Here is a 116,403-nt window from a genome sequence, read left to right as displayed (position 1 = left end):
TATGAGGAATATGAAATTAGTTCTAAAATACAATAGGTAATTGTTAAAATAAACTAAACAGACCCCCCCCCAAAAAAAAGAATTCAACATTGAACATACAAAATGATAACACTTTGCTTGACAAACGCAGCAAGTTTCCATCTCATTTAAGCCTCTTTTAATTCATCACTCTTTAAAAGAAATTAATTCAATAATAAAAAGTCAGTTGGAATAGACACCTTAACCCATCTTTCTGCTTTTTTTTCCTTCCTTCTTAGGGCTAAAATAGGAAAAAAACACAAAGTTTAAACTAAAATCTTGACTGGATCAATTCTAGGAAGAAATTAAAATAAAATAAAAACTTTTGCAAACAGTGAAAAAATCTGAGTTCTGCCTAGATGTTATGTGTGCATGAGTCCCACTGACTCCAAATGAGTTCCACACTTTGATCTTCACTCTAATTGGAATGAAACATTTTTCTGTGAGGACAGAAATGTAGCCTGGTGCTGTCAGGGCAGTCCAAACATGGCTGGTGTTAAACGACGCTTACAGGAAACGTACTGTGAGGCGTGTGAGGCGATGCATGATATGGCTCGTATGCTTGGATGCTGATGGAGGGGGAACATTAGATATGTGCATGCACTAAAGTTACATTGTAATTATTTTTTAGATGTATTTCCTCTTTGAGTTTTTCTTGGTTTATAGAAATGCCTTCAATTTTTTTTTGGTCTTCTTTCTTAACATCCTCCTTTTGCTTTTTTCTGGTTTCTTTTGCTGAGTCTCACCTCTTTCGGGGTTCACACTGAGAAATCAATTTCATCCAGCCTTTTTGCCTTTGGAAGGAAATGCAGTCATATATAAATATTCACATGTGGCTATTTCAGATGCTCAGCTCAGGGACAGAATGAGCTGTTCTTCTGTGTGATCATGAAGACTGCATACATGCATCCCGAATGATTTCTCTTTTTCCCTCTGCATCTTTCCCTCCTTTAATTTCTTCCTTCTTTAAACTTGGATTCTTTCAACTCTCCTAGAGCATTTTTCGAGTTTCTTTATTTTTCTCCCTGTTTCTCCACTCTTCTTTGTGATACTTGTGATTCATTCCTGAACGGCTGTTTAATTGTTTGTGAATATTTCCTTCCCCTTTTCTCCTTGATAGATCCTTTTCAATTCATACTACTGTAACAAATCTTGCCATATTACATCCTGCTACATTTTCCCCCGATAGTGCTCTTTTTTGGTGACATCTTTCTTTTTATTTTCTTTGGCTCATTGGTTCCTTGTTCTATTAATACAAAACCCTCCCTGTCACCTTTCATGATTCTCACATGCATAGAAACATATGGAAATACCTGGAAAGTCATTGAATATTCATTTTAACCAATTATCAGATTAACTGTGTTTGACATCTACTGAATGGATGAAACTGTTTTATAGCTTAGAAATGTGCTGTCTCTTTAGGTTTGAAAATGTATATATTCAAACCGTGAAGAAGACAGCTTTTTAATAAAGAGAGCTGCATTTTTCCAAGACCTAAAAGGTAACTGCACTTTTGAAGTAAAAGCTTTTTCGTGTACAAGTATCAGGGGCAGTTCCCAGGAGATCCAGCTGCATCTGAGCGCTACCTCTATGAACTTCGAGCATGTGGTCGAAGGCCATTAAAAAAATAAAGAGGGAAGAAAGAAAAATATATATCTTCCTGACTTTTATGCTTCAAAGTTATCTTCCAAAACTCGTTGGATTAAGAGAAAAATAATAAAACTGCTAATAATAGAAGTTCCAGTTAGTGCATGGATACTCTACTAAGACTTAATGTCATAATAAAATAAATAAGTCTGGATTGTGGTTGAAATATTTTTAGCTTTGCACATTATGCACTCATTTTCTTTTCTCTTTTCTAATAGAGACAAGCTAAACTGAAATGTTGTGGGGGGAACGTGCTTGAGTTTACATAACTACAGACGATGCAGCTGCAAACTCCATCATCCAACACGATCAGGACTATTTACACACACACACACACACACACACACACACACATTTATATATGGCGTAGTATGAACGTTGTAAGAATCTAAACTATTTGCATTCCAACACAGAAAATTTCAAATGTAATATCCAGCACATATGTTTTTGTTCATGACGATGTTCAGTTTACTACAGAATTCTATAATATTATAACAAAACTAGCATGAATTTAATCTTTTCTTCTAGCTGATCCAGCCTTTGACACTCATTAGAAAGTGATTAGCTTGTGTTTTTTTTAGGTTTTTTAACAGTGGGATGGATGAGATGGAAGGATAAATGTATATTATTGACTGAAGAGACTGGGTTGCATGTTAGCTTAATAAGAATAATGAGACCCAATTTAACCCGAGTTTTTAATAAAAAAAAAAAAAGTAGAAGCCCCTCCTTGCTTGTCTGTTAGCATGGGCTCAAAGTGCTTTTAGCAGTTTGTGTAAATTCTTTTACACCTAGTTTAACTGTACCTTAATTTGGGTTTAGTGTGTGTTGCTATGGGCCACAGAGACTGTTTATGTTTTTAAAAGAAAGCTCAAGACCTACTTTTTAAATCTAGCTTTTAGTTAAAAGGAACTTATTTGGTATTTAAATGTAATGGGATCTCCCAGGTCTGGGTCTTAAACTCAGATCTGGGGGCTCCCGTGGTGATGTATTTTGTGAATTTGAGTGAAGGGTCACTGATTTGGACATGGATCCAAAGTATCGTTTCCCCACTTGAGTACAAAGCCAGGTTTCTACATGGCATAATTTTATCATTCTTCTTGCTTCTTTTTATGGTCTTTGTGTTTGTGTGTGTGTGGGGGGGAAGCATTGTGCAGGTTTTAAACAAGACATTTGTTTAATGTCTTGTCCTTTTGTTTTTAAATTTGATTATGTTTTTATGTAAAGCACTTTAAGGAGCATGAGTTGTAAAAGTACAATAAAGTTTTATTTGTCCTTCAACCCTGTCATTCTTATTTACCTACTGTGTATAATCACAAAAGAAGAAATTAGAGGTGAATATGACCAAATCGCATTTTATTGAGATTTTAGCTACACAAATGACCTTTTTTGGCTGGTTTTAGTTTCTGTTTTGAAAAAAATCTACTTTTGTTTTTCATGATTTTATGTTTACCTAATGAAAATAAAATCCCAAAAAGCCTTTAAATGAGTTTGAATATTTTAATTCAGTGTCCATTTTGGAGATGAATAATTTCCCTGACTTGACACAGAAACAGCTAAACTCTGGACTTCATTGTACACACTGCTTCTGCACACTCAACTGTGATGCTGATGCAGCTGCAGCCTCCAGTCACTTCCCCTCCTGACTGCTGGTTGTGTTTGTCACTGATAACTACTACACGGATTTCTTTCCCAGATGCCCCCAACCCCTATACCTTTAAACTCCTTCTTGTTCTCTTTCAAACCCTGTTGCCAGTTTTGTTTTACAAACAGGGCGGAGATACCGTTTCTGAGAGCCCGCCTTTACCCCTCATGTCCTGGCTCGCGGTTACAGCGGGCATACTTGGTTTATTGGTAGACAAACCCTGCGCATGATTATAAACGCCAGGCACATGCTAACGGTGACCTCACCTTGACCCCTTCTCTCATCAGAGACGCCCAGACAGGTGTGTGGACCTTCGTGCTTTCAGTCACTCTAATGAATATTTCATAGGAGGCTTAGTGTGTTGGTAAAAAACTAGGACATGTGGTGGAGGGGGTGGAGTTATTGAGTCCTGGTTATATGTGGGTGTGTTTGTCTTCCTGCAGTAGATGAATGCGTTTATTCCATTACCTTTCTCCCCCCCCCTCTCTCCACATCCCTTTTAATTTCCACCTGTTTTTCCTTTCCTTTCAATGCCTTATCGTTCAGCCTCAGGGCTCATTTAGAGCTATGTCTATTAGCCACACACAGACAGATTTGCATACTCGCACTGACAAAAGAGAGGCAAACAAACGCAGACCACCTCAGCACTTTGAGTACCCTTTCTGTTTAATGTTATTTATAAATGCTTTTTCAGTCTGGCATTGTTTGATAACCACACAGAAAACATTTCAGCGGCACAAAGGATGGGAAAAGAGGGAAAGATGTGTGTCTGTGTGAGAGCTGGAAGAGGAGGGGAAGCAGCACGTGGGGGCGAGAAAGGGGGAGAATTAGAACACAGACGAGGAGGGGAGGACTGGGAGGAAAAGAAGGTTGGAAACAACAGGAGGAAGAGCAGGGAGGACAGTGTGTTGAGCTGGTTCTCATCAATGAGTCAGCAAAACAAAAACAAAAAAATTAGAAAAATGAAAAGTTCCAGTCTCCCACTTCCTGTCAATGGGAAATTACTGAAACACAATAGAGACTTTTTTGGTCTCTTTTTTTTTTTTTTTTAAGAAAACGCATTTTCCAAAGAATAAACAGACACAATTTACATCACCTCTTTTTGCACAGCAGCACAAACAAATTCACTGTTAGGGATCTCTAATCCTACATGTTAGGACACTGACACCAGTGACAGGCTTCTGAACGTTCCCAACATCTAGTTAAATAGACACAAGATGGCAGAGCCCGGCAGGAGAAATACACAAGCGGGATACAAATGTGGCTCCTGAATTTCCATCCAAGCCCAGAATTCTTAGGTGACCGTATCCCACACTTTTGATTGTTTTCTTTTTTTTTTTGCCTGTCATGGGTGTTTGCATGTTAGGATAGCTTATTCAAAGATAATTCTTTGTGCTGTAAAAACAAAACAAAAAATCAGTTTATTGGCTGAAGGACTGTGGGAACCCATGAGTATCTTGAAAAAGCTTCACCTTTTGTAATTGAGCACTTTGGACTTTGGGTGTAAAAAAAATATGAGGTGTAAAAGTCAAAGCAGAGGAAGCATGAGCTGCACTCTGCTCTGTGATCAGAAATCCCTGGACTAATGGGGGTTAGTGTCTGCAGTGGGCTGTGAAGGTGAGCGTTCAGGCTCTGTAAGGGTGTGTGTGTGTGTGTGTGTGTGTGAGAGCAGCTTCCAGCAAGTCCCACAGTCCTCGCTGTCCTCGTTGATTCCTGAAGTCTCCCAGGCTTCTGAACAGCTGGTGGGATCTTTGTCTCCTCAGACCTAGCAGCAAAAGAAAGCCTCTCTCCAATCAGGGCTTGAAGATCTCTCAGTCCATCCGTCTTGGAGCACACGTCTAAATAAAATAATGTATGATTCAGGAAACCCAGTCTCCCAATTTTTCTCATCAGAACTACCGACCTTTGGGAATATTCTTTATTTAAGTTCAAGAAATGTAAAGTTTGTGGCTAAGTCCTAGAAATAAAACATTAGTCTTAGAGTCTGTATTTAGAGACTGTCGCCTATCAGGCACTCTTGATATCTTTTTTTTTACCCCACATGGCTTCAGGATTGCACTTTAGATTCACACATTTTAACTTGCTCTCAAATCCTCCATGAAACCAGTTGACTGATTTGTTAGATCTGAATGGATTCTAAGTTTAGATAACTGCCAGGACAGACTGAAAAAAACAAAAAACAAAACCTGACAGCTATGTTGTTTGTAAGCATTTCAGTTGTATATCTTAGTCACCAAGAATACAGGCGTGCATTAAAACTGCTGTGAAATGTCAGCGTAAAGCCACTTTATCTGGAGATTGATAGTGATTATAGCTATTACAGCTCGATTCCTCCCGAGGACTCTTCAGTCTGTCTGCAGTACTTCTTTCTTTCTTGATCTTGGGGTACCGTGAAGTGAGCGGAGAGGCAGGCAGCCATAAATGACTGTCTTTGTCTTAGAGTGAATGACGGATGGGGGTTGTGCTGAGCGCGCTCTGTGGAGTCAAAAGGGTTAACCGTGTGCTTTCACTGCTATTTGAATCACTTATTGGCTCGTTATTTTATATGGCTGTACAGTTTTTATGAGTACATAAATTCAGCAGTTGGTAGCATAGAGACAACCGATTTCCTGATGTTTCCCATACTGACATCATTGTGACAATTGGGAGAATTTTTTATTTCTCCCCTCCAGGCTTTTGTGTTTTGATTAGGAGCCACCGGGATCACCGCAGAGATAATCGATAACGTACTCGTGTACTCTGTCAGTCGTACTCCTCACGGAGCCAGGAAAAGGGTGTTTCAGGAAAATCGATCCTAAGGTTGCATCACAAACACAAAAGTGTTCATCTCCTGCCTCAGCGCAAGATCACAAAATAGATTGAGAGCAGCAGGGCTGATGACAGACACGTAGTAAAGTCTGCAAGGTGCTGCTCTGCTTTATTAGAAGCCCTCTGGACGCCACTTGGCGGGCCAACAGAAGTTCTTGGGATGCACTTGTTCCTCCTCCTCGAACCTGAAGACCCATCGTATTTACCCCCATCTGGAGAGTAATCTTTCTCACCCTCCTCCCTAAGTAGCTGTACCTCATTGAGCCCCCCTTTTGCCTTGCGACCCCGGCGGGTGCAGTTTTTGCGACTTCCCTTTGGCGGCCGTGGCAGTGGGGAAGGTGAAGGGAGGCTGTGCTGGTCCCCGTGGGGCATGTACGGCCGCTGGTGGTGGTTGTGGTGATTCCGGTGGCGATTGAGGTGGTTCAAAGACTCTCCGTGTTCCAATTCCTTTCCCGGGGAGCCTTGTGTGTGACTCTCTCTTGACAAACAACTGGGCAGCTCCTCTTTTTTTAGCAGTTTTAGGTCCTTTCCCACTAACTCTGGTGGTGAAACGCAAACCAGAGAGGATGTGGAGCCTCTAAATCTGCGTAGCCAATCCCAAAGCGACATAGCCTTGCAGTCACATTCCCAAGGGTTGTCGTTGAGCCGCAGGTACTCCAGTGCTGGCAGAAGAGTCAAAGTGGCACCAGACAGCTCTGTGAGATTGTTGTTAAACAGGTAGAGGGTAGTGAGGCGCCGTAGGTCGTGGAAGGCTTGACTGTCAACCCACTGGATCTCGTTTTGGTGCAGAAGGAGTCGGTCTAAGGCACCCAGACCTCGAAAAGTGTTCTGACGGAGACTCCACAGACGATTCCCATGCAGGAAGAGGTGACTGAGGTTCAGCAGGTCAATGAAAAGATCATCGTCCAAGAACTCCAACTGGTTGTCCTGAGAGGAAACAAAGGAAAAATGCTCTATCAAACAGCTTGCCCCATAAATTATTATAACCTACACAATGCCATACATGGTTTTGTCAACTATATCACATTTCCAAACGTGTAAATCCAGGAACAAGCTGTGCAGGGTTGCAAAATCCCCCAATCTGTGTAGCTTTGTTTTCCAGAAGGCTCTGTTTATTATCAAAGGTTCAGAAATGATTTTCTGCAGCAGCGACTGCAGTGACTTTTTCTTTTCCCTTTTTTATTTGTTTTCTGCAAGAAAATAATAGTGGCATTTACTAATTTGGGTTTTGAACAAAAGGACCATGATTCACTGCAGCGTGACAGCTGATTTGTTCCATTTGTTAAAAGAAATAAACATCGTTCAACCTGCAGAAAATCTCACTCACAATCTAAAAACCATTTTTGATGATACATTATATAAACAAAACATAAAAACAAAATAAAGAATCTGAAGTGTGGATAATTTACAAAGCTTTAAAAAAAACTCAACTAAATATCAGAACTACAGATCTTGTTTCTTGCATCACTCAGACCAATAAAGTTACAGCAAAGCAAATTGAATGTGTAAAAAATTATCATGATTAAAAAAAAACAATAAATTTAAATTGCAATCCTTCCCCTACAAAGTAAAATAGTTTTTGTTTTTGTTTTTTTGGGCCAAAGAATTAACTTAATAAAAAAATACAAACAAAGTAAATTATTAAAAAAGCAAAGATTATACAAAAATATATTAACCTAATCTAACTTTGTGAAATTACATTTCTTTTCTACTGAAATGCTTTTTTTTTCTACTTAGCACTTTTTTTTATTGCTCTTTTTTATGCTTCTCAACTTTTACTGCATTTTTTTATTAGATATTTCTAAATCTTCCATTTAATGTTGTTCAGATAATAAGTCTGTCACTGACATTATTTCTGTTTTATCAAACACGTTTTTTTCTGCCTTTATCTGTTGTTGTTTCTGCAGTTGCTCTTGTATTTTTTTAAACCATATTGTCTGCCGTATTGAGATTGTGTTGTTCTGTTTGGCTGTAGGCTTGTAATGTTCACCCTAAAGCCAGTGTAGCATTTGATCAGGGTCACAGAGTCACGCTGATAGATCACTGCTAATATAATGGTATTGTGGCTGCAGAAGAGCATTGGTCAAGCACCTGTAAGTAGAGGTATTGGAGGTTCTGTAGGCCTGAAAAGATGCCTGGAGGCAGACTGATTAGACCACAGCGGTACAGATGCAGGGCGTGCAGACGACCCAAACCAAGGAAGGTGTCTGAGGCAATGGCCTTTAGGTGCCGGTTGTCCCCCAGGTCAAGCTCTTCTAAGCGATCAAATCCGTGGAATGTGGATGGTTGAATATAGGAGATGTTGTTGGAGTAAAGCCAGAGCATGGTGGTGGTGGGGGAGAAGTGGCCGCGGAGTAACCTCTGGATCTTGTTGTTTTGCAGGAAAACCCGCTCACTCTGAGCGGGGATGCCCTCCGGCACGGCATGGAAGTTGTGAGCCTGGCAGGAAACAGTGCTTGGTAAAGTGTAGCAGATGCAGTGGTGAGGGCAGGGCATGGAGAGATCCAGGCCCCACAGCACCAACAGTAACTCCACCCCACCATAACCTGAGGGGAAAAAAGCAAGATAGAGGAAATGAGGGTGAGACAAGCAGAATGTCACAAATGTCTCTCAAACATGCACCAATGTCCATTTTGTCCTTTTCAAACATCCATTCCCATGTTGTTCCACCGTTCTGATATAAAACAATATTTTTTTTTACATTTGTTGACCTCCATTATCATTTTTTTTGCTGCTTTAACCTTGAAAAATCCAACAATACTCCATCAGCCATACACAGAAATCTGAGCCAGAGTGTAGCCTCTGTCTGTGTGGCAGCAGGATTATAACAGAGATGTTTACACCTTTTTGTTTCCTATGTTACTTGTAACAGTCCTGGCAATAGGGCACAAACCAACACAAACAACAACCTATCATGAACAAACTCAAATCCTTTTCTAGCCGACAGAAAATCTATTTTTCCTTCTGCTGACAAACGCACGCCTGAACACGATCCTGCAATGAGGGAAAACAGGAGTTGGAGGAATCCAGGAAAATACCTGTACCTGACCAGAGAATTGGATATTATTGTATTTTTTTCAGAGGCCCTTTCTAAGACCCAACATTATTTTTTTTATCTTTCTTTCCAGCATGCAGTTATTCCAACGTTTAATATCTTTTGGAGCTGGAGAAAAAAAAGAAGGGGAATAGCACTAATGCTGAGTATTGTCTGAATTGAGCTAAAGACTGAATAAAATGCTGCTGACCTTGTGGTTAATTGTATGAGGAGATGTGGTTAACATATCTAAATTACAAAAAGGATTAATACTTTATTGGTAAAGTTTGTACATTTTTTTTCTATGCATGAGAGAGTAAGAAACAGAATTTCGATTCATTGTATGCCGAGTAAATGTGAAGAATCAACAATAAAGTTGACTTTGAAATTAAAAAATATCTGGTAAAAAGAGAAACATAAAACAAGTAAAGCATAATTTTAATTTCACAGCAACTTTTATTTAAAGAAAAGTCAACAAAACTTAAATTATACTCTAAATGACCCTCCTACATAGTACATAGGGCATCTAACATAAAAGGGGTCCATTCGATTGATCATATGCATAAAGGGCTCTATTTAATTAGTTAAATACCTCACGCTGCCACAAGATTGTTTTAGCATGATTGTAAACGTGCGGTTTTCGCCGTCTTTTATGAAACTCATATTGCAGGATTGCGATGATTATACATGTCTGATTTAAAGTTGTTTCTGTTATCCTTTAAGCATATCCCTTCAGGGGTCACCACAGCAAATCCCAGAGATTTTTATGCTGGATTCCAGACACAAACTTGCATTTTTATCCAGGCTGGGGACAGGCACAGGGTGGGGTTTGCAAATACTGTCCTAAATAAAAAAGAACACTTATGGGGCTAAAGCTTGTCTTCCTGCTGTTTTTAATCTTTCACCATTGGTAGCAATGGGCATCTTGCAAAGATGCAGAGATATTTTTGTGTCAGTGAAACTGCCAAATCATCTGTTTTGACCCCGTCTATGACCTGGTAAGAACCATAACAACAGAATGTACATGCATGTACAACATCCTCTCAGAATGTCAGTCTGCATGGTTGTGCGCCTATATTTCAGAGATATGTTGCATTTGACAAGAGCAACCTTTTCATTTCTATACCTGCTTCCTCCTGCTGTTCAGAGCACACGCCATGCTGACACTCATTTCTATGTGAGCTCTGGAATCCCCAAGCATGAATCTTTTTTTATCACTGGGGTGAACTGGAACACACGAAGGGCAGTTTTCTGTTCATTTGAAGTGAAGGTTGGTGATCACTGCAGTCAGTGCCTTTTGGCAGTTTGGTGAAATAGTTCAAAAAGAAATTAGGAATTCCATGCGGTTGGGTGAAGAACCAAAGAAGAATCTGTACAATGCGTATGTTTGTTAAAATTCCAAATGCGCTCTGTGGGTAGTAAACACTCCAGTCAATGTCATCTTGATGGCAGCATATGTTCATTTAAAATGTACTTTCTTATTAGTGGCAGATGGGAAAGCCATGTGCACTCATGTCCATATCTAGAATAATAAACAAATGCAGCTTGGGGACACGAGACCATGTGATGTGTCATAGACTGATTTAATGGTTGAGGAGGGATTAAACACAGAATACTTGATGGGGAGTTCTAGACATGTGCAGAACAGTCACCTTTAGAAAAATGTTTCGTTCTATACGAGACCCAGCAAGTAGTGTTAAACGGAATGAATCCATCTCTCGTTTTTTGGCCCCTTTTGTGTTCTCTCCTTTGCTTTATCAGTCCATCTGTGTCACCCTTGGTTGCTTCATGCTTGTCTGCCTGCTTTCTGCAGACTGCTTCCTCTTGTTTCCCTCCACAGCTTTATCTTTTTGCTCTGCCCCACATGCTGCGTCAGTTAATTAGGTGCAGAACTGCAGCTTTTTCCTTTTTTTTTTTTTTTTTTTGGGGGGGGGGGGGTCTGAAATATAGAATACATTTCGTCTTTGAGATGTTGAGAAATGATTGGTCAAATTTCCTAAAATATTTTTGCATGCAAATGCTTTAATCTAATTTAGCATTGTAGTTGCAGAACCGAGGGGGGGGGGGGGGGGCGCTCATCTCTTAGAGGGCTCAAAACTCTCCTAGATCTTTTACGTCCCATTATCTGTTTAGTGAGTTAAAGATAAAAAAGGAATCAAACACATTCAATACACTAGACCATTTGAGCCCATTTGAAGACCTCTGTAGCATCTTTTTCTCACAAAGTTGCTGCCATATTTCAGCTTTTGGACAGAAAGGCTTAAATCATCCCCATCACTTCTGGGAAGATTTCCTGGAATCTCTGAGTCCTGCTGCATAGATTTGTTTTAGTGAAGCTGCAGACGGATAATCAGTGTTCTGAACTGACTAAATGCTGTGTTTTCAGTTTATCCTGTAGGTATGAAATGAGGCCAAGGCTTCAGTTTCGTAAAGCTCCTCCATTAAAATAAGAACCTTCTCACTGTGAGCATGTCAACAAGTGATAGGCTTCTAAGTATTTAGTCCATTTCCTGCTCTAATTTTAAAGTTAATTCAAATGCATACATTTTCAAGTCTGACAGTTTTTAGCTTCATACAAAGAAAATCAAAAAAATGAGCCATTGATACTAAAGAGCTTCCAATAGCCTGTGTTCCATACCAAAGGGTGCATCATCAATGAATGATTATTTTTGAAATTATGTCCAATATAAGGCACACCAAACTATAAAACCCAGTAGGTTAAGCAAGATAAAAGACTCAGAAATAAGCCCGTCAGACTTTAATAACTGCATTCAGAGTAACTAAAACTTGTTTGAAGCACGCTACATGTTAGAAGCGTTCTTGTATTTACAAAACCTATAACCCCCAACCTTAATTGCAACATGCAAAAAAACAGACTGATATACCGATAAAACAAACACACAAAACACGTAAAGAAAAACAGTCAGACACTGTTAACCGTGACACCCAACCAAACAGACAGGACAGAGCGTCGTGTAACTCTTAAACTCTCCTCAACATCAGTAAACTCGACCACAATGGGTCCATATATAAAGCGCTCCGGAGTATAGGACGCACTGTCATTTTTGAAAAAGAAATTAAAGCTTTTGAGTGTACCTTATGTGCGCAAAATTCAGTACCCTAAACTTTGCAGATGTTACCTGAACTTTGCTCAGAGTTAACAAATTCATATTAAACTCATAAATGTTTGCTGTTGTTTGTTCTATTTTTTAAATAACCATTATCATACCAGGAAGTCCCATTGAGATAATATCTCTTTTACAAGGGAGACATGGCCTGAATGGCACCATCACAATAAAACCATACAGTTAAAACAATAAATTAGAAATAAAATACAATCAAAATGAGCAGTATAACAATAATAAAAAGACTGAATTATGAGTTACACAGTCAGGTTAAGAATGACGTGCATATTTCTTTAAAAAAAGCTCAAAAAGCTTTGCTTTAAAGCAATCCAAGGAAATTAGTTCACATAGACACAAAAAGTCTTTGCGGAACTTTTTCTGTTTAATCTATAGTAAAAAACACAATTGGTAAGTTAAAAAAAACACACACACACACTGCACGATCTGTGTCAAGCAGGACTCAGCATCTTATTTATGATAATACATACTTTATCGGATTAAAACATATATAAGAAAACAAAAAAATAATAAAATCCTAATATTTACTATATAAAGGATGAATGAAACCTGTCTGATACTCATGTTTGAGCTAAAATGCTACAAATTTGAGATTTAGAAATTGCTGTTGTAGTAAAAAACAATCGCTCTGGTCATGCATCGATTGTTTCTAATGTTAACAGTTTAAAAAAAAAGAAAGATCATTGGAAGTGATTATCAAGTTAGAATAAAGCAATGCTGTAAACGTCTCATGGAAAATGAGAAGAACGTGCAGAAAGAAAATATGTAAATGTGAACATGCAAAGAGACACCTGGGGAGCAATTTTAATTTAATAGATTAAGTATATTTTGTACAACGGCTTTAATATATTTAGTTTGCATGCTTTGGTTTTGTAAATGTTTCCACAAAAGACTTCTGTGCTGCATCTTACAGAAACATTTAAACCTTCGTCACAGAGTGGACTTGTCGGTACAAAGAACACATTTGCATTTGCATGGTGAAGGAGCAGGCAGCATTTGTGGCACTGGACTGATTTGTTCACATCTTGGAACCAGTATAACTAATTTGTGGAAATTTGATACATTTCCAATGAAGTTAGATTTGTTACAAAAGCATTTTCTGTTTGTAAAAATGTTTCATACTTGTAATAGGAGATATGAAATGGTGGAAAATATCATCATCAGAATTTCCTGAAACTTAAAAACGACCAACTTATGTTTTAGTTGCAATGTCAAAATGAAATACATCAGTAACCATATTTTGGGTATCTTTGGCCATTTTGTCTTGTCTCCTGTGTCTAGAATGAAGAAACACATTTCTTTTCTCTTTTTTTTATTTTTTGGCATGGATATCATGCCTCTGATTGACTGTTCCAAGCAGCGCACAGATTGGGTGGCAGTGTGAAGGCTGCTAATTGGTTGATTTCCTGAGAAGCAAAAGAATTGTACTAGTAACTTGGGTTTGTCATTGTGGATCAATGCGTGTGCTCGTATGTGTGACGTTTCACACAAAGCATTTTTACGAACTGACAACTTTTTTCTACAGTTTGACAGACACAAATCACTAACATATACCAAACCTTTTTACGGACAGACAACACTTTTGCAAGAAATCTAACTTCATAAAATTCCCATTACTAACTTAACTTCTTTGTTTTTTGGAGAAGAGCACTACAGGCATTGACTTAAAAATGCCATGTTTACTTTGAAATAAAATACCAGTTTAAAGAGAAATTGCTAGATTGCCTGGAAATTGAATCGAGTCGCGTTGAATGTCAAACAAAAAGAAATATCTTTATGGAAATACAGACGTTCTACAAACTGTCTTTCTAAAGACCAGTTTCAGCTGGATCTTCATTATAAATGAGGATATATTTTAATGGTACCAAACAAGTGATTGGAATTTACTTTTTTGCCAGCGATTGTCTGTTTTAGCAACTGATCCCACTTTAATCAAAACTCCCTTGGTTTAATCCTCTGAGGCCATTTCCTGCTGATTGTTTGTCTAAACTCTCATTTTGATGTCCTTCATCTGATATTTGATGAAGGCTCCATCAAACCCAGCCAGGGTTCAAAAACAAAAAAAATGTCTATCAGCGAGAATGTCCCTTCAAAGGGTAATGGGGAGCAAATACACACATCTTTCCACTATCACAACTGCTTTCCAGGAACAACGTTGCATCGGCGAGAGACACCTGTCACTCGTCCAGGCAAAAAGTTAGACAGGGAAGGTAGAGGAGAACCAGAGAAGCAGTGAGAGGAGGAACGGGGCATATCATGCTCAAACGGAACGAGGAACTCTTAAAACATGAAAGCAGAGGCAGGAGGGGGGGAGGAACAGCACGGCGGTGTGGGAGGGAAAGAAAGCACAGCGAGTGAGACTGCAGCTAAAAAAAGGATGACGGGAATGACAGGGATCCAGTGTGAAGCAGAAAGCATTACACAGGTAGATGTTTGCTCTGCACACAGCAAGACTGTGACTTCCGACAAACTCCACGTGAAGCTGTGACCTTCTGAGGGCTGACTCGAGTCCCACACGTGTCAAACGCTTCCATTCAAGTGCGCACATATAAGCCACCTCTAGACATAAATTAGACTAATTAGTCAGAAAAATTAAACTGCATAAATAAAGGAGTTTAATTTGTAAAAAATTGAAATATTGCAGAGACGGTGTAAAACGCAAGAGGGGAGGGGGCTCGCCTAAAACTGCTGCTTCCCTCTTGTTATTAGTTGATTTAGCTTAGCATAATCCCAAAGATCATTTAGCGCTGCTCATTCAAATGGTGATAAATCTGTGGCGGAGTTAATGAGAGATTTCAATGGTGTCATTGCTTCAAAGACACAGTTGAAATATCTGCAGTAAATAATCCTCCCCTGTCTTGTAATGTGGTGCCTAACCTCTTCATCCATCTTCATACCGGACACAAATCAGGTCAATATCAGCAACTTTGCATCACTGGTTCCTTTAGACCAACGGAATTACATTGTTGTAGAAAAAGGAAGTTTTCTGTTAGTCAAAGTTTCCCTCCTGTGACCTCAATCAAAAGCACCATCAATAAAAGTTCAAATCGACTCGTTCTGCCCGAAGCGAAGGAGTGACAGTTTGGTTTTGTAGCACAGACGTTTGTAACACGACCAGAGGCGCTGCATACTGACAGGCGGGACAAGCGATTGCTTTCAGTCCCAAGGGTTGACTACTACAGCAAATGGAAATGTATACAGTTTGAAATGATTAGAGTAAACCAGTGCAAAATTCCCCAAAGAAGCCCCTTTCCTTACCTTTCATTCTCTCAAGCAGAGCACAGTTTTGACCCTGTAAAGCCCACTGCATCAAACAATTGACAGAAATGTTAATTTCTTTGGCATTGAGACGTTTCTGGAGTACGACGGAGTTTTAGGGCCACCAAAATAAAAAAGAAAGGTAAAATTACGAGATTTTAAGTCGTAAATTAATGAGAAAAAAACTCGTAAATTTACGAGATTAAAGTGGAGGTGAGCATACAGTGCAGCAGCAGGTGAACGCCGCGCAGCAGCAGAGCAGCAATCTAAACTCAATTGATCAGGTGAGCTGAATGTTTATTGATAACGTTCCAAATGTTTGGAAGCTCATATATTTGATTTACAATTTACTAATGTTTTGTTTATTGATGGGTGGTTTGCAGGATCTCTGCAGCCGGATAAAGCCATCAGTATCCCTGCAGGCAGCTTTCCACTTCAATTCTTTCTTACTCCACCAAAGACCAGATCTCTACGTTTGTGTGACGCTTCCGTCTGCGGAGGAGCACTTTTTGGCATTTTCAACATTCTAATGCTAATATAACAGACTATTTTCATTCCTCTTTATTGTTTTATGTTGAAACGGGACGTTTCATCTGGAGGAGGGGGCGTATGTAACACTGTTTACCTCTGCATTGGTGTTCCGATGACAGGTTGATGGCGTAAGGTCACAAATCAACTTCAGGTTGTGTGAATGAAAAGGACAATAAAAGCTGCAGCGATCCTCTACACCCAAACGTGTCTCTGAGCTCCTTATTTTACAGATGAGACTCCGCTTTACTGACACTGAACCCTGGAAAGCCGCCTCCACTGAAAATAATCTGATTTTGAGTCGCCAAAAAGTTCAGAATCTCTTTGTTTTTAAACCTATCCGGAAATAAAGCTTCACAAAAGGCTCCACATATTTCATAGCTAGGCCCCGATAAACGGAAAACTTTTTTCCTCGTTAATCTATGACTTTTTTTCTCTTAGATCTACGAGATTTTAAGTCGTAAATTTATGAGATGAACTCGTAAATTGACGAGTTTTTATCTTGTAAATTCACCACTTAAAATCTCGTAATTTAACACTCATGAATTTCTTTCTCATAAATTTATGACTTAAGTCGTAATTTAAAAAAAAAAATTGTTTTTGTAAACTGGCCCTAAAATTGTCGTCTTTCCAATAGGCAAGTTTTATCATCACAAGTCCAATTTGGGCAATTTCATAGTCAATGGAATATTTATGTGAGTGTTCAAGAAAAAAGCACCTTATTTATCACCGTCTCTGATTTGATCCACGCGTTTTTATCATGGTGTAACTGTTTTCTGTAAGGAATAATGCCCAACGAGGTGTACATGATCAGAAATGACAGGAAATGCGGAAGCCTGAACCATCCAATGCAAAGTGGAGGACGGCTGTTTCTGCAAAGTAAAAATATGTTTCAAGGAAGCAAAGTCTAAATTCTTCAGTTCCTCCTTGTCTTATTTTCTCCCTCTTAGATCGCTTCTTTTCTCCCTTTTTTCAAAATGATCAAATTAACCACTTTGGTTTAAGGAAACCAACTCCCCTGTCTTTTTTACTATCTCGCTGATGTGATAAACTGTGCGATAAGGTAAAACAACCGATTTTCTTATTTTGAATTATTTGTTTAAAACACGTTAACAATTTAAATACCGACTCGCAAGCGGAGCAATATATAGCATTTGTGTTATGTGACCAGAACTTATTTTTAGGTTTGTTATATCGTTCACCCCCTTCATCCAATCAGATTCAAGTATTCACCCAGACCACGGTATGAGTAAGGGATAACGCCCGACAAAGTGTGCATTGTGAAACTAAAGGACGACATGCAGGCCTTAACCGTCCAACATGAAGCAAAGCATGATTGACTTCGTGAAGACCATGAGTTTTGACCATGTGAATACACAATTACAAGTACACACGGTTACGCACAAAATGAATTGTATGAGTTACAAATCATGAATTAAGCACACATGAATCTATGCCCAGAGCGTGAACATGCTCAGTTTCTGAGTTAAAGAGTGTCAAAAATGAGACCAGTGTCACAAAATTGCTCAAAATCATGGAAATTCTCCTTGTTAGTCACACCAAATTGCTTTGATATGTAATCTCAGTGTAATTTGGGATACATTTCCGAATGATTGCAAGTTAAAAGCAGTTTGTGCATTTTTTTAAGCTGTTTGCGTGTAACTTCTTTTTTATTTTATTTCTTTCGTTTTGCGATTAGGTGTCGTCAACTAGTGGGGGGGGGTTTCCCCACAGTGAGACTCAATTTCTTGACATGCATCATCAAGCGAGAGTGAATTTTCCCACATTGTGTAGAGTTGGAAGCTATAAAAAACAGTGGTGTGCTGGCAGCATTATAAAAACAAAAGCTTTGCAGAGATGTTTTGGTTTGATGGCTATGTGGCCTCATATGCATTTTCTTTAAGTATTGTGTACCATTGATTAAAGCAAAGAAACTCATAGTACTTCTTTTTAATGAAAAGAAGTAATTGGTATATTAATAAAATATGTGAATTTTGTTGCTTTAATACTTTACGTGGAGGGTTTTAATCAAATGCTTGTCCTCATGCCTAGTTTCATGTGCTTAGACTTTTCCTTATGGTACATATCTCAGGCTCCTAACCTTGTGGTTGTGACGTGTTTTACCATCACAGTGACCCATTCAAAATGAACCAGCAGGTCTCCTTAGAACAGGTTTGAGTTCGCCGGTGAGAAGCAGACACCAAACAACAATGAGCTCCATCCATTTTACATGCAGTAATTGGGTCATTTGAAAGGCTAAGCTTATCTCAACAGTAATCAGGTTTCTAATTATACTTAGTAAAACTTTGCCATGACTTACTCTCTCTCTCACACCCAAGTAACACATTGTACCATTTACATAATGAGTTGATGCAGGTCACGGGTTTACCTATTTAAATTTGGCCAATTAGTAATAAAATATAGAGCTGAAAAAAAAGAGCAGATATGCTAAATTCAGAGCAGGATCCAGAAAAAAATAAAACTTGTCGGTCTTCACAGAATGTTTTTAATTGCACAAAATGTAATAAATGTTGCATCTTCATGAACATCCTCCATCTGTTGTGGACAGTTTTCTAGTTTTCTTAATTAAATTCATCTTTATAAATGGGGTTAATTAGCTCATATAGGCTTTAATAAAACCTATGCACTTCAAACAACATAAATAGTTATGATGGTTAAAGCAAAATGAATACATTAAAAATAAAGAAGACTTTATTCATCTGTAACCTGTTTAATATTGCAGAGTAGGGGAAGTTGGCAAACAGGCTGTTTTTACATTGTAAAATACACTTTATTTGGTAACTGTTCCTTCATTAAAAAAAAATCTTTGCTTTCAGTTTTGGCACAGAGAAAAATAGAAGAGCTGATGTCACGGCTTTGCCTCTAGACCGTTATTGTCATGGTGTGTGCCTGAAGACTTAGATGCTTGTTTGTTTGTTTCTGGAGATTGACCTCACTGTTTAAGATGCCTCGCCACAAAATCCTGTGCTGGTTCCATTCTAAAATCACGAAAACACACGTTTTATGTAATATGCTTGGAGCATTTAATCCCTTTTCTTGCAAGACTATGAGCATTAAAAGAGTCACCTGAGTTATACCATCATATCTTCTGATGGTTTTCATCAGGGGATAGACTTAAAGTCTGTTTTTGGTGAGCTGTATTCCTTTATCAAAACAAAGCGGAGGTAAAATTCAACTTAAGACACTGGGTTTCCCCTAGGAAAATGAAGATCTGAAAACCATTCGACCAAACCCGCTGTAACACCATCACCGTGACAGCCCCTCAGATGAGTTTACAAGCAGAAATGCAGATGCAAAGTGATGTATGCTCACACTAGCACAAAGATTAGCACCTCCCATGGAGCAACCAACACAGCCAATCATAGGGATTTCACAGCTGACTTATGCTGATCTGACAGCAAGCATCTGCTGAAGAGCTGGGCATGAATGTGTGTGCACAGTTTCTAATGTGTGCTTGGGAATGCAAACACACTTCATAGAAGTTGTAACTGAGGAGCTGACAGCCCTCCCGTGTCTTGGCATCCATGCATTTTGAATGCTTTTTGCTGGATGTCCTCTGAGTAGACTTCTAGATCTACTGCTTGCTTTCTGCTCTCTGTTGCAGGTATAATCACTTTCTGTTAACCTCCTCCACCGTTTTCATTTTATTTACTTTCCCACTTGTGTCCATTGCCATGCGTATAAAAGTATGGCACAAATTATAAATGCATACATCTCCCATCTTCCTTGAATAGTATTTTTATTTAAAAACTCACAGGGGCAGCAGTGTTTCTAATGTGGGGAGAATAAACTTTCAAATCAGACTGCACATTTTTACAAATAGTAGGAGGTTGGTTCCATGAGGGGAAAACAATGAAGCATCACTGATCAAAATATCATCACAGGTGTAAATTTTCGCAGTGATGCCTGTCCAAGACCATTCGTCACTGCACAGTTTATGGGATAACTTGCTGCTCCCCCACACTTTCCTTGGACAGAACCAATCACAGGCGGGCTCTGGTCATTTTTCAGCATAATTGGACAAAACTTGAAAGGGAGATCAGCACCGGGCCTCTCATTAGACAGGCTTCCAATGGAGCATGCCTTCAACCACTGCAGAACTGGCAGCGCCTTATCTGATCATTTACGGTCTAAACCACGCTCTCCAGCATCAGACAGAAATTAGATTTACAGCAGGAAAATGAATAATGACTAACCAGCACAGTTAAATGTACAGTATACTGTGCTGGAATGAGATTTTCCACATTGAAAGCTCTGACTGTCACACTGTTTCTAATAGATTTAAGAAGCATACAAGTTTTTCATTTTTCTGATTGTGCTCTCTGTGAAAAATGCATTCAGGTGGAATGACAGAAATATCGCAGAGAAAAGATCAGTCAAGAAAAATGAGTGAGGCGCCACAAAAAAGATGAAGAGACAATAAAAGAAAAGATGAATGTCTCTGGTTTTTGTTTTCACTCTGTCAGCTGAAATGATGTGAACTAAGTGACTAAAGCCCTTTATTTTAGATAAACTGTAAATCTGTGCAGCCACAGAGGTTGCAGGTTAAACTCCAGTGTTAAGGACAAAGCTTGGCTGCTATGACGTTAACCTTTATTTACTGGCAAGAGTTTAACATTCCCTCTGATTGAAATGATAATAAAATAGTTGCAACCTGTTCCTAAGTGGAAGATGAAGGCTATGGGTTTTAGGTACAAGGCAGAGAAATAGTTATGACTCACTCAAAAAAAAAAACTCTCAGGCAGAAAAAAATATTTGTAGAAATATTATTATTCAGCATTCTAACACAATCCTAAACTTTCCTGGTGACCTTTTATGCTCACTATTTGCTATGAAACCAATAAATATGACACTTTTTTTGTCAAGCTCTTCAGATTGGAACGTAGAAGCAGAACTATTTAACAAAAAAAGAGTTTTAAATTTTTTTTAAGTTGTGAAAAAGGTTATGCTGAAAAAAGAAATGTCTATGTTATTTATGAATGGATCATACTATGTTGCTACATTTTAACCCAAAAAGCTGATGGGCATAATTGGAATACTAAGTAAACGCTTTAACTTTGAAAATTCTTTTAAAAAACAGTGAATCAATACAAATTCTAAAAAAATAAAAATAAAGGATATTTGTCTAAATAGAAAAAGCTGAAGATGATATGACGGTAAATAACAGACAGACAAAACAATTTGATTTAGCAAATTTTACATTTCAAAAACAAAACTCTCAAATCTTAATAAATTATGACTTATACAAAACAGCTTTTTGGAGGTACAGTTAATAATTTAATCATCATCTACGATGAAGATTGTCTATTTTGTTTGGCCACATATTGCGTTCTAAATCCCATCCGTGTTTTCCATTTTTTTTTTTAAAAAAGCACTCATAGAGGAAAAGGCTTTCACAAATAATTCAGGACTTTGAGAACATGTTATTTGAATCTACTCTTCCTCACCCGAAGCAAGTAACAAAAAGAGATGTGGCTAAAGTTCACGGTAATATTTTCAGTGGCGAGGCCATGAAAAACTCATCTCAACTGTCAGAGTTCTTTGGTTCTCCTTGTCAAGGACAAATGTGTCTACAAACACCTCCACACATGCATGAACATCCCATGATAAACATCAGGACACACACACACACAAAGAAAACATACAACATGCACATACAAATTTCCTAAAGGTTTAGTTGAAACACTGTAAGGGTATTTTAATGCAAAGTAGCGTGCACAGCATCTTCTACTTCATGCGTCCTTGTGTTTGTAATAAGCCTGAGTTCTCTGCTTCTTATGCACATAGAGACCAATGCTGTTGTTTGGAACAGGCTGTACAAATGATGCTCATTTGTGTTGTAAGGTTAGACTTTTTAATGGAAAAAGCCTCCATTTTGCCATCAGCCAACGTTAATCTTTGAAAAACTGTAAATGCTGGTACTTCTACACTAGCCTCCTTTCCAGTGTGGAAATTTTATAACAGGGGCTCCAGGCTGACAACTTGGCATGTAAATGTTTATTAACTTTCGCTTTAGCAGAATAAAGCAAGGACTGATATATAAATTAAATGTAAATGATTGATTTTTGTCAATTCAAATTTCTGGGTTATGGTGATGTTAGAAAATAAAATTATATATATTTTTTACCATAATAGGGTCTACTCACAGCACAGCATTTGTGGAGTAGGGTTTGTGAGTCATGTCACTGCTTATAACAAAGATACAGTTTTTATTTTTATGCTGCATAATTGCTCAGCAATCATACTAAATCCAGGAGACTTCATAAAAACCATGAAGTTGGTGTATAGCTGCAAATTTTAGTGCATTTTGTCGAGTTGTACCTGGATTGTCTCTTAGCAAGCACTAAAATTTGGCAACAAATCACACAAAAACCACTGTTTGCACTGTTTTGATGAATTATTGAAGTTGGTAATATAAAATATAACATTCTCTGTCATGTTTTGTTCTCATAGTAACAACATCAGTGTGTAGAATCATTGAAATGATGCAGTAGCACCTAACAGGGAAATGATTAGAACGAGTGATCACAGCCACCAAATAATCTCTACGTTTGTGTCAAATAGCCTCTTATGGATTTTCTTTATTTTTAGAAATATCATGAGTTTTCATCTGCTTTTATTCACTCTTTATAGTTTTACTCAGCTATGATGTTTGATGCCTTAAAATATATTTTTCAAGAATGTAAAAGACATGCAGCCTCTTCTTCTACTCTCGTGCACACAAACAATTGCTTTATCAAATTGTCCCCATTTTCCTTAATCGTGTCTTCTGTCTTTCCTTCAATTAAAGCCCGTGTGCAAAAAAGGCCTCCAGCTCTCCATGTGACCCTTTGAAGTGAAGTATATTTAAAAGACAGATTTCTGAAATGCTAAATGAGCTCTAGGAGAACTAAAAATGAGCTCAAGAAATATTTTTTCAAATAGTGTATTATTAGGCACACAGTTACTCCCTGTTTAGTAACTTAACTATATACTTAAGAACTATTGAAATTGTGTTCCTTGATTTGCTCTAATATAGTTTGTTCTACCTTCAGGAAAGTATTCCTAGCTTCAAGTCAAAAGAGATTAAAGAATTATATTCTCATGCCATTGTGCAAATCAGCAACAACATTTCTACAAAGCAGATTCAAAATCTAAAAAATAGGGGACAAAGAAATGCCTGAAAAAATGAGGATAATATTCATAAACCTAATGTGTGTGCTCAACTCTGGGGCTAACTTTGAGATTGTTTTGCTTTTGAAAAACACACTTTTGAAAAAATTCTTCCAAGCTCAGGTATTGTATTTATCAGAAAGTTTGGGTTCAGCTTCTTCCTATTTTTTTTGTCTCTTAGCTGCTGTCACTTTGGCTTTCCCACGCTGTCGAACCCAACCTTCATTCAAAATTATCTACACTCCTATGGGGCAGTAGAATCTCATCACCCTTTCACTCCGCCAATCATTATCCTCCTGCTTTATTTTAAATTTCACACTTGTCTTTCCCTCTTCTAGTCTCAGTTACACAAACGCTCTTCTTTTGCATCTCTGTTTAGTCCTGAACATCTCAGCAATCATTTTGACCCATTCCCATCACCTGTGTTTAGAATGCAAGGTCCTGTTTGTATACGTTGCCCTGTTATGCCAACAACTGATGCAGTTTGGGTTTAAGAACCGTCAATCTTGAAGCTAGCAGCTCTTTGGGTTCACCTATTTATGGCAAAAGCACCAATTTCTTTGGGCTTGTGACAGTGTATTATCTTTTTCATCTCTTCATAAGGGCAGCTACAGAAAGCAGGACAAATGATGTGTCTTTGAGGCAGGCTGAAGTTAATAGTTCTTTTTTTTTACACAAGAGAGAACGTGGCTCAACCAGAAGGCGTGGAAGACGAGTAATCTTGTGGTGCCACATCAGCAGATGAATGAGGACATGAGTGCTGCTGTTTCATCTTCAAGCTTCAAGTTACTGTAGGTTGGTTCAGTGGGTCTCAACGTTGTAGTCATGAAGAGTATTTCTATACTGTATATAAAGATCATGTCACACAGCCACTACCAACGTTTTGCCAATTTTCCACATATGAAATCTTGGTCTTTCGTTATTTGTGCGTAAAATATGTGATTCACAAGTGTTTCTTGCGTTCGTCATTCGCTGATGTCATTCACAGATGTCCTTCAAGGGCTTCGGACGGTGAATCTATAAGTGAATTCGGTTTTGGGCCGTTTAAAAATGGTCTCGCCCACAACTCAGAAGTGAATTTTTAATGACTTATTCTGATCTATAACTATGTCCCGAAAAACATCATAACTAGAGGAATACTGGGAAACGCTTTTACAATAGATAAAAAAATGATCAGAGTGGAACTTTAAAGAAAATAGCAAGTTTGAGAGTAGATAAAAAGTAGAAAACATCAGTTAAATGTACAATGGAAGAATAGGATGTGAGCGTTTTGGGCTAACGTGTAGTGCTCAGGTCATACAGGCAACTGAACAGAAAGTAAAAAATAAAACAGGCAAAATCGGACCTGAAAAAAGCAGGACAGTTCTCCAACAGCTCTCAGTTCAGGAGCAGCTTTTCTGGTGCAATGACACAAAGTCTGACAGGAGTCAAGGAGCAGAGCTTCATTCTCTGTTCCCTCCAGCTCAACAATTTCTTAGGCTGACATATCCACCATTGTATTAGCACTGTGACAGAGGGATGAGTGGAAAAGCTCAATACAGGATAAGGTGCATACGTATGTGTCTGCAGGTGTGTGTCTATGAGTGTCACTAATCTTCAAAACAGCTCTATTTGCCTTCCTTGTAATTAACTGCAGTTACCTTTCAGCTCAAATTTAAATCCTCTGCTCTAATTAGACCGCTAAACGAAAAACTACCTGACAGAGACGGGGGAAAAAATTGCTAAATGATGGGGTTTGAGAAATAGTGGTGCATTTACTCAGTGGTACAGTAGACTGCAGGCTGACAGAATTGGCTTCAAGAGTTTTATTGAAAACCAGACATCACCAGCCATAAAGTCAAGTTATGTGAAAACGTTTTATTGGTAACCATAAATACAATCATTTTTTCGACAAAAATTTAATATCTAGACTGTTATAACAAGATACTTCAGCATTCTCATTTTCAAGCAAATACAATTAAAATTCTATTTAGAGTGGTAGCTAGTTCCCTCACAGCCAGATAGATGCCTTCTGCACATACAAAGCTCTGTCAAAACAAAGCCTCGTATTTAATAGTATTTCTAATAAATTGAAAATAAATCTATAAGTAATCTGCAGACGCGCTTTGTGTTTTTTGGCCCTGCGACTTGTGTTTTGCATTAAACACATTCTGCATATGTCTTCAATTCACAGAGCAGACTTTCCGGGGTGTGAAGATATCAAGCGCTATAAATCTGGCAGACAATTGAAAAAAATAAATATAGAAAACATTCTTGCCAACGATGAAGATCAAATGTTTATGAAATTGTAGTCTAGACATTTTAAAAATACATAAAATATATTTGTTTTAACTCAAAAGACATAGTGAAGTAAACTTTAAGTTGAAAAAAAAAAGCGTGAAAGGCATCTTGTTTTGAAGAAATGCGACACATACCCACTGACAGGCAAACAGTCTGTCATAGTCATAGTCTGCTTATTACAGATTTTCAAAGGCACATCTCTCTTATCTCTCTCTGTAGCTTCACAGTTGGAGCAGACTAAAATACAACTTTTAACAATAATAGAGTAAGAATGTTCCAAAGTTCAGCAAATCAAAACACAAATGGGAATGTTAAGGCACCACAAACCATATGTCTCTCGATTTGGACGATTGCTTAAAGGCTACAGTGCTAACATTTAGAAAAAAATGTTGCTCGTGAAGGATCAGCAAACGTCATTTCAGGACAGGAGCACCCAGAAGTCAGTCGTGAAAGAAGTTGAGACGCAAAAATGCAGATCACCTCTTTCAATTAACCTCCTAAATGTTACTGCATTGGCACTCAGACTCACTGCTGAGATGTCATGCTGTCAATACAAACCTTTATATTGAGAATTGGCAAAGAAAGATCAACATATGTGAATAAATATATTTACTTTTTTAAAAATCTGCCTTTTTACTTATTTTTTTAAATCAATGGAAAAAAGTTCTCAGTAGTGAAAACATTTAAAATCTGTAAAAGTTGTTGGAGTTGAGCATCGTGGCGTATCTTTATTAGGAATGTAACGGTTAATCAAATTATATTCCTACAATCCAACCACACACAGACCATTTTATTAGTTGCATCGAATTTAATCAAATCAATTTATACCATAAAAAATAGTTTAAAAATGAAATAAATTGATTACATCAGTATTGAAAAATACCATTTGGACTGAGCTATGATATGTGTGATACAGTGTGGTAGAATGTTCTAATAATGTTCCGTTTATAATATTTTAATGTGGAAAAACAGAAGGGGGCTGAACTTTAGGATGCCTAAAATGTGGATTTGCTATTAATCCTTGTTTGTACATATATTTAATTTACACTTGATTATCTTGCAAGAAATAAAAGGAATCTGGTAAACTTCCCCTGCACCGTTCAGTACCAGGTATTTATCTCCCAGTCACACTGGTTGAAGTTTTGGCTAAAAACGTCCTGGATCCATTTTAGGTCAGTGAATTGGATCATTCCAAATGAACCAATATCGACTATAAATCGCTTTGGCAACCACAAATTATGATACAAAAATTGTAAAAAATTAATTTTTACGCCTTTATGTAATACATTGACTATAATGTGTTTGTGATCTGTCATTGAGGTCACACTAGAAGGATTTGTGAGGTGCGCTTGGTGTCTTGCACAACAGGACTTTACCCAACACAACAATCATCCGGCGTATGGAGAGCCTAAAATACCGCTCAGTGGACTTTCTGCCCAGAGACAGATGCAGAAGTGCAGAGAGTAAAGATAAAAGTGAAAGAGCAGCAAAGCACAAGACAGGACGGGCCTGAGTGAATAACAGACAATCTATAATGGATGACAAGGTGACCAAGTTCTGTGCTCCCTATTTCAGGCTTGCTTTTTTTCCCTTCTTGGTTACTCTGTTCCCACTCTCTCTGCTCTGCTCTCACTGTGACATTGTGTCACTGCGTTGGACGAAGACAGTGACTGCCATCCTCCCTGAGCCTCTTAGCTGCTTTTGGAGCACAGCCGCTTTACTTAACAGTCTTTTCAAATGCCCTGGAATTGCTCTCTACTCTGTACTTCACCAATAAAAGTGAGATTACTGGATGGGTTATGTAAAACATGGGGGCATGATTTATTTTTATTTTTTTTTATGCCGTATGGCTATGAATATGAGAGGTGAAATAAGTAGGACCTGGCTGTGCTCTGGTGAACATTGTGCAGTGACACCTGGGAAACCAAATCATTACTTTCCACTATGTGTGCAATAAGCTATGCATTTGAAATTGGCTAGAGAGTCATTCAATGACTCCGTGTCATGTGAACTTTTTTGTTAGCCCTGACTTTCAGTAAATTGAATATAACTCTAAGAACAAATGGGTTAAGATTAATTTGCAAAAGGAAAACGTGCTTACTTATATTCAATAATATTGGGCTGGTTACTTTATTGGTAATTTTGATATATATTCGTAAAGTTAGAGTCAGTGGCATAAAATTATTAAAATGTGTCTTTGGCCTCCTTAATGGTCACATTGAGGACACTACTTAATTTACCTTTAAAACAACATTTAAAAAGTCTGTTTGTATTCAGAATGTATATTTTTGTTTTTTAATAATCTTCCTTTCCACCTCTCTGTCAAACATTAGTTGTTGGCATGATGTGCCACCCTTATTCAAGCTAGGTTTCTTCTGATTGTCTGCTTGACTTATAGTACAGAATTTCAAGCAAACAACTTCTTTCACACCAGCTATTTTATAATTAGCTTTCTGTTCAGAGGTGGATCCTACTGAAATGGTGTCCTTGCAAAGACACACAAAAGAAAAGCTTTTTTAATTTAATTATCTGATTTTTATCCAGTATAGGAGAAGAAAACATATGACTATACTTCTTCTTGTAGTGTCTCATGACACCAGTCTCCTGTAGCAGTCGCTCTCCTTTGGCCCCAAAACACGTAATGTCACCAGAGACTCCTAAATATCACAGCTCTCTGAAATACTGTAACTCTGACCGTATACACCAGGTTTCATGGGCCGGCCTCCAGCTGTTTTCTTACAGAAATCCTACCTTATCTGCTACTGATTACCTGGATCTGGTCCATTTAGCCATAACGGAGCTTCAATAGCAGGCTGCTTGGAAATCATACTTGACACTGGCCCTCAAAGCCTGGTGACACCCCAGGTATACACGACCAATGTGAATAGGTTGATTCTGATGCAAAGCAAAGCGGCCTTTTTATCGGCTTTGCACCGATATGCCACACTTTACATTCTAACATAAAGAAGTACATAACTGTAAAAAGCCACTTTTCTTTTCGACAGAATCAGCGGATTTACTTTGATTGCATAACCACCTCACTACTGTAAAATGTTACATAGTAGCTGCTTTTCTCACATTTAGAATCAGCTGGAATTAGTCAAAGGGTTACGGTAGTTGAAAGAATAAACCCAAGTCTTTTTTAAATGTCAGGTCATCCTAATTCGTTTTTGAATAAATGCCAGCACTGTACTTTATGGCATAGTACCCAAGCTCATGTCATAATGTACATATGTATTTGCAGGAGTTTGGAGCTTATTTCATTGTCTTGTGTTCTGCAGGACTTGTAGTGCTGATAAGCATTTAAATGCAAAAGTTAGACTAGAGGCATCATTGGCAAGAGAGTTCAGTAGACGTCTACCGCACCTGTTTTCATGCTTACTGTAATCATACCACCGTGCAGCTGGACTGATATTGTTACATCCTAAAATTTCAATCCAGTGTTATTGCTTTATGTTTTGTGGTCATATGTACAATACTAAAACACATTTAATAAACAATGGGGCTACTTTTGGAAAATATACCGTAATCATACCTCTACAGAAGGAATTTCTCTTAAATGTTTTGTTCTAAACAGTCGTGACCCATTACTGATTCAAGTTTTTTCAGCAGAGTCCTGGCCAGGTTAAACACTTTCTAAATAAAAAGCAACTTTATGGCTGTTTGTAAAGCTCATCTTCCTAAAACAAAATAATTAAACAGAACTTCTACACCTGTTTTTATATGTGAAAAACTGCACTGACTGCGACTGGTGAAAATATTCTTAGGGAAATATACACCAAAAAGAAAAACAAACAGTTCCTCCTCTTCATCAAAAAAATGCAAAAAGTCCAAAAAGTTGTAGTGCTCTTTCTTCTAACTGCCTATGAAACACTAATGAATTCAATCTAGATAATTTTTCAGACAACCAAACGTGCTGCAAGCCAAACAGCCTTCTCATCCCCAATGGACTGTTTGGGTTACTAGAGTCTAAGATTTCGTCAGGTTGTTCTCTGGAACACACATGCCAAATTAAAACAGTCATTTTCAGAGGCTGATGGAATACTGCTTAGAAAGTCAAACTTGGAACCATGAGCATTTAACTACTGACCCTTTTTAGTTGAATAATAGCACTTTTGAGCATGATCTTTAACCTAAAAACTGGGAAAAACTTGACTGATCTCCGTTTTTTTTGGTGTGAACTTTATCAGCTTTAATACGTTTTACAACAATATGCTATATGGCTTTCACATTATAGCTTATAAAACAACAAGGACACGAATTATGTTCTATTTAAAAATAAAAATAAAAGGAGTAATAAACTATTCTATGCAGTAGCAAGAAGCTCAATAATGCTCTGTCCTGCTAGTCCAGCAGTGCAGTCAGATTTATTCAATAAATTAGTTATACCTACCAGACATTGTGTTGTGCTACAGCCACTGAGACTATTGCTATTGTAGAAGTCTGCAAGGCTGTTCCCGAAAACAATAACTGGAACAAATACAGGCCACTGAAGACAATAATCCTTTGTGTGGCAACAGAGGTGGAATCAATAGTCTAGATTTAGCAATTATTTCAATGTCTTAAAGCTGATATATGTGTGAATAAAAAAATAAAAAAAAAGTATGTAATGTTTACCGTCTGCCATTTTGCACTGGTATGTTCTATTTTTTCCCAATTACAATTAAATATTTGCTCATTCTCAGAGTCCGCACTGCAGGATTATCCAAAGCCAGAACATCTCCAAGATGTTTAGTCTACAAAAGCTGTGTTGCACGTCCATAAGCTTCTAAGACTCCTTCCCTACTGAGCCTCTCCCAGTGAGGCTCGGACCTCCCATGGTGTTTCATTGGTAAGTTTATTGTACGAATCAAAACAGAGTGTTGAGCCTGTTATAACATGGGGTGAAGTAGAAGTGAAAGCTGGGCATCTGTGTTGCTTCTGCATCTACTGTGTGGCTACGTCTGTTGGATTTTACAGGGAGAAAAAAGAAGCAGGCCAAGAGGTGAAGAAAACTATTTTTACAAGCTGATTCCTTAAAAAGAATTCCCAAAACTGAACAAAGAAACCTTTAAAAGCCATCTTCCTAGCTAAAGGCATACTACGAGTAAACACAGATGAAACAAACAAATTACATGAATGGTATCATCTCATGTTTTTTTAACAATATCAAAAATAGCTAAAGTGATTCATTTATTTACTTACTTTTACTGGGATTTTTGAGTTGTCAACAGCTTGGCACTCTGGGAACATTTAGTGTTCCATCACTCTGAGCCCAAAACATCTGAGCTTTTCCAGCTCACACTCTCTGTGATAGAAATGTGACCATTCAGTAAACAAAAAAAAACAAAGATCTGAAGCTGTTGTCGTCGTACTTTTGCTGCTATTTTAGTTTGGTTACATTTCTCCTCATCCATCTTTTAGCTGCGCACATCAATAGTCTCTCTCGTTCTCAGTACAGCAAATACCTCTGAGGATATCAGTTAAAATATTTAACACCGCTCTCCCTGAGTTTACGCTGAACAAACAGCACTCCAAACAGGCTTATTTTATCAACTGTACCACGCTTACTAACAGAAGCCCTTCCAGGCGTCCAGATCCAGATGTAAACTGGTTTTGACGCATGACAGCATAAGATGTCCAGTACACTGCAATAAAAGTTGCACACCAAAGTGCAGTCAGATGAACTGTATTTCTGTGTAATCCCATGCATGCAGTGGTGAGAGGTAAACAGCCATTTGAGACACTTGTCCTAGCTGGATGCTGTTGCTGGATGATAAAAAAAAATAATTGGTTTGTATTTCACTTGTGTGCAGGAGCAACTAGAAATGTTTGTGTGGGTTTTTCTCTGAAGCTAAATGATGCTGAAATGACATTTCTTACAATTTAGGGCTTGGGATAATAGGAACATTTCTGAGGACTGATGGGGTATTTTCTGAATCTGTCAGGAAATTAGATTTTTTAATTGCCTGTTCCTTCATTTACAGGTTGCACATCCAAAAAATGTGTAAAACTCTGCATTCCACTAACGTAATGCCACATCTTGGTCTTAAGGATATTTTCTTTTTAGGTGTAACAGTCCTCCTGCTATTTCAGGGAAGTCATTAAGAACAGTTCTGTGGAATTATAATCCAAACCTTTATTATTTTAACAGTTTCTTCAGTATGACAGACACCAACAGCAGAAGATCTGACCTTTTTGACCCTTATCTACCCATACATTTAGCGAGACTGTAAATATTATTACAAAAATGTGTTAGGAAAGCAGAACTAAAGAAAATATAAATATATATCCTCCAGAAAAACAATATTAACAGAAATTCTTATTATTACTAAATCATAAGACTGTAAATTGCAACTGGATTTGCTAAAAGTGTGTGTCGGTGTGTGTTTGCATGTGTGGACACGTTGCTGCTTGACTGACAGCTGAGGTAATTATAGTTCCAATGTGGCAGTAACCCCCGCACAACCTTTCAGGCTGAGTCCTTGCACTCTTGCACTGATGAACTCCAGCATAGAGGCTATTGGCGAAATGTTCCCATCCTCTGACAAAAACACGGTACACCTTCTAAATGGTTGAGGGAGGAAAGACAGATGGAGGAGGAATGAAAATAAACAAGAAGAAAAAAGCACTGGTGGGTTGAGGCTAAATGGGAAAAAGCTATCATAAACTAGAATGTTGGCAATGAAAATTTTGCATGAAAAAAACCCAACAACAGTAAGACACTTAAAGGCAAAGAATGAAAACTTTTTCTACTTTATGCACGTTTTTTTTAATTAAAACGGATGCAGAAACTGATTGATCCCTACTTTGTTATTTCATATTTTGTAGATAAAATGTAAGACATCAAAGTTTGGCTATATGTAAAAAACTTGTTTTTGTCAAAAAAACAAAACGCCAAAAATCAGCAGGAACATCTTCCTTTGTTTCTAGTGGTTTATGTAAAACCCTCGTTAACCACCATATTGTTGTGTTAAAGCCAGGAAATATAGAATAAAAAACGATAAATGATCACTTTTATGCATCAATATGTGGTTTAATTGCATAAAATAGTGTGTCGTTAAAAGCATGTTTACACTTTTTCAGCCACCAAACATGATAATATTGGCCTCAATGTAACATAAACTATAACTGCCTTTAAGGGGATATGAACATTTCTGTCAGTAAGTCTTCCTAATATTGTTCGGCCTTCGCTATATGAACAACCTGATAATGCTTAGCTTTCCACTTTTTTCTTTTTTCCCACACTTTTTGGAATAATAGCTTGTTAAAAATGTATGTACTGTTTAAGAAACAACATCTATTGACTTATTTATCTCAGCCGTAATCTTGTTTACAGATAGAACGTAACAATCCATCAATCATCCATTCATTTTCTTAACCCACTGCATCCCTTTTGGGGTGACGGGGCTGCCGTAGCCCAGCCTGACTAATACTGGGCGAAGGTCGGGTACACCCCCAGCCTGTCGCTGGGCACTTTTCATACTTGGTGACACAAAGTGCTGCATACCTAGATAAATGGTATAAATACAGCTAAATAATTTAAAAAATAGAGCCACCCCACACCCCACCCTTTTTTCCAGACACACAACCCCCTCACACCTCCCAGCCCTTTGACCGATGAAGATGAACATTGGGAAACAGGCTCATCTCACATATAAGAGGTCATTGAGCTTTAGAGAAGTTTTGAATGCTTTAAGCCGTTTTTCCCCTAACTATTATCCTTTTTCCAGACATTTTTTGAAAAATTATACATTTTTTTAGATCACCATATAGCCAGCTAAACATTAACTCTAAATGTGGATGTTCAGATTATGATAATAAATGGTAATAGGTTTATATTTTGTTTCATATTTGTTGAAAAACACTGGGGTAAAGGTATGAATTTAAAAAACGGAGAATGGTTAACAGCACAAATTGTCAGTAAACTTTAAATGCCTCATTTTATTGTCAAGTTTTTTCTCTAATAGCTAAGGCAATAGGGTTTAAATGATAAACCACTGGCAAAACATTATTGTTCTTTCTCTCCCTCTTCCCAGATCAACTATCTGTGTTGCAAGCCTTCATAATTTTGATGAAATAATAATCTCTTCCTGACATAGTCCTTTACTCTGTTTCCTCCACCCCTTCCCCCAGCCTCCTGTGTCATGGAAATCGAAGTCACGTCTTTTTTTTTTTCTCACTCAGAACCCATCTGTGCATACCCTCCTTTTCAATCACTCCCTTTATCTTTTGCCACCTCTCTCTGATGTCTCTTGTCTTTCTTCTGAGATCTTTAATCTATATGCCAAAGCAACCTGGGAATCTAGTCCAACGCAATTGGAGTGTTTAATGTACCGGGCAGAGAGTGGCAGATTATATAAGTTAATATGATGTGCAGCAACAGGACAGCTTTGAGGACGTTTGTTAGTTGGCTTTCTCATGAAAGAGTAAGTCGAGCATGCTCCGCTGAGTCTCACACCACTCTGCAGGAAAATGATAAGAAAAAAAATCAGACACACTAACTACCACGAAGCAAAAACAACAAATGACTTTAAATTCATACATTCCTCTCCCATCTACTGGGTCCACTGTGAACCATTTTGATCTTCAAATGCATAAATCACATGCATCCCATCCCTTCATTTCATATTTCAGGATCAAACATTCATTACAGAGTCCAACAAAACTGAGTTGTATTTGCTCTGGCTCCTATTCCCTTTTCATCTGTTTAGTGCCGTGTTTGCTACTTTAGCTAAATTCTGCTAAATTAACACCAAATGTGTGCCCTTTGAAATTAAAACTCAGTAAATTTGACTGAAATTAGAAACCAGACATTTTTTTAGCTGTCAAACTACTCAGAGCCAGTTTGGTACATTGAAAAACTGCATAGTTAAGTGATAAACATTGAAATTCGGAGAACTGCAATGTTGCAGGAAAAAAAAGCCAATAATCGTCATTAAAAGGGTTTATAGGTGAGTAAAGTGGTTTTAGTAGATTTAATGCTAAATCTTACTTATTGTAGGTGTGCAGGAAAAAAGCTTAGGGGAGAAAGACTGAAAAATCCCTTCTATTTAAAGATTTTTTATATAATAAAAAAAAAATAAAAAAAAATACCGGTAAATAATAGGACTCACTATCAAATTAACGGATTCAATTTGGATTAACAAGTTTGTTATTCGATTTTTTTAAATAATTACTTGATTTCCATTTTTAATGAAAATCAAATTTGGTTGTTAGAGATATGTTAAAAAACAACAAGTTATACTGGTGTAGTGGTTAGCACTCTGGCCTCACAGCGAGGAGGTCCTGGTTCAAATCCTGGCTAGGTCCTTTCTGTGTGGAGTTTCCCAGTTTTCTTCAAGAACTCCAACTTTCTCCTACAGTCCAAAAACATGCTTCGTAGGTTAACTGATGATTCAAAATTGGCCATAGGTGTGAGTGATTGTGATTGTGAATGTGTGGCCCTGTGACAGAGTGGCGGCCTGCCCAGGATGTACCCTGCCTTTGTCCAACAACAGCCGGGACAAACTCCAGCAGCCCTGTGACCCTGAAAGGGTTCAGAAAATGGATGGATGGATAGATGGATGAATGGATAACAAGTTATTTACACTGAGCAAAGGTGGAATTTGATTACCTAAGCAGTGACACAGCACTGAAAAGTGAATTGGAAGAGTTAGTAGAGTGAAAGCAGATGGATGTAAGTAGACATGTCTGTCTTATTTGTAGATTTTTGATTAAGAAAAAAATAAACTAGAAATTAGATCTGGAGGTTTGGTCAGACGCAAAAGCTGGGTTGACAACAAAGGCTTAGACGTATAAATGAATGAAAACCTGATTAGTAGAAAGGGCTTGCCTTGACTCGGACATGAACAAAGGCTGGAGTGACCAGATAAACCACTACAAACTGAAGCACAGAGACCATATGTACGGGGGAACAAGGGTTGATTGTGGAGGATGAGGAGACAAACAGAGAGAGAGAACAGAGAGCATTACATATATATAAAGTAAGAAATATTTCAACAAAAGCCTGGTATATTATGATGATTTGAGTTAAGTTATTGGTCTTTTGATATTAAGTTATAGTTTGTGTTATCAGTGGCGTGCTTAAAGCCGTCTTTTCAGTTGTTCCGCATTAGATCAGACACCTTTTTGTTATGTGAAATTTAAGTTCAATCATCTTAAGCTTTTAGTTTAGTTGTTGGGTTTCTTATATTTGTAAGTCATATTTTAGTTTATTCCATCCAGACATTTTCTTCTGCTCATCTGGGACCGGGTTGCAGGGCAGCAGTCTAAGCAAAAACAGAAGGAGTTTCATCTCCTCTGCCACTTCCTCCAGCTCCTCTTAAGGGGATTCTGAGGGGTTCCCAGGCAAGCCAAGAGATGTAATCTCTCCAGCATGTCCTGGGTCTTTTCCGTGGGCCTCCACCTAGTGGGACTAAACGCCTCCCCAGGGAGGCATCCAGGAGGCATCTAGATCAGATGCCTGAGCCACCACAACGGGTTCCTCTCAACGTGGAAGAACAGTGGCTTTACTCCAAGCTTTAATTTAATGAGTTTATTCATCCACTTGTATCAGTTTCTGTCTAGTCCTCTATTCTCACCCATTTCAGGACATAAGGATCAGATCAACATGGACCCAGTAGGAAAAAACATATTGAGTTGAAAGTCATGCCTGCTCCTTTCTGCCATTTAGGGCTGCACGATATGAGGAAAACTTGCGATATGCGATATTGGTGATTAATATTGCGATAACGATATAATTTGCGGTATATAAACAAACAGCAAAACAACCAAAAACATAATTTCCATTTCACTGCAAAAGTTTAAAAATTATACTCCAAATGACCCTCGTCGACGTAGGAGGCAAACGTCAAACATAAAAGGGCTCATCTGATTGATCAACAACGTAAACGGGTCCCTTCCGATTGGTTAAATGCATAAAGGGATTTATTTAATTTGTTCAATATTTCAAGCTGTCATGAGTTTGTTTTAGCACATTTAAGGTAACCATTTATTGCGATTTTTGACATCTTTTGCGGTATGCATATTGCACAGCTTGATGTTGCGATAACGATAAATTTGCGGTATATTGTGCAGGCCTACTGCCATTAAAGCCTACATCACTCTGCAGGACTATATGTCTATATCTATTTAGAGCTCTCCATGACTTTAACCAGTTTCTTAACCCTTGTGTTATCTTAGATGACCCCACCCTTACTTTGACGTGGTATTCCTACCATGACAAAGGTGGATAAAGGTGGAAAGATTTCAAGTAATCTATGGACACCAGTGAAGATCACAAATCATTGAAGAAAAAAGGTTCAGAGCACTGTCTAGTGGGTCTAGATGACCCAACTCCCAATGTTAAGTGCCTAGGATAGCACAAGGGTTAAAAGGACTTGCTTTTGTTTTTTTTGGTTTCCAACCTGTGCCACGAGCACACCTAAATGGGCCACTAAGTATCACGTCTTGTCCTACTTCTTTTTGTGGTAATCCTATTCAGATCCTACATAGGGTTGAATTTGGACTGTTGGCTTATTGTGGCATTCTTCTTTCCTTTTGTGCCTCTCATATTCAAAGTAAACTGTAGATTAGCATTTCCTCTGGTCCTGAAAAACCTCTGTGTAACCCAGTACTAATATATTCATGTGTAGATGCAGCACCTGTGGGTTTTGGTGCAAAAGGGGGATGTGATCATGTGATAATTAAATGCCAAATTGTGCACATATCTTGTGATTTCCACTCTTTTTTCATTTCAAGTTCCAAAAATCCACACATAGCTGTGACATAATGTTGTATTTGTCAGAGAATACTTTTTCACCAAGAAAACAAAATGGGATTACAAAGTTATCATCTAACTGTATTTTTTATTTTCTAGTTTATTAGTTTGTAAAATGGGGCAGAACTATTTAGATTTGATAAGAGTTTTGATGTGAGAAGTCTGAAAAACATCCTTACACTCACCTGTATTTTGGAGACATGAGTCTATGTTAGTTATAAAAGGTTTAAATAGAAACATTGCAACCTTGTTACTATGTAAGACAGAGTGTCTGGTCATGTAGTGTGAGCTTCTAGACCAATGAAAAAACTCTGCTTAAACAGCTTGTCCAATGAAAGTGGAACAAATAAAAAATGAGAAAGGAAAAGCGTTAGAGAATGGATGAAAAATTTATCAGCTATAAACACACAAGACCTTATCTGTATTCCTTGTAGCACTGAAATTACTTATTCTTCTCAAAAAACAGCAACAAACCTATATAATTATAATCTCCAGTTGTGTATCTTCCTCTTAATTGGCTGTTTCCATCATCTCTTCATTCTTCCTAAAGAGCCGTCACATTTCCTGTCAGTCCATGTTTCATGACTTTTTAGGTCTGTAAATGTGGGGGTAAACAAACCATTTATTCCACCGAGCACTGCAAATTTTCTAATTTACATTCAAAGCTGAGAACATGAACCGCTCCACATTTTCCTTGATGTTTAAATGTTCAGATTTTTAATAGATCATCTTTTCAAAGACTCCCACTGTGGAGTTCACAATGACCCAGTGGGGCTCGTGAGGTGATGTTTGCTCCCCTCGCGGTCCATTGAAGAAACAACATACATGTCTGTTTTGAATAATAATACAAGGAGGTCTTGATCTCTTTCTAAAACACACACCAAAGCGCACTTAGGCAGAACTGCTGACAGAACTCAGTTTTCTCTGAGCTTCCCCATCCTTTATGATTCAGATAACCATCAGCGTAAGCTTCTAGACTCTTGCTGCCCATTTCTCTATTCCCTTTTCTCCCGTGCTTTTTTTGAAACATTTTTTTATTTAGACACCCACATATGCAAGTGAAACCAAAAGCTACATGATCACATTTCTAGCTGTGTGATTAGACATCCAAACACAAACTATGGAAAGGAGGGTCCCATTCTTCCTGACTGATAATGATCCCTAAAGCACAAACACTTGGTCCACAGAAACACCAAAGGAAGGTTATATTAGCTTCAAGTGAATGACGGTGATGGAGATGCTGTCATCCACGCAGAATCTGAAAGGCTGAAATATTTGTGGCATTGCCGTGAATGTCAGGTGCATTTTATCTTAGTGTTGACTGGAGGCCGGCCCGCACTAGAAAACCCAAAATTCTGCAAGCAGTGGTTAATGAGGTGTGCTCAGCGGACTGACATCTCTAGCCATTATCTAGCGTAGGAGCGAACAAAGCCGCAGGAAGCTATCGATTAACTACTTGACATGCAGCTATAGCACGGAGGACAAAAAAAACAGAGGTTGACAAGGACAAACTGATATTTCCAATAAACTACCGGTGTTAAAAACAATAATTCATATAAAGCACATTTCACTTTTATCCTAATGCGGATACAATGCAATTACGACCTCAGCCGTGACTCTCAAGGACTGTTGAAAGACCCACTTCAATGAAAACCCTATTTTAGGTGTTTTTAACATGTCCTTGTAGCATTTGTCTCAGGATATTTAAAGAATATTAGGATTAAAACTGTTTATTTTTATTCAAATTGTGGTGAATCAAATGTTGTTGGAAAAAGACTGTAGCTAAGACCCTCATGCTAAAATCGGCGGGCAACAAGCTCCCTCTCCGCTACACTCAGATGCATCCACTTCTAGACAAATAGATCCATTTATGTCTTTGTTCCTTGTCTGAGCTGACATCTGACTCAAAACTGTACGGCTGGATAGCTCCAATAGCGCTCGCTTTTTATTGTAGTGGTAATGCTAGGTAGGAGTTGTGAGAGGGGTATATGCTAGCAGGAGAAAGTGTAAACGTGAGATTATGGGAAATGTGTGCTGTCTTACAGCTCGCCCACAACTCAGGCAAATTTCTGATTAACTCATGCCGCTCTGCAGAAACTATGTCTAAGGAAACAAAACAGATTTTTCTTTTTTGGGCTAAAAATGGCATGATCATAATTAAAAGACCCCTAGAAACAGGTTATAAATACATAAAAAGATGATCGGAGTGGGACTTTAATGCATATCAAAGATATAGAAATAATCAATCAGAATAGTTTTGAAAAATGTGGACGTATGTTGAGACGCAGAATTTCACGGGCAAACTCAGAAAATCAGTCATATCATTTCAAACGTTGCACCACATTGAGTCATTTTCCTTTAATTTGCCCATTTGATAGCAAATTAAAGTTTCAGACAGTTTTATTTTTTCACTGAAATGACATTCATTTAGATTGTGAAACACAAATTGTTGCACACAGTTTTGAAGTATAGACTCATTACACAGACAGTAAGAGCAGTTATTGGTGTGAATTTGAGCATATCTGCAGCCTTCTGTGTCTCTGCAACAATCTAGTTAACTGATGGGGCTGAATAAATAAGATGGCAGTTGACTGTTAGTGCCAGTCAAAAAATTAAATTCTAGGCATTTTGTGTCATGAAATTTCTGCCAATTTTTCCACTTTGAGCAGAGACTCAGACGTGGCTCAGTGCAGATTATTCATACGATAATGTTTATGTTCCTGGCAACTGCTCAGACATCCACAAAAAGCATAATGTTCACGCATGCATGATTTCAAAGCTAACAATGCTCTTTTGTTATGTCAGACTGTTTAACATTCTGGTGCACTTAAGCTTGCAATCGTATAGCAAATATATGGATTTGTGGTTCTTTGAAAATCATATTTCACTGTATAAACTCCAGCTTGATAATTGGTGGGCGTTCGCTCAGGGAACAGAAATAAATGTCCTTTTACAATATGCCGAGAAATAATTAACACCTACTCTACAGATGTGATAAGCGGAAAGAAGCAGAAAAAGCAACATTGATGTGTAATGTCAGTTTGCAGGATGTAAAGAAGTTATTTTTTACTATTCTTGTTTTTAAAGTTTAGGGCTATACTGTAGTCCCAAATATGACCAAGTTTGGTCATACAATTCTGAGGCAAATTTTTAATGGATTACCTCTTACTAATAGCTTTTTTTTTTAACTAATGATGTGGATTTGTTCAGAAATGTTTCCATTTGTGACTTTCTAAGACAAACAAACAAAAAAAAACATTTATTTTCAGATGTTTTCAAAGAAGACACAAGGACACAGTTCTTTCAGATGGACAATTTCAAGGTTGAAACTTCTATTCATAATCGTTGATGTCTTCTTTGGGTTCAATAAATGTTTTCACTTCAGATGCCCCTCAATAGTGGAACAGGGATATTTTGGGGGCTTGTTTTGCAATCTGCATTTGTCAAGGGTGGAGCACTATAAAAAATTGATACCATTCACATATTAATTGATAGTTATTAATTAACTCATGGATCAAAAGACGCTGAACAAAGAGTTGTTTTTTGTGTGTGTTGGAGCTCAATTTCTAACAGACCTGTGAAAGAAGTGATGTTTTCTAATTAAAAACAGCATTAATGTATGAATCTATAATATATTCTGGTCAAAAAACTATTTACAATAGGCGTTTCTAATGTAAAATGTCATCATCTCTTATGTTTGCTATCATGTCGTAACATCTTAGCCTTTTTCTGTGTCTTTTAAGCTGAACGTGACTGGAGGTAAATCAAACTGCATCTGTTCTGTGGCAGTTTACGACGAACAAGATGCATACAACCCAAAGTATGATACTTGATACTTGATGAAATCTTTTTTTGTTGTTTTATCTTTTTTAGAGTTGGTGACACATATCAGTGTCAGCGACACTTACTATAATTCAAAGCCACACAAGCTTCAAACTAAAGGTTAGAAAAGAGTGAACAGTGGGTGTTATGTTCGCCACATCATTATATAACAATTGTCGATTTCTAAATACAAGTTTCCAACTCCATAGCTTTCCTTCAACACTGGCTTTCCATTATCAAAGTCATCAGATAAAGACAAACGTCAATACTAACAACTGACTGATGGTATCAAAGAGCAAATGCATTATTTCAGGGTTGCAAGACCGTCTTCATGTTAAATGAACCATGTTGTGTAGAGATCAGCTCTTCCTCAGTGCCAAAGTGTGCTTCACGAATGTTAATGTTGAGGTATTAAAGATGATCTTACATTTTCCAGGTGGTCATATTAGGATTAAACGCAGCATGCTTTTTACCTCATAACCAGAAAGAGAAATCAAAGCAGGAGGAAAAAAGAAACCTCGTCATGCCACATGCTGTGAGGGAAGAGTAACAAACAAACCTTAAATTTAATTAAATTTAAAAACCTAAAGTTAGGATTAATGCAATAAATATAAATCCTTAACAAAGAAGATTAATCAATCTTTTTCTTAAATGACACTTTTATTAGGTGCCAACATCAAAGACCACAAAATGACAAAAGCAAAAAATGAGTAGATGATGCAAATCATTCGCTGACAACTGTGTTTAGGAAAAGACATTGAGATTAGTTCATGGAAAGAATATGGATTAATGTTCCTTAAGGATTAGGCTTTTAAGTAAAAAAACAAACAAAATCTTTCACAAAAATTGATCCAATCATTTACTTCTGTCTTTATCTCTGCACTGTGACAGCACTACAATGGGATTGAAAGCATCACAGAGTAAAGCAGGAGAAAACAGAAAAGTTGGCAAGTACGATTCATGGTCAACCTTGACGGATCATTGTTAAAGCATGGCAGGTGACTGACTGCAGCAAGGATTTCCTGCTGAGGTCTCAAAAACGCACATCATTCAGAGCTTTGCCGCACCAATTTAAAGACCCAGTAGTTGCAACGATGTGTCCCAAGAAATACTGGAAGTCTCAGGATAACCAAGACATGTGGGGTCAGGTAAAATAATTCAAAGGAACCGTGCACGGACAACAAGTGGGTTAAAATTAAATTAAAAAAACAAAATAGTGGTGATTTAACAAATAAAGAGCTTTGTTGTCTCAATTGATGTTTCTTTGTTTTGGATTTGTTTGGGTTTGTCTTGCTATGGCACCTTGCTGATTGCATTATAAGTTTACATGTAAATTTACCTAAAATATTACGTCATACAGATTTAATAGTTCACTGGTTAGGTCATCTTGAAAGTGTCAAAAATTAAACCTACAGTGGAAGAGTAATGCAAACACATTCTTAATGTATGACTTCATTCATTAAGAATGGCTTAGTTGTGCTTGAAGAAAATATGCTACAATAAGCATTTCAGTAATTATCGTTTGCGTTATGCACTGAACTGTGTATGTAAGGTACCAGCACGATCCAGAATATCCACCTACATGCAGTGGCACAGACAGCAACACGGGGATTGTGCTCCCCTGTGGACATGATTAACACACTTTCGCGTGGCTTTACACATTTTCCCAGTTCAGGCTTGAATGGTAAGTCAAACTTGCAAACAGTTCCTACAAGCCAGATGTTGCTCAAAACGGAGAGTGTGCCCCAGGGAACAGCTGTACGCCCCTCCTGACCCACCTGCCCTGCCTTCACAATGTGCTTGCAGCAGCAGGCTGCTTGTACTTTTTTATTGGTGTAACCAATAGAAAAAAGAATAGAAAAGAAGGGTTTACAAGCTTCTACATTGGTGCTCTAAAACATTTTGTAGAAAAATGGTAGTCCATCACATAGGGTTATATGAATATTTTAAATTTCCATCCTTGATTTGACTTGAAAACACCAGTTTGGTTTGCAGATCTCTTATATTTTAGTGCTGGTTTCTAAGCATTAGACAGTATTTTACAATTGATGTCATATGGTTAGTGATCTAAAGGTGTATTCAGATTGGGCACATTTGGTTCACCTAAAGTGAACCAGAGTTCGTTTCCCCCGATAATCCAGAACAAATTTTCAGTCTGAATATACCCAAGTGGACCCTGCTTCGTTACCAGGAACCGCTCTCGGAACCATCTTTCGAGGTGGTCTAGGTTTGTTTCCAATCTGACTGAGCTTCAGTTCACTCTGTTTCTTCAGTTTCAATGTTCGGAGGGAAACAACTGGACCGAAACGGCCACCGTAGCCGGGCTTTACAGGGTGTGAACAAAGTAAGAAGGTGGACAACTGCTGATGTCCTTCTCCCGCTGCTCCATTGAAAGCATTTTAACATACTGTTGTTTGTACCTGGTTTTGCATTGTGGCAGACAAGAAAGCGCTCCAGAGGGTCACCTTTACAGCCCAGAAGATCGGTTGCCCTTTCCCATCTCTGAAAGACCTGTTCCCGCTGCCTCAGAAAAGCCGAAAACATTTTACGGGATTCATCCCACCCCAGACATTTTTTGTTTACACTGCTGCCTTCAGGTAGAAGACACAGAACAATTAAATCTAGAACAAATGGACTAAAACCTTTTTTTAACCAAGAGCCATCACAGTTTTAAATTCTGCCAGATTTTGAGTGCCTTTTTAATTCAATTCTTTTACTTGTATGCTCAATATTAGGAGCTATGAATCTGCTGGACATGTGAATGTCTGCGTCTGATTTATTTATTGCATTCGATTTTAATTACAAATGCGCCGGACTGCACTGCACTCAATTTCATTGTATAATGTGCAATGACAACAATGTTATTCATTCATTCATAAAGAGAACCTTTGTTTTCATAGTCCATCCAGGCTGACTTTAATACTTTTCAACTTTATGCAGCTTTTTTTAAATATGCAGCAAAGAAAAGCACCCTTTTTCAATCTAGCAACAATGTAAATGTCACTAACGATATCTAACGAGCCCATTTTTTTATTAATCCTGTACTAAAAATTTGAAACTGTTGTATTTACGGCAGCCTGAGCAATTCACGGACGATTCCATCTATCTAGAAAGTAAATGAAATGTCTTCTTTCAATGCAACGTATCGTTCTTCCTTTCCTTCGTGTATAGATCTGTGATGCAGTGACAGCCTGTCAAGGTGGTAGCATGACTCTCTTAGTGACGGATGGAATTGGCTAGTCCCCCTGTGACCCTGAAAAGAACAAAGTGTGTATTGCAAATTGATAGATGGATGGATTCTTTTTACTGACCTTTGTTGCCTTATTTAATTATGGGGGAATTGATGCATTCACCTAGTCCTTAATGTTTAATATTGTAGTTTTGACCAGACGATATACAGTACAGACCAAAAGTTTGGACACACCTTCTCATTCAAATGAATGGGAAGATGTGTCCAAACTGTTGTGTACATAGGCTACACTAGACAAATAATCTCTGACATCCCAGACAGCATTCTGCACAATGAAAATGAAAGAAGTAAAGCAAGAGGAACAGAAAAACAAAACAAAGATTGATGTAGGACAATGAGAACCAAATGAAAACTCAAATGTGGAGTGGCTAGAAGAAGCTAATAGTGACGGACAGGAACCAGCAGTGATGTGACTCATTCATACTAAACGTCAAGCTCCCTTTGTGAACCATGACTCTTCTCGATGTACATCACAGTAATGTACAACAGGAACTCACGCAGACATAAATGCGGGCAGACTCTTGTGGGTCAAACTTGATGTCAGATGGGAATGGACAGCAGCGGTGGAGCATAAGCATAATCACAGCACTCGCTGAGAAGGACAACACGTGAATATGTGCATGCCCTTGTGTCATCAAATCAGGATGCAAGTGTTGCTAAATTTTCTACCACAGCGCTCCAGGCAGATGGAAATGCCATGAATATTGACAAAGGGAAATGTTACTGTACACTCATAATTATTTTAACATGAGACTAAGCAATAATATGTGTAAAATATTCATGGAGAAAAACAACTTTGTTGTGGTGGGATAGGAAAAAAAGCTTGATGTTTGAGACACATTTTGGGATACATAAATTACTGTAAGAGAACAAACTAAAGGCATGCTTGAACCAGAAAAATGTAGTTTTATTCTCCCACTCAATATGACATTTACATAACTGTTTAGGCTCAGACACATTAAGAACAGGACATTCAGGCAAACATTCACAGTTCTTTGTCTTGTTGCAAGCTCGTTGTAAACAATATGCACTCCTCCTGTATTTCTACATAGCTTTTATAAGCTTTATTACAATGTTGTTGCATTCTCCAAATTAAATGTTTGTTCATCATTAAATTGGTTCATTTTACTTGGAAGAGCACCAACTAGTGACAACACCTGTGGCTTCATCTCTCTGCAGTGAAGTCTCCTTTGGCGCAGTGTCACATGTCAGTTTAGTCATTTTCCACAGGTTCTATGATTGTTGTCACATCACACATATCCCAAAGGGTTTTTCCCAAACAGCAGCCCTTTGACTCTTCACCAGCAGATGCAATAAAAAATGAAAACAGGTCTTTCATCGACCAACACACAGCAGGTGTGCAGTCAAAAGTCAAACATTTAATAGTAAATAGGTGCTTTGTGTTGCAATGTGCACCTGTGTATAAACCTGCGCTTGTCCAATTTCTGTAGATTACGCGAAACTTGAAATAAAAAAAAAGTACTGTGTTTTGGGTACATTGTGCACATATATATTTATAATTAGGGGATTTAGGTCTGGTATGTATTTGTTCCACCCTGACATGTTTCTATTTTTGTGTTTCAGCTGTTCCCTTGAGGGGTCGCCACTGAGGATCATCCGCCTCCATCTAACCTTATCATCTGCATCCTCCTCACTCTCACCAACCCTCAGGTCCTCCTTCACAACATCCATAAGCCTTTTCTTCTGTTCTACTCAAGGCCTCTTTCCTGGTAGCTTCTAGCTCAGCATCTTATTACCAACATCATCCCCGTTCCTCCTCCAACCAAACCACCATGTTTCTTGCATTTATCGCCCAAACATCTAACATGAGCTTCCCCTTTGATGGATTCATTCCTGATCCATCTTCGCTACTCCCAAAGAGAACCTCAAAATCTTCAGCTCTGTCTCTCCCTCAGAGCCACTATCTCTAAGCCGACAATTTGGTAGGTCATGCTTGTGCTGTGAAAAAAATACTAATAAAAAGGAAAAAACATACAAATAACTTCTTTCTTTTTTTTAAAAGAGAGGTCTATTGATCTAAAGAAACGATAAATTGACAAGTGCTAAAATTTTACTGATAAAAAACATTTGTTTTTCCAAACATTTTCTTTTTAAACAACAGGACTTTCTTAGAAGAAATTCAGTAGTTCTGCTCCTGGTTATATCTTTAGGTTACTTCCTTTTACACAGTGGTTGAATACTTTTTTTTAATAAATTGAGTTTATTTGAGACCATTTTTTGCTTGAGTAGATGATCACCATGTTTTACCTCATTATCATCTGAAGGACTGACTGTGGACACTTCAATATGCTTCTTGCATTAATACCTTTTCATTGTCTGCATGCATCATCAAAATAGGACTCTAGGGTCTTTTTACACCTCATTGGGCCGTTTTAATATTTCCATAAATTGACTTAACGTTTTTTAGTCTCTATTTTATTGTTACTACCTAAACTTGCCAGTTATTTATTTATGGACTATGTGATAATTTTGCAAGTACGCCAACTAAATATGTGAGCATCTAGAAAAAGAAGCTTAATGGTCTTTGGAGGATTTCTTTTTGCATACTTTTTTAACTTAAAAACACACTGCCAGTGGAACAACATTCTCAAACTGGCATAAATTTACTCTTAGGAGGGGTAGGACTCTCCAGAGGTGTATGAGAAGATTCTCAATACTGCATCAAATATTAAAGATGAACCTCATTATCTTCGAGTGCTTTCTAATTATTATGGCTCCTTCTAAATGAAAGCACTTGCAACTATTATCCTGTCAATTTGTTTTCCCCCACACTACAATTCAAAAAGAAGTTTCTACTGGATTTATGTTTTTTGTTTGTTTGTTTTAGGTTGAATAAGTTATATCTTGAAGTTTAAGCTATGTTTTTTAAAATGTCAAAGATTCCTCTGATCCTATTTTGGATCCAAAGCAAAGTAGCCACTCCTGGATTGGAATCAGAGCGCTGAGAGTAAACGCATTTCTTGCTATGAGCCTGTCGGGAGTTGATTGTATTCTATCAAATGAGAAGTCATGAACCATTCTGTTTAAAATCTTGTTCCCACAAAGCACATTAGCCTACTCTTTGATCCTCACTTTTTCTGTGTGTATCCAACACTGCAATGCAGCCGGCAAACTGCGGATTAGTCAGGCACTGAAAGGAAATAAGAGATTCCTGAACTCTGTCTACCAATAATCCAGCCAGTGAGAGCGCAGCAGCATTTTCATGTCATCGAGCAACTTGCCCAGTCCGCCTCCTCTGAAATGAGATTATTGTAGACGTAGCTGCTGAAGAGATGAAGCAAGTGGAGCAGAAGAATCTCTTTATGCAGTTTAATGTTGCCAAGTTGTGGATTTGCCTTCTTGTTATTTGTCTTTTAATATGTTTGATTAAACTTAACACCCCCCCCCCCCAAATCTGATTATATAGGGGGGGAAATTGGCCAAAGGTACTTTTTTCAAGCTCTTGTACATATCTTTTGTCATCATGAGATAACCTTTTTTTCATATCTCAAAGAATAAGATATCGCTCTCTTTTTACTTTTTTATATTTTTATAAAAGTTTAAAATGTTTTTGCAGAAAACCTGTTTTGGGAGCAGCAGTAACAAGGACGACTCATTGTACGCTAAGGCGCTGTCCCTTTAAGCCAATGCATCATGGGAGATGTAGTGTGAATACGGCGAGAAAACGGCAGAGACACTTGCGTCTCTGAGTTTCATGGTTTTGTTCACTTGTTCCACGGTCTGATACCGGATTCTGTGGAAAGCTACACCGCTAAAGACGAGCTTTAGCTGGTGTTTTTGTTGGAAATGAGTGAGTTATGAGCTAAATTGGAACAAGGAAGTTTAGACTTTAAACACTTCTGATTGGTCAGACTGATGACATGTGATTAAGCCTTCAAGAATGATTGGTGGAGTCGTGGAGACAGTAAAAGCTGCGGGACTTTTCAGAAAACAGTTATAGCTGCAGGTAAATCGCGGTGCCGTCATTCTTATCAAAATGTCTTTAATAGAATCAGTTAAACACAAAGAAATAAGTATTTTATGATCTTTCATATTCCTAACTACTCAGTGTTTTATCAGGACCTGTTTGGATGAACAAAGAGCTGATTTCCTGGAGATGGTTAATGTTTTTAGATCAGTTAATGAGGGCAATTTTCCACGGCACACTTGACCATCTCCCACGGCACACTAGTGTGCCGCGGCACAGCACACTGGTTGAAAAACACTGATCTAGACCCACTAGACAGTGCGCTGAACCTTTTTTCTTCAATGATTTGTGATCTTCACTGGTGTCCATGGATTACGTGAAATCTTTCCACCTTTATCCACCTTTGGCATGGTAGGGAGAACACATCAATGGTCATCTTGACCCCATAGGATAACACAAGGGATAGACAAAGCAAAAAAAAAAACTTGTTTCATTTGATCAATAGTTACTAATTTAATAGTTCTAATTACTGTTGCAGTGCAAATACAGATTTTTTTTATTTTGATAAAAATAAACAATCAAATGATATGCTTTTAGTAGTAAAAATGCATTTCACACTTTTTTTTCATGTCCAACTCCAACACATACATTATAAAAAAACACAAACAAAATATATTCTTAATTGACTATTCATTTTTATTTCCTTCTGTGCTCTCACTAAAGATGCTAATGTACAATGTCTCTGTAATTAAACCCACATGAACCTTTTAAAGTTGGCATGAAAGGTCAATGAATTTTCATTTTTTGGAATTTTCTTCCTGTAGCATAAATGAACAACATACATGAAAGTCATCGTTTTGGGTTAATATATGCTAACAGATGCCATCTCTTGCGAGTGTTTCACTCTGACCTTTTATGTCACTAAACCTTATGGCAAAAAAAAAAGTATTGATCAATTGAAATTGAATTTCATATATTTTGCATTCTCTACCACCACCTTTTCCACCTTTCCCTGTTGCCTTTTTTTGAAAACTAAAATGATAGAACATGTGACTATTATGTTAACGTAATTGCTGGTCTAAATACCATAACTTGATCTTTAAGGTAGAGATTCCAGTAAAACTGTCTTGTTTTACTGTCTTGTCAAAGTGCCCTTATGTGAATCTTGTTTTCTGCCAGCTACCTCAAAATGTGTCAAATTTCCTGTTTAACTCATCTAAATGTATTATAAATTCATGAGAAATGCTGATTGATTCAGAGAATACTCTCTGAGACACTATAAGACCCTGTCACAGTGTTTGTCTACTCCAAACCTGTAATTAAAAATAAAACACAATTTGCACTTGACAATTGGTGTTTTATGTACACTTGTGTTTTCTAATTGAAAAAAACTCAAATATTACATTGACGATAAGTGTTTTTTATTTGGTCATGCGATCCTACATCCATATTAATTCAAAATTAGCATACAGTAATGCAAACTATAACTTAAGGAAAATACATTAAAATTATTGTTTTTCATTTCAGAAATTGTTAGTTTTATTTCTAAAAAATTGTTAGAGATTTATATTGTATCCTGTAATTCAGTTTATTCAATGTAGTCTATAATTAAGTTCTGCCATTTTTGGACGTCCAATATCTTCAGTAGTTTTGGATTTGCAGTGCTTTACACTCTTTTTTTTATAGCTTTATGCCATATCTTGATTAGAAATCTATTTTCTCATATGAAAAACTTTATTAGCAAATTCTAAGTCTGAAGATTATAGATCACTTAGATCTGTTGAGTACCTCTAAAACTGTATTAGAGCATTAGTACAGTTCTGCCAGTACTACTAATTCATCAAATTAAAAAAAAAAAAAAAAAGATACTGCGGGTGGTTTCATCCCAAGCTCGGGTCCTCTACCAGAGGCCTGGGAGCTTGAGGGTCCTGCACAGTATCTTAGCTGTTCCTAGCACTGCGCTTTTCTGGACTGAGGTCTTTCCACAACCACAACAGGTTTCCTCTGTTCTTTATCCACCACTACAATGTCTGGTTGGTTCGCCATTTCCATCCTGTCAGTCTGGATCTGGAAGTCCCACAGGATGTTGGCTCTCTGATTCTCTACCACCGTCGTAGGTCATAGAGAATGACCCATTTTGACTTTGAGGTTTCCAGTCCATATTCTGCGCACATCTTCTTCTTTCTCTTTCGGCTTTTCCCATCAGGGGTCGCCACAGCGAATCATCCTTTTCCACCTCACTCTATCATGAACATCTTCTACCCTAACGTTAGCCAACTTCATGTCCTCTGTTAAGACATCCATGTATCTCCTCTTTGGCCGTCCTCTCGCCCTCCTGCCAGGCAGCTCCATCTCCAACATCCTTCTACCAATATATCCACTATCCCTCCTCTGAACATGTCCAAACCATCTCAGTCTGGCTTCTCTGACTTTGTCGCTAACACAGGCAACATGAGCCGTCCCTCTGATGTACTCGTTCCTTATCCTGTCTAACCTGGTCACTCCTAAGGAGAACCTGAACATCTTCATCTCTGCTACCTCCATCTCAGCCTCTTGTCTCTGTCTCACTGCTACCGTCTCTAACCCATAGAGCAGAGCTGGTCTCACCGCTGTCTTGTACACCTTTCCTTTGAGTCTTGCTGGCACTCTTCTGTCACACAACACTCCTGACACTTTCCTCCACCCGCTCCAACCTGCCTGCACTCGCCTCTTCACCTCTTTTCCACACTCCCCATCACACTGAACTGTTGACCCCAAGTACTTAAACTCCTGCACCTTCTTCACCTCAGCCCCCTGTAACCTAACGCTTCTACCTTGATCCCTCTCGTTCAGACACATGTATTCTGTCTTACTACGACTGACCTTCATGCCTCTTCTTTCCAGAGCAAACCTCCACCTCTCTAGCTGTTCCTCCACCTGCTCTCTACTCTCACTGCAAATTACAATGTCATCCGCAAACATCATTGTCCAGGGAGATTCCTGTCTTACCTCGTCTGTCAGCCTGTCCATCAGCATAGCAAACAAAAAAGGACTCAAAGCTGATCCTTGGTGTAGTCCCACCTCCACCTTGAACTCCTCTGTCTGACCTACAGCACATCTCACCACCGTCATACTTCTCTCATACATGTCCTGAACTACTCTGACATACTTCTCTGCCACTCCAGACGACCTCATACAGTACCACAGCTCCTCCCTCGGCACCCTGTCATACGCCTTCTCTAAATCTACGAACACACAATGCAGCTCCTTCTGACCTTCTCTGTACTTTTCCATCAACATTCTCAAAGCAAAAATGGCATCAGTGGTGCTCTTACGGGGCATGAAACCATACTGCTGCTCACAAATCTCCACCTTCTTCCTAAGCCTGGCTTCCACTACTCTTTCCCACAGCTTCATTGTGTGGCTCATCAACTTTATTCCTCTATAGTTGCTGCAGTTCTGCGTGTCACCCTTGTTCTTAAAGATCGGAACCAGAACGCTTCTCCTCCATTCCTCAGGCATCTTCTCACTCTCTAAAATCCTATTGAACAACCTTGTTAGAAATTCCACTGCTGTCTCTCCTAAGCACTTCCATACCTCCACAGGTACGTCATCAGGACCAACGGCCTTTCCGCTCTTCATCCTTTTCAGAGCCTTCCTAACCTCATCCTTTTCAATCTCTGCTACTTCCTGCTCCACAACAACCACATCTTCCTCCCTTCTTTCCCTGTCATTTTCCTCGTTCATCAGCTCCTCAAAATACTCCTTCCATCTTTTTTGTACACTCTCCTGAGTTGTTAGCACCTTTCCATCTCTGTCCTTAATCACCCTTATCTGTTGCACGTCCTTCCCATCTCTGTCTCTCTGTCTGGCTAGCCTGTACAAGTCCTTTTCTCCTTCCTTTGTGTCTAACCTGTCATATAGCTCATCGTAAGCTTTCTGTTTGGCCTTTGCCACCTCTCTCTTCACTCTACGCTGCGCTTCCTTGTACTCCTGTCTACCTTCCTCAGTCCTTTCTACATCCCACTTCCTTTTAGCCAACCTCTTCCTCTGGACGCATTCCTGTACTTCCTCATTCCACCACCAAGTCTCTTTACCGTCTTTCCTCTTTCCAGATGACACACCTAGCACCTTCCTACCTGTTTCCCTGATAATTTCTGCTGTAGTTTCCCAGTCATCTGGAAGCTCATCCTGACCACCCAGGACCTGTCTCAACTTCTGCCTAAATTCCTCACAAGTTTCTTCATTCTGTAGCTTCCACCACTTGGTCTTCTTTTCTGTTTTCCCTCTCTTCTTCTTCCTGACCTCCAGAGTCACCTTACACACCACCATGCGGTGCTGTCTGGCTACACTCTCTCCTACCACCACTTTGCAGTCAATAACCTCTCTCAAATGACCTCGTCTGCATAGGATGTAGTCCACCTGAGTACTCCTACCTCCACTTCTGTATGTCACTATATGTTCCTCTCTCTTCTGGAAGTAAGTGTTGACTACAGCCATTTCCATCCTCTTCGCAAAGTCCACCACCATCTGTCCCTCCAGATTCCTTTCCTTCACACCAAACCTGCCCATCACCTCCTCATCACCTCTGTTGCCCTCACCAACATGTCCATTAAAGTCTGCTCCAATAACAACTCTCTCTCCTCTGGGGATACTCTCTATGACCTCATCCAACTCACTCCAGAATCTCTCCTTCACTTCTAACTCACAGCCAACCTGTGGCGCATACCCACTGACTACATTCACCATCACCCCTTCAATTTCTAACTTTAGGCTCATCATCCTGTCTGAGACTCTTTTCACCTCTAGAACACTGTTTACAAACTCCCCCTTCAGAATCACACCTACCCCGTTTCTCTTCCTATCAACACCATGATAGAACAGTTTGTATCCTCCTCCAATACTACGTGCCTTGCTGCCCTTCCACCTTGTCTCCTGCACACACAGTACATCTACCTTCCTTCTCTCCATCATGTCTGCCAGCTCTCTGCCTTTCCCTGTCATTGTGCCAACGTTAAGAGTCCCTATTCTCAAACCTATGTTCCTGCCTTTTCCCTTCTCTCTCTGGCCACGGACCCTTCTGCCTCCCCTCTTTCTTCGACCAACAGTAGTCAAATTTCCACCGACACCCTGTAGGTTAACAGCATCGGTGGCGGTCGTTGTTAACCCGGGCCTCGACCGATCCGGTATGTGTAAAGTGTTGTGGATGATTCGCATGGTTATTTTGGCAATTTTTACGCCGGATGCCCTTCCTGACGCAACCCTCTCTATTTATCCGGGCTTGGGACCGGCACAGAGGCAACTGGCTTGCAACCCCTGCGGCTAGATTATATTCTGCGCACATGTTCCTTTATATTATTCCAGCCACTTGATTGTACCGTTCCATGTATGCTTTACCTGCCAGCATCTTACATCCTGCAGTTATCTGCTGGATTGTTGCAGGCGCCTCTTTGCACAGCCTACAACTTGGGTCTTGTCTGGTGTGGTAGATCTGAGCCTCTATCGCTCTGGTGCTCAGGGCTTGTTCCTGAGCTGCCAGGATGAGTGCTTCAGTGCTGTCCTGTAGGCCAGCACTTTCTAGCCATTGGTAGGACTTCTTGATATCAGCCACTTCAGTTATGGTCCGGTGGTACTTCCCATGCAGGGGTTTGTCCTCCCATGAGGATCTGTCCTCCAGCACTGTATCCTCTGCTCTGCATTGCCTGAGACATTCACTGAGCTTGATGTATTCATGCACATTGGATGTTTCATCCTGTATAGTTCTGGATATCCAGGATACATTTATAATAAAGCTGTTCAGTTGTAAAAGAGAAAAAGGACTTCATGACATGTTTAGTGGCAAGAACTGGATTCTCCCATAGAAAGCACAGAGGATGAAAATTTTGAACTTGGTGCTGCACAAACAACAATTTGCTACTACAGCAGCAGCAGGAAGATTGTGAAATACTGATATAGGAGGCCAAATTTTGTCTTAGTGTTCTTGGAGTCTAAGCAGTTGTAGCTTTTGCATTTTAGCATTTTAGCTTTAGCATTTTGTATTGTATTGATCCTTTGTGTTCTTTGAGATCTCTTCATCTCTTCTCATTTTCAAAGATAACTAAAATATACTAAAATATATATAGTAAGCATGCTATTTAAGAGTAACTCAGTACACCATATCTACATATCTATCGATCGATCGATCAATAGATATTTGTAACTAACTCAATAAACCAAAAAATATATTATTATTAAATATTAAATAATATTAAATATTATTTCTTTGAAAAGCCAGTTTGTAGTTAACAAGTCCTTTTGCTGATAAAGTTTCAATAGTAAGATTTATTTGATAAAATTAAGGCAGTGGTTTTCATATAAAAGGTTTTCTTTGTTCCTGTTTTTTTTTGTAAGAAACCTTTCTGCATGATGAAAATCGATCAAAAACAACCCGCATTAATCGAAGTCTCACTTTAGTGAGAAGAAAATAGAAGTTTTTTCTCATAAGCTGTATTTCTTTGCGCTCTATGCCTCTGCAAGCTCCCAGAAGTGGTGCTCAGTGAGCTGCCTGTGCTAACACATGCAAACACACTGACCAAATATCAAACACACAAAAGCTGAAGTTCATTCTCATAAACACAAAGACATGAGCCCACACATACACACACACGCTCAAATAGGCTAATCTGTCTGATAGAAAGAGCTTTCAGATGGGTAATTAAATTTCCCAATGATCCGCTGTGGTGGCTACACTCGAATCCAGCTTTCAGGGGTGAGCAGATGACCAAAACCCACATGAGGGGGTGTGTGTGGGGGTTATATTTCATGTTGACAAGAACAAGATAAACACCAGTGCCTTAAACGACCATTAGCACCAGAACCCACATCTTCAGCACTTCTGCCGTCACTGCAAAATTCAGAAGCCCAAATCCATGTGCCTTACACTCCACACTTCTCCCTGTCACAGCCAACAAAATGGATGAATTTGGACAAAAACAGTAAAAATCACAAACATTTAAAGTGCTATTAGAGATGGGGAAAAAAGCAAACACCTAAAGTGACCAACCCTGCTGTCAAATGACAAGTGAGTCACTTTCAGCCCACAAAACTACCCTGAACAACATGCATTTAATAAAAACAAAAAGTGTCTAAAAAAGCCAAAGATTGCTCCAATCAGTGTGAAGAAAAACCGTTTTGATGTATCACACTCTAGCTGGTAAATTCTTGTCTCAAAACTGCTTTCTTCGATGGTCAGACCCAGTGCTAATAATCACAAATGTTTTTTTTTCCACTAAGCAAAGTTAACAAGCTCCATCTGCAGGTGGTATGGAGCGTCATCGGGGAGATCGGAGAAATTGTCCACCCCTCTATTAAAAATTAGCAGTGTCGGACGCATCTGTGCTTTCATCGCAGGCTAATGAAAAAAAAAAACTCTACTCCTTTTGCCTCAAACTGTCTCTTAATATCGGATGAAATGTCTTACATTCTCTGGAACACAGTGTTCCAAGCCAGGCAAACGTTAGCAAACACCTTCTTCTTTGAAGGACAAACGTTCTCCATCATTTTCATCATGCAGTCTTTAAGAAATTCCCTGTCGATAAAAGCTTGTGTTGCTCCCTTGTAACTTGCTTTTCTGGCAGTGTCACTTGATTCACAGGTTCTTGTGAAAATTGCTTCTGTGCCATAAAACACTTTCCAGTTGTTTCAATTTTTCACAGCATTTTATTCCAGTTAGTTCAAAGTTAGCATGTTTTGTCTGATAATGCCCCTTGATATTAAACTCTTTAAAACAGCCACGGTCCCTTGGCATAATAGCTATATGGTGCTAGACACAATTTTTTTCGTTTTTGCAATAAAAAAAAAAAGCCAATTTCCACTTTTCCTGGAAGCAGTGGCCCTTGTTTTCAGCCAATCACAGTTAAGCAAACATACACATGGTTTTTAGAAAGTGGTGGGAGCCACAGAATAATAATTTTATGGCATGAGCTCGCAGGCAGCTGAAAAATTGAATGCGGGCCAAATGCAGCCTATGGGCCTGACTTTGGACGTGCCTGTGCTACACGTTACCCATGTTTGCTTATTTACAATACCCTACCTAAAACTCCCAATCTTGCTTGCAAACATGTAAAACAACAAACTGATAATACTAAAACGAATGTTACTGTGACGCTTAATCCAAGCCTTGTTAATAATGGGGCTGGGTGGATATATTCAATTGAATCAATCTAAATCGATTCAAGCTTAACCCTTGTGCTATCCTAGGCACTTTAACATTGGGAGTTGTCCCAATGTGCTCTGAACCTTTTTTTTTCAATGATTTGTGAACCTCACTGGTGTCCATGGATTACATGAAATCTTTCCACCTTTATCCACCTTTGTCATGGTAGGGAGAACACGTCAATGTAAGGGTGGGTCATCTAAGATAGCACAAGGGTTAATAAATCAATAATCAATCCATAAAAGTAGAAAATCTCTCTTTTATGCCTTTCTTTTTCTGGAGACCTAATGCATAACAGCAGTAAAACTTAAGTCCACTAGCTTGATGTTGATGTATAATGGAATTTCACATAAGATGGCTAATGCCTGGCTCGGTCGACCTTTACATACATTGCTGACTAAATGAACAGTTTATATACTCACAAACATGAATTTTCCAAACTCTTTTCAGTAAACCTTTTTTTAAAGTAACCATTTTTGGTCTAAAGCACAGTTTTTTACTCAACTCTTCTGAAATACAGTGTAATGATGAAGCGTGTTCACCACCTTGTGGCCAAACTCAAACGCCCTCCAGAAGAGGCAGAACATTTATTTTGTAACATTAGCCAATTTAGAATATAATTACCATATAAATATCTGTACGTTTTTGTTTGAGCTTCTCTGTTTGAGAAATCATGTAACACTGCACGGTGATAACAACAACATTGGTTTATTATTTCACCGCTAAATTCTACAGCATGTGAATTGTGTCAAATTAATATGAATATTTTCAAAAACATATATAGATTATTATTGTATTTCTTTACAAATATGTCTAAATGTGTAAACCATGTAAATTCAAAACTGAATTGAATTGATTTAAATCAAGTGGATCGAAAGAATCAATAGCTGCGTTGGCATACTTACAATAACAACCAGCCTTGTTAGGAACTCATTCAAAAACAGACTGATATATTGACAGAGCACTGTGTACCTTTCAAAATCACTTTGACATCAATAAGCACAACCAGAATTAATGCATATGGTATTCCAGATTATGAGGCGTACTGTTGTTTTTTTTATTTTTTTATAAGATTTTAAGTAGACCTTATAGTGTAAAAAATAGCATATTCATTAAATAAAATAAATATGTTCTAATATATTTCTATTTGTTTGGTTTTAAGTTTTTTCATATGTTTAATATATTACGTCCAAACATGCAGTTAATTTTTTTTTGCCTTTTTTCCCATTAAAGAAAAAACAGAAAAACAGAAGGAACCAGAAAAAAAAGAGCCAATTTAATTGATGAGCTTTAGTTTACATCTCTTATATTGTTTTTGCCAGTTTCCTCAAAGCAGATGGTTGGTTTTACTTACTATATCCATCCGCCCCCAGGGAAAATAAATGAGCAGCACTAACAGGAAAGCATGCCATTTGTTCATAGCAAACAGAGGCTGGAAAACACAATAAAAGTCATTCGTTGGGCTAAATGTAGCATAGCGGCAGCAATGAGCAGAGAACAAGGGTTATAAAAGCATTGGTGTGATTTGATCACCAATTGGCATGGCAACCAACCTCTATCAAACAGACTAGATTAATTGAGGTCTGTCATGTGAAAAAAAGGAAAAAAGCCAAACGAACTTAGATTCTTGGATGCAGCCTGTTGAACTCAAAAGGAAACAAGAGTTGATTCTAACTTCTAACAGATCTAGCATCAAACATAACTTAGCTCATCCTGGGGCTTCATAAACTTGGCAAATGGAAAGTTCAAACATTTCAGTGTGGAGATCATCTTCACTCCTGCACAGTAAGGGCAGCAAAAGGGAGCTCAGAAGTGAACAGGATCCCTCGAGCTGGTGGAGCTGGCCAACTGTGTGTAGCTGAAGGACCCTTACTACAAGTATGCGTGTCTGTGTTACTAAAGTAGTGCGTTTCCTGAGTCAGACCATTTTTTTTCCAGCCGATGAATTGCCTGAAACCCCATTAAAACACATCTGCATAAAGTCTTTTACTGCATTTTTTTCATTTTATTACTAAAAATGACTTAATAACTCAATTTCCATTTATTGATTATTACTTGCAACTTTATGCGTCAGAGTGCTTGTTTATAAAGACAGCAGGTACAGAAGGAGGACTTGGTGAAACACAGAGAGGGGTGGAGACAAGAATGTCTTTTGTTCTTCATCTCTTTTTATTAGCAGTAATTAGACAGGTCTGTGTAAGCCGCAAACCAAGCAGAATGATGGATGAGCCTAAGGGAGGTGGGTGCCGATGCAGAAGAGGCATGATCAAGCGAAATGCTAGAATGCTGCAGGGTGATTAGATGAAAATCAGATTGGGGGGACAAAAAGGAAACCAGATCAAGTAAACAGTGTCGAGTGGCTAGGATGATCCAAACAAAAGCATGTCAGTGATCTGACAAGGATACAAGGATACATTTCCTTCTTTTGATTTAATTGTAGCTGCTTAACACTGGCACAACAATCAAACTGTCGGAAGACTACGGCTCAGCCACTCAGCTGCTCAATCTGCAGCTTCCATCTGATATCTGATTTCAGCTGTAATGTGAAACTGGGACGTAAGAGAGACACTGGGGAGCGAGTAAGACTGTTGCTGAAGGGAAGAGAGAAGTGTGATGGTGAGAGAAACAGAGAGGTGAAAAGGGGTGGGACAGGAGCAATTCCCAGGCTTGTTAAAATACTGCTAATTACCAGCTGGCCTCGCAAAATAATGAGCCTACCTGTGCTGAGAGCTGAAGGGCATACATGGCTAAAAACAGGGGGACTGGAGGAAAGCACCGAGGAAGGAATTATAGGAGGCAGCGATAAAAGCAGACATAACAAGCAAAGGTCAATGAGACACTGCGTTCATGTAAACAGACACCGTGAGACAAGCAGGAAAGGCTTGAGCTGTGCAAGTAGTGTTTTTTTGTTTTGGTGGTTAAAAAGCACTAAAGACATTTATGAATTATATAAGGTTAGCAGAAGCCAATGAGCTGATCATCAAGCCACTGAATATTAAAAAAAAGTAGGACAACAAAGTCTTGATACCTTTAAACTTAATTAGGCTTCAGGAGATGGAGAATCACAGTCAGCATTTTTTTAAGCTGTGACTTGGTTTCTGCAGGGAAGAGTCTATGAAAATAATGCTAGCGAGGATTAGCTCTATGAAATGTAACATGCCTTTGTTTTACATTACAACAGGGTATTCATGTTGTAACACTATATGTTGCTCCAAAAGTTTATTTTTTCTATAACGTTAAATTTTTTCTATATCAGTAGCATTATGAGTTTGGTTTTTAACACTACTTTCTATATTTACCTCCCAAATGTTGAGTATTTTAAACTTCTCAAAGCTTTCGTGTCCTTTTCAAATTCAAGTCATTCTTGTGCGCTGACCATGGTGCTGAACTCCAGAAAAAAGGATCTAAATATTTATTAAGTCCCCCTTTCATATTTTTTTTTTTTTATAAAAAAAGTTCCCAGTGGTGTTTTAATAGTGGCTATGAAATTCCTAACCAAAATTTCACAACCTAAATGTCCTAAAAAGCCATATTTCATGTTTATCTGAAGCCACTGTTTCCAAAATCTCCACTACATGGGTGTGACCATTGGTGCTGAGCTGAGTAGCCCGGCCCTAGATCCCTCCTTTCTGCAAGCTGAGCCTTGCATGAGTGAGGAGCTTAACACAGGGGGGCACAAACGACACCAAATGACAGTCTCTATTCTCAAAAGTTTATCTTCAGCGATAAAGAAACGTTGAGAAGTGAGGTACAGCAGCGCAATCTGAGCGACGGACACAAAAGTCTGGCAGCAGCGCAATTTTTTTAGCCTCATGACACAATTTGGTACCTGTCTGAATTGTCTAAACATTGTCTCGGGCGAAGGAAGGCACACCCTGGACAGTCTGTCACAGGGCCTTCAGTTGATTTCATTGTATAACCCAAGAGTCAGCAGGCTGTTTACACTTTGTGGTGACTTTCAAAACCATGTAAAAATTTATAAAGCTTTCACGTGTTTCGGAGACCAGATGATAGTTTTACATTATTTTGTGGTCATAAAATACTGGATACTGCCAAAAATTAGGCTAATCATTAAAGATAAGTTAGAGAAACAACAGTCAGCACACTAGCTGGCTAATATTTGTTAATATTCTTCATCCTCTACAGGTTTTTTGAGGGACAAAGCTAAGTGGGCTACTCCAGAGATGTAATTAGCTTGACTTGATTAAAACACGAGTTTCATCTGTGCAGTTGGTAAATCACCATCAGAGCTAAGACACAAGGTTTAGCAGGCAGACACCTAAAGAGAAGCTCCTTTAACCCAAATCTCAAGAAACTACCGTATATTTTAAACACATAGGCTAAGGAGAAAAAGTAAATAAACAGATTAAGGGGCATTAGCCCAAGAGTTTTTTGATAATAAACTCAAAGTACACCAATGTAAACAAGTACAAAGGTCAGGTGTCTGAGTCTATGTGGCCAAAGATCCTAATGTGCACAATGAACACAAGCATGAAACAAGTGTTGAGTCATTCCTGAGCTGTATTGGGGAAATATCTTTCTGCTCCATGAGGCATGCACACTCGCCACTGAAGGTACAGATCAGCTGAATGGAAGCAGACTTAAAAAGGTCAATGTTTACAGTAGCATTGGCAACGGCCATCGCACTGATATTGTGCAGATTGATAACAAAAGAAGCAAAAAATAGACAGAACCGCAAGCGGGAAACTAACCCATTTTGGTAGGTTTGGCTAGTTTAAAATGTGTGTGGAGGACTAAAATTAGACTTCATATTTTTATGATTGCTTCATTTTCAGGGAGACAATGTTTAAGTGAGACAGAATACAGATGTCGACACAAGGCCAGACGTGAAATCAGAATGTCGCCATTACATGGTAACTAGAAGCATACTGGGCCACCGGGATACCCTAAGGACTACAAGGCCTCTGTGAGAGTTCTGACAACCAAGAAGATACAGTGGCACATGCACGGCACATCTACACTGCATCTTGGTTCACATTCCTTGAATGCAGAAGGAAGGTCGTCAGACACTTTAATAAAACATCTGGTGACTTAGTTTCAGGCTCAAGGAGACTTTCCTTTTCAATTTGATGTAGTCAGTGAATGAGACATCGTAGTGGAAAAATCCATCATGTCAAAAGCAAAATACCCAAATTAAAAAGTGAAGTTTAAGCTCTGTCTCATATTAGTAAAAATTTAGAGCTAAATTCTGTTCCAATTTACCAGAAACTCATCTAAATCTACATTAGGCAAACACTAATCAGATATTTTAGCTACAACATTTAAGCCCACTCATTCCACACTGGGGATAACAGTTTGCAAAATTCTAAATTAGGATTTAAAATAAAACCATACAATCAGCTGCAATGTTGATGCTAAAGGAGAAAACTCTGCAAATGCATCATTGTGGACAATGAAGGTCAAACTATCCAGCGATGCAACAACAAGCAAAATATTTAGATGGACTTTCCTGGAAACAGTGGCTCTTGGACAAGGATATACTAAAAAATGTAAAATTATGCAACAATAAGAACCTTGTGGTGCTTTCCTACTGAGATTAAAAAGACCAAACATTTTTGTTTTACTCCCTAATGTTTTCCTCAATCCTTTTGTTTCATGTGTGTGCATATGTATGTGTGGGAGCATTTGTGTGCATGCATTTGTGTGTGTATGAGAGCTAAAGCAAGCTTTTAGTAAGTGCTTTTGGTGTTTAAAGTGAACTCAGCCACAATTACAATGTAGTTTATTTTTATTTTTATTTAGCTTAGTTTAGTTCAGTTACGACAAATATGGGTGAACATAATTTCTTGTCTTTTTAAGAAAAAGTAATTTTATTTTCTAAAACATTCAAGAAAGACAAAATAACAGCTAGAGAAAAACTTGTATCCTTGATTTTATTTTCAGTTTGTAAGTTAAAACAATTACAAATTTCATCCTCCTGTTAATTCTGTTTTTATTGTACTTGTTTACCTACTACTAAAGCTATTTTTCATGTATTTTCCTATAATCTTGAGCCTGTCCTGAGAGCGTGCAACAGTGAGAAGAACATTTCTGCCTCCTTTTACTCCCTTTTTACTTCTTCTCACCACAAGCACAAGGAGAGCATTGTGTTGGGCTGATAAGAGTTAGTGGAGTAACTGTGTCAAAGGTCTCCATGTTCACATAAACATTTTCTTTTCTTTTTTAGAGCTTTCAACTGACGGCTTGAGTGCTGCCTTAAAAAGTTCCACCAGAATTTTGTCAGAAAAAGAAACAATTTGAGCTCTTTCAGGTCATGGCTTTATTAAGACTAGTGTCTAAAAAGCTTAACAAATACATAAACATGATTGGCAGTGGTTAGCGCTCTTGCCTCACAGCAAGAAGGCCCCTGGTTCAAGTCCCGGCTGGGGGACATGAAAAATACATCAATTGGGGACCTTTCTGTGTGGAGTTTGCATGTTCTCCCCGTGCATGCGTGGGTTTTCTCCGGGATCTCCGGCTTCCTCCCACTGTCCAAAAACATGCTTCATAGGTGAATTGGCAACTCTAAATTGTCCATAGGTGTGAGAGTGCATGGGTGTGTGATTGTGGACGTTCTACCCTGCGACAGACTGGCGACCTGTCAAGGGCATCCCCTGCCTACGCCCAAGTAGCCGGGATAGGCTCCGGCAGCCCCGTGACCCCGAAAGGGACAAAGCGGTACAGAAAATGGATGGATGGATGTCCATCATGCCAAAAAGCTGTGCTTTTAAATGCCAAAGGGAAGGCTAAACACCATTTTCAGCACAGAAGTCAGTGACCTAAACCTGTAAGAGGCAGCACCGATCAGGAATAGAAGATTAGCTTCACATTTGCTGTCACGATGTACGGTTCTGATCCGCTTATCAGAAGGAGTGTGTTACAAAACTGCTATGATTCAGAGGTGACATTCTGCCGCCACATGGATGAGGAAATGTGTTTCTGCTTTCGAAAGTGACAAAAAAAAAAAAATTCTAGAATATTTTGGCTCATGTGCTTTTCCTGGTGCCAAGACAATGATTTTCAGGTACTTCCACACACACTAAGCTGCAGTCTTTTAAGTACATGATGAATTTCAATTTTTCATTTAAATATTAATTTTCAGGATCACCAGACTGATTCATACATAAGTGATTGCAGATGAATCATTCTTTTTTTTTTTAAAGAAAGGAAATGTCAGTGCAAATGCATGCAAATGTAACACATGAGAAACAACAAATCCTGTCTTTTTCATTATATCAGAGGACATGACGGGTACTAATGTGGTGAACGTAGGTGGCTGTGAACTTTTGCTTTTAACACTGTGCATCATATGCAATTTTCAAAGCTCATCTAGACGTACAGACTTTGTTTCTGCTGTTTAAGCATCAACCACAGCAGCAAACAAGGCACGCATGAAACTTTGTACTTTGTAATCATCTGTGACACAAAGAGTTTGTTTTGTAGCAGGTGTTTGCATGCTTAGAAGCAAGTCATCGCTTTCAGGCAGAGTAGGAACTATAAAATGTTCCCTTTAACTGTTTAGGATGCAGCACCACAAACACAGGATCAGGCGGTTAATGCATTTGACAGCTGCACACATCAGAGCAGCTCTCAAAATCAACTTTTTGCTGGCAGTGAGGGAGAAGCTTCATCTATTTTTGGTTCTGCTGCTATTTCTGGTGACTGTGTGACGCTCTATCTATAGTTTTCATTTATGCAAAAGCTGCAGTTTCACCTCAGTGTTGCGTCAAAAGCAATTCGAATTCACCATTTTGATCGGTCGTTTTTTTTTTTTTCCTCCCCTCTATGGTCTAAGTGTTCCAGTTCCTTCAACTGAAAAGGATGGGACGTGTAATTTTGGCTTTCATGCAGAAACGGAGTGAGCTGTGGATTTGCCTGAGAAGGATCTGCATGTGGGGCGGTGTTCACAGAAGGCAGGGATTCATGTAGCTGAAAAATATGTGTGGACTTCAGAAAGTTAGCCCTGGCAACTTCAGATTTTAAGTATTTTTTTTCATCCATCTTCTATTACCTTTTTGTCCTGTATAGGCCCATCTTTGCTAGTTTTAAAGGCCCACTCACACATAAAAATCATATTCTTGTGGCATTTTTCTGATGGGGGACATATATAAAGAAAATGAAGCTTAAAATTGCATTTCTGGGTATTTCTATATTCAGGAGCAGACGAAAAAATGCCATTTGAAAAAGAGCATATTTGTGATGTTGAAAATACACTGGGTGGGGCACAAGCCCCCTGCTCACTCGATTCTGATGCATCCACTTGCAGACAAATAGATCCATGTACGTTTTCCTCGTCTGAGCTGGCGTCTGGCTCGAAACCATACAGCTGGATACTTCCGCTATTGTTCGCCATTTTTGTTACACTGCAGATGTTAGGTTGAGATTGTGAGGGAAAAGCATGTAAACAAAGAACTCTCAGCAACGAGTAGGAGAAGTGGGGTTGGGCTTGCTCCCCACTAGAGCCCTGCGCGGGACTATTTTCTTCATCCCGCTCCCGCCCGCGCCCGCTGAATTTTTGACCAATCCCGCCCGCTCCCGCAACGTATGCGTTACACTCCCGCCCGCTCCCGCAATATTTATGTCCACTCCCGCCCGCACCCGCAAAACTCATAGAATTTAGTCCCGCACAGTAATAGAGATGCATTGATTTTGTAATGTCTCCCGTCCCGCAGGAAAAAAACACGTATTTGTATTGATATTACTAAAGAGATTCATGTCCCTCCTCCAGCCTCATCTTTTCATGCATTCCTCTTTTGTGTAATGTGCAACTTAATTATTAAATATATTTTCACAAATCCTGTTCGGTTAAAAGTGTGCGTGTGTGCGCGCGCAGACAGACGGCCTGAAGCGCGCTCTTAGTAAGAGGCGGGGCGGGGCGCACCCCCAACATCAGGTTAGATGACAGAGGCCATTGTGCGTCTCTACCTGGTGCCTTCAAGGAGCTTCAGTACATAAGAATCCAACAGCTGCACAGCCTAACGTAGTCCGCTAATATATATTCATCAGATATTCATGGCAGCACTGATCCCGCGGGGTTTATTTTTTGCCGCCCGCTCCCGCCCGCAGCACAATCCAAACCGCCCAATCCCGCGAGATTTGGGTTGGGTCCCGCGGGACCCGGCGGGACCCGATCCCAATGCAGCCCTCTACTCCCCACCAACTGCCCACAACTCTGGGGCAAATTTATGACGAATTGCTCCTGAATTGGCTAAAAACAGCATAGTCATTTATAAAAAGCTAACTGGGGACACTTGGTAAATAGATCAAAAGATGATAGGAGTTGGATTTTACGACAGAGTGCTCATCATAAGGTTTATCCATCCCACAGAACACTTATATAACTTGAAAACCCTTTTAACTCAGTAAAAAATAATAAAAATGTGATTGTAAAACTTCTGAAACTCGTTTTAGCAAAAGTAGACTATGTATGTCAGAAGTATTCATTATGCAAAACTCATGGTTAAAAAAAGCACATTTCATAATCCCTCTAGGATTTTCCCATGCAACAAACAGAAGTGGCCAAGCATTTCCGACCACTCTTCGCTGACAAAAAGTAACAGCTAAAGCTGTCAACTTAAGGATTGGCAAGTCAAATTCATCTAAAATATATCAAGCTAAAATGTGGCTACAAAGTCTAAGCCTCACAAAGAATCGCAAATGAAATATTCTCTGCTCAGTGCAGATTAAAACTGCAGCTCTACTAACACAGGATGAGTCTCACAGCACCACTTCCAAACTCTAGATCCCTTCAGTTTTTAGCTATGAACATGTGAAATATTGTAGCTGCAATCGTTGTTATGAGGCCTTTGTGTTTTTAAAGTCTGGCAGCAGGCAGACAGAAGGAGAGTGACAAAACGCCTCGGTCTTACTTCTTTGCAACAGCGGGTGTGATCAAGACCAACATTAGGCCAGCTGATAAACTCTAAAACAAAAAGTCCTCATGGATCTTCAAAGTGTTACATAAACCTTACATATGCTGTTTAAAAACTCATTTTCATTGTTGCTCTTACTTCACTAAACCCTTTACTCATTAGCATTCTTAAAAACTGTTGTGTGGAGCTAAAGCTGGGGAGTACGGGGCAATGGAAACTGTGCAATCTTGGAGGTATGCCTGCAGCAGATGAATTACCATCCAATCAAACATGCAGGTTTTTGGTGGTAAAAGAGGAAGCCTGTTCGCCTGCAGAAAATAATGTGAGGATCATATAAATAACCACACAGACACGGACGTCCCTGACTCACCAGCAGAACTAACACCCTAATCTTTGTATAATGAAGAAAACATGTTTGGAAAAGTCCTGAAAAGCTTCTCTGGGAAGAAGAAGAAGAAGAAGAAATGTTAAATTGTTACTTAATTAAAAATAAAAAGATCTGATCAAGTAAAGAGTGGGAAGGCTGTGGCTGATCACCCGTAAAATAACCACTACTATCTACTGATGGTTTTTTACCCTATGGGGAGAAAAATATGTATACTTGACTATATAATTTGACTAGATACTGTCCAATCCCAGCTGTAATGGTTAGAAGTCAGAAGCTCATTTTAAAAAAAAGATCATGATGTCTTCCATGCAATTATTATTTCCTACTAATTCATACTTGATTAGGGAAAACTAACAACAACATGAAGAAACATTGCTGATACATTTTACATCAAAAAGTTGGAAACTCCCTTAAGAAAAATTACAATAATTTAAATGATAAGTAAGTGAGTTTCAGCTCCAACCAAATGAGGTTAATTTAGTCGCTATTTATCCGTGACACGGATGCTGCCGTTAGGAGCCAGACGAGGTCGGTAAGCAGGGATTGGTCCGAGTCGGTTTCACTAAGCGTTTCTATGACAACCACTCTGGTCAGTCAGAAATGAGCTTGTTAGAAGTCCACACCCCCTTCCTATGAAATGGAGCTCTGGAGAATCTGTCAAACATTTTGAACTTCGAAGCTGGGGGGCCAGCAGGGGACCACATGCTCTTATTGGAGCATCTGATTTGTCTATTTAGAACTTAAATGGCTTTAATTAAATGAATAATACCATAGGAAAAAATAGATTAGCAAGAACATCAGAGCAAGAATGGTTATTCTGACAAATATGAATGAGTAATAGCTCTTTCTTTATCAAATTCTAAGGGATTTTGGCTTCTTGGAACCAATCGGTACTTCCAATTTAGAAACGCGAGGGTGGATGGGGTCACTCAAAAATAGGGACAACCCTATTTTTAAACCAGTCAGTTTGAAGTGAACTTGTTTTCCTGGCTGTGTTGGTGGCTCATGACTGTTTGGGTGGTAGCCAGCTGTGATAATCCTGAAAGCGGCAAAGTAATGAGGCAGAGGAGCATCTCTCCAGGCGTGATATCCTGCTCAAATACTAATAAAATGGAATGACAATGGAAGGCCTCTAATCAGTCTCTTCCAGTCTTTAAATCAACAATTTCAAAGTGTTGCTTTCTTTAAACTTTCTTTAAAAAAAGAGATGACACAAAGGGATTTTTATAACCTTAGTGGAGCCTGATCACAATACAAACCCAAATTAGAAAGGGCTGCTGCATTAAAAAAAAACTTGTTTAAATGACTCTACTCATTTGTAGACGACTGGAAAGATGTGAAGTGAGAAAAAGTGTCTTTCTGCTGTTTGAAGGCCAGTTTAGGATCACCTCACACTAAAAAACGAGTGTAGCCTTGTGCAAAATCCTTTAGCACTAAATGATCTTTCAGAATAGCTAAACTTTTTCTCCAGTGTTTTCTGTCTAAACCTGTGCACACATAAACTGTGAATCCTTTATTTCTCGTTCACAATGAAACCTTTTGATACAAGCTATCTTTAGCTGCAAAGTGAAGCCTGAACTTCAGAAGGAAGGAGTGCATAGAGGTAACTTGATGTCTAAATGCTTAGTTTCTTAGAATGAAGTGAAGGTTTGTTGACAAAAATGCTTAGATTTCTACATTTAACAGTGTGGTGTGGTGGTTTTCATAATAATAAATATCTTTGAAAAATAAATTATGCCAAATTGCTTATTTAATAATAAATTACATTTGATGCAAACCAAAAAATACCAAATTTTGGTTCCTCAGACTGCAAAAGAAAAGGATTATTTTCAAAAAGGATTTTTATGCTAAGATTTAAAAAAAAATCCAGCTTCGTTTTGAGGATCTTAACTTCCTATTCATGACACTGCTGAGCGGGCTTAATTGTATATTTTTTGTATTAATTTGAGCTAAAACTGTTGTAATATTAGGGCCATGTATTTTTTTGACAGCAGAGCTTGAAACTTTATCTTTTCTGCCTTATTTTCAAAACGTAGTTGAGGAAGGAGCAGTAAACGCTTTTTACTGGCAAGAACAATAATTATTATAATAATAATTATTATTATTATTATAATTATTATTATTATTTAACCAGTAGGGTTTTGTAACTCTCTTTTAAATTGTTGAAAAAGCAAGCACATAGATATGCCAAGAAAGAGATGAGGTTCAGTTTTCCTGCAAGCTAAAGTCACAGTCTCACTGATATTTTACAAAATAAGAGTCCAAAGGATTAATCTTTATTTGACTGACTTGTCTAAAGGTTTTGAATGTTTTTAAGAATCTATTGTAACCCTTGTGCTATCCTAGGCACTTTAACATTGGGAGTTGGGTCATCTAGACCCACTAGACAGTGCTCTGAACCTTTGTTCTTCAATGATTTGTGATCTTCACCGGTTTCCATGGAATACATGAAATCTTTCCACCTTTATCCACCTTTGTCATGGTAGGGAGAACACGTCAATGTAAGGGTGGGGTCATCTAAGATGGCACAAGGGTTACAATTAACTTGTGTTTACAAGTATCCCCTTAATTTGTTTTCAACTGGATGCAAATCTGTCAGGACAGTAGATGTTAAGGACGACATGGTCGTCGCTTGCTGAAAGCGGGTTTGTGTTAGCCTTGGACATGGAAGCATGACAGCAAGAACTTGATGGAGTAGCATCTTCTTTCAAGCTATGCTGTGACTCGCTTACCGAGGACACGACTTCATCCTCTTAAATTCTCGACAGCCACTCTGTGTGGTCAGTGACTGAGATCTGATTTTCTTTTTTTCACGGAAGTGCAAACTGACGGGGATGAGGAAGATGAAAGACAGTGGCTGAGGAGAATGTCTGTTTTGGTGTGGGGAAAATCTTGACATGAGTTACATTTGTCAGCTGTAATAGAGAGGATTTCCAGAGTGCGATTCAGTGATGTGCAAAAGTGGACAGAGCTGCCACAGCTGACAGGATCTTGGTATATGTCCAAGTCACAGTGGGAATGTAGCTATGCACCGAACGCGCAACACGCCACTGATTGTGGGCTGACAGCCTCATAAAACTAAACGTGCTTTTTTGTGTTTTCACTGAAGTAAAAACAAAATGCCTGACACTAAGGGCAATTAAATTTCAGCACAATCTTTATATATAGATTAGATATATATAATTAAATAGTCATTCCTGCAGGAAACAGTTATAACCTGTTTTAATGCACTTTAGCCCACTTCCACAAACCATAGTCTTTCGGTATTTATTCAGGCTGTATAAATATTGTTTTAGAAGCAAGTTCCTTGAAGAGCTGCGTTTTTTCACCTAACTTCACACTTTTACTACCTTTCAGAGATTGTTAGTTTTAAAGAGCTAGCTTTTTTCACACTCTGCATGATTTACGCCCTCGTAATATTGCTGCAGAGTTAAAGCAAATAGTTTTCCGTGTAACAAAGGGTGCTCACTTAAGGGAAATTAAATGTTTGTATAATAAATCCCAGTAATAAAATTCGCAACAAAATATATTTAGTCATTATAACCTTTAAATCAGGAGCCCATCTGTGGAGAAAATGCTGATGAAGATGAAAGAATATTTTTCATCGTTGCTGCACTGTGGATGGTTTTGCATAAACAGCTTTGTCTTGCAGTCTTGCAAAAGGAATGGGACGATAAAGGATTAGATTGTGTTTCAGGGTTTGTGGGGTGTGTGTGTGTTGTCTGCTGAAAATGGGTAAACGGCTGAATGCAAAGCTCCAAGCAAAAATGAAAAAGACAACAAAACGATGAGAAAGCATTTTGCACGCAGGCATTAAAAAGCAGATGTTAAAGCATCAGGAAAATATGTGCTTTTGATTAGGGATTGGTTGTTCACTTAAAACAAAATGCGAGTCAATTTTTTTCTCCATTAAAAAGCAAACGGTACGGTTTTTGTTGAAAAACAAAGAGAATATTGAGAGGTTATGTTTCAGTTAGTTGATCCTTGTGACTCCATCATTTGGATGTTTTGCCTTTTCCTGTTAGAAAGGTTAAATGATTATAATGTCAGGCCACTAGGCATGGACAATAAATCGCAAATTCATCATTATCGCGATATCGAACTGTGCAATATGCATATAGAAAAAGATGGTGAAAATTTCAATAAGCATGGTTACTTTAAATGTGCTAAAACAATCTTATTGCAGCTTGAAGGGTTTAGCAAATCAAATCAATTTATGCATTTGACCAATTGGATGAAGCCCTTTTATGTTAGATCCTCGCCTTCCTGATAGACTAGTTTAATTTGAAGTATAATTTAAGCTATGTTGACTCTTTTTTTATTAAACTGCAGTGAAATGGAAATGACGTTTTTGTTGTTTTGCTATTTGCTCATATATCGCAAGTTATATCGTCATCCGAATATTAATCACTAATATCGAGTTTTTCTTATATCGTGCAGCCTTACAGAACACAATAAACAAGTCATATCTTTACTTCAAATAGTACCATCTTTATACCCTACCAGTAAATGTAGGATTATGTCAGCATAAGGAAGCAGTGGGTCAAGAAAAACAAATTAAAATGCTGTCCTTTCTTTGGACAAAACTCTAAATTTGGTTGCAGAGAGACTTGGCAAACTCTGAAAAGTTATTCTAAATGTGCTTTTGACCCAGACCTGAGTGTACATCTGGGTATTTCACTTAGTCGCTTCAGCTGTCTGCTTCCTGTCTCTGCTTCTTTCAAGCTCTTACTGTTTTGTTTTTTTCCCCCCTCAACGTGTCTGTCAGAGCTCAGGTGCTTATTTGTCTCCTGTCGATGCAAAATCCGACGTCAAGCTAAGGTACTGAAATAGAAGAGTATGAAATATGAAGCAGTGTTACATAACGAGCTCTAGAAGTGAACATCTGTGTAGAAGAAAACGCCCAATGCATCTTCGTACACTCAGCCCAAACACACGAGGTGACGTCCTGCAGTCACTGGTGCTCGACGATGTGAATCACAGGACGGCATGGCTTCACTCAGTTCTCACAAAATGTCCTCAGCTAAGCAGAAACAAGTATGCGGGGAGCAACTTTATAGCCTCCACGGGCATCTCTGCAGCTGAACTGATTTTACAGTAACTGCAGTGTCAGCGCTGATATCATTTCAGGAGTTAATCAGGCAACTTTAATGGTACGGCAGGACTGAGAAAATTTAGCTGTTTTAAGGTATTCTGAAAATAAAAAAAATGTTAGTCCAATTAATGGCTTTAGTTAGGGATAATACATTGCAAGTAATGGTGACTTTATTGACTTCTTTGTCCATCTTCATTCTGGAATCAGCAAAAATGTAAGATTACGGCGTACAAGTAGGTTATATTTGTGGTTCCCCTGGGTGGGGCACTACTTTTCTCCATGGCTGTTTACCAATATCACTTTCTCTGTGCAATAAAGCAGGAAATATAGATTAAATATGCAGCTAATCAGATTATAAAACATCATAAGCAGAACCATACTCTTTCAAACTATCAACATGCTTTAAGAGCGTGACTACAGACACCGGTTTTGTCTATTGAGTAACCCTTTACCATTGTGCCGGCTTACTAATGTTACCTAATCCATAATTTAATTATTAATTAACTATAAAATAAAGTGTTAGTGTTCAAAGGTGCTTTACTATGAGTATTACTTAATGTATTAATTAACGGGTAACTAATGTTTATAAGTCAACTTTACCTATATGCACTTCATAGCATTCATAAAAGCAGCCTTTAAAATTGCTTAGTACGGTATTAGTTATGCAAAAACGACATGCTTGTAAAGCCTTAATTATGTCTTAAGTAATCATTTACTATATGTGTTTTTTCCAAGATCATTACGCAATAATTCCGTACGATTTTATGTCATGTTTTTACCCTGACCTAACCCAGGCTAAAAAGCCTCGTAGGCATTACTTAACCATTACTTACCCTTAGTTAATAAGTATGATTTGGAAATTGCTTGTTTTGTGATTGCTTAAGTGGCAATGAATAAGTAAGGCTTGTTTACCACTGGTATGTTTTTTCTGAAAGAATAAATTATTGAAAAACATTTTTTATTAAATAATGACCAAGTGGTTGTCAGGCATTAAGTGTTTCCAGAGTGATCCTTGTTCACACTTGACAAAAAGGTTCGGATAATCAAATCATAATTATAAACAGAGATTACGTAATGGTCAAGCAATGCTTTCAGCTTTGATATATGTCGGGCAAAAAAAAAAAAAAAACTTTAACTGCTTCCTAATTCTGAAACTGCCATAAAGTCAGGTAAAAGTGATGACAATTGCAAGAAACAAGAAACAGGAGTAACACAAAGCACATGTTTTAGGTGCATGAGCTATTCAAACATGGGATGTTTGTCCCTACTCTTTGATTCTTTTATGTTGAATTATGAACACTGACCTTGTCTGCAGCCAGGTCATGCCACTGGTGCTCTTCATGATTTTCTTTTGTGAACTCTTGTTTGACTTGCAGTTGTGCTCATGGAGTAAATCGTTTGGTGCTTAAAAAGGTTTTGCACTCTTATGTGCTTTTCTGCATTTTGCAAAGTGTTTCTAGAAAGTTTTTTCTAGAATCACAATAGTCTGAAAAACGGCTTTCACTTTTTTTTTTTTAAAGATGACTAAATTGATCGGAGTTGCCTTCTTTAAAAAACAAAAACAGGCAAAACTAAATGTTGAGTTCGACTATGTTTGAGATTGACTTAAGTGTGTGACAGATTAAAAAAAAAATATAAATAAATGATTCACCTAACAGTTTATCACAGCTCTGTATTGCCTATGCAGCATTTGCTCTTTTTGAAGCAAATGGAATTAAAGAAAGAAGAAAGCAGTGGTAAAAAAAAAAAAATCCAGAAAAAAGAGGAGTATATAGGAGCAAAAATAGAGGGAGTTGATTAAAGTTGATTAAATCTTGTGTGGATTTTGTAATCTGTATGAAAGGAATGTTTGGCGATATAGTGTAACCGTACAGCATAGGATGGTGGTGTTTAGGATGACTCTGGTTGTGAGGGAGATGAAGAGGGCATGGATGGAGCAGAGAAGAAAGTGGTAAAAGTTTTTTTTTTAAAGGAAAAGTTCTGTGTTGCTATTGGGGAGGAGTTGAAACAAGTTGTAGGAAATAAGACAACCCCGATACCTGGACTGCCGCAGCTGAAGTGATCAAGAAGACTGTAAGGAAGGTATTTGGAGTGTCATCAGGAATAAGTAAAACTGATGAAGAGACTTGATGGTCTCACACCGACAACAGATCTTGGACAGAGAGGCATCAAGATTTTCTCTTGGGTCAGATGTTTGAATTCCATCAACCATATGGCTATTTCACCCTTTAAGACCAGAGCTTTAGCTCCAGTGTCAACATCCCTGTAACCCCTTGTGCTATCTTCGGCACTTTAACATTGGGAGTTGGGTCATCTAGACAGTGCGCTGAACCTTTTTTCTTCAATGATTTGTGAACCTCACTGGTCTCCATGGAAAACATGAAAATCCTCTCCACCTTTGTCATGGAATAACACGTCAATGTAAGGGTGGGGTCATAGGATAGCACAAGGGTTAAGTTTTGTAACTCTTGAACAGTTGATTCAATTAACCTAACTCCAGAAGCAGAGAAAAGCAGCTCTGCGCTGATGTGCAACGCTTTACAGTGGTGAAGTGTTTACGACATATCATCATCATTATCAACATAAATCAGCTGATTCTGTCTCGACAAAAAGTGGCTCTGTGCTGCTATGCTACACATTACATTAGTAATGTGTTGTATTTCGCTGCAAAGCCGCTATAAAAAGTCACTTTTCTCTGTCAGAATCTCCTGATTCACTTTGATCTGATGTTAAAGGGTTAGCGGATAAAGCAGCAGCCATTGTGTTCAAGTCTGTACCTCAGAAAAAATGGATGCCACGAATGGAAGGCAAAAGATGTCAGCCCATTTGGTTGTTAAATGTCTCACTATAATAAATATTGCATAAATATTGAGTGATCAGGCATTTTGGTATCAATAACTCATAACACAGTATGTTTTAATGCCTTTTTCTTATATTGTGTTGGTATTTGACAACATCCACAACCCCCCACTCCTCCTCTGTAATGTTTATATGACAAGAAATGCTTTAAAAAGCACAATACTCCAACTCAACCCTTGGTTTTGCATATTAAGGGTAAGACTGCTCACATTTTCAGAAATAAAAAGGGGGAAATTCTAAGAGTTAGGGCCACAAAACCGCATTATAAAATTGAGGAAAATGTCAAATGACAGCCGTACAGATCACATTTAAGGAAAGATTTAATGCATAAGACAAAATCCAATCGGTATCTGACAGACATCCAGGTTCATTCTCTTTATTTCCTCAACGATCGCTTAAAGTAACAACAGATCATCCTCCTCTGCTTCAAACATATTGTTCTTCTCCACTTCAATCAACTCTGAAACAGCCATTTCTGCTGCTGCCACTCACAATCCTCTGCATATGTACACAGAGTGGCTGCAGCAGGAATGCCTCATGAGGACTTTATAGAGGCTTTCTGGGCAGAGCTTTCCTTGCAAAGTGTTATTTTGTTTTTTGTTGTTGTTGTAAGTAGAAAGAGCTTCTTACAGGAGTTGGAGCAAGAGAGCAGAGGAATCCAGGAAGCCAGGAGCAGACGGGCAGTGATCTGGCCACCACTGCCAACACACCAACTGGAGAGAGTTGTGTTTAACACTCTGATACCTGGGCACCATCTGATGATGTCTGCTCCTGACCAAAAACAGTTTACCCTAATGAAGAATCTAAAGAAAATGATATGTCAGAATGTGTTTCTAACATAGCATCAAGGTTAGATAGCTTTTGTACATTAATTAATAAAGGTACTCAACAAAACATAACCAGTATAATTCACTATTTTTGCCAACAAATATTCTGCAGCATTGAATTAATAAAAAAGTGCCATGTGTTTTCTGGCAATGCTTCCTTGCACGAATTTGACAGCATGTTGTTATGAAATATCCACCACCTGCTGAAGACTGAATAATATCAAACCATCAAAGGGAAAGTAGTTCGTGCCCATGCGCATGTGTAGTGTGCACGACATAGTCCAACTAAAAAGCCATTGGTAAAGTTGTGCTCTGTAGCACTAACCATGGTCAAATACTCCACAGGGTGGATGAGGGGTCACATTGATTCAGAAAGGCCAGAAATCTATTGCCAACACGCTGCTTTAAAGACCTCCCATAAGATAAAAAAGAGGGGTTCAAGTTAATTGGAAAATGGCGTGGGATCATCGATTGCCAATTCAGATTGCACTACAGAAATAAAATACAACTTTTTTAAATGTCACAAACTTTTGTCTTTTGTTTTAGAAAAAAAAACTATGCATTGAAATCATATCTGCTTTTCCAGAAGGACAAGCAAAAAAACGTTTCTCTTCACAGCCGAAGCACTTGACATTAAGAAGACAATATTCAACAAATTCAACAAAATTGTCAACGTTTGGTGTTCTGTTCTTTATCTTTGTTGGTAAGATAAAGCTGCTCCAAGCTTTCCTTGGCAGATTCTAAAGACATTTTCACAAAGTGTAAGTTTGAATCCCACTCCTTTATTCAGCACAATATAAGCTTTAATTGAACAAGATTTTACTTCTACCTTAAGATTTTGAGATCTTTTTTTTTCTTATATTCGTCAGAGGAAAAATTTAATTTCAGGACAGAAGGTACATTTACTACACATGGCAAGCACAAAAAAACCTGGCTTTGTTGGGGGTGGGCACTGAGGGCCGCATTCCTGCATGTTTTCCAACATACCCTGCTCTGCCATGTTTTGATTGGCTGGACACACCTGAACCAGGTAATTTTGTGGGGGTGCACTACGGTGTGTGGAGGATAGGATTACAATGGAACCAAATGAGTGTCAGATGTCTCCATCTATGGAGCAGCATTCCTGCTCCATAAAAACTAAATATTGGTCTACCTTTAAGCCTGTACAAAGTTGTCAGCTTTGAAGTTGAATATAGAGTGACTTTGGTGTGCAGATATACGACCTCTATTGGTTGTTTACTCAGGTTTTATGTGTCTTGTGTACAACTTTATTAAAACTGAGTGGACAAAATGAACGACCTTGGGAGAATTTCAGGCAGGTAGCTCAGCAGTACGTTTACCTGTTTACATCTCCTCTTGGACGGTTCGCCCAATTAACTCACCTGTTCCGCGACCTGCTTAAAGAAACCAGGTGTGCGCTCTACCCTCTCTGTCATCCATTTCCGCGGGCGCTACGTCTGTTGCCCCACCCTCCTCCCTGGCTTCCACCTGTGAGCTCCGTTAGGGGTAGTTTAATACCCAAAGTTTTCTATGGAAGATCTTGTTTCATGGTATCTGAACGAGCCTTATGCCAAACTAAAAGAAAAATGTGGAAAATTAAGCATTCTCTACTGCAGTGTTTTTCAACCTTTTTTGAGCCAGGGCACACTTTAACCTTGACAAAAATCCAGTGGCACACCAGCATCCAAGAAAAAAAAAAGGAGAAACTCATAGTCTGTTTTGATCTACAGCCCCTCTGCAATCTCACATGCAATTTTGGGATAAATGTGGCAGAGAAAGCTGGAAGTTGCAGCTGTTCTTTCTAAAAGATGTAATAAAAGTTAAGTTAAAGAGTTAAAAACTGTTTGATGTGTGTTCATTGTTGTTTTAAGACGTTAAGAGGAGAGACTCATTGTGCGCTGAGACGTTGTCACTTTAACCCAATGCATCATGGGAGATGTTGTGCAAACAACCGCCGAACGCAGATAGCCTAGCGTCTCTGAGCTTCATTGTTTTGTTGTTCCACGGTCTGATACCTGATCCCGCGGAAAGCTACACCACTAAAGACGAGCTTTAGCGGGTATTTTTGTTAGAACTGAGCGACTTTATGAACAGAATTAGAACAAGGAAGTAAAGACTTTAACCACTTCTGATTGGTCAGACTGATGACGTGTGATTAAACCTCCAAGAATGATTGGCGGAGACAGTTAAAGGGGCGAGACTTTTCCGAAAAAAGCTTTAGCTGCAGCTAAATAGCTGTATCGTCATTCTTATCAAAATGTCTTTAATAGAATCAAATAAACACAAATAAAAAAGTATTTTACGATCCTTTATATTCCTAACTACTCAGTGTTTTAACAGGGCCTGTTTGGATGAACACAGAGCTGATATCCTGGAGATGGGAAATGTTTTTAAATCAGTTAATGAGGGCAATTTCCCACGGCACACCTGACCATCGCGGCACATTGGTTGAAAAACACTGCACTACTGCATGAGTTGTCTGACTGAAATGCTGTGGAGTGACTAAAATACACAAAAGGAAGAAAGAAAATCAGAATTAAATGGTGTTGTTCAGCAGGTCAGATCGCCATCTGTCACTGAAAATATCTGCCTAAATAAATGCCAGGCCTGTTTTTGATGTATCCATTTAAATGGATATTAGATGTAAATAAATAGTTCTGTATTTTACCAAGGAAACCTGCTAACTTTCTGTATTTCTTTCACTTGTCTCAAATCTTAAAATTACCACATTTTCAGCTTATTCTATTATATTTATTTATATTATTATTGGTTCTCCACATTTGACCCATCCCCAAGGGTGGCAGTGAGCTGCAGACAGCCATGCTTGGAAACCATTTGTTGGTTCAACCCGCCAATCCAAACCCATAATGCTAAGTGTCAAGTAGGGAGTGGATCTCATTTTAGAGTCTTTGGCATGACGTGATCATGGATTTGAACCCCTGACATTCCAGTTTTAGGGCAGACACTCTACCACTATGGCTCTTAGAACAAAAAATAAAATAATTTCAAAAAGTATACTTCAACCACTATGCTAAAGTATAACAGACAAGTGTATATTCTGGAGCCACTTCCAGCCAAGCAGATCCTCTTGATGACAGACCAATGCTCCTCACTGAACCCTTTTCTGCTTTTACATGCTTATTTTTAGCTCCCTCCATGTTAACTAGGGAGGCTCTCTATATTCATGCACATTCATGGCTTAAATAATAGGAATAATTTCCTGGTCCCATCACAGCGGGGCTGTCAGCCATGCTGTGTGGAAACATCAAAGGCCACCACAGCCCCATTTTCTTGTTACACCTCATCAATTCTGCTCCAAATTCCTCTTCTCCCTTATTTCTGAGTGTTTTCAATTTACTGTATACTCTTGTGACTGCGGTCGCTACACATGACTTTGACTCGACTGTACGTGTGGTACATGTGTAATTTGCCAACTGAGGACCATGAGGTGCCATTGTTGCTGTTTGAGATAGAACATTTTGTCAAATTTGGATTTTTTTTTTTTAGTATAAAGCATATGGCAAGAAACCAATCCCACTGCCAGCAAGCACATTCTGGGCTTTTTAAACAATCGGTGGAGCTGATTCACCATTTACAGAAAGTGTGAAACCTAAATTCTCCATCTTTTATAGAAGTAATCATTATTTTTTTTCAATCAATGTGATTGTTAATTAATTTTTTCTGAGCTGCCCTGATCCTTTTCCCTCAAAAAGCCTTTCTCAGCCAAGGCTGCACTAGTAGCTTTGCACATGTTACGTATACCCATTAGCTTTGTATTTCTGGCATTTCTTTGATGTGTCTCTCTTGCAATCTTGGCAGAAACTAGCCTTCAATCTAACCTCAATCTCTGCTGCACTACAAGCTTCCTCTTGGTTCCCTCTTGATCCTCTTTCTCATACCGTCCTGACCCAAACAGGCTCCTAATGAGGCCAAACCTTCTTTCACATTCATCCCCACATACCCTCTCATGTGGATCAGGACCCCCCTCATCCACCCCTCATCTGTCAGTAATTTACACACTTTAACATCTTACCCTCACTTTGTTTCTGGCTCCTTTTGTTTCCACTCATCCCTTTTGGGAGACGGGCCTGAACGTGCTTGTGAGCTAAAGCGGCTGAAATGTGGGATGACATAGATAACAAGTATAGATGGCACAGATATGATAGACACTGTGACAGGACGTACAGAGCCTTTGACCCTGCACCCACCCTTGTTTTTAATCTCGTTTTAAAGGTATTTTCTGGTGGCTTTTCGTTCCTGACAAAATCGCAGCAGATGTTCTGGATTAAAGCTTTAATCATTCAGCTAAAGCTGTAAGGGACAGTTGTGCTTATAATGTTCTACAACAGAAGCCTCCTCATTCAATGGATTCTTTCGGTTCTGGTGGAGGACAAGTGCTTTCTGCCTGCTGAAATCCCATCATGACGTCCTCTAAAATGTTCATTCACACTAACTGCCTTCTGTTTCCCTGATGGGTTGCTTTCTTTCTTTTCCAACCAGTAAAATTACTCTTTGTGTTATTGACCAGCATTATCAATCTGACTCCATGCACTCTCTCTGCACGGTTGTTCTCTCCTGCTTCAATCATGAGCCTCAGAGTTTCATACCCACCCCGAGATCAATCTCTGTTCCAAATTGGTCCGTCCATAATACATTATACCAATCCAGACACGTTCTCAGTGCCTCTTTAGCCACCCAGTAAAGGAAGGAGGAAGGATTGGTTTATTCCAAGTAGCATGGTGTCACAGTCAATGAACACACTGGGTAAAATGAACTTTATTCACCCAGCGCTCTGTCGTCTGCGGCAGAGTATGTATCCAGAAGGGAATACACACGCTGAGACAGTTTGACTAGTTTGAGATGTGTGTGTGTGTGTGTACATATATATATATATATATATATATATATATATATATATATATATATATATATATATATATATATATATATATATATATATATATATATATATATATATATATATACACATATATAAGAAGTTTGTTTGCTTCACAATAAAACCCTGCACAGAGAGCTGCTCTTTTCTAATGCCCTTTAAGCATTAAATCTTACAGAAAATTATAAATTTTAAAGAAATTATGAGTGTCTTTTTCTATATTTCTGCTATGGGTTGGAGGATAAAAGGCATAAAGATTGTGTTTCTAGTGATCAAAGGACCTCTTAGTAACCTCATTGATACAAACTAACCATATTCTTTTTTTTTTTATTAGTATAACAACTAGACTGACAAAACTCACTTGAATCAGATACCCAGGCTAGTGTTGTTACGGTTTCTGTTTCTTTGCCCTTGTGCCTTGTTTCCTTTTTGTTCTGTGATGTTTTGAGTTTAACTTCCTGTTTTATTTTGTAGTGTTTCCTGGTTTGTTGTAGTTTTGAGTTTTACTTTGGTCCCCATCCTTCCTGAGTGTTTCCACCTGTGTCTCGTTTGTCTGTATGTATTTAAGTCTTGTCATTCCCTTCCTCCTGTGCTGGTCCATATTGTATTCTGGTCTTCCCCTGTTTCGAGCGTTTCTAGTGTTTCGAGTTTTGCCTGCCTGTTGCAGTGGTTTTGTTTTTGTAGTTTCGAGTTTATGTTATTAAACCCTATTCCCTGCATCCTCCTGCCTCCTCTCTTCTCTGCGCCTGGGTACTTCCCTTTCCCCCCGTGACATTATGGACCAGCCATACCAGTACCCAGCAGAGGGGACCTGTCTCTGGTGGACCCCTGGCTCTTCCCAGATCTACAGGGACTTCAAAGGGAGTCGCCTGGCCGTAAGGGGGGGTCGACCACATCACCGCCCCCCCCATTCTAAGTCCTCCCCTGTTTCCTGGTTGGAGCGAGAGGTTCTCCGGCATAAGTCCTTCCTGGACCCTCTCGACCAGGACCTATGGCTGTGGGAGGACTTATTTCTGCAGGAGGACGGGGCCGCGATCCAGTGGGCCTTGGACTGTCCCCAGCTCCCTGCCTCCATCTTTGACGGGAGTCATCTGGCTGTGAGGGGGGGACGCCGCCGACGTCATCGCCGCCGCCCTTCTCGACGTCCCGTCTTTGTTTCGGAGGTGGACCTGAAGGCACCCCAACCCGATCCTGCTCCGAGGAGGGTGCCGGTCCCACCCTGCCCCGTTCCGGCTCCGAGGAGGGTGCCGAACGCACCCCGCCCCGTTCCGGCTCCGAGGAGGGTCCCGGACGCACCCCGTCCCATTCCTGCTCCCAGGAGGGTCCTGGACAGGGGGATGGCAGACCGTAAGGAATCGGAGACGCCTCAACCCCTTCCTGCACCAGTCGTCTGGCGAGAGCCCCCTGCACCAGTCGTCTGGCCCGAGCCCCCAGCACCAGTCGTCTGGCCCGAGCCCCCAGCACCAGTCGTCTGGCCCGAGCCCCCTGCCGCGGACCCAGAGCCCGAGCCGCCTGCCGCGGACCCAGAGCCCGAGCCCCCGCCGCTGAGTCCGAGTCACCAGCCGTTTGCTGGTCGGACCCGCCTCGCCGGACTGAACGGCCTCCCGGCCGCCCCCGGACCCGCCTCGCCGGACTGAACGGCCTCCCGGCCGTCCCCCGGACCCGCCTCGCCGGACTGAACGGCCTCCCGGCCGTCCCCCAGACTCTGCTGCATGTGGCAGTTTGTTCTCTGGACCCCCTCCTCATGGGCTTAGTTGAGGAACCTCGGTGCGGTTCCTTGAGGGGGGGGTAATGTTACGGTTTCTGTTTCTTTGCCCTTGTGCCTTGTTTCCTTTTTGTTCTGTGATGTTTTGAGTTTAACTTCCTGTTTTATTTTGTAGTGTTTCCTGGTTTGTTGTAGTTTTGAGTTTTACTTTGGTCCCCATCCTTCCTGAGTGTTTCCACCTGTGTCTCGTTTGTCTGTATGTATTTAAGTCTTGTCATTCCCTTCCTCCTGTGCTGGTCCATATTGTATTCTGGTCTTCCCCTGTTTCGAGCGTTTCTAGTGTTTCGAGTTTTGCCTGCCTGTTGCAGTGGTTTTGTTTTTGTAGTTTCGAGTTTATGTTATTAAACCCTGTTCCCTGCATCCTCCTGCCTCCTCTCCTCTCTGCGCCTGGGTACTTCCCTTTCCCCCCGTGACAAGTGTAGTGGTTCACACTTTCACTTCACAGTGAAAGAGGGCTCAACCCCTGGCTGGGACTTTTCTGTGTGGGCTTTGTTCTCCTTGTGCATGCACAGTTTGCATTACTTGCGTCATGGCTTAATTGATGGCACAAAATTGTCTCTGATGCAACATACACATCAGGCATGTGACACGCGTTTAAGAATGCGTTGAACACAGGTTCTTGAACCCGCGTTTAGCATATGGTGTTTACACTGGACTGTCGTTACCTGATACTAACCTATGAACCAATTGAAAGAGACTTCATCATTCACAGTTCTATTATGATATATGAAAGACTTGGTGTCGTATAATGTCAGTCGGATAAAAACCGCAATTATTAATTTCTCATTTATGTTCAATTTTCAAACGGTTGGCACTTCCATGAATTAAAAGAGACGCCATCTATACGTCACTACCAAATCAAAGTCCATGATTGGTCAACTTTTGTACATATAGAGCCCAAATTCAGACTCAAAAACTTGCGTAGCCACACGTGAATTCACTAGTTTTGAATGCTGAAGCCCGAAATGCCGGTTTATGCGCATTTACCGACACGTAGACTTTTCATTTGAAATGGCTTGTTCACCTGTCTGTGGCTGGATGGGCTCCAGTATCCTGATAACACAAATGGGAATATAGCAGATCTTGAAAACATTTTGATAGAAGTTAGATTACTATGAACAGGAAATATCTGATTCAGCAGAGTTCCTTGGAGGGTTTGAAATTTTTTAAATACTACTTGGAAAATGTATTTATGTATTATGTATCCCTGCTAAAATCCAGGAATTTTCCTATTTTATCAACATCCTATTCCAACTTAAACTGAGAAGGCAAGTATTGTAGCTATAGTTAGCTGTAGCTGACCTAACTTTAGGCCCATTTTTACACGTCCAATCCTTCGTCCATTCCTTCCTTTGTCTTCCCACTCTGCCATCAACACATCAAAATCCTGTGTGGGTGCATGCACGCGGCCTCCTGTTTCTTTGACAGGATGCCGAAGAAGAGCTTCAGATCTGCTGGGAAGCTCAAAATAACTTCGGTCCTGACGACAGGAGAAATAATGACAGTACTTCAGCTGAAGCTCACGGGGGCTCCTTGTTCAATGTTTAGTGCATCAAAACCAATTTTAAAGTGGTGAAGGTCCAGAGAGGATGATTTATACCTCTGTGTGTTTGAGTGTGTAGCAGGGAGGAAAAACTCGATTAACAAAAAGAAAAAGCAAACATTGCCATTTGTGTTTATGACTATCCTCACAAAGGTTTTCCTCAAGTTAAAATCTCATGGGGCTTTATCTATATGTATATTTGCAACAACAAAAATGTGTAAGATCTGTTAAACATAAAGGATTTGTGAATCTATTTTAAAAAAAGTATATTATTCGGGTCAAACAAAATGCATCAAATTTCATATTTTTATTTTTCAATTTTAGGATTCATTTATTTCATTTTATTTTTTATTGTAATATTTTTGGTGTTTCTTTATTGCTTGATTTCTTTTTACTTCATAGACTGTCTAGAACTCCCCAGGTGCTGGTTTGTTTAAATGTTAGAACTACAAGACATGTTTAATTAACCTAGAAAGTCTAAAAGCTTCAGTATCTGTGGAGATTTTTAAATGGCTTTGTAATTAGAGATATTTCTTATTACCTAGACTCATTATAGTTTTCTTATTCTTAAAATATTTCTTTATTCTATATTATTTTTTTTATTATCTTATAAATACTTAATTACCTCGGATTTAATGGCATTAAACAGTATTGTGCATTTGTCAAAAATGATCTTTTTTTTTGTTTCAATATGTATTTTCACTGTATCTTATTTTATTAATGTTTATATAACAGCAAATTTGCAATTGAAGTTTTTTTCCTCCCGAGAATTTTCCATTTTATGCAGCATTTTTTTAATCACTTTTTAAGCTGCTTCCTCCATTTAGGGTTATGGGGTTGCTGGAGCCTATCCTATCCACTGCTGGGGAAAGCTGGGTTGCCAGTCCATCACAGGGAAACACAGACAACCACACACTCGGATTCACACCTCGGGACGCTTTTAAGTCAACTATTGATCTAAGATGTATTTTTTTTGGTCTGTGGAGGAAGATTGTAGAAAACCATACTTTACCATTCTGCTTATTTCTTTCCGCAATGACTTCATGCGGTTTCAGGTTTATCTAATATAATTTGTAGCTGTTTGTAAAAAGCTCACTAGTTTTTGTCTATGATGGCTTACATTTTAATCTTTTTTTATTCTGTTTCTCTTTGGGTTTTGTCTTTTCTGCTTAATTTTATTAGTGTTTTGCTTGTTATTAGTGTTTTGTGTGTGGCAACAAATGGAGTCTTCTGAGTTTTTCTTTTCCTTTTTTCAAAATGGTTATTTTAGTATTTATTTTAAAAAAAACATGAGGTCAGCTGGTCTTATCTATCTGGGATATTGAGTAGCCCAATCAAAGTTAAAGTATGATATTCATATGCATTCATATTTACAGTCTGACTTTGTAAAACTTCATCAGGTCAGACTTGATCAAAATTAGCACCAAAAATATCAACCAACAATGTAGTTCAATAAAACAACCAACAGTTTGGCTCAAAGGAGAACCAGCTTTCAGAATTTTTCATATAATCACCCATTTTCTAGACACGGCATCTGTGCACATCTGTGTGAACATATGTGGATATCCCTGAATCGTTTAAAAAGGAACCACTGCTTAAAATTCAGATAAGAAGCTTATCGTGTGCACAGACCATCAACATTATTAAAAAAATAATAATCACTAAAAGATGTTCTAGTTATTGCAAAGAGACTGTTCTGTTTAGGCAGACATTTTCAACTATGTATCGGTTGTCAGTAGGGCTGGGTGAGTCATCGATCAATCGATTTAATCGATTGATTCGAACTTGTTGTTTTAGACTATTTATTTTTGGGAAAATCGATATTTTATTTTTGATCTTCTCCCCTTAAGAAAATTATGTAGCGACTTCCTCTCTGTATGCACTTAATGTAATATCATTTTTTATAACAACACCTATAGTTTTTCTTTGTAAACGATAGAATTATTTTGTTTTCTTTTAATCTACCAGCCAACTTGGCAGGTAGATAAAAAGGAGATTTTGGTCACTGGTGTTGTGACTTCAAACTTGGAGCAACAAACATCAAACTTTGTGTTAGAGCCCCTTTCCAAAGGAGATGTTCAGAAAGGGTTAAAGGCCGACGCTTCGTGTCGGACGGTTCAGGCTTACACGGCGTGCGTTAAAAAGTGATAATGCATACTTTGAAGGCCATTAACCTGCTTATACCATGGTCACTTACAAAAGAAATAAATAGTCACCCATTTTAGTCCTTAATTCTTGTTTTTTTTCCAATTTGGATCACTTTTGTCACAAAAGCGGACTATTTGTTACGTAGTACGGCTCGTTGCGCCGCACCACGTGACAAATAGTCCGCGTCGCGCCACACCACCCTGTAGACAAGATTCGGCGATATAAAGCGATATATATATATATACAGTGAGGTCAATAAGTATTTGATCCCCCTGTGAGTTAGCAAGTTCTCCCACTTAGAAAACATGGAGGGGTCTAACATTTTCATCATAGGTGCATTTCCACAGTGAGAGACAGATTCTGAATAAAAGTTCAGAAATCACGTTATACAATTTTTTTAAACAATTTATTTGTATATTACTGTGACAAATAAGTATTTGACCACTTGAGTTAAACAACTTTAATATTTGGTACAGAAGCCTTTGTAAACAATTACAGAGGTCAAACGGTTCCTGTAGTTCTTCACTAGGTTTCTACACACTGCAGCAGGGATTTTGGCCCACTCCTCCATACAGATCTTCTCTAGATCTGTCAGGGTTTGGGGCTGTCGCTGAGCAACACGGAGTTTCAGCTCCCTCCAAAGATTCTCTATTGGATTTAGGTCTGGAGACTGGCTAGGCCACTCCAGAACCTTGAATGTTTGAATGTTTCTTCAGATTCTGTCTCTCACTGTGGAAATACACCTATGATGACAATTTTAGACCCCTCCATGTTTTCTAAGTGGGAGAACTTGCTAAATCACAGGGTGATCAAATACTTATTGATCTCACTGTATGTGCTGATCTTTCCGATGGGTTGAATAAAGCATCAGTTCAGAGAGAAAGTTCACCTCTTATTGCTTGTTTTTGTCCAAATGATGAAGCAAAAGGTTGTTTTAAAGAAGCCGATGCAGTGATACAAAACATTTAAGCTAGGTGACCGGAACTTCTTTTATCACCGTGCGATTATCCTGTGGTATATCCCTTTTTAATGCACACCCAGCAGCCAATCAGAATCGAGAATTCACCCGGACCATGGTATAAAATAAAATAGTTTTTGTAAAATATATTTCATCATATATAATTTTTGTTAAAGAAAGTAAAAGTAGGGAGAAAAAAAATCTTAAAATTTAAAATTAAATTCTGAATTAAAAATCTGAGATGTCATTTTTTGGCCATATCGCCCAGCTTTAGTTGTCAGGTTGGAATAAAGCCATTCCCCTGCACAACACAAAACTAACTTAGGCCCTTTGAACAAACTAATTTGTTTATTTCTTACTTTAATCTTTTATCTTTGTCATTAAAGTTTAAAATACATGTCAAAGAAGATAACAGCATGAATCAGTGGTTTCACAGAGGGATTGATGAGCAGTCTAGTCTATATACCACAACATTTAATTTAAGACTATAAAGCCTGGCCTGATTGACAGCCACACATAATCGCCACTCAAGCGCACACACATTTTTTGGGGGGCTGACAAGACAGTTCTCTCATTGAAATGAATTGAAGCAGCCCGTCTTTGGTCAGCCCATAAAATTCCCCCCAGAATCACAGGTCTAAACCATAAAATTCCCTGTGATAAAGGGAATACATGCCTGCCTTCATCCTCCCCTCTCTCTGGGAGATTGCTGTGGATGGCCCGGTACCTTTGATGTGAGCCGAGTGAGGGCTTAACTCTGCTCCAGCTTGGCTGACTGAATGCAATTCCTGAAGGTATTACCATGCTAACTCTTTAAGCGCAGTCTATGCTGTGGCACGGGAGGACCACTGGGGGCTTTGTGCTTAAAAAGAAACGATTGTAGTTGAGAAGAAAAACTCGAGTACAGAGGTTATGGTGGGGGTCCAAAACGAAGGCAGTGAATGTTTACGGTTTAGCATCCATAATACGTTTAATCCAATTTATCCACCTTTGCAGAAGTGCCATTGTTGTTATTAAAAAAGCAAAAGAGCGTCCTAACAGCTGGTGGCAGTGGGAAGGGATTAAAGAAGTGGATTAGGTTTTATTACCCTCTTTTCTGGTGACATCTGAAGATGATTAAGAAGGAATTTAGTCTGTCCATCCCTTACGCAATCCCTTTTATAAAAAATTAAAAAAACATTATTCCTTACATCTCATGTCTCATCCCAATGCAGCAGCATATGGGATCTGTTATGGCATAAAGGGAGACATCATTACCCGCTTCTTGCTGCAGGTGATTCAGAAAAAAAAATATGGCATCATTAGAGGCATGTTTAGCTCCAACACACGGCAGCACACTTAAACATGTGACTACATAAAAAATCTCTTCCACAAACGTGTCTGGGGAGAATGCATGCTAGATGACATTTGCAGGAAGATTAGGCTGTCTCTATGTCACTGAGAAGACCACGTATGGTTTTCCAACCAGCCGAGTAGACTGACGAGAAGAGAAAGTGACAGGTATCATGCGTAGAGGGAAATACAAACTGGAGGAAGTTGACAGAAACCTTTCTACTCTGTTTGTAGAGTTTTAAAGGGTTTAATAACTTCCAAATTTAGCTGTTTTTCTCCATTTTTTTTTCTTTACTAATATTGACTCAAGACTTGTTTGGCCTTAGAAACCCACTCTAATGAAAATGGTGTTTTTGTTCCATTTTTCTGATGATGAAGGAAATATGTAACGTAAATGATGCCCAAAATTGCAATTTTTGAGCATTTTTTATTCACATTGTTGTGAATCAGGAGCAAAAAACTGTTTGAAAAGAGGCATATTTATGATGTAGAAAATGCACTGGGCAGGCCACAAGCCCTCTACTTCATTCCAAAACAGAGGGGGAGGAGGCTCTACCTTCTGATGAACTCCCACACTGCAGAAACGATGTCCTACAAAACAACCGTTTTTTTTGTTTGTTTTTTTTTTTTTGCTAAAACCCCCTAAAAATAGAATAATCATAATTAAAAGATCATTGGCAACGCTTTTACAATAGATCAAAAATGATTAGTGGTATTCCGCTGTTTACTGGGGATCTGGTCTTTTTGGACTCTTTACGCCATGACATTCTCATGCTCACGCTTAAGAAGTTTGGGTGTGAAATGGTCAATTGATTGCTGCAAGTCTGAGGTCACAGGCAAAATAAAGGTGGAGTTCCCTCAGGTTCAAAATAAGTAATTCCTCCAGTTTAAGGAGTTTACGTTTCTGGGCATTTTAAGTTAATTGAGATATAACTGTACAGCATCTATTAATGCATCCATGTACTGGTTTGCCTGGAATAGGTACCAGTCAAGACTCAGACTGTTTTGCTTTTTAGGCTGAAACAAAATTCTCAGATTACTAGTCAATCAATGTTTCACCCTTACCAGTGACTATTAAGCGAGGGTTGTTAACCAACAGATACAACCTTATTGGCTAAACACACCATATCCAGGTAACCAACAGCAGATAAAGTAGGATTTCTGGAAAACCAGCATAACGCCGGCCCTCAAAGCCTAGAGTTTGACACCCCTGTTTTAAACCAAAGCAAAACACTGAACACTATCTTCTCCTCGTCACTACTTCTCTCATCTTACGTCAGCATACATTAGCTCGTCCTCATGGTTTGTTAGCTTCTTATTTCATCACACAGCTCTCAAACTCACTGCAAACTTCATCCAACTTCTACTATCCGATAGGGTTGTGCCGATTGACGATATCATCGTCCATCGTGATGGGTGACTGACATCCCGATGGAGAGACACCATCGTGATGCCACGCCCCCGCCACGTTGCGCGTCGACACCATAAGCCGCGGTTACATGTACCAAATATCTTGATGGGATCAATGGTCAGATTAGAATCCAACCGTGTAGATGGGCCCAGAAAAATGTTTTCAGAATATAAAAACGTTCACTAAGGTCACACTTTCCGTCGGAATAAATCATTCGCACATGCGCAGTAGGGTTTGAAAATGGAAGGCTATAAACTCCGCCGAGCGGCTTTTTTTTTTCAAACTTTATTGTATGTAACAATTCAATACACAACAATGTTAAACAGCGCCGAGCGGCTATTTACATTGACATGTCAGCTCGGTAAAATACGAGATGATCTTCTAAACGTGCTTTTAATAATGTTACGGTTATTATGAAACACCTGTTCGCTCATCATTTGAATTTTAATCCGTGTGGTCAGTGCTTTTTCTGAACGGAGCCAGGATTAGCAGTATGCTAACACGGGCTAACAACATTAGCTTTGGGTGGTGCTGCTTGCTGGCTGCACGTAAACATGTAAGAATAACATCAGCCTTTATTTAGTCGGGACACGACTGGAAACACAAATCCGCGTGATTGTTTGAATGTTTTCTAAGGACTGAGCGACATTTCTGCTTTGAAGCTTAAACCGCTGTGTGTGCTGACGATCCGAGCTGTGCTCAGACACACTTTTAGACCCGGTTCTACTAGCGGACTACTTCTTTTCTATTTTGTTTGTTATTTTTTTGTAAAAGTCACTTCCTTCAGTTTATACTGGATCATCGCGGATTAGTCATCAGTTGGGAAATAAAATGAAAAAAGCAAAAAAACCAATAGCAGTTATATAAGAACGAAAAATGTAAAAATACCCCCCCCCCCCCCCCCCGACGATGTCATCGTCCATCCCGATGGTTGACAGCAAACATCGTCAACGGCCAATTTAAGGGACATCGCCCAACCCTACTATCCGATGCCTTTTTCATTGTGGAACATCCAGTCAGTCTATCGATGGTACATGTAGCCACAAAATACATAAAGATTATTCTTTTATTTAGCTTTTTTAATTAATTATTTAAAGGCTGAATTTCACTTCATATCCCCCCCAGTAAAAAGTATACAGTAACCGTTCCAAGGGTGTATTTATTTCTCTTGACTGCAAGCAGCTCAGAAAGTACTGTATAGAAGAAAATGTGTACAACAGAAATGAGTGTTTATATAAAAACTTGAATTCGTCCTCACCTTTAGTCATTGAACATCAGACTTTCCCACTAAGTGTTTTCACCGAGGCAGGAAATGTGCTGAAAGCCTGTCAAAAATTACCGGCTGAGTTCTCTTTGTGTGGTGTGGTTGCATATTCTTCTGGTTTCTGTAAGACCTGATTGCAACTGTATTGATCAGGGCCAGCTGAGAAATCGACCTGGACTTGTCTGACATCAACCCCTCCTCCTCCTTCTAAATATTTCTCTTCCACCTTCAGCCCTCAATGTTTTCTTCATTCTTAAGCATCACTGACAGTCTTTTTATTTTGGTTCCTCTTTTCATTTTCCAAGTAAATTCTATGCTTTTTTTTCTAACCTTCTTATTTCACCGGTGCCCCCTTGATCAAAAATCATTTCCTCCTCCACTCCTTCATCCGTCTAGACAGTTCTTTGCATCTGTTTTGGTTTTCGTCATGCATCCATTACTCCTTCCTGCACATCTGCATCTCACTTTATCCTCTTGCCAATTTCTTCGCCCCTTATCTCAAATTTTGTAACCCTTGTGTGCGCTCCGTTCCTAATCTCTTCCCCACATCGCCCATCCCCCTTATTCGCCCTCTGAGTGATTAAGTGATGGTTGGGCTGGCACAGCTGGTGTAGTTGGGCATGTCGCCCATCTTCTTGACAGCTGTGCTGCAGCGTCTTTGCCAGATCCTTACTGGGGCATTAGTACTCTTGTAACATTTTCATCACAAGTTATACAGGTTTGTGGGGGACTCGCTGCACTCCAAGCTGTTTAAGCTTTCGTTTTATCATCTCGCTGCTGTTATTATAAAACTGCACAATTAGTACAAGCCAAGGTTGTACTCCATGAAAATCTTAAATCTTTCATTTTCAACCAAGTTGGTAAACTTCATTCATCTGTCTTTCTTTTTGCACTTAACATCAGACTGACTACAAAGCCTCTGTCATTAAACTCACACCTACATGTCTTCATTGAAAAAGCCTGCCACTGTCAGCGCACTGACTTCCTTTATTTAACAAGTACAGCAGAATACAGCCTCAATTGTTACTTTCAACATTTGAATAAAAAAAGATCTAACAATAGTGATTCAGTCTCAACTTTCTGTTATAAAAGTTAAGTTTTTCAAGTAAAGAGCACTGAGTCATGACCAAATAAAAATCTTTTGAGGCAAAAAATGAAGATTTGTTTAATAGTGAGGTTTTTTTTCCCTTTCCTTTTTGGGTTTTTTAGGTCATGTTTTTGAACAGACTATGATAAAAAAGTTTGGATTTCTGTTTCTGTTCTTCCACATGCCACGAGCACACCAGGTTGAAGTTGCCAATCAAGCAGCTGTTTCTGTGTTTTTGGTAATTAGTCCCAAGTGTATTTAAACCGAGCATCAGTTGTTCTGAATCACATCCTCCACCTCACCTCCATTTTTCCTATGAAGTTCACCTGTTGTTGTTGTTTTTTAATAAATATGTTAAAATTTGTTTTTCTGTTCACAAGCCAAAGTCATCTGCATCTGAATCTTACATAAACTGCTATATTTAGGGCAAGGCAGGGCAGATTTTGCACGAAAAAAGTACAAAAGTCAAACAGTTGACCTGAAGGCAGAGGTTGAATAAAAGCTGGTACTTTCTTTCTTGGATAGCTTGCAGTTGATTGCAAGAAGGGATATTCATTCAAGGCAGATGAAAGCTTTTACAAGTGGAGTATATGCCACATCTCATTGCTGTAGTTACTAATCCCAGCTGGTGACTTGGCTTGTTTAATAAATGTAAAAATGTGTTTTTTTCTGCAGTAAAGCATGCTTAGAATAAAAATACTCTATATTACTGAGCAACTTTAGGGTGGCATTACACCTTTATAGGTGTTATAAATAGGACTGTTTGGTAAAAGTAATGATCCCTGAAAAAAATGTGGTGCACAGCTTGATTCATCTGGCTTATTGCTCCCAGGTCATTAGAACTGTTGGATTCCTTCCCAGATGGCACGCGCACACATCTCACTAGCCTCGGATTAAGACTGGTGGCACACAGTGGCCTTCTATTTAAAAAACCTGGCAAACAATTTTCCCCTCTAATTAAATGTCTTAGTTAGGTCAGTCTGCTACTTCAAGTCCCCTTAGCAATTTCTATGAATGGTTAAAACAGCTAGCATTTTAGCTAAAAAATAAAATAAAAGTCTTAATTAGAATGTTATGAATAAATCCACACAATAACACGATGGTTATGACAGATGAAGTTGCAATATTAACCGCTCTGAATGAAAGAAGTCACTTCCTCCTTTGGTGGTTTGGCTCTGCAGAACTATTTATAGTATTTTATTGTACATATTTAACACTAACTGACTGTCTCTTCAATTTTAAAGGAGGTGGTCATGGACCATAAGAAAAAAACTTAAAAAAAGATATTCGAATTCAGAGATTCCATGTGTTGGTGTCTTGGTGCTTAAAACCCGAAGACAGACTAAAGTGAGAATTGTACACTGTTAAAGAACCCCTCTAATCATCTATTTAATCTATTTTAAAAGCGTTCCTGGTGTTTTATTATTATTATTATTATTATTATGCCATTTTTAACCCCCAAAGAAACCTGTTGTTTTTTAGGACATGGTTTCTGTAGAGCGGTAGTCGTTCATTAGATGGAGCAACCCCACCCGCTTTCCCTTTAAAGTTTTGTAAATTTATTTTCAAAAGCAAGTTTGAGAACTATGATGAAATGTATTCAAATTGTGTGTTTTTTTAGAACAACTTGTAACAACTTGTAAACTTGTTTTGCAATTGAACAGTTCGGTATTTCTTCTACATTTTTACCATAAAGATGAAATGCACAAAAACATGTTTGCATTGTGTGCTAGCTCCATGCTTATTCATTAGTATTTTAAACCCCAGCTCCTAGATATATTAGAATGTGTTCTATCAGCTTTGTTGCATTTAAATAGATTTTTTATGCATGTTGCTTTTTTAAATGTATCCCTATAATGTTCAGTTCCCCTCTGATTACTTTCTTTTCAACTATTTTTCATTCTAACCAATAAAAAAACATGCTAATATTAGTATGCACAAAATTCCTAGCTGGGCCTCTGATTGTTATATAAGTTTGAAACACTTATTTATAAATGTGCACATATGAACACCGTGCTTTAGAGTTATAATAGGACTCCGAGTGAAGACACAAATAGTCTATGAAAGCAAACAAACAATGTTTTTATCCACATTTGCACATTTCCTGTTTTCTCTGCCATTGCATTCTCATGTCACTCTGAAGCAGTCGAACTAAGACTTGCAAAATCCCGCCATGTCTGATCCTGTAAAGACTAAGGCATGTGTGTTTTGGTGATGGTTAGCTCAGCAATAGTAAAACAAAAAGAGGTAAACTAGACAATGTCAAACAAGCCTGTAGTGTATGTAGGGATGAGTATTGTTAAGGTTTTAACGGTACTACTACTCTTATTGATACTGCTTATCAATCTGGTATTTTAACGATACTCTTTTCGATACTATTTGAGGATAAAAAATAAATAAATAAAATAACAAGTTAAGAACATAAAGTGTTGTATTTCCCCATTATGCAACAACATTATTTTTTTAACAAAACATTTTACTTTATACATGTTTCTAACTTGAAAAGTAAAATACATTAAAAAAAAGTTATTTAAAGAAAAAATAAACAGCAATGTTTTGACATATTGCTGTCATGATATAAATATAAAACAAATGTAAATATAAATACATTTTAAATATTTTCATTTTAATTTTTATTTAAAATAAGTTATTTAATATTTATTTTAAATATTTTAAATATAAAAATATATTATATATATAATAAATATAAAACAAATTAAATACCGTAAATTCCGGACTACAAAGCGCACCCGATTACAAGCCGCACCCACCCATATTCACGTGTTTGACTGCTTTTATACATACACAAGCCGCGTCAGAGTACAAGCCGCGCATGTGTTAGCCGATATTGTCATCCTGACAGATCACGCCCAGCATCCCAGAGTGAGTGCAATTCATTAGCACATTGTGGGTGGTGCCAATTTTGCCTCTGGGTCACGTATTTGAGTGTATCGACATCTGACAAACAGCATGGAGCTCTATTCTGTTCACAAGTCCCTCAGTTATGGTGTTTTTATTTCATTTTTTTTTTACTTATTGACAATCTAGGTATCTAACATAAAATTACAAACAGTAACCATATAATCAACATTACATCCCTCAGTTATAATGAGGAAATTTACATCCGCGATTCCACATTTCCCATGAGTCTTAGGGGCTAAAGGCGGGGCCAACGCCCGGCTCGCCATTCTGTTGTACGTGTTTAAGAATTAGCAGCAGTGCATGGAGGGGTGAACGGGAAAAGCTCTCCTTCCGCTTGTGTCGCAGCAGCGTTATGGGAGTAACAGGACTGGTTAGAAAACACAACGGTAAAATAAAGCAGCGGCGACTGAAAAGCGCGCGCCTCAGCGCGATACGCGCGCCTCAGTGCGGCGCGTGCGTCAGAATTCAGAAGCCTCTGCACTCCGCGGACGCCTCTGCGCTCCGCTCCCGCCCCGCGCGCTCCTTGTCTCCCCTTCCTTTCTACTCCGACACCTCTGGCCAGGGCAGCTTCAAGGAGGAGCACTTCGTCCCCGTTGCGCCGGTGGATGGAGCAAATCGTTTCTGTGCAAAGCAATCGGACTTAAAACTGTACGTTTTGTGTATGAGGGGCGGGTGCGTTGTTACGTGTGGGAGCCTTCAGACTGCCATCGGCCCCGCAGATCAATCAGCAGGAGAAGATGTCTCCAACTCACACGGAGGCTGTGAGTTTTTCAAAGCAAAATTCCGCTTTTACGGTTTCCTTAGAAACCGTAAATGGAGTGTAAATTCACTCCATGCGCTGTTCTCTCCGTCACGCAGCAAACCGGCTTTTCCAAACCCGTTGGTGACGGTGGACTTTTTTACGCTGCTTTTAACGATTGCTTTTAACTTGAAAGCTTCATCATATTGTAGCGGCGATCACGTGCACGTTGGGTCTAATGGCCCCAAAGGATTCTGGGATGTGGCCGGGCATGCGTGTTTCATTTTGTTGAACCATGACTGAAGTGTCTAAGACCTGAAGTCAACTCCATGCTGTTTGGCTGCTAAGAGGTGTGTTGAATAAAAATGCCTCGTGCTTGGTGTTAGACAGAGAATTCAAACTATTCACTGAGTTCGAAAATACGTACATGGCGGCTGCCAATTAAATCCATAAATTAGCCGCATCACTGAAAAAGCCGCAGGGCTGTAAGCGCAGGAAAAAAGTAGCGGCTTGTAGTCCGGAAATTACGGTAAACTGTTCACTCTAAACTAAAATACAGTTGCGTAGGGTAACATGGTGGAGTATGCAGGTAGATTGCAGAAAGCTGCACGTTCCTCTTTTTTTTTTTTTAAGTTCTGCATATGGTGCAGGATTTGAACCATAATAAACACATTCATCTTTGCTAATAATTTACTTCTTCTGCGAGTCCTGTGTTCAAACTTCAAGGGCTTCTGGGGGAATTTCCATAGCATTCATTTCCAAGCTGAGTGCGTTCTTGAGTGAGCGATGCGGCCGCCCGCCGCGACTCTTGCTGCTTCATCACCGCGGTGATCAAAATCCCACACCGTCACAGCTGTACTACAGAGCGGTTTAATAAAGAATCATTCACCGTTCTACTGGAGGAAACCTTTTATTACTGTTCTCCTTCACTCCCTTACAACAAACATGAACGCGCGTGCAACTCCAGCACACTTGTGTGCGCTCTTACTTAGGGCTGTGACAGTGTGGGATTTTTGATCACCGGGGTGCTAAACCATCAGGGGGCGGGGTGTCGCGGTTAACAGCAGCAGGGCAGGAGGCTCCGCCTTTGTTTATACAGACACGTAACTTTGCGCTGCACAAAATAGTTCCAAAACAAAACATGTAGTGATATTCATCGAAATCTAACAGTGCTCGTTCATGTTTGGTGTTACGGAGTGAAGGAAAACAGTAATAACCCACACACACACACACACACAAAATCCTCCGGCGGGCGGTTGTGTCGCGCACTCAAGAAAGAATTGAATACAATGGAAATTAATACAATGGAAATGAATAATTAGAACGCAGAGATGGAAACTTCTGCTGTAGAATGAGGATGTGTATGTGCTTCTGAAACCGCGCATGTTTATGTAAGTAGAGGCAGCGCGTGCAGAGTAGAGATCAAAAATCCCACACCATCATAGCCTCTAGTTTATATCTTGTGGGACACAAAAAAATGCAACTTCTCCAGTACCGATAGCAGAACGGTCATTCAATACCGGGGCTCGGTACTCATCCCTAAGTGTATGTGTTTTCTTAGTTAAAAAAAAAATCTCAGCAAGGAAAACAAAAATGCTCAGCGGAAACAGCAATTTTCTAGTTTGCTCCACAAATTATCAAAACAAATTCCATTACAAAACTCAAGACTATGGTTCTCCAATAAAAAACAATTATATAACAGTTCACACCTCACTGCAACTTGAAGCCTGATTTGTTTTTACTCATAAAAGAACAAGGAAGAACTTTATTTTGGTCAAGTTTTGTTCGAGACTTTTGACATTCTGGGTTTTAATCTATCACTATTCCGTAGAAAAAGCGGATTCTGAAAGTACAGATAGAAATCCATGTCAAAGTTGATAGAAAAACAAAAATGTGAAATTCTTTAGAAAATTTCACGTAATCTTCTGGATTCTCCTTGCTTCATAGTACCCTAATTTAGTATAACATGGCACAAACTGACAGGTATTTTTCTCACAAATTTGCTCTCTTTGTTAATTGTCTATTAGGTGACTTCGAATTAAGACCAAAAAGAAACTATGTCTTAAAGATGCAAACACTATTCTCCAATTTTCAGCTGGTCCAACTGCTTGAGCAGTTTGTTAAGATGTTCCTGCTGCTGTTTATGCCTTGTGTTAACGGTACAGCATTGAAAGTGGGCTTTAACTATAAGTGTAGGCACCAGTCAGAAGCAGATGGGCCTGTTAATGCAGTGATGTTGTTATGTAAGCCCTGCTATCTTTGGCCCCATGTGTCTGTCTATACTGCAGTAAAGTGAGGGGCAGAATACAAGAGAAAAAGGAGTTTGTGAGTCAATGTGTCTGTTTGAGCCAATCACTACTTGCAACACACACACACACACACACACACACACACACTGAAGGACAGATGGGGATTGATGTAGTAAATCAGAAGGAATTGACTTGTAGTCCAGGGTTTGATGAACTCTTCTCCCTCTTTAACCCATCTTCCTCATTTCCCTACAAGCTGGGTAGCAGCCAATGCAAACGTCCAACACTCATCCGTACAAAGATACAAGAAAATACATTTCAGAGGAGTACGACACAATAAATCAACTTAATCCTTGAATCGATTTATATTCCTACGATCCAACCATATTGATCCTTCTGAGACAACTTGTTAATCGAATCGACCTCCACCATTATAAAATCAATTAAAAAGGAAACAAATCAATTATATTAATATTTTAAAATACCATTTGAATTGAGGCACAGTAGGTTTATTTTACTAATGTGAAAATGAACTATTGCATCACAGCGGAAAACACACAAGTGATGATAGTAAAAAGTTATCAGTCCATCAAAACAATCCAATGTGTGGAAACACTATGAATATAGCAAAGACATGTGACCATACAGTGTGCTAGAATAATTTTTCGATGTGGAAAAACAACAGTGGGCTGAACTTTAGAAAACTAAAATGTGAATTGTTTTGCCATCAACGCTTGTTTACTTGTTTGTTTGAACACAGTTTTAATTTACACTTTATTATCTTGTAAGAAATACAGTGAATCTGGAAAACTTTACCTGCACTGTTTCTGTATCCAGGTATCTATCTCTGAGTCACACTGGTTGAAGTTTTGGATAAAGATGACCTGGATCCATTTTTGGTCAGTAAATCAGATCAAATCATTACACCCCTACAATAGAGCGAAGAACTTCAAACTAAAAGATAATAAGGAAGAAAACTGTTAAGAGTTGATTTCTTATGCATATTTTTACATCTGTAGATCTTCAGCCAATTTATGTAAGATTTGTTGTAGTGAGTAAAACAAAGAAAAACCCATAAAAACCAAAAAAGGAACTTTTTTCAAGATGTTGAAGAAGAAATCTTCAAAAATATCTTTAGATCCCACTTGATCCCTTTTGGGGTCCTGGGTCATTGGATTCAACCTAGCAACTGTCGGGGGTAAGGTAGGGCACACCCTTAAATATTTTTATATTTGTAATTTTGAAAAGAGGATGAATCTATCCTCAGTCATTCTATGTCTAAAGTTCTTTCAGCTTTTTGCTAAAAGTTGATTCAGGTTCTGTTTGTTTCTTGCTTTCCGCATTATCTCTCACCAGCATCAACAGAGACTACAACTCACATAAATATTGAACACTATACGCAACAACACTGTTCATGTTTTCTTTTGCTGGGACTTTATAATAGACTGAAATGAGAGACTTATTCAGCATCTTCAAGATACCTACATGGAAAACCTGCTGCAGAATGTGACAGGTCGTGCAGGCATAATAAATAGCAGATTCTAATGAGTTTTTTTTATTGAAATCTCCAAATTGTGTTTCCATAGCAATAGAGCGCATAATTTATTCATCAATGTTTAAATGCTTCTTTGTTAACCAGAAAAAAATGATGGATATCAGGCTCAGCCAGGACAGAACTTGGAACTGAGGCCGCTGGCTAAGACATAAACACCCATGACAATGAACACAGTGCTTATCGCAATAACTTGTTTTTTGAACCGCATTAGAAAAAAAAAGGGAAGCAAAGGAGCGGGACGGTGAAAGGATGGACTGAGCTGTGTGATCTTGCAGCACAGCCATGCTGCTGAGAGACATGGACTCCAAACATCTTCTCAAAAACCAAAACAGCTATCAATTATTCAACAGGTACAGAGCGCACCAGCTACAGAGGAGAAGACATGGAAGGAGATGAGGTTTGAGAGGAGAGGAGGGGTGGAGGAGATACTGTACATCCTGCAGGAGGGATATGCACAAAAGATTGGAATTTTCATTCAGCCGTTGCCTTTAGAAAATCACTGTGGAGGCACTGTTTGTTTGTTTGTATCAGCGACAATAAACAAACACAGGACTTTGCATCTTTGTCGAAACCTGCCAAAACTTCTTTTCTCTCTTTGAATCCAGCATAAAAATCTCAAACAAAAATACAATGATAATATAGAATCCACAAGGATTTCTGGCTAAATAAAGGTTTTGTGATTTTATTTTTTATTTTATTTTTTGCAATACATTGCAGTCTAAATAGCACTTAAAGATCCACTCTGATGAAAATTGGGTTTTTGGCGTTTTAAACAAATTCTTGTAGTGTTTTTCTCATAATGGAGGACATATTTAAAAGCAAATTAAGCTTAAAATTACATTTCTGAGAACATCTTCGCTCCAATCGTTGTGAATCAGGAGAAGGCGAAAAAATATTGTTTAAAAATAGCTTGTATTAGTGGCGTAGGTGCTACGGTCGGCGGGCCACAAGATCCCTGCTTTGCTCCATTCTGATGAATCCACTTCTAGACGACTGGATCCATGAACATCTTGGTTTTCCTCATCCAAGCTGGCGTCTGGTTTAAAACTGTACAGCTGGTTAGCTCCAGTATTTCTTGGCTTTAATGTTGCTCTGGTAATGTTAGGTTGGAACTGTGAAGGGCTGTAAGCTTGCGGGAGAGACTCTAAACAGATTGGCAACACTCCAACCCACCACTCATGCTACATTTACACCGGGCTCAGAAACGCCGTTCAAGCAACCATTTCCAATGAAAAGTCTGTGTACACTCAAGTTTGGGCTTACTCTTTCAAATCTCTCTCGTTCATGCATCGCTACGCAAGTTTTTTAGTCCATTTTCAGGCTCTACGTACAAAACGCATGTCTATTGAACAAGCATTGAAAGTTAAACCAGTTAAACTTTGACCAATCAGAGACAATGATTTAGTAGGGACACATGGGTAGCGTCCTTTTCATTTCACGAAAGTACCAACTGTTTGAAAATTGATCATGAAGGATGAATTAATAGTTCCGGTTTTCCCCCAACAGAATGAAATGACGCCAAGTCTTTCATATGTCGAAAGAGAGCTTTGAAAGAAAAAGCCTGGAGCAAGATTTGCCCCCCATTGACGTTTTGCACCAAGCCTCTTCAAACTGAGTGCATGCGGTAGTATCATGTAGCAACAGTCCAGTGTGACCACAAAATGCTAAAAGCACATTAATGAAAGCCTGTTTAGCACGTTCTTGAACACGCATCACGTCCGATTAGAACATAGCATCAGAGGCAAATTTCTGATGAAGTATTGCCGCTCTGCAGTAACTATGTCTTAGAAAACAACTTTTTTGTTTGTTTGTTTGCTTGGTGTTTTTTTTATTTTTTATTTTGTAACTAAAATCTGGTTAAAAATTATAATTAAAAGACCACTGGGAACACTTTGAAAATGAATCAAAAGATGATCGGACAGGGACTTTAAGACTGAAATGTGTGAACATGAAAGTAAACAGATGAAAACAAAGTATGAAGAAGTTTTTATTTAAAATCCAATTTGACAGGGATTTCTTCTTCTTTCTCTTAAAATTTCAGCCAATTGAACAAGAAATCTAATTGCTAGGTTTGCAGCATGAAAGCCACATGTTTATTAGTTAAAACTGCTGTATAATCACAAATTCCTTCTGCCCTACTGTAAGTTGGTGTTCAGTAGGTCGGGGATGGAGGTGGGTGTATTTTTAAGGTTTATAAAGAGCCGGGCTGTCTCGTTACTGCTAACAAAGGCGGTCTTTTTCTGTACTTGATACATGAAATTTCAATCCATCCTCGCATGTCACACTCTGACAGAAACGTCTCAAAAATGTCCGTGGCTCATTTACTTTAATCAGCAGATGAAGACGCACCCGCGAGCGACTGCTTCATCCAGCTGTCACTCCCTCTGGTGACAAGAAAATACCAAAGTTCCTGAGCCGAGAGAGACACAAGACTGTAGCACACACCCACACAATCAGCCTCCATCAGCTCAAGTGTCTTCACCTGCCATTGGCTCTGTCTTTCTGCAGGAAGCCTTTCTTTATCATCCAGGTGAAGTGTGTTTCCAAATAATCATATGTTTCCTGACTTCTTTCTTTCTTCCTCTATCTCGTAGTTTATCTCTCCTCTTTTTTGTTCTACACCAGCATTTGTTTAGCGTACGGAACCACTCTTGGGTTCGGCTCTGGCACTCGCACTTTTGACTCCCGAGGCTCACACGAAAAAATCACACCCTTCTTTTGAAGGCTTTGTACTCGCTATAGTATGTGATCAAACGCAATTATTTTCCACCCCTCTTTCATTGCAAAGTCTTTTTCCTCTCCCAGATGCAGAAACACCTTTTTTTTTCTCACACTCTCCCATCAGATACAACTGAACATGTAACTTGCCCCTCAGCTGTTGCAAAGTGAACCTGCAATCAGAGGTTTTTACAGGACTCCTGACAGGGAGAGATCCCTGCTTTGATTGGACAATTTGATCATGCAAGATTTTTCTATTGACTATGAAGCCACATTTCCATGTGCTGTCTGTAAAGTAGGAGCTGTCTAGATACCATCATACTTAAAGTTGAAAGGTTACGCAGGAATAAACCATTTCTATCTGCAGAGCTAGCTAATTTTTCATTTGCTTTTAGGTCCTATGGGGTTATAGATATACGCTTTTGTTTACCTCTCTATATTTAGCATGTCATATGTGTCAATTTTAAACTTTTTCTATGTGTTTACCTCCCTTTATAATAAAATTCTACACTAAACCATTAATGAAGCGTGAGAATTACAGGACAGTGTGTCATTTCCTGCCAAAAGCACAGCAAAATAGAACACAAGGATCCGTATTTTGGGTAATGTTTTATGTTTGCAGCTGAGTATTTCAAATTTGGGCTGATGTCCTTAAATGACAGGAGTTACACAGGGGGTCGACAGAGAAGCACTTTGCACTCACCAGAGTCTTCTGAATATTAATGACACTTGGTGCATCCGATGAAAGAACCCATTCTGCTCTGTTTAGGTCAAGGAAAAGAGTCTGAAGGCAACCCAGTTTCATTTTATGACACAGGCTAAGTTTAGACATACTATTACCATGAAAAAAGTGTTTCGTCGAATGCACCACAGGTTTTCAGGTGGTGTACAGCACAATTTCACACATTTGTCCCCCCCCCCCCTTTTTTAGGCCTTTTTTGTCCGACTTTGACGGATCAGAAATGCAACACTTCGGCTCTTGTAATTATTTTACCATATTTACACAGGGCATCAATTATAAATGGGACGCAGGCTCCCAGAAAATTGCTGTGCAGCTAAATGATAAAACAAGATTAGGCAGGCAGAGCGTTCTGAGCTGAGGAAACACAGGACAGAATGAGTCTGTGAGTAACCTTGAGATGAGAGAGAAGGAACACTTGCAAAGGTCGTTGATATGCAGAGCTGTCACAGGGATTCTCGCCGTGTGTGCTGCGTGTTGGTTCGTTGTGTCCTCTTCTCTGATAACTTGCATTACAGATGTAATTGATTGTCGTTTGAATTCCATCTCATCTATTGATTCCTGAGATGATCTGGTTGGCTATTAGGTTACATCCTCCACAAAAGTGACACATTCTCCAAAACCAGGTCCTGATTTGTGAAATCGGGATGTCAGCACTGCAAGAGCTCATTTGGATCACTCTCAAATCTCAATTACACTAATATTTGGAGCCCTTCAGCCCGCTTAAACACATTATAGCAAAGCCGTTTGTTAGCATTATCCACCAAGGGGATTATGTGTGCAAAACAAGGCGAAAGAGCAGGAGTGCCTTGTCTAACTGTCCTCCAGATAATAGCTTTTAGACTAAATATATGTGTGCCAACTCTGCAGTCTCCAGCAGGAGAGGACTTTGAACGTCACATCACTTCTTTGCCTTTTTGTTATTAGAAGCACCACTTTGTTTGGTAACAGTAAGCTGTTTTAGGCCCAAACTTTGGAATTTAATTAGAACAACGTTCTTTTTTTTTTGCTCAAGCTAGCATGGAAATATTAAACAAGTTCAGAAAAGTTGCAGTTTTACCACCAAATATTGACACTGAAAGTTTGCATAATTGTCAGAGCAGAGCGGAGGAATCCAAAAAGAAGATCATAGCTGGAGGTAGTTGCATAATAATTTCACATCTCAGATATTGCTTTTTTTGTGTGTGTTTTAAGTGTAGTCACAGCAAAGGCAAAAAAAAACAAAAAAAAAAAAGACGTCATCAGTCAAAGTCGATGATATGAGAGGAAGAGCTTTGTGCCTTCAGGTGCTGGCATTTATAAAATACAAGTTGCGTAATCATATTGTTTTCCATAAAAGTGCAAACCATCAACTCAATGCAAATGTGTTTCTCCTCCCGTCTGTCTCTCTTAAAGATTAGGAACAGTATCAGGCAAAAATGACACAAATGCATTAGAATATTGCATGCTAAAGGACAGGTGAATCAGCATCTGTGTTCCTCTGGGCCACTGTGGACACACACATACAGAAGACTGATGTAACAGACTAAGATATTCGGTGACACAAGTAGTTAGGATGAGAGGATTTTTTGGGGGGAGGAAAATGCAAATAAATCTCTATAAATGTAACCTTTTCACAGAAAATCCACATACAGATACTTACAATCGTCACATATAGTTATTTAGTTTGCTAAATGATTGCTTGAACTAAAATAAAATTATAGACTTTGCTAGTTAAAAGTAACTGAAAATAAGAAAAACTTTAACAATAGGATGCTGTGTATTACTATTGATGCAAATTTACATCAAACCACGTTTCTTCCAAATTTACCTTTAACAGCATGAGTGACGTTTATGTCATATTTGGAAATTAATTCAGGCGTCAAGGGGTTAAATATTCTGCAAACAAGCTAATCCATTTAAACTATTACTGCAAATGTTTTTAAGATGGACACAGACATTTTGTTATCTGATGTGTTTTTAAAAGTGTTGTGCAAAAATAATGTATGTGTAGTGTCTGTCTGCTTTAGGTTAAATATCATGCTACAAATCAAGCTTTAAAAACTCTCTGGGAAAGAAAAAAAAGAAAAAGCTTTGGTTGTTACCCAAACCAGTCAAGCTAGCAGCCAATCAGCCTGCCAGGCCTCTCTTTTCTCTGAGTGATGCTGGCAGCAGCAGCTGCCCAAGCAGAGAGGATAGAGAGGGATGGGGGGGGCATAAGGAAAAAGATCATTTTCATTACACCAAAAACCCTTATCCTCATTCTCCACTTTTCCTCAGTGGAGAGACATGCATGCAGGTCGGGTGACAGATGTAGTATCGCAGGCTGACTGCACAATTACGCTGAATTGTATTATTGTGACTGACAGCAACACATCATTGTGCAAAGCAGTGTGTTTTTGTTTTTTTTTAGCTGTTTGAGCGGGTGTACGGGTAAGTGGGCGTGTGCTACCCAACTGAAATTGCAGCAAGATTAAAATTGAAGCTTGTCTCCCTCAAGCGAGCCACTCTCTCTGTCTGTCACATACATACAGAAAGGGGCGGGGGGGGGGGGGGGTGACAGCACTAATCAGCCCTCTGTCAACCCCATTAGGTCTCATCCTTAATGAGGAGATCACCCAGCTTGTGTCCAGGCTTAGACCAAAGAGGGGTGATGTGCACTGTGGTGTCTGAGTGTGGTTTTATGTAAACAGCAGAAAAATGCAATGTCTCCATTGAGGAATGGTGGGGGGGGGGGGGTTGTGTTTTCTTTTTCCGCCACTAGTTTTTCGCAGCAGCAGCTCGGAACTCGTCGCAAAACTGTTGATGCCTTTCACCAAGATGTTCTTTTGGAGGAGACGACTGGCAGATGAGTCACCAGCAAACTCAAATCCTGACATTTCTGCCTGTTTCTGTCCATTTTTATATTTGACTTCCAAAGTGATTTATTTATTATTTTTATTATTTTTATCATTATTGGTGCAAATAGAGAAGACAGATGCTTTCACAGGTTGGAGCTTACCTGTTAACCTGCCGAAAGGCAAAGTCACTGTGCTCAGCCTCACTATGTCTCACTGTCACCACAGAGAACATACTAAGCTACACCTTTAGCTGCTTTAAAGTCCCACTCCAATCATCTTTTGATCTATTGTAGAAATGTTCCCAGTGGCCATTTCATTATGATTTTACCAGTTTTATAGCCAAAATTAGAAAAACAAAAGCAACAGCTGAGTGACTTTCTAGTACAGTGATCCCTTGCTGCAACACGGTTTACTTTTCACGGTTTCGCCACTTCACGGATTTGCATCGTGCATTGTGTTCTGCATTCTGATTGGCTAAAAAGTCACTCCGCTTCTTCTCTACCTGTGCGTCAATAACGTTGCAGTTTAATATGTACATGTATGTAAAACAGCTGGCCAAATTTACATTACGCACGTGCAAATTCTCTTGCAATTTCGAGTTTCTCTAAAACCCATAGAAAAAGAGCGACAACAACTGCCAATCACTATGTTCTTCTCCCGAACAAACACAGCTGCACCGCGGGCTTCAAAAGAAGAAAACACTGCAGTGGAGTCAGGATGCAGCGGCTCAGTCTGAAGAGCAGTGAAATACACCTGAGTCACTATTTGTCCCACTGTACTTTGTATTTTTTTCATAATCATTTTATATTTTCTCCCGTTTAATCCAATTCTTCGGGGTCGCGGTGGGCGGGGCTAATATCCGCGATTTGAAGCCTTCTGTTCACATCGATGATTAAAATGATTATTTGACAGTACAGTGCAGAAGTTATTTGTTGAAAAAAAGTTTCTAAAGTACTTTTATTTGTGAAACAAATGCTTGAGCCTGTAAAATGGTTTGTTCATTCTTTTCAATTTACAATAGAGTATTTAATTGTATAATAATTGTTAAAAAAAAATAAAGATTTCTACTTCACGGATTTTGCCTATCACGGGTTCTTTCTGGAACCTAACCCCTCTATAAAACAAGGGTTTACTGTACATAGTTTCTGCAGAACAGCATGAGTTCTTTAGAAAAATTTGCCCCTGAGTTGTGGGTGGGACTGTTAACACAGAGTAGGCCCCCATCATCCCTTTGTTTACATGTTCTCCAGCTAGTTTACAGTCCCTCACAGCCCCAGCATAACTTTAGAGGTGCAACAAAAATGGTGAGCATTATTGCAGCTATCCATTCATTCATCATTCATTCATTTTCTTAACCGTTTATTCCCTTTCGGGCTCACGGGGCTGCCGGAGCTTATCCCGGCCACTTGTGGGCGAAGGCAGGGGACAACCTGGGCAGGTCGCCAGTCTGTCGCAGGGTAGAATGTCCTCAAACACACACCCATTCACTCTCACAGTCACACCTATGGACAATTTAGAGTTGCCAATTGACCTATGAAGCATGTTTTTGGAGCTATCCAGCTGTACAGTTTTGAGCCAAATGCCAGCTCGAACGAGGAAAACGAAGAATGTGGCTTGCAGTAGTAGGTCCTACGTCACAGTACTTACAAGCTTTTTCCTGCATATTTTTCAATATCAAAATCCTCAGAAATACAAAGTTAAACTTAAATATCTTTATATATGTCCCCCGCCATGAGGGGAATGCTACAGGCACATGTTAAAACCACCAAAAACACGATTTTTATCGGAGTGGCAGTGGGTCTTTAATCTCAACCATTTCTCCCTGCAGACATATGTTCGATAGGCTTACTCGACATTACGCAGGCAGAAACGTGGCTCATATCCCTCCAACAAACTTTCGACAAAAAACGCCCAAAACTAAGAACTTTATCCTTCTTTTTACAACCACCTTCTCACGTGCTCGCCTTCACGCTCCCACACACACAGGCGCGCGCGCAGCATCAGCAGCGGCTCGAGCCCTTTTCGTCCAGCAGGCTCCTTAAACTGCAGTGCGGCAGCAGTTTGCTATTTTAAGAATAATTTTTACATGAAGTGAATAAATATTTAATCCGCTTTCCAGTCTTGGCCGCCTGGGCGGATGGAGGGCTGAAGGGCTGTTTAAGGAGCAACCGGGGCGGATTAATATGTGGTTTATAATGAGACCAAAATGAAACTTAAAAGACTACCCAGCAACTCTAAAACAACAATAAAAAATAAAAACATAATTGTTGGCCGAAGTGGCTCACTTGGTGTGAGTCTTACCTCGCCTGAACATGTTGGCTGTCGGGATCGTCTAGCAGACTCGGTGCTGAAGTAGCATCCTTGTGAGGAGATTGTTTTGATTCCCGTCGGTCTTCCCAAGTCAAGGCAAAAATAAATGAAGGCTCTATTGAAGCTGAGCTCTTATTGAGGTCAAATATTTAGACGGAAAAAAAACATCCACCGGCGCATAAATAAGTTTAAGATAGTTTTTTAAAACACTAAAGTATTAAAAAGACAGTCCCAACACACTGGCTGGCTCGGGCTGCGGTGTGATGTTCAGCTCACCGCCATCTGCTGTTTAGGATTTACAAAGCGTGCATTATGGCATATTTTATTAAAAATATAGATATTGTCCAGAGTTGGTCGAAAATAGGTCGAGAGCAAATGAAAGTTCCTCTACGTGTCCATTGTCGCCTTCCTTAACGCGGACTGCTGGGCTGCCGGCGCTGCCCGTCTGCTGCCGCCTCCGTTACCGGAGACAGAGAGCTGCGAGGCTTCTGCTCCCCTCCCATCCCAAAGCGAGCAGAAGTGACGAATGGCAGAACATCTCCTTCACTGTCTCTGAATTCAAACGCTTTATTTGGCATGACAGCGAAGAAGCCAGACTGCTCACGACGAAGCAATTACAAGAAGAACAGCTCTTTTATTACAAATCCTCCTCTTATCAGGTCTTGCACTCTCATTCTTACCAACCTTTTTTTTTCTATTTCCATCAATTTATTTTATTTCAGTATAGAACAAGGATTACTCCAAAAAAAATTCCAATTAAAATCCATTTGGTGTTTTTCACTTGACCTACTCTTGTTCTTCTTTCTTCTATTCATTTTCTCCCAGTCTCTCAGTGTTTCGCTTTCTTTTAGAGCCAAAATAAATTGCCACCGTAAAATGTCTTTATTGAATATCTTCAATCATTTTGAATAGTTCTAAAAGTGTAAAATTCAGGCGTTTGGAATGATTCAATTAAAAAAAGACCTTTTTAGCTGTAGCCTATATTGTATAGTAGAACTCTTTTTTTGGAAAAGTAGTGCAGAAATCTTTAGGTTAGTTATAAGGTATCATAAAAAGAAATGAAACTGCCAAGAAAAAGGTAAATATAAATGAGTTTGAGTGTCCTGAACAGGAATCTTGCCTGTTTGCGATGTCCTGAAGTTTTTTTTCGCTCTGTTTCCACTGCAAACTAAAACCTTTACCTTTCAGTATGGTATTTATACAGGAAGTTATTTATAACAGATTATTTAAAATGTTTTTAAGTCAGATAGATAGATAGATAGATAGATAGATAGATAGATAGATAGATAGATAGATAGATAGATAGATAGATAGATAGATAGATAGATAGATAGATAGATAGATAGATAGATAGATAGATAGATAGATAGATAGATAGATAGATAGATAGATAGATAGATAGATAGATAGATAGATAGAAATGATGGTTGTGCTCATGTTAGATCAGTAGATACAAATGGTAGTCTATGGAATATCTATGCTGACATAGGACATTTAGGATTTGTTTGTTTCATTTGAATTAAATCGGTTGTATATAAAAACCTTTAGAAAAAAAATAGAAGCAGAAGCATTACTGTTTTTCAACAATTAGACAAATACAATTTACAATTTTAACTATCCTAAGTTTGATACGTCATTGTATGAATGTATAACTGATGATTGTAATGTTTTTGTGTACTTTTCTTTTTTTAATTCTTGAAATAAACCATTTCAAATCAAATCAAATCAAATGAAAAGAAATATACAAAGTGAAATTGATGTCATCTACTAGTTCTCTTTTTTTTGGAGGGGGGGGGGTTATATTTGAATTTTTAATTTTAATTTTTAATCAAATCAGTTATTTAAAAGGAAAAATTCTTCTGTATTTTTTTTTCCTTAAACGTGATGATAAAGTAAGAGGAGTACTGAACTATATGTTATTTTGGGAATTAGTCACAAGGGTTACAATACAAGTCTGAACTGACAGAGTATTATTGTATTATAGTATAAACAGAATATTTTGTTAAAGCAATTGAATCACTAATTGTTAACTAAATTCTGTGACCTTCTAAAGCATCTGAGCAGCAAAATAGCACCTCATCCAACAGTTTTAATAGTTATTAAGCCAACTCCAAGCTATTTCATTTTTTCTGGCCAATACCGATAACCGATATTTCCCCTGCAACTGTGGCCAATATTTGCAGCTACCGATACTTAAGTGCCTACAGTAACACAACGTTTAGATTTCCTTTTTGTTTCTTTATTAGAAATTCACAACTTTTCTTTTACTGGACAATCACATTGTACTTGACCTTTTTAACATACAGCAAAGGATCTCATAGGAACAAGTATCCCTTTAAAACTTTCATATAAATATATTTGTAAGAATTCAGGCCATTTATTGAATATTGGACATACAGTAACTGTAAACCATAAGCTCCACATTGCCAGGGATCTATTAGGAACAACCTGTATCCCTGTCAAAAATAACATTATCCTGAAAACAGTCAATAACTGGCTATGACTGTAAACATAAGCTTCCCAACTGTTAGAAACAAGTATACATTTCAAAAATAAAGTGTTTCTGAAAACAGTCAGAAGAATATCTGTAGATTTTTTAAATATCGGACCAATACAGATAAACTCATTTTACACAATTATCGACCGATACCGATACTGGCACCGATATATCACCCATCCCTATTATATAGCAGTTTAGTATCTGGATGAAGAGTGAAAGCATTTAAACAAACTTGCCAAATGCCACAACTGTCACATTATTACCTATAAACTCATAATTTTACCTTTTTCTTTAGGTTTTTTTTACTTTATCAACTGTCCCACTTGTAAAATAATTAAGTTTTAATGATGTGTCCATAAACAACAATGTTGTAGGACTAAACTTTTGCTAATAATGTAAAGTGTACATAATCATTACAAAATACAAAATAAAAACACACAATTTTAAGCTACATAAAACTTAAAATAATAAGAAAGAATGCAAAGAAAAACAAAAGAATTTCAGATTGAAATAGTCAAGTGGAACATCATTGAATCATTGAATGGCGGGTAGCATTTATGTATTCTGGGATATATTTTTCTCTTGACTAGATTAAACTCCCACGTAAAGACTGGGGAGCCAAAAATCAAACACATAATTAACATCACAGAATTGTTTGAGCTTACACTTTCACAAAAAGCACTCACAAAAATCCATTTCCCGGGTTTTTAATTGATCTTCTATTATTATTCTCTTAGATGCTGGAATTTGTTTTGCCACCAGAAAGTTGCAGTTTAAGAGCTTTGTCGCAGTGCCATTGAACATTTCACGCATTGGTTTAATTCTAAATTACAATTCCCTTACAAATGTATTCCAAACAACTCACAGCTGAGTTATGTTGGATCTTTGGGTTAATGTATCACAGGAGTTTAAGAAGGTCGTGTTAAAGAAGTCAGAAGTCATTAGTGTTAGAACTGCGTTACAGATCCTCTGTAGTTATGACAAGTCAGACTGAAGTCAAAACATCTGTGACTTCAGTCTGACTCAAGTCCAAGCCATGTGACTCCAGTCCACGTGTCTTCCTGCCCAATTTAATTTAGTTCAACATGAGATGTTTTGCTTTCTTGTTAGGTGCCCAAGAGAAACAGCTACCGAAATCAGTGTACATTCATTCGTTGTTGAGATCTTTCATTTTCTTTACAATGTGACAGGTTTTAGTCATGAATATTACAAATTTCAGTTTTTTTTAGCCAAATTTATTGCTATAAACTCTAGTTTGAGAATAAAGAGACTTTGCAGCATTTGCTTTAGCCTCAGGCTGACTACCTAAACATGTCTGCATTCCTCAGGAAAAGTCCATAAGTGTGTCCTCTGCTCTGCTTGAAAGCTATACCATGATAATATCACTGTTCTTCCACTTTGTGTCGTCAACCAGAGATTATTTGTTTAATGAATTATCATTGGCTGTGATAATTCTGATATTACAACCAAGACTACTATTATAATAATAATCAACTAAAAAACTGCCAGATTAAGTCTTAATTGGAAACCAATACTTTTTAGAACAAAATAAAAACCTAATAATTAAACGAACCATTGTCCATTTTGAAGCACAATAAGCTTTTCATTTTTTATAGAGGCTGCAGAATGAATTGTTTTGATTTTTTTGAAAAACAACATAAACATTTGAGGAAATTAATCTCAAGGTTCAGTGAAGAATTTGATCACACATGCAAATGTTATTTTTACAACTAGAAGAAAAATGAATGTAATTTGGCTCATAAGCCCCATTCAAGTCTCAAATCTCATTAAGCCCATGACTGTATTTATTTTAAACTTTTAAAAATATGTTGCTTTTGTTGTTGTTTTAGATTAAAATGTTAGCAATTAGCAGAACAAAGTAGCTGATAAGCGAGTGCTTTTTTTTTTGGTCTGCTTATAGAAAAAGGGAACTTTGTTGTAATGATGTAAAAATACTTTTTTTGTTGATTTTTTACAATTTAGTTATTTTGCACTGGATCTGTTCCGCAAGTTTTTTTAATCAAATAAATATCAAATGAAATCTTTGTTGTAGCTGCCAGCAAAAGGAAATATCAACTGCCATGTGTTCATGTCAAGTTTTGAAGCTTATTATGGGAATAAAATGTTATTGTGCTGTTGTATTTTGTCACTGAATTACTTCAAATTCAAATCAGGGAAATTAAAAAAAAAAAATCGGGGTTTGACGTTTTCTTAAGATCTGCATGTCTTATGATGTTATATTAACCAGTACACAGAAATTTTGAGACAAACAGAGGATTTGATTTAGTAGCACATACAATTTATGTAGGTAAGTGGATCTTCAGTCTGAATGATGGTGTAAATAACAAATCTTCCACTTTAGAGATCTGTCAATCAGTCAGATGGAGATTGTATTTTTTTTACTGGTTTTCCTGATTTCAAAGGCACATGTGATCCCTTTCTGTCTACGGTATTTATTTATTTATCTGCCAAATGCAGTTCAGTTTAGATTATGATTTTTAGATCTTTGTTTTCATTTAATTTGAGTTTTGTCTTTGTTTTCAAAGCATTTTTATCTGTGATTATTTAGTCTTTGTCACAAAAAAGGGAAAAGAGGCAAAACTCCAGAGTGCGCTGTCATGTCTACAGTTGACCTTAAAAGTTATTTTGAGATGTGAACTTTAGACACAGCAGCCTGAATCTTCCTTAAATGGGTTCAAGGCCTTCCTTGTCCTTCTCTTTATTCAGGTCTCTGACATAGCCCAGGAACTCTTAGGGGATCCAGATCTAGTCCACAGAAGCTCTTAATCTAGGCCTCTAAAGTGGTAAAGTGGTTTAGTAAACTCCTCATACAAAGAACAGCAGAGTCGCCCTACTACTAAACTTGTTTTAGACCTCATACTGCAGTCTGCATTCTGAGAGAGCCAGCGTTATGCATTATGCAGAACCAGCACCACAGGAAGCTCAATTGTGTCCCTTCAAACCACCTTAGGAATCCTAACTAAATCCTGTTTTTGCCCAGGTCAACATCAGTTTTTAGGGAAGACTTGAGCATGTTTGCTTCGGCTAAACTGCTTTCACTGCTCTCACTGCCTTTTTATAAAAAATAAGTGACATGGATCTAAAGTTTCTACAGGAGATTTTTATCTTGACTGACAGTTCATTTAGTCTGACAGTCAGATCAGACTTGGCTTGGCGCTTTGGCCCAGCGTTGCTTCTGCTTTCAGTTTCCCACCTTTGACTCCTTCCTGTCTGCTTTACTCTGTTGCGTTGTGTGTTTGGGTGCAGCCTGCTAACCTGGGGCTCATTACTTCACTGCATTACATCTACCTCACTACTCCAGTCCACTCCAATTCATCAATGTACCTAAATAGCCCACAAAAAGCCTCAACTGAAGCTAAAAGAGAGAGTCAAACGTTGTAATTTCTGCTTCGTGACTCCCTTTTGTTCAGCATCACAGACCTGATTGCAGTGATGCTTGATGAGGCAAATCACTGTTTAAACAGATCAGTTAATTTTCCTTTTAGAGTTATTTGTGACTCCATTTTCACAGGTGACAATCAAATTAACAAGGAATTCTGTAAAAGAAATACATAATATAATTATTATCCTTAATCCCTAATAACATTATTGTAAAAAAATAATGAAAACCCGCAAAAGTTAAGAAGTGTTTTTAAAGAAAACTTACTTACTTTTTTGATGAGCGCAAAGACGCCTCGAGCACAGATTAGGAAAACACTAACAAGAAACTAGAAAGCAGCTGAAGGTCAAAAGGAGGCGATGAAGTTAGTTACCTAAACATACAATATCAAGAAAGCAGTTGAAATAAACATCTAGCTAATAATAAAATCACCCAAGCTGTTCTAGTTCTTAAAGAGTTTTTTTATTCAAATGTTATACAAATCATTACGATGAAGGTGTGGTTTTTATTTTTTATTTTTTTTTTTTTGGTATCTGTCCGTACACTTGTGCTAAACACTCCCTTGCAGTTTGTGTGAGACAAATATTGTTGTTCGAACATTATTTGTTTTAAGTTGCAGTCCTTTGTGTACATTTGTTTTCACTGAGACTTCTATTTAATCCAAGCACTGGTGTCAGTGTCAAGGATAGTATAAGGGGGCAGTCTGTATGTATGTCTTGGGTGTTTCAGTTTAGCTTCAGTTTGCTGATCTGCTGGTATTTCTATAACCCCCAAAAACTACCACTTTAGCATTAAACAATGCTAAACTGAAGTGAGACATTGGCTCCACCTGCCCTCACTACATCAGTCACTGCAGTCATAATCTCCACACTAACAAAATAGTCCTTAAAATTATCTCCATTCAAAAATGTATTTTCCAAAGTTTCTGCTGTTGTACATTTTCTAAGCTGCTTTTCTTCTGCAGAACTTATTTCTGCTGAGGATGCCAGTGGTTGCTTTGACAAAACGAGCTGGGCTTAATAACAGTAACATAACATTAAATACTTAACCCTAACCCTTTGGCAAAACGTATGCAAGACAGCAACATTAATACGTGTCTCACTCACTGGCTCACCTTGCAAGGATAGGTCATGCGCAAAGATGATGGACAGGTGATCTGTAGTGAGCTGCTTAAGCATTTGCAACCTTTTATTGACCTTTCCCAACCTTCTGACCAGCTGATTAGTGTCCAGTCCACCCCTCTCTGATTAGCCTGAAAATTTTAGCTGTTTGGACGACCTTTTCATTGCAAAGGTCTGCTCCCTGCTCGGCCTTCGCTCTTCATCTCGCACAACAGCACACACCAACCAAACCGGACTCTCCTCTTCAGGAAGCTCGTCTCCAGTCTCTGCCTTTTTGCTTTCCAAAGTGTAACATGATGAGGCTTATCGACCACTATGTTGTTAACCACTGCACATTTGTGGTTGTCTTTGCTACATTTTACAGTCATTGGAGTTCATCTTCAGTTCCTAAAAGCTGTTCCGTATTTATAACATTATTATTTTCTGCAATATTTAAAATAGATTTATATTCACAATTTTTTTGTTCATCCTGCATCAAACTCTAAACTTGAGCTATAGAGTTCAATCTTTATGTTAGTGCAAAATGTGGTGTTTATGATGCTCAGCACTTTATTTAGGTTTATGTTAATGTAACACATTAGATTGAATGGCATTAGAAAAAAATCTGTGGCATAATAAGCTTTTTCCCAAATATTTTTATAATTTTACCAAAAAAAGAAAAGAGATTTTTTGGAGTTTGCAGTTATCCCCAAAGCTAAAGCAACAATACATTTCATGGTCAAATTTCTATAAGAGAAATGTAAAATCATCTAAGCTTTAGAACAAGTAGGGTCTGTTGGCAAAAAAAAGCTTTAATTATGAAAGGTTGGTTACAAAGGTTCAACTCCAGGTCTAGCTAAATGAAATGCAGCATTTTAGCAGAAGTCCCTCAAGACAGTGTCAAGCATGGCGGTAGGGAGTTATGATTTGGGAACAATAAAGGGGTCCTAATCCCTTCCTCAGTAATGAATATTATAGTTTTGACGCCATCTGTTCAGCAGCTGTGGGTTTGTCAAAGTTTATTTAAAATAAGTAAATAAAGCTTTTACAATGTCTTGGTCTACAGCCAGCTCTTCTTAGTTTTTACGGATTTTTTTTGAGGAGCTGCACGTTATATTTTTATGCTTTTATCCCTTAAGCTGATGTAAAAGCACCCGAATTCCATTGTATCATAAAATAAATCAAATTCTGTTTTGAAAATGTTGGCCTGTTACCACACTCCACTGTGATCCCATAACTCGGTCTTTTTTACGCACAAATGTTATTGCTGAAGAAGAAAACGTTTTACAGAAAATATTTTTCGAGACAATTGCAATGCATCGGCTGCTTTTATTCTGCGGATGATACAATTTAGGGCTTATTTTATTACCCCAATTCATAGTTTTTGTCTGTCTTTGCTGCATATCCTTTCTCTGACTGTAGTTCTTTATGGCTGCCTATCTTGTATTACAGGGTTTGGGGA

At 38.7% G+C, this 116,403-nt stretch overlaps 1 protein-coding gene across 1 annotated transcript; it reads right to left on the bottom strand.

Annotated features, from left to right (window-relative positions):
* Positions 1-3,955: 3,955 nt before the first annotated feature.
* rtn4rl1a (reticulon 4 receptor-like 1a) lies at positions 3,956-108,510 on the bottom strand. The gene is made up of 3 exons (XM_023962835.2): positions 107,933-108,510; positions 8,207-8,661; positions 3,956-7,042 (listed from the first exon to the last, which is right to left on the bottom strand). The coding sequence occupies exons 1-3, from the start codon at positions 107,943-107,945 to the stop codon at positions 6,143-6,145; spliced, it is 1,368 nt and encodes a 455-aa protein (XP_023818603.1). The 5' UTR covers positions 107,946-108,510; the 3' UTR covers positions 3,956-6,142.
* Between the last annotated feature and the right edge of the window lie 7,893 nt (positions 108,511-116,403).

This window comes from Oryzias latipes, chromosome 14 (assembly GCF_053564925.1).
Source record: "Oryzias latipes strain Hd-rR chromosome 14, Olatipes_Hd-rR_3.1".
Lineage (NCBI taxonomy): Eukaryota > Metazoa > Chordata > Actinopteri > Beloniformes > Adrianichthyidae > Oryzias > Oryzias latipes.
This window is presented reverse-complemented; position numbering and strand designations above follow the sequence as displayed.

What these genes read in the sequence shown, in the direction of transcription:
- rtn4rl1a (XM_023962835.2), bottom strand. An exon ending in TCCAATACCTCTACTTACAG is followed by an intron (nt 7,043 to 8,206) that starts GTGCTTGACCAA and finishes GTTTCCTCTCAG; the next exon opens with GACAACCAGTTGGAGTTCTT.